This window comes from Perissodus microlepis, chromosome 4 (assembly GCF_051167445.1).
Source record: "Perissodus microlepis isolate ML-2025 ecotype Zambia chromosome 4, ASM5116744v1, whole genome shotgun sequence".
NCBI lineage: Eukaryota > Metazoa > Chordata > Actinopteri > Cichliformes > Cichlidae > Perissodus > Perissodus microlepis.
The window spans coordinates 13,003,302-13,145,195 of record NC_140464.1 but is presented as its reverse complement, the minus strand read 5'-3'; the positions used below and the strand labels follow the sequence as shown (position 1 = coordinate 13,145,195).

The following is a 141,894-nucleotide window of genomic DNA, read 5'->3' as shown; positions in this document are numbered from 1 at the left end:
CTTTTCTTATTTTTACTCTTTGTATACAGATACTGTACCAGTGGAGTTTGCCTGTGCTTTGCAGATCGATTAGATTAACATATAAAATGCCATGGCTTACCCAGGTGATGGGTCGCAGGATGGGTGGGCGGCTCGGAGGGCAAGACCACCAGTTGGGCAGAGGGGTCTTGAGGCAGAGGCAGGACTGGCTGCAGAGGGCCTGGCATGGCTGCAGAGAAAGCTGGTGGCAGATTCTGGTGTAGGGTTGTATGACCTATACCTGCTTTATAAAGAAATTAAATTACAGAATTCCATATAAACAAAAGAACTTTAAATATATGTATCAGCTGATCAAATCAATTCTAAACGTCTTTGTTTTGGACTTTTTTCAATAAACAAAAAAAAAGCTGGACTATATGTCTTTATAACACATGAATAAACATAAACATAACCACAACAATAAAATCCTGCCATCAGAAAGCGTCTTACCATAAGAATGTCCCGTCATCCAGAGAGATGGGCTTCCAGTTCTTGGCATCCAATGATGGTGAGCAGAATGTGCAGCAGGATCTCCCAACTGGCCAGACTGGAGGGACGTCCCGCCCGGGACCATGAGATGAGAGGCAAGGTCTCCGTGACAGCTGCTGGAAGGGTGGATCCTTGCAAATTCCACCCTCTCTTTGTTATCCCTGACATCAGAATGAGATAAAGATAAAGAAATACAAATTAGAACGTTTCTGTAAAGATTTTAATTTATTAAGTATTGAACAACACCTTTGAAAATACATACCTGATATATGCATCCCTCTCCCTGTCCAAGCAAGTGAGACCTATTTGTTCCTCACTCAGCCTCTTCCTGTCTTCCTCAGTGGTGGGATCTGACAGATACATGGAGCGGGGCTGCCCTGTGAGGCAAACATCAACTTTCACCATTGTGGTTCACAGTGAGAACAAAATCCCAAGTCTCTCGCCACTTGTCAGAACCGTGCCGCAAGTTGCAAATGAATACATTTTGAGTATTAAATGATTTTGTATTGGCAGAATTCATGCTAAAACCATATACTGCACAGTATTGACACATTACTGTCTTATTTGGAAAGAAAAATAACTTGCTTCATAATATAATAACACATTCAGATATTTATGAAATAAAATTGAAACTTGATGTAGGTCAATTTTGTCCAAAGTTATTTTTTAAAAAAAATATTGTATTTTTTTGTATATCTATTTATTTCCATTTATATACGGTTGTTCTCAGAGCGAGGCTTAGAAATCTTATATTAATTACTTTTTTATCTTGGCAACTCTAAATGGACTCAGACTTGACATCTGTAAACATCATGGTTGATGCCTGTTTGACTCACTAATGTTTGGTTAAGGGCAACTAGAAAGTTAAATAGGAGAAAACCAAGTTAAAATCAGCAAGGCATTGTTTGGGACTGCTGCAGAGGAAATTTATATTTAAACCCATAAGTATTAAACTCCATTCATAGAATTAGCTATGCCTCTATTATCCTGTAATGGATCATGGGGACTGGAGCGTATCCCTGATGGCAATGAGTGTGAGAATTATACCATTCTGGATTTTTACTGCATTCAGCAAAGGGTATCACCACAAAATCAATATTTTTCTGGCTTTTTATACGCTTAAAAATGAGCTTTTTCCTGTTTGTTTATTTTCTATATGGCTGTTTCTCTGTTTGCAGCAATATTGTTGGCAAGTTACAGATAAAGAAATATAAGGCCTTCTCACAAGCCAGTGACCTGGATTGCTTACCTTTCACAGACGGATGGACCCTGCCCTGTCGGCTGTTCGGATGATTTTCAGCTGAACGACAAGGTGGTTCCCTCTGTCTGGCCACCGCCACCGCTATTCCCACTGGCGGCTGCCGCACCTCACTTTCGCCATGACCTGGCTCCCCCATGTCCCTGCTCCGCCCGTTATAATCAGGACGCTCACTGTCATTAGCCGTACCCTTCCTGGAAGGCAGAGTCTGTTTGTTGCCCTGCAGGGCACAGCTCCCCCCAGATGGACCTGATTTGAGATTTCCTAACCCCCCAAATGGATTCTTTTGGGAGACGAGCAGTGGTTGTTGCTGGTTGCTGTACTTTAGTAAGCTTTTCATTGCACTGCTCTCTCCCTGAGTTGGACCCTGGGGATCAGGTTGCTGCTGTGGTTGCTGCTGTTGCTGGCTGAGGGGAGGTGCAGTGGGGGGCTGTGGAGGAGGAAGGCTTATTCCCGGCTGCTGCTGCTGCTGTTGTTGTTGCTGCTGCTGCTGTTGTTGCTGCTGCTGCTGAGAGTGTTGCCCACCAGTGCTCCCCAACTCCATATATGACTTCCTCTGCTCCTCCTCAGGTTGCGACATGTGGTGAGGAGGCCTCATATTCCAGGGTGGCACTGGGGGCTGCTGGTGGTGGTGCTGCTGCCCACTGCTGTTGCTGTAACCATAAGGAGACATGTCCATCTTTCTTTTAAGCTCCTGACTATTCCCCTGGTTCAACTCAGTGGGTGTCTCTGGGCCAGGTCGGCCATGCTGCTGGTGGCGAATCCTGGCTACCTTTTGGCCGTCTCTCTGTAAAGAGCAGCTACCTCCGGGACCACTGTGTTGTGTTCCACTGTGCTGCCCCATGTTTTTACTTCCAAGTGGGGAAGAGTTTGGCGGGGGTCCTGGATGGGAACAGTCTCGATAAGGAGAAGTGTTTACAGAATGAGGGACCGAGTGCCCTGCCTTGGGTCCCTGGGGCAGCGAGGGTCTGAACACATCCATTTCCACACCACTGTTGATACACTCAGCACTCCGCGATCGCACTACTTGATGCTGCTGTTGAGAATGTGGTGGTTGTTGCTGGGGAGGTGGAGGAAGCTGTGAGGACTGAAGGTGTTGATGGTGGGATTGCATCCAGTCTGGAGCCTTCTCTGTCTTTCTGTATGGGTGCTGCTGCTGCTGCTGTTGCTGTTGTTGTTGTTGTTGTTTTCTGTGCCAATTACTGTGGTGCCCACCGCCACCATTCTTTTCTATTGTCTTGTCCTTGGCATTGCTGCCTCCTCCTCCACTACCCACACCCTGGCAGTCAGGGTTATTAAGCTGGAATGGCCCATTAGATTTATCGCCTACGTCTGCCACAGATGGCACAAATGTAGGCCCTGTGACTTTAGGTTCTCGCCCCACATTGACTGGCCCCCTCTCGTGCGAGGCAGGGTTGGCTAGAGGAGCAGGTGGCGGTGGGCAGAAAAACTCTGGATGGTGGTGTGTGTGGTGGGAATGATGTGGGTGGCTGGGGTGGAGCTGAAGACAGTGGAAGCCCCCTGGATGTGGATGTGTATGGGGGTGAGCATGAGGATGTGGATGGGCCCCTCCAGTAGCAGAACTCATATGTAGGGGTGGGGGTACAGAGTAGGGCAGAGAGTGGTGAAGTGGTGCCTGACCCCTTTCCAAACAGTCTGAAGGTTGTTCGCTGATCCTCATTTCCCCACTTACCCCCTCTTTGGTGCAGCGGCCACTGCCACTAGTCCCCAAATGTCTGTTCTGGCTGCTCCCCCCACCACCCATAGCGCGAAGGGCTGTGTCCTCACCACCACAGCTGGACATGGACACCTTAGCCCCTGCTCCAGTTCCTGGATCTCCATTTTGCATCTTGCTATTGTGCAAACAGGCACTGAGGGGCTTGCTCATACTTTGAGGGTGCTCTTTGCTGTACATCGTGAGCGACGCCTTATGCCTCTCCAGGGCCCGGCTGTTTACTTCCTCCAGGGGCAACGGGTGCTGAGGATAGTGCGGGTGCTGCTGATGAGTGTGAGAATGGTGGTGGTGTGTTGGCTGGGGTGGCTGGTGAGCGTGGTGTTGCTGTTGTTGCTGCTGCTGCTGCTGTCTTTCCTTAGCCTCTTGTTTCCCACTGGATCTCTCCTTGTCCTTGACATTTACCACTCCTCTTTCCACAGACCCCTCTTTAAGACCCTTATGTATGCCTGTGCCTACCCCTTGATCTCTGTCTCTGCTGCAGGACCCCTGAGTGTGTCCTGAACCTGCCCGAGACATTGGTGGCAGACTATGATTGGCTGAAATGAGAGGTGGCTGGGATGGGAGACCTCGAAGGTAGAAGTTCTCTATAAAATAGGAAAAAGAAGACAAATTAGTCACGAAAAGAAAAAAAAAAAAGCATGCTCTCAGTATTGCACAGACAACACCACCAGACTATACCGCTTCCATTTGAATTCATATTATTTCCGTGTGATTAAATTTTAATAGTCTCACATCCCACCTTTTTGTGTGTCATAGAAACGGTGTTGCCCATAGAGAACTCCACTGTTGGCATGGTGATCCAAGTGGCTCATAGGAAGGAACGTGTGGGCCAGACTCCCTGAGAATCGAGGATACCCTGGACCTGCTAAGATAGCAGAGAGGGAGAGAGTTGATAAGAAAGGATAACAACCACAGAGATGCAGTTATCCAGTGTAATCCTTCAGGTCCAATGCAGCTGGTGGTGTTCATACGCAAATAAGTGCTGGCTGTGCCTCACATGTTTGCCTTTCCTGCTGGAGTTTAGAATGAAAACAATAACAGACAAGCCTGGGGATTTCTGTAATATATGAAATTTGTCTTTGAAACATATGGTGCTTTCTTTAACTCACTCTTAGAAGTGGCAGCCGCACCTTGAACCATCTGAATGGGGTGATAAGGATGGATTTGAAGCTTGTGTTTGCAATGAACAGAGAGCTGGGCGGCTAACCTTTACTGACCTACATCAGAGGTAAGAGGTCATCGGGATGTTGGGCCTGTAAGCTAGTACACCTGGGCTTATTACACCAAGCCCATCTGGAGGACGTTTACGCCACAACCAAACAAAAAGCTCATTTTGCAACGGGACATTGGAAAACACAAAGGACTTTGAGTGTAGAGGAGAGAAAAGATGGACTAAGATGAAAGCCCATCGCAATATCAATACTAAAAAAAAAAAGCATCTCTATGACAACCCACTTTCACTGCATTTGAGTAACTATAGCATCTAAACACATCAATGTGAATTAAATTAGCCTATCTATGCTACCGTGTAATTAATCATTTCACCCAACCAACGGAATAAAATCGAGGTACTGTAAAGGACACACAAAAAATGTCCAATAATGCGATGATGTTGCTTAGTGACAGCAGCGCTATAGCGTAATTTTAGTTTAATACTTTAAAAAAAGCATGATTAAATCCAAGTCATCAGTCTACATACAAGTTAAAGAAATAACTAAGGAAAATAAAAGGACTATATTATAGATGTATATATATATATATATATATATATATATATATATATATATATATATATATATATATATATATATATATATATATATATATACATACATATACACACACACACACACACACACACACACACAGTCACATGAGTGAACCACTTTTGTTGAAATGGAAAACCAAAAAAGACGGAGACACACTTTTTTGTTTCTTTTTTAATTCATAGGACAGACAGGTCTATCAGCCCACTGTCATACAGTAAAATTTAAGTGATTAATTTCTCTTCAGCTCAACTATCAGACCCATCTGTCGCTGTAGCTTTACTTTCCAGTGCAGCTCATGGATGGCGTAAAAAGGATACGGGCCGAAAGAGAGGAAAAAATTTTTGGAAAACGTGCGACCTGATCCCAGAAAGCGCAGATGCACTTTATTCGGCCATGTGTTTTTGTACACACATGGTTTTTACAGCAGCTATGAGTGTTGAATGTCTCACTTTCTGCCGGTGGAACAATGGGGCCCGGTCCTATGAGCCAGCTCTGGGGAGGGAGGAGTGTTGTGGTGGGCTTAATGACCTCTTCTCAGTGCGGCCTCTGCATCCTCCCATCTTAATTAATGAAATACACAGAGGAGGCAAACAGCCCTGCAATAACACAGGAGGTGCTGCTTTCTGAGGAGGGCAAAGGGGTGATAATTACATACCCTCACTTTTCCCTTTTCCCGTTTTTCACCTATGTTTCTACCTTGTTTTTTTTCCTTCCCATCCCCCCTCTTTTGTCTCTGTCTCCTCCTTTGCTGTCATGATTAATAAGCACGCAAAATTATGCCAATTCATTTACAGCTTGGGGGGGGGGGAGCTTTGTTTAAGCAAGTCATTTTTTCCTTTGATTTCAGGAGAGGGAAAAGCAGAGAGCTGTTTGCCAGTCTTTATCCAAGCTGGGAGAGGGTCTTTTTTTTTCTTTCTGCGGCAGCATGTTGTTTGTGAGCGTGACGATTGATGGCGTAATCCCTTTTCACAGTGTGGTCTGGCTGTGCCCGATAATGCCAGCCTGCTCAGTTTCAGCATGCTCTCCACTGGGGCGGCAAGAGGGGGACTGCTGGGCACGGCGGAGCTCATTCAGCCATTAATCTGGCCAGGACAAGGGAAGCTGCTACTTCTGCTACCGCTGCCGATGCTGCTGCAGGCGACGTGAGCAGGGTCTTAGTGCAGTCTGCTGACTGCACAGCAACCTCGCTCTCCTTCGCTCCCTCCGCACACTCACACATAAACACGCCAGCATCAGCAAGTGAATGGCAGAGGGGAGTTCACAGCGCATGCCCTCCTTTCCACCGGCAGAGCAGGGGTGAGAGGCAGAACAAACAGAGCTGCATCCCAAGGAGGGATTTCTAGAAGTTCTGAAGGTATTTCTCGCAACATGGTGGGTTGAGAGAAGCAGGCCAACAGGGAGGACAAAGAAGGGGGTTAGATATAGAACAGCACCTAGAGGCAGAGGAGAATTATTCCTGCCGCTTTAGAGGCGGTTTCTCACTAGCACAATACCAGTCCTCTTACACCTTCTCTGAAGACATTCAGTTACTGATAAGGCTTTCACCACTTTTGATAGAAGAAAAAAATAACATAAATGAAAATTCTATTTTCTCCAGGGAGGTGGCTGTAACGCATCAGAGACGAAGCGATAGAAGGACGGAGAGAGAGAGCACGCCACAGGAAGACCGAGAGGAGAGGAGGAGCAGCCTGAGCTGCCTGTCAGGTCCGCTAATTGAGAAAAAAGTGACAGAACCATCAAGACACAGAAAGGGAGGAGAAGAGGAGAGGAGACGAGAGATGTTTGGCGGAGGAGGGGCAGTGCTGTGGTGGATCTCTTCAGGTTTGACTAATTGAAAGGAAGGGATGCAGACTGGCACAGGAGAGAGAGAGGGAGAGGGAGAGAGAGAATGAAAGAAGCAGGAGTAAGGAAGAGGAGAGGCGGGGGGGTGCAGCTTAAATCCTACAAAAGGAAAAGCAAGCAACTGCTCACAGAAGGAAAGATGGACAACTGAAGATAGGCTTGGAAAGGCGTATCAAACAGAAGTGGATTAGACAGGTGTGTGCAGGCAACTCTGTGTGTGCGTGCATGCGTGTGTTTATATGTGTGGACAAAGATATGAGACTGCGATTATTTTTGGCATAACTTAAGAAGTCATTTGGACCCTGGCCAGCTGGCCTCGGGACTGCGAGGAGTCGGCAGGTTTTCTTTTTATTCTTTACCCACTTCCCACCCTTTTTTCTCCTCTTTTGGTCATTTTTCTTTGTTTTTGTTTTTTTTCATTTTTCCACTCAGTCGATTCAGTGGGGTTTGTTCAAACAGTCCCAGACATGAAAATAAATCTTTCAAAAGCTCGGTGGGCCTAATTTATTTTAACAGGTGTTGTGAAAACATTTTACATTTACTGAAACATTCACTACACTGCATCTGCCCCTGTTTTTGTGTCCCCCCACCACCGACCCACCCTTCTTCTTGCATCCGTAGCCGTATACTAAGACTCCGTCTCTGTGACAGTGAGCTCACAGCACTGCTCAGCTCAGCAAAGGAAAAAAACAGACAATTCCTTGTGGTAACATACAATGGCTGCTGCTGTAGCTGGCAAGAAGAGATTCTGAAACAAAAACTTCCTTTAATCTCTGTTAACTCCTCTGACGTCATGAAAGCCACTAATGGTTTGGGTCTTGTTGCTGTGACCTTACAGAAATATCCTAGAATTTGTTAGACTAGCTGTACACTTTCCTTTTCCCAAAACAATAAATCTTTAACCAAAAGTCAACAAAAGACTGTTGTGTTAAAAAAGAAAAAAAATGCCTTTGCCAAAGTTATCCTTACCGCCAGTGTCATTTAAAGGAGCCTAAACTGACAGGAGAGCACGTCCAGACTACTGCCCATGCCAGGGCAGCTGAAGTTGAAAGACCTTTTTTCCCCTCTTAGTTTAGCCAACCTGAGAAACTGAGGTTGAAAGTTTGCGATGGGATATTTTGTTACTTTAGTAGCCAAAGTAGGGGCGTTTCTATGGATATGTTTAGGGTCAATGCATAAGGTTAAAATATTCTAATTTTTGTAACAGCCCGCATAATCAGTAAAAGAAGTGTAATGCTGGTACATCAGGGTGCTGAAACCTTGGAAGAATGCTGCATTTCTGAACATTTTTGCTGTTTTCTCCGGGCTTAATGGAGCAAAAATAATATCCATCTTACATTTTATGTGGCTTTTCTTTATCACCAACTCATTTCAAATGCCCGCAAAACTTATTATATTGAAAAGAGGAATTAATTCTTAATTGACTCACCAAATAGGAGTAATAAAAAAATAAATGTGATTAGCCTGCTCCATATAGCCACAGTCCATTGTTTATCCCCACTAAGTGACTAGTTAGCAAGCAAAGGAGATAATTGTTCTCATCTGCTTGTTACGTGATAGATTTCGGGCTTTTAATCTGTAGAAAAATGTGTCAGAGAAATAGCGGAAACAAAGGCGTTCCGCGCAATGACAGGTATATGCCAGAAACGTGCGAATCGTAAAATCGTTTTCGAATACAAATTTGAACTGCTTTGCTTAGATATGCACGCAAGCAGCCACTTTAAAAAACAGAGAAAAAGAAGAAGAAGAAAAAAAAATAAAAACACAGCACTTCTTTGAGGTTACAAGCGAAACACTAATGCACCGACACAAGCACAAGTCAATGCCTGCTCTGATGCTGGTGGGGTTCTGCTGACACCCGGAGAGAGAAGGCGAGAGTCTGGGTAATTGTGCCGCTCATTTTGATGACTTGCTTTTTATGCAAAACAGGAAAAAGACAATATGCAATTATCTTGAGGAGGGAACAGCTGAATGTGGTTGATGAACAGTCTGGATTCAATCATGCTCTTAGTGCGTTATATGCAATTAAACTGCAATAGAGATAATGGTCTCCATTGCCAACTGAGTAATAATCCCAGTCATAATCACCTCCATTACTTTTATTAGGCTTGGCATTATCTTCATCACTCTTAATATTATTTTACTTTTCCACAAGAAGAAAGTGTTTGACAATGAAACCTAGAAAGTATAAGATAAAGGAAACACTGATGCTTACAAAATGAGTTTGGAGGGAAATGTCTGAGATTGGGCTGACGCCGGAGCTAATATCTTGGAGGAGTCTAGAGTTTAATCTGGTGTAGCATCTGTCCACTGAGTCAGCGGCCTGGTGCCCGGGGCATCAGAGCAAGGAAGTTGCTGGGAGATATCATATGACTTAACAATCTTCATGACTATACAGCATCTCAGCTGTAATCCACTTAATCATCCCTGGACACATAACATGCAGGTGGGGTGCCGCTGATGAGTGACCACGAATTTCAAAAAAAAAAAAAAAAAAAAAAAAAGAGAAAAGAAACACTTCCCACTGGTCTCCCCACCGATAACATCTGGGATATTCTTAGATAATAAATATATTATAACCAGGGGGCTGAAATAACAAGAGTCCATCCAGGATTGTGATTCACCAGGTAATTTTAGGTGGCCATCACAGTGCGTAATTACCAAGATGTAAATCTGAAGGTGAAGACACAGAAAAGCTGACCTTACGTTAATATATTAATAAGATGATTTGTCTTGTGTTTATCTGTCACCCCAATTAATTCCTGAAACACCCAACTACATTAATCCCTCAGCTTTATCGTTATCTGACTTCCTGGCTGTATCGCGACAGAATATGAGGTGTTGAAGTTGGTTTGTGAGTGTATGTGCGTGTGTGTCGAGTAAGGGTTTAGTAATTCTGATTGGTGGGAACCACCTTTTTAAGACTGTGATGGAGACACCGGCTGAAAGCTCTGCAATCACTGCAACTTTTTTCTTTTTTTTTTCTGGCACACAGTCGCATGTGCTGCTTCAGAGGGCCCTGAGTGACATTCCTGCTGACATGAATCGAATACCGCAAGATTCTGTGGCTGAACTTTTAACCCTGTGTCTGTATCCAGAAAACCGTGGCACAGTGCTCTATCCCAAACATGCTGGGTGTGGGCCTATTTTAGTGCATAAATAAAAGGGTTGGAGCCCGGACGATTACAAGCCGTACTTTGGTGCAAACCTAGCGCGACACAAAAATATACAATATCAGAGTAACAATACACCGTGCAAAGCTGCCTCCAATAATGCCAGGACATAAATATCACCTCATCCAGATGGTGAGGTCAGATGAGGGGCTGTGGCTGTGTGTTTGTGTACATGTGTGATTTGAGGTACCTTCATGCGAATGGGGAAACCAGATTTGCGAGGCGCTCGAGTGGGGTCCGCCACGGAAGGAGGGCGAAGAGGGCGAGGAGGGCGGCCGGGAGGGATGAGACGGGTGGGAAGGAGGGGAACCCAGACTACTGGCCAGAAAGGTCCCCATGAAGGAGGCAGAAGAATTGCCCATCAATCCACTGCCTGCATTCCCACAGGAACAAAAGGTAAGGAGAGAGAAAAATGGTTAGAATTGAGAGTGTGTGTACACTGGGACAGTGAGTGTGACTAAAAATGAAAAGGAAAAACAAAAAGAAAAGCTTTGCATCTCAGTGTGAGGCCCACTCATATATACATATTTTTCTTCTCTTTTTTTGGTAGAATCATTAAGCCAGGCAAATGTGATCGCTGCTCTCGGGAGAGGCTGAATGAGTGAGAGAGCGTATGTGTGTGACAGAGAGAAAGTGTGAGACTCTCCTCCCCCTCACTGTCAGCAGAGTCCTCTTCCCTCGTCTTCTCTCCCCTCACACCACCTCTCCCCATGGGCAGACAGAGGTCTCATCTCACAGCTGAGTACACACTTTCTCAGGCTCTCTCCCTCTCGCTCTCACACACTTTTGCTCCTGCTCCCCAGTGTCCCTTTCTCAATTTCTCTCCCTCCCTCCATTATCTTGTGCTCTCCATCTCTCACTTCCATGCCCTCAATCTCTTTTATTGCTTTGCTCCATTTCACCTCCTCTCTGTCTGGTTTTCTTCCAGTCTTGCTTTTTCTCTGCGTGACGCTGACAATCCCGTGCTCTTCTTTCTTCTCTGGTTCCATTTCGGTGTTTCACTCCTTTTTCCTTCCTCCTGCTTTGTTACAAAAGCCGTCTTCACTCTTCTCGTCCCCTCCTCTGTCCCATTTTGATGTGCAGAAATACACCATGCCTCTTCCAAATCCTCATTGTCTCTTCCTTCCCTCCCTCTTTCCCTGTTTCTAGCATTGCTTTGCTTTGTTCTTTACCATAATAATGGCACCAGCAGAGCAATCTGTCCCTGGCTGGCTGAACTGTGTGTTTAACAAGACTATGATGAGTAATTGACCATTTGTAGCAACGCCCGTATGACTGGGGGCTGATTGTCTATTATGCATTGCTGGGCAAGCTGGAGAAAACACACTGATTAACCACTGCTTAAATTGCATTCCCATTACGCGCCCGCCAGTGCACTTGAGTGAGGGGCCCGGGTGCCCGGCTCTTTGCGCATTCATTTCCCCCAAGTCACACCACCGTGAAGTCTCATGCATATGTATGAAGTTGCCTGTATGAGAGCACACATGCAGATACATGCTCAGACACACATTAGTGTATCGTATATCGCGCACACCAAAACACGGGGAGAGCGACACAGTAGAAATTCATTATGAGCCTCTTATGACAAGCTGATCTCCCAAGGAATGCTGAGTGATTTGATTTTCTTGGAGCATGAATCAGTCCAAACATGCATCGATCCTTTTTTTTTCTTTTTCTGGGAGTGTGAGAACAATTGTGTGGGAGCCTTAATCAGCCAGCCAGTGAGTGAGCACATCCTCTGGGCAGACAGCAGGGATAAACCCATCAGTCTGCTTCTCGCTTTTGCACCGAATAGCCTATGGCTCATAGGCCAGAGCACAGAAGCATGCAGGGGCGTGTGCACACAAACACACAACACGTACAAAAGCACCTCTGTCACACTTGGTACCACCGCGCCAGACAGGTAGAAATCCCCCACGATCCCCAACCTTACAGCGCCCTGCCTCGAAAAACTACCTTACAACCAATCCTGCGTGTGTGTGTGTGTGTGTTTGTGCGCATGTGGATGCAGCGACACTCTTGGAGGTCTCTGAAATTTGATCACAGAAAGAAATGAAGCCAAAGTGTGTTGTGATTCATTTCTCTTTTGCCGTAGATTATCTGGATAATCAGGTTATCTTAGTCTAAGCCTGTAAAATTGGGCTGGAGATTTTTATTTAGATCCACTTCTAATAACAAAACATTGGAACAAAATAATGAGACTACATCTCCTAAATCACATGGTAGCAAAAATCTTCTATTTAATCAGATTTCGAGTGTCTATAGCAACATTTCACATGTTGATGGGAGACACTGTCAAGTAGCCTGGTCACATGCTACACTATCCATGCTGTTCTCCTTTTGCCCTGTATCAGTCCCCATTCCCCTCTGCTGCCACCTCCTATCACTTGGTCCCTGTGGAGGGCTCCTGGCACGGTTCTGCGGAGTTCAGAGTGGGTGTCGGGGGCCAGTGGAGGTGGGGGGTGGGTGGATTATGGCCAGCATGCTCACCAGGCACACATCCAACCTTCATCATCCAGACACGTCGGGCTCCTGTATGTCACCGCCCTCCATGCTGCACACTCATTGCCCCCCCCCTCCTCTCTTCTGCCTGTCGCCCCCAGGAACCCCAGCTTTCCTCAGTGCCTCCGGCTCACATAAATCAGCTAATCCTCCTGCATTATTAACAGCCTTGCCTCAGAGTGAGAGAGGGAGAAAGGGTGAGAGAGACATAGAGTGACAGAGAGAGGCTGCAAAGCCCCTCTTAACACAGTGAGGAGAGAGCCTCTGCCAGAAAGACAAGGGAAGGAGAAGGACAATACATTAAAAAGGGGACGTGTAGATGTCGGGCAAGGAGATCTTTGAAGTTTAAGCCTGTGTTCAGGGAGAAAGGGATTGAATGAAAACCTCAGAAGGGTCTTGGATCAAATCAAACCACAAGCCCTTCCCACAGCACAACCGAATCAGACCTTCCAGTGGTCCAGTTTGGCCGTGGCATCTTCACTTGGTGAAGGACTGAGCACCGCTCTGATGTAAACTGTAGCAGGTGAGAGTTAGTGGTTGGCAGACTCCTCAACCTGTCAATCACACTAAATGACCTCTCCCTTAGTGTTATATTTGCCTCCTACTGAAAGTATGCTGTGCATGACGCCACACAAATTCCTGCTTCTTTTTTTTTCCTTCAAATTTTCATACTCTTGTTTAGAAAACACAAACTCCACTCACGCTGCGTTAATACAATGCCCTCCCTGAACCCATTTAAATCCTAATGAATCAGAGGTGTAGGTGAGAAAGCACATAGGTTATAAAAGTGGGCTGGTTTTTCACCTTTCTTTCACTTTGGATGCCGACTAAAGCAGTGCAGAACAAGTGGAATAAAAGTCTGAGCCATGACGGCACCACTGCTCGACTTACTATTACAGTTTTAGTGGTGTAATAAATAGTGACTTAGCCGTTGCTCCACCGCTTCCTTGTAAAAGTTATGTTTTCTGCGCCTGTGTGTTTTCTCTAAACTGTGTTTATTTATTTCTCCAGTTCCTAAGTGGTGCCAGCAGTGCAGTTGTATGTGCTCTTAAGAAAATCGGGTCATGTGCATCCTAATCGGCACCGATCCCTGACAGAGATGAAGATTAATCCTATTAGGGAATTAAAGGAGAAGGGGACACCGGGATAAGGGGAAACCCACCTCCCTTCCTGACATCTCAACACCACATCCCAACACTCGAACTCACACAGTTGTGTTCACATAGATCCAGAGAAACAAACACAAATGCCGCAGAACCTCCGGAGGTGGAGGTGTTAACTAGTGCTACTGTTTTGCTCCGGCGTTGGTGTGCAAGGGTGAAGGAGACCAGTTTGCGTGCAACAACAAAAATATACATGCATGCACACACAATAATGTGGGCCCAGGCATGGGCCCCTGAGGGTGGCACGGAGTGAGCAGCAGGCAGGGAGGCGTAGCTAGGAGAACGAAGGCCCAGTTGTCATGGGAACGAAAGAGAAACAGCGCTCGAGGCAAGGAGGCTGAATACGAGCCATTACAACAGCAGTGGGCAGATGCAGTTGGTCAGCATGCTGCTCAGCAAGAACAGCCAGTCTACCTTGAATCCCCACCTAGGTCACAGTTGCAATCAAACACACACTCGTCCAGTGAATTTAAACAGGTTTCAATTGTCAAGTTGAGGGGAGGGATGTGATGTCATCATACGACTCGGGGTAATTTGGGGCCTTAACGAGGCATAATACAATCTCATCTGCATGTGGACCACAAAGTGATGGGGTAAAAGGAATAAAAAAAGCTAGGAAGACAACAAGCACCCACCCACAACATCTTGTTCTTTTCAACGCTGGGAATCAGATCAAAAATTTCTCCTGAAGAGGCAGCCGCCCATCCACATGCGCTTGTGTTTATGAGCATGTGAGGGAGCACATGGGGATCTACAACTACGCCTCTAAGAAGAAGAAGAAGAAATACATTTATTTCACCTTGGATCATATTTCTCTGTCTGCTCTTGAAAAACAAGCCAAGGCAGTCTAAAGCCCTCCGTCTTATTCACAGACCGCAGCCCGAAGGGACGGATGGACGTGTCGTCTAGACAAAGAAGCCAGACGCACAATGAGAAGTGAGAGTGACGGTGACGTGAGGAGAAGAGAGACGGAAAGAAAATTGCAGATGTGACTGCATCAACCTGCTCTCCACAGCTCAGTGATCACCAAGTGCCACAGAGTGGAGGGAAGAAGCAGAAGAAGAAATGCCAGAGAATAAAAACACACAACCAGTTTATAAGAGCTCATATCAGAGAGTCTGTGAGCAGTTTAGGTCGCTCAGTGAACGGTCAGTGCCATGTGGCAGCCAGGTTCCTCAACACACCCTGAATAATCATAGCCCACATACTCTCTCTCACTCTCTCAGTCATGTCCTCTGACAGAAAGTACACACTCCCCTTCTTGTCTTAAATGAATGAAATTAACATCAGATTGGTGATTCAAGGGAAAATAAATATAAATGTACTTCTTCCAGGAGCTGCTAGTTACTGGCACTGCTTTAACACAGAAAGAAACGCGACAGAACATATACTGGTAAGCTAGGTTTTATATTATATCAGACATTTAAGAATTTCTGTGTTTAGCTGTAAATTGTAGCAGCTTGTTTCTTTAGCACTTGTTTACGAAAGAACCCACTATGAAAGTAGGAAACAGCAAGGAAGAAACAGACATTTGAAGAGTTACTTACCAAGTAAAAACATACTGAGCAGGATGCTCGTTGGTAAGCGAACTTCACTCCCACTTCAGTGTCTTTTCATCAGAGTTTCCTACTAATGTAGTTCCATGTTCTGCCCAGGAATTCAGACGCCCAAGAAGAAGCCAGCCAGACTTTCCACACACACACATTCACTCAAACACAGGACTTAGTTTTTGACCCTCCAGTAACACAGACTGGATTGGGCAACTGTACACATCAGCAGCCCCAGACAGACTGCACTGCTACCCTGGAGGGCCGCTGACTAACCCAGCACCTACTTCCTCACAATAAAACACAGATGGAATTTCAAATGGCTACTAAAGTGGGGGGATTTCCTTCAAACAGTCAAAGTCATCTTGAAAACATTAGTGCAACTGGTAGCCAAATTCCTCCTCACTTCAGAAACAACTGTAGCAAGTTTTTTTCCCCTTCCTCTTCTTAACTTGCCCCCTGCTTTACAAACTCCCACCTCCCTGACTTTTTTCTTTCTGTGTCGATGTGAGGCTTGATGGTGGGACTGGGGGAGTGGGCTACTGCAGGAGGATCAGAAGTATACTGAAGTGAGGGAGAGAAAGAGTGAGAGAGCGAGCAGGCAGTCCAGTCCTGGACCTGGGCCCAGTGCAGGGGTGGGGGAAAGTGCCAGCAGCGGACGCCTCCAACACTCTCCACACTGCGTGCCTGTGGAGTGAGTTTAGTGGATGTGGTCAGTGTGGGGGTGGGAGAAAGAGAACCAGTTATAAGAATGGATGGCGAAAGAGAGTGAGAAAGCCTCGTTACTACATGCAACATCCAGAGGAGGGGAAAGGGGTGAGAGTTTAGAGTAGATAAGAGACCGAGGAACTGTGAGAAACTTTCAAAGTGAAATCAGCAGAGAGCGTGTGGGAGTATGTGTGTGTGCGTTTATGAACATATGTGATCCTCTGTGTGTGCGATTGTGCATCCGTATGGTGGTCGTCTCGCTCAAGTTGACAGCCTGTGTTTGCTGAGTGGCTTCGTGGTCAGCCACTCTCTCACTACTGAAGTGATGACGGTGTAAAAGGGATTCTGGGAATTCTTTGCATGAGTACAATGCAAATAAAATTGGCCTGGGGAGGTCAGCTGAAGAACCCCTGCCACTTCCCCCAGCTGTTTATACAATATAGAAGTCGACATGATATGGATAAGAGATTCTAATCCTAAACAAATTAGACCAACTGGCTCACTCAAGTTTGGCAGGGAGCCCGAACATAACAATGGAGCCACGCATGCCACGCTAAAGAGAAAACGGGAGAAAATGTGCACACATGCCACCAGTGTCTCTCTTTATCTATTCTACTCCTCGAACCTTTTCACTGTTTATACAGCAGTTTGCAAAACTGCAAAAGCCAGCATCACATGTGTCTAGGTACCTGGCCAGGCTGCCATTTCAAGGAGTACAGCACGTCATGTTTATCACAATTAATCATTCATGAAGCTCTTTTTCAGAAAGGTTTATTTTTATCAAAAAGGAGCTTCCTCTTCAGTTCCATAGCTGCTGTGCCAACACTGGTGTGAGGGGCAGGAGGGGGCCAACAGAAAGAGATAGCAATGTCTGATAGAGTTCCTGCCGAAGAGGTGTGTTATGGGCAAAGTAAATAAAGAAGACAGACTGAAATTTCATGGCTATTTTCTGGGGAGCGGGCCAGGAAGTGTTGTTTAAGAGACAATCAGACATCTGACTGTCAAAGTGAGATTGTGCTAAGCGGTGAAGATTGCAGGTGAGAGCTAGAGCAGAGTAAAAAACTGGGGTAAGAGCGGGGCGATGAAGGGTAAAGTGCAGTGCTAAGGTTTAATGCTACTCACTGTTTAATGCTATTAAAATATTAATAGCCTCAGGCAAAGGTTTGGGCTCATCACTTAGACCCTTGTTTAAGCGCGCTTGCTGTGAGCCATGTGAAAGTGCGGTTGTTTGCTGAGTCACTGGCCTCATCTGTGGAGAACAAGCAGACATTCCAGGTCCGGGACACGGAAGGTGGGAGGACAGATTCGAAACAGCAACAGCACCAGGCCAGGCCAGGCCAAATGAGCTCAAGGCCTATTACCTTCCTTTTATTCTCACCCACACATGCACACTCTCTTTACCTAGTCCCACAACAGAGATTTAAGAGAACATACAAGAAAACCACAACACGAAATCACTGCATTCTGCTTTTGCTCATTTCTGTCCTTTCTGTGAGAACTTAAGTGTTCATGATGTAACAGGAAGTGCAAATTACTCAAGCAGTTTTCTCATTACGAAGTGTTTTCTCTCAAAGCACATAGTTATTTCCATCAGCATTTTAGTTTATTAAACTTCCCTCCATGCTTTACTAAACCTATTCCTTTTTTTCCCTCTTGGCTACGTGGATAAAATGCAAATGTTTCTTATGGAACGGGCATAAAAGGCATCAGATTTAGTTGGAAGTACTTTACTCCTTGTAACTTATACAGGACATTTGATGTGTCCAGACCAAACTGGTGGTTGTGCTTGTTAACTGACCCATTGTTCCACGAGGGTCATTTGTTGCATCCCAGCTCTTTATTCCCGAGGCATGAAATTGCGATTCCCATAGTGGGGCTCGTTCTCTCATCCACACATTCACGCTAACATCCACATTTTTATTTTGCCTTCTCTTCCCTTCTCTGGTTGATCCTGTCTTTATGATATACGCACACAGCAGCAGCACACCCAAACACAAAAAGAGCCGCCCACAGCTGCGTCAGGCCATCTCTCTAACAATCCAATCTGTTTTCTTTCCCATGATGTTTCCCATTGGCACAGGGAGGAGAAAATCAGATTTACTCCCCCACAGGGCCCATGCAGTTGCACTGATATGGAAAATGATTTCAGTGCTGCTTGAGCCCATAAACATTATTTTGGTCTCCCCTGTTAATGACACATTTCTTCCCAGCATTGTGGATCTCACAGAGGAAGAGATGAGATTCAGGGGGCGAACAAGGGAGGAGGAGGAAGAGAGGAAGAGGGGAGGAATCCTCCAGGGCCTCGCATACAACAAGGGAGTCCTTCACCCCTCAAACTGCTTTCTGACATCCAAGACTTATTCAGCCTCTTCCTCACTCACACACGCACACACTCAGAAATACAAACAGCTAATCATCCTACCAATCATTCAGGAGCTTGAATTGCATGGGTCATTAAATACCACCACTCCCCAAATCCCAAAAAACAAACAGACAGAAAAAATAATAATTCCCTGTTAGAAAGCAGAGCAGAGTCAAAGAAGGCTTTCTCACCTCTCTCTATATCGAGCTGTCAGCCTGATTCTAAACACACCATGTTTGGCTCCGGGGCTCAAAGCCGCCTTACTACAATTGTGTCATACAGCCCACATATCTTTTTATTGGTGGTAGCAGCCAATATAGCAGCCCCTCTTCTCCTCCTTTAATGCGGGGATAAAATTTATACTTTTAGCGGTGTGTTACAAACACTTTCTGCCCGAGGCATATTGTCAACGACAGGAGCACGCCGTTGCCTCGAGTCCTAAACGCAAGTCATTTAATATGATGGTGTTAAAAAGAGACTCCAACAGGCCAATAGTGAGGCACTAAACCTCCCATTTGGCATCCATTAAAGCCCATCTGCAGGAACAAATACAAGCCGGATGAGCAGGAAACAGCCACGTTAGCTATGACTAAAAACTATCCTTCATTTGTGAATATTCACTCACAGGTCTCTGAAAACTCTAGATCCAAAAATGGGATTTTCATGGTCCTCCTGTTCCACTGGAAAGATCAGATGGAATGCTCTGAATCTGGTTTGTTTTACAGCTGATGACTGATCCTTCTAAATCCATTGGTTTTATGTCCTGGCCATGGGGATGGATGGGTGACTAACGGCAGCTTGCGTGCCATGTTTCAGCCGACGCAGGCAAAGCTCAGCCAGCCAGGTCACGGACACAGACATGCCTCGTAGTGGGGAAAAAAGACAGATTAAAACAAGGATTCAGCACTATTCTCTAATTAGTACCCTGTTAACTTTTGAACTTAATTGGTTAATTGAGATGTGGTTAGACCGGGCAGGTTTCCCCTCCCTCGGGGTGACCATACGGCTCCAGCATTTCAGCCTGGCAGTGCCTGGCACAGGAGGTGGCTGCGTCTCTCTCGCTCTCCCTCTCCTTCTCTTTTTGAGCATCCCACCGCTCCACTGACGAGGAGTAATGATGCCGCACAGGAGGCAGTAAAACTGTGTTTTGCGAGTGTGTTTTAGCAGAGATTGTACCCATGCACTGCACATATGCTCGTGCCACATCAAAGCGGTGCTTTGACTACCCAGTCCTGGGTGGTCTAATCCTCTCTTCTCTCAACCAGCAGTGCTAGGTAGATAGACTTTGGAAAAGTGTAGTGTGGATGTTGGTGGATGTTACCTCACCACAGGCGAGGGTTCTGTCAAATTCAGAAGTTAGTTTGCTTTGGAGGAGACATGGGCAACGTGCTGAGGGAGAATAAAAGTGCGCTGCAATGCATACACAGATAAACGCACGTTCACGCTTGGGCGTCGCATTGCTCGAGTCTCCCCATCTCCTTTGGTTCATGCACAATGATAACCACAACACCACATAAATCTGCAAGCAGCTCAATTCATTGGGGCAAATTTTGTCTGCTGTCTTCCCTTTTTCACTTTCATCCCTTCTTCTCCATTTGCTCCTTCGAGCCCCATCACTCATTCCCCTTCTCAGTTTTCCTTTTCCATCCTCACACCCTCTCCATCATCCCACATCACTCTCCCTCCATCCCCCTGCTGCTCAGTTCCATATTTCTGTCCTCCCTCATCACCTCGGTCTCTTCCCTCAGTTGGCGTCAGCCACATGCTTCAAAATGGAAACACTTTCTCTTCATTTTCAGTTTTTTTCTCTTTAAAATCATTTTTCCTCCCACTCTCTTGTCCCATTTGCGCTCCGTTTCTCTGCTCTTGTTTGTCCATCAGTGTTCACAAGGTCCAAAAGTATAATGAACATCTTGTTTTATGGGGTTAGCCCCTCCCTATATCAGAGTCACCCATAAATCAACATCCTAGCATTCAAACGGCAACGAGGACTCGTCGGAATGTCCTGTTCTCCCTAGTCTTCCCATCTTCTCTCCCTCCCTCCGTCTGTAGCCTGGCACCTCATTTAGGTCATGCAGAGCAGTCCTGGACATCAGGGGTCTGGTTGGAGTCACTACGTTGCCGCTGTCCTCCAAGTTCTCTTGGATTGTCCTGTAATATGATAAAGTCTGATGTCTGTGAGAGAAACAGAAGGCAGCTCCCTGCTCTGGCTTCTCTCTTTTTGATGTAGCCTGTCAGAGGCACAGAGCAGAACAGTGCAGATAACAGAGCCAGGAACCGCTGCACCAGCCAGTCCAAGGTCTTTCTGCAGCCCTGAATGTAATTTGCTGTTGGTTCACAGGGGGAACAAAGGAAAAATGTTTAATTCTTGTAGCGTTCGGCTAAGACAAATGCAAGCAGTTTTGTTCTGATAACCTACAGACAAGGGGAAGCGAGGCACCTGGGTAGCCAAGGCCAAACATTATACAGTATCACCTTGTAAAGAACACAGTGTATAATCTCACATGCATCACCTTGACTTCTCTTGTTACCAAACGTCTTATCCATGATGACAAGACTCTTCTCGACTCATGGAGATAACCACTTCCTCTCCCACTTTATCCATCTGCACTTTCAAATGCACGAGTTTAGCCAAATCACGCTGCCAAACTGGCCTTTAAAGATGAGTTATATCTTGCGATAACTCTTGACACCGGTCATCTATGGAATGCTGCTGCTGGTGTCTGCTCAACATCTGCAGCCACAAAGGCAGAAATGAGTAAAATTAAGAGCATTTCCTGTCATCATTACAAAAGAACGGAGCTCATCATTGCACAAACATCAGCAGATGAAGTGTAACACAGAGCAAGGCAGCAGCAAAGACAAAAAACCCCACAAATTTAAATGCCTCTTGTCTCCCCTCCTGTTCCCTGACCTGCCATGACCTACCTTAGCCTCCTCTGCTCTCCAGCTGGTTATCTTGACGGCTTTAACGACTCATTGTGGAAGAGGCAAAAATACAAGGTCAAACCACGGAGGAGGAAGGCGGATTGTTTTTTCTAGATCAGCTGCTCATTCCTGTCTGTGTGGATGAACAGCTACCACTGCAGTCTTCCATTACTTTTACAGTGATCGCATTTAGTATGTTGGAGGGGCATTATGGGCCATCATGTGTTGTCCTCCCCTCTGTATTTGTCTGGGACACACACACACACACAGATATATAAAAGAAATAGCAGAGAAGAAGGGAACAGACCTTGTGGGCTTACAACAGGCTTGCAGCATCTGATCGAAGCCAACAGATGTGTTGCAGCTGCTTGTTTGGTTTGCCTTAGCAGATCCTTCCAATCACACACACTTACTGACAAGTCATACAAAAACACCACTAAATACTGAAAAGTTATAAACCTGCAAGTTAAAAAAATTTTTTCCAACTGGCCATGTCTAATAGTTCTATACTAGCAGTGTTTTAGGTTTCAAATAAAAACTCAGTATCCCTGAGTAACTATTAAAGTTACTTTGAACAGTACACCTATTCTTATTTTTCTTTAATTTATGCTTAACATTGGTGGCCATAAAATATATCAGCACCTATGCTGGGTCAGAAAGCCAAAATTTATATGAAAGGTCTGAACTCATGCAATGATTTGGTGAATGTATGAAACAAATGAAGCAAGTCATAGCTGTGGGGTTGACCGGAGAACACGAGGGAAAAGTGATGCAGGGAAACCTCGGCTGGGAGTCTGCATGCTCACAGGAGAGCAACAGCTATCAGCAGGTTATCATAACGCCAGTGTGAGCCAAGCGCCGTCTAGATCTGGCAGAGGCCATAATGGAGAGGAGGGGCGGCGTGTGGAGGGGAAGCGGCGAGGAAGCAGACTAAAGAAGAGTTATTAGGGTGCTGTGAGGCAATGAGGGGAAGAAGGTCTCCTGAAATGTTTTGACACAGAGATCGCAAATGTGACACAGGTGCTTAAACACAGATTTTCTTCTGCTTTTTTTTTTGAGACAACTATTAGTTGTCACTTCACCTTAAACCGCTCATTCACTGATGCTTAATGGCAAAGCGTGTTTTATGACTGTCAGACTGATTCGTTACCAAGCTGAGCAATAACAGCAGAGTCCAGGTTCTTTACGCAGACTGCCAGCACCCTAAACACCCCATTATTTTAATGGGTTAACATGAAAACCAGACAGTCTAGCAGAACGAATAACCTGTGCTGGGACCGCAGCTTTATCCATTGTTTTGTGCTGTATGTATTACCACATGCACCGCATTCCCTCACAGCCACTGTGTGAGTATGGATTTGTGTTTTGGAGAGTGTGGTTTCTAGCCTTTACTGTATTTGATCTGGCATAGCTGTCTATTGTGGCAATGGGCTTTGCTCTCCTCAGATAAGAGAGCAGTTATGTCAACACTGGGTGCTGTGAAGGAGCCGCCTGGTCGTGTTGACATTCTACAACATTGCTTATTTACTCTGACCACAGAGTTCAGTCATCATCTAGTTACTAATACGCTAATAACCAGAATCCTCCTGAGGGTGGAGCCCCCTACTGGCACTGCCAGGTACTGACTGTCTGCCTGGCAGGTGAGTAAAGAGGAGTAGAATGGGGGTAACAAATGGCTTTGAAAAACCCTGAGTTTAAAGCAGGCTGCTAGCAGACTGAAAAAAAAGCTTGACAAATGCTTCTCACAACACAGACTCAGTCAGCATGAGTCTGCATATTGAGCTGTGCTGAGCAGCCCTATCAGTAAAGAGCCAGTGGAGCAATCCATGCATAATTAGAGTAGGGGGAGGGGGTTAATTGACTTCTTTGAGAAAGATCCTGATTTCTATCAGCCAGTCCCATAATCATGTGAGTCAGGGCTCTCATTAAGCCCCCTCCCTCATTTATCTCTCTTCTCTTCTTCTCTTCCCGTCTAACCCTTTGGCCTCCTATACCCCCCCAATGTTTGTAAAAGAAAAGAAAAGAAAAGAAAAGAAAAGAAAAGAAAAGAAAAGAAAAAAGGTGAACCCCCATCGGCTCCTGCTGTGTCCTCACCAGGCCAGGAAAGGGTGAGCTAGATTTATAGCTAGCACCTGAGTGAGTAAGGTCCACATAAAGACATGATAAATGTACATTCACATGCACACCAACACTAAAAGCTCCAGACTGCAGTTGACCCGACTGCGACCTCAGTGTGGTAATGTGCTCACTGGCAGATATTAGCAGCAAAAACCAGTTACATTCAGCCGCGTGGACAGCAGTGTTCTCCATATAAAGTTGCACAAAAGATGCAAACACATTTTTTTCATTTATTAGTGTCAACAATGATGCTCAAACCACAATGCAGCGGGAACAGCACCATAACAAGTGTTTTGAATTATTTACAAGCAGAAAGTATACACTGCATACCGACATGCCTGCTTGCCACAAACACAATACGTTACGCTGGCATGTCAACACCTATGAATATTTACTTGAAGCATATCCGCTACGACAAGGCTTTTATTCGACACGGTTTTAAACCAATCGCAAAAAAGGACTACGGCTTCCTTCTGGCTGCCGTCCTTTTCGCTTCCCTTTCTCCCTTATTCTCTCTTATTCTATTGCCGCTTTGTGGAAACAGTGAAAGATCTGGAGAAAAACTGAATTCCACTGAGACGGAGTGAGAGAAAAAAATGACATGAAAAAAAAGAGACGAAAAGTGGCAAATGAGAGATTTCCTTCACAAGCCCATAAATCACAAGATGTGGGCAGGGGCAGTATAAGGTCCACCTTAATTTTTTTTTTTTAAAAAGACAAACTTTTTTTCCCAGCAATCCTTTCACAAGTAGCTCTAACCACCATTCTCCCTTTGCATGTTCACAAATACAAATCTACACAAACATATGTGCATAATCAAAAGAACACAAACTTTCTCCCTTCCTCTCCACACAATCTCCCAGATGGTGTATGTGGTGGAATGGCACTGCTTCCCACCAATCTGGTTGTGGCACAGCAGCCTGGCTGACTGGCTCAGAACCGTGCCTCATAAAAATCTCTTGCAGTTAGGTGCAGGGCGGCCTTCAAACAAAAGCAAGTCCAAGCAAGCGTGCTGTAATGAATCCTGCTCATTCTCAAATAAAAGCATACAGGCTGGTAGACTCTGAAGTGCAGCTGCTCCTTCAGGTAAGAGACATGGACCAGTGTGGGGAAATATGCCCTTTGGTGAACTTGGTTAATGCATGCAGTGCAGGGCTACACACTTGGTGAGAAGCTGGAAGAGCAGAGGGGCATAGATACCCTACTGGGATTAGGTATCTGTTGAACTGGCAGGGAGGAGGTGGAGTAAGCAATGGGAGCAACTGTCAGCAGCCTTTTTAGCTTCAGCGCTTGCGTGAGTTAATGTCGACTGCTGCTGGATGCGAGACTTAAAAGAACTGCCGTTACACTCGACATACGTGAGCTGGGTAAAGCAAGGTGACGAAACGGCTGGTTTGGAGCGCCGGGAAGGCTCAGCCGGTGCTTGAGAAACTTGAGCCCTGTGCAGGATGGTTCCAGAGACTGATGGAGATCCAAAAGGACTTAGGATCTGCTTTCATTCTGAGTGTTCGCCATCTGCCTAGCTCGAAAGAGAACCCATGGAGCTGGAGAAAACTGACAACTGACAGATGAGACACAGAGCGCAAAAAAAGTGTGTGTATGTGTGTCGTGCATGTGCACGAGTGCAGTCAGCATGTCAGTATTGATCCTCAAAGCAGCTCCACTTTCTGAAATAAGATCTGTCAAACAGGGATACACGCATTTAGTCACACACACACACACACACACACACACACAATAGAGTTAATACACTGTGGACCTCATAGCTTAAAGAAAATTTGCTCTCTAAAATAACAGACATCTGCACAACCCTCACATGTTCCACTCTTCCCAACAATCCTCTGCTTCCCACACAGCTGCCCACTTTACCGCTATACACGTGGTATTTATCCATCCAGTTTCCATGTGTACAGATTATTCTAGTCTCGCAATACCCTGTTACCAAGGATGACCAATTCGCTCCTCATACCTCACTGCTTAGCTGACACGTTACTGATCTTGTACATGAATTAATAAACTCAAACTCATCCCATTTTGTTTCCTAACAACCACACACGAATAAACATACGCATGACACATTTATGATTGGTAGTCATCAGTGGACTGTTGTTGGGGTTGCATTTGGGGTCCCTGCTGTATGAAAATGCCTCCTGAAGATCTCTCATGTGATCCCGTGAGTAATCCTTGAAACACACCAGTCTATGTAAGAGCCAAGACTAAACCAGTAAGTAATCAGCACAGATACACACTAGAAAATTCCTGTGACTCTGTTGAATGTTTTCTCTGACCTCCAGAGCTCTGAGAAACCACAATGATGTCTGTATTTTTTCTGCCTAGATAAAAAACAGACAACACAGGCCCAAGGGTCTGAAGAAGAAACAGCAGATATTTCCCATAACTGTCAGGCCATATGCAAGGAATATCATGTGATTTTAAGCACTTTACTGCTGAGCTTCTTGTAGAAGGGAAAGAAGCCTTCACACCTGAATAACACACACACACACACACACACACACACACACACACACACACACACACGTAAAATCCTAATTATAATTCAAATTATGAGGTGAAAAATAAGCACAGCTTCTTAAAAGTCCTACCTGATTACTTCAGCAACAGGCTTACAATGTATAAATCCATCTGTGTGCTATTATTCAGACATACCCGCTAATCAGCAATGTAATTGAAGCAGGTGTATCAACCAGCAGCCCCATAAAGAACTGGAGAAGAGAGAGATGGATGGAATATAAAATGCCCAGAGATGAGGTAGAATTAGGCACCTGCATCAGCCCCCTGTCCACCCCCACATGCTGCCCTCTCAGCTGCCTGCCACTCTGTTTCCTCTCTCACTCCTTTCATACAATCTCTACACCACACGGCTCCTTTGATTGCCGTTTCCCATGGGCATACACAGACACACACACAAATACAACAGAGGCATACACACAAAAACTCAAAACACACTAAAACACACTTCTTCTGTACTGTTCAGAGACAGTTGTGCCAGCTGAGTTTTGATTTGGAAAGAAAAGTTGCTTCTACTACAAATAATGACAGGCACTCAAGAAACAAGCGGAGCACAGCTATCAAACAGAAAACGCACAAGTATGCAAAAACTTGCGGAAAAACATGCAAAAAGCACAAAAAACCCCACTCCTTAAAAGCAAGTTTAATCAGAGATACACACAGGCAGCCACCCACACATACCAAACACACACACACACAAGTGTGTTCACACACCCTCCCATTATGCTGTATAACCAAAAGGCATCGAGCCATTTCAGCAGCTTTCTGAGAGCCAGCCAAGTAAGAGGTCTGTCAGTGCATTAGCCAGCATGTAATCATAGCCCAACCTCACTGCAATTAGAACTGGTTCTAATTCTTCACTGGAATCGCTGCCTTCTCCCACCACTAATAGTTTACTTTACTGCAACAGCTGACAGACCCAACCCTGCCTCCCTGCTACAACACACACACATCCACAGCTGTAGCTCGTCCGTCAGCATGCCAGATCAAAGTGGATCCTGGGAACAGTCCCCTGCCATGTCCCACTTGTGCCACATGAATCCCATGAGTCTTTAGGCTGTGACACAGTTCACCTTCGTGGTGAAACTCTGTGAGTAAAGGCCTCTTCTTTGCTTTCGTTCGATGCCTTAAAAAAAAAAAAAAAAAAAACTCCTTACACAAATGTGAATGAGAAATGACAGCGAAACCACGGAACAACTGCAAGAATAAAACACGTAAGTGTTCCTAAAGGCTGTCTATATAAGAGGCAAGCATGTAAGGCGTGGGTGGCGAGAGAGTACTGGGGAAACTTAGCTAATGAAGACTGAGGAAGAGGGAGCACTCCCTATACCGATGGCATTGCCATTAGCCTGTGAGCGGGTGCACTTGGGTGTCACTTCAAAGCATTCCCCACTATTAATCAGAGGCTATCCAGCCCTCCGGCAACGACCCTGCTAGCTGTGCCGCTAACTACCCCCCTAAACATAAGCACAATGGAGCTATCATTACGGTCGTTACGCTACACCTCGGCCAGACAGAGCACCTTTATCTCGGCATATATGTTACACACTGGCAGCCAATTAATTTACCTGCCACATCTGAGAATAAAGGAAAAGGAGTGGGTGGTGGCAGTTTGGTGTATGCAAGCAAGCAATTCCATTATGTAGGAGTTTATGTATTAGGGTGGGGGGATGGGAAGAACCTGTCTCAAGTTGCATCCCACAGGCTGTGCATTCAGCCTCTTTTCTTTTTCTTCTTCTTCCTCTTTTTTTTTTTGTAATGAAAAAACCTGCAAGAGGCTGCAGCCTGCCTGCCCCCCCCCCAAACCAAAAAGAGGCACATCCCTGGCCTGATCTGGCTCTCACCTGGCATCCCCAGGCAGGAAGCCCAGTGCCTCCCCCGCTCCAGCCCCACCGGCAAACTGCAGCCACTCAGCTGGGTGTCAGCCACCAAGCTTGAGGATTAACTACAGCACTGGCCCCGTCTCTTTAATACTAGATACATTTTATACAACGTTAATCCCCAACATCAACTCTTACTTCGTTTTGTTTGGACTGTTTTGGATGGACGGCGCTCTCCACTGGGTCAAACTAAAAGCCTACAGGGTACGGGTGCAGAATTTATTCTCTTTTATTGGGGTGACTGTCAAGGCTAATGGATAAGGGGGGAAAGGAAAGAAAGAAAAAAAACAGAAAACAGCGATTGCTTTGTTTTGCTGTTGCTTGTTTCTCATAAATTTGCACATTCATGTTACATGAGGATGAGAGGGCTTACAATACAAGACACTCTCCCCCTCCCTGTCCTGTTGTACTGTACTGAGACACTGCAGACTGTAGCAGTGCTGAGGGGATGAGATAACCGCTCACCATTGTGAGAAAAGGCTGTCAAGGCTTTGTTTTTTTCCCTCTTTCTTCTCTCTCTCTCTTCGTCTCTCTCTCTCACACCTTCCTTTTATTCCTACTCCCCAACTGTCTTCCTCCCTCCCTCCCTCCTTCTCTCTCTCACTCTAGAATATGAAAAAAGCTGGAGTAGTGGTTGCAGAAATAGCCCTGTTTCTATAATTAGATGTAAACAGATGAACCAGACTCTCAAGCTTGCTCTGTCCCACTGGCCCCATGGCCTCCTGGGAAGGAAGATGTGTGAGTCTGCATGACGTGCTTATGCTGTGTGTGTGTGCATACGCAAGTGTGTACGTGCTGTTTTTTATGCGTATGTATTTGTAATGCACCAGCAAGTGTATGACAGCATTTGACAAGTGTGCATCTAGACTTGCCGTCACATCCCTCTCTCTGTCCGTTTTTTCTTTCTTTCTCGAGGAAACAAAGTAACCTTAACTCGCTAACACCAGAGGGCAGGTCAGTGGGCACGCGTGGCAAGAGGAAAAACTTTACTGCAAAGCAGCGACAGCAGACGTACGCACATCTGTTGCTGCAAAGCCAGTCATTTATCCCGGATCCACGGGATGCATACTGTATCAGAGAGAGAGGAGGCAGTGTAGCCTAGTGGTCACATCAGGCAGAGGGGGCAGGGGGAAAATATGCAGAAAGAGGTAGAGGGCAAAAAAACAATCCATTTTGAGGAACTGGTGGTGGGGGGTGGATATGAAAAGGGCGGGGGAAATGGAGGATGTGGGGAAGCTTCAGGGAGGAGCAGAAAGGGTATGACATGGATCATCAAAGAACAAACATGTAGGCATGAGAGAATTTATGGTGCAAAATGAGTGATTTGAACAGAAAGCAGAAGGGGAGGAAGAAGTTTTTGGGGGGGTTCTGATCAGTGTCAGGCAGAGCTCAGGATATTCATGCATGAGAGAGAGACCAAGACAGAGGGTGGAAAAAACAGCGAGAGAGACAGAAAGTGCAACAAGTCCCTTTTGGATTGAGGACTTGGCATCTGGTTGGATATTCCCAAGAGACTTATTAAAATGGAATTCCTGATGCTAATCTTTGTTTTCTCACAAAAGGGCTGACACACTCTTCAGAGGCATACGGCTTGTATATTTAATGGCAATTTTCTTTTTTGCATATACTAAGTGGAACATCTTATTGAATGGTACTGTACATCACAAACACCTACTTCTCTTCACTGGCAGACTTCGAATCGTGGGTAAAGTTTATCTACCAGTTTGCCACACACTATCATTTATAGATTAGTCATTTGAGTAAGGGAAGCTCAGAATCCAGAAAATAGAAAGTGAAGGAAATAAAGACAAACTCTAGAGAAAAACCATAGCAGTTGCTGAATTGTATCGTTGTTTCAAAATAAAAATCCAGACATTACAACATGTTAGTGCTGAAGCAGAAAGTGAAGCCTGCACAGCTACCCCGAAAAACTGTCATTTTCAAAACTCCTAATTTGTGCGGAGAAAGAACACGCCATTAGAGCAGCATGCTGTTTCCTGTGAATGCAGCACAAACTGGGACTGCTACGCATGCCGCACCAAGTGGCATTAAATTCTGCCAGAGAACTAACATCAGATCCAGCAGAGACAGGCTCAGACGTTAGGGGGTTAACAATGCACCTGTCTAGGCCTCACAGCCAACCACGGGGTGCCTCAGCTCTAGTGGGGTGGGGTGGTTTGTCTGGAGAACACTACCCCAAGACACACAAACACACACGCAAACCCACCCACCAACCCAAACATAACCACACACACATTCATAACACTCGTGTGCTTGCAGTATTGTCACTGACCGCAAATCTGCTAACAACAAAAGGGCCCCCTATTTTGTTTTTTTTTTGTTCTTTTCACTGAACGATTACAATAATAAAATTGAAATTAAAAAAACAGTAATCTGGATTTTCTGCTTGAGCCGTTAATAATGTCTAACAGCTGTCACATGCAATACGGCCATGCGCTGAGGTGGGCCTGGGGCTGCCTGATGAGAAGCAGCCTGATACTAGATGAGAGAGGGAGGGAGCATGAGGGGGGCAGAGAGAGATCTGAATCACAAACAAAATAGCAGTGGTTGGCTTTGGGCAAACCTATCAGTCTATTTAAGCAGGCAACAACACTTTTATTTTCATTATTTTTTGCGTGCATGCATATGTGCGTGCCTGTTCATCGTGGCTTCGTTGGATTCGTCAATTAACTTTTCACTTCCTCACATTGAGTGTAAAAATACATGAGAGGGTTTTGAAATCCAATGCCCTGAAATCCAATACAGGAAGGTATTACCCTGGTAGTCACCGTCACCCATGGGACTCCTTTGTGTTTGTCCTGTGTACACGCCCCAAGCTCAAGGCAAGGGTTCTGTGGCATCATGCCACATGGTGTGGTTTGGGTAGCGAACTGAGTCAAGAGCCTGTATCTGAGGTAACATGGCCACCAGTTAACCAAAATCCTCTCGCAAAGCCAGATCCTTTTTTTTTTCTCTACCCAAAGCGTTCACTTTGTGCGAACAGTTTTGCTGATAAGCAACAAAATTTAAATAATAGAACTTTAAATTTATTACACTCAGTGGCTGATTTAGATGCTAAAATCTATTTTTTCATGATCACTTAAATCATTAGTAAAAAAAAAATTATTTTTAATCATACAGATACACCTAAAGTCTTGTTACTCTTGCAAGCAAAGGTATTTGCAAATATGTATGGGGCTTACCCTTTCACAGACAGTTGACTGCCCTTGCCAGTCAGTTGGATTTCCAGGGGGGGCCGCAGTGTCAGGGGAAGGTGACAGATGGCAGCTGCACAGGGCAAGGTGCTATTTCAGCCAGGTGTAGGATGCCAAGCAACACCTCCACTATTCAGGGGGACTCCACTGACAGCATGTCTGAACTGTGTTATATCACAACAATCCACAAACGAGCCCAACAACAGGCCATGGTTCTCACTCTGTTTTGCAGAGCTGTAGCGTAAAGCCAAATAGAACTTGGCCTAAGACCCATGCTCTGTCACTGCACATCAACTATAGTGGCCCCTGTGTACAAGTAGCCTTTTAATACAATGCTCACTATATTCAAAATTTATGTTCGCTCAGATGTCACTATAGCCCAAAAGGTTTAAGAGTTCCAGAGAAAAGACTAGTGGCAGGATGAGTGAGGCTGGAAGCTGTGCTGCTAAATAATTACACTGGCCATGAAACACACTCCAGCCGCTGCTCTTGTCTGGGGTCAACAAGGAAGGGGAGTGGGCAAAGGCAAACAGGAGCTGGGTACAAACCCGGTGAGTGTTCAAAACACTAGAACTACAAGGCCAAGAAGAAGAAACCTCTTTTCCCACAAACAACCTTCACTCACTCGCTGAAGTTTATTGTTTTAAAGACCCTGGTTGTAACCAGCCCCTTGCTAACTCCACCAAACACCTGTGTTTGTCTTTGAAGCCTCTTCCCAGCATCCACAGACCCATGGGACGGTCCAGCAATGAGACGTTCAATAAAAGTCCCAGTAAAGTTATTTATTCTCCTTTGGAAAAAAAAATGGGAGAAACCAGACAGCATGGCTAACCTTTGAAGGGGGGCGCTGCTCAGATATCCAACTAGGACATAAAAACCAAGGGAATGACAGGGACATCCTACCAGAAAACAATAAAGGGGGTGGAAGGGGCTGTTTTTTATCTTTAACAGCAGCTGTAAAACACACACAAAGCTGTGGTCTACAACAATGGCCCAGGGGCAAGGGAGGGTGGCTAAAACAGAAGTGGCAGGAAGACCACTACTTCCCAGACACAAGAGTCTTCCTGCTGGAAAGAAAGGAGACTGAAAAATGGAAGGGAAAAAGAGACAGAGGACAGCCTATGGAAAGGGAGGCCGGGCAGATGCAAAGGAAGAGGAGACTAAGTGAGATGGCATAAATATGACCTTTGATTACATGGGATGTTTAGAGCAGAGCTCAGCCATGGACAGGCTGTGAACCCCCCGCTGCTTTCACACAGCCACACCTCAGTCAGAGCACACTGATCAGAACAATATGGCTGAAAGATGAGCCCACAGCCATAAATGCCAGCAGTAAAGACAGCTCCACTGTGTCTCCTGCTCTGACACTATCCAACATCTGAATCTTGGCCTCACAGCCAAGCGAGGACCGTCTCCAACTCTGCATCAGAGCCAGAAGAAGATAAAATTACTATTTCAAAGTCCTTGTAAATGAACTGGCCAAATTAAATCGCATTAGAGGAGTTTACAGGTCTGTGTCGAACTGTATCAGCAAGTACAGGCAGAGAGAAGTTGCTCCAATGTCAGATTCCCAGAACACAGTGCAAGTGTAAACTATAAATCGACCACCTGACATGCATTACAAATGACTGGCTTGTAGTAGGTGAAGATGGACAGAGGCAAATGCAAACTGACAGAATCTCTACTGGCTCTAAGTAACATGGTTCAGTGGACAAGAGGGTAGAAGTGTGCATGTGGCATGCCGAAAAAACCCCCCAAAAAACAAAGGAATTTTTTCCCAGAAAAAAATTCAAAATTCCAAAAGCCTGTTAGGAACAATGCCAGAGGAGAATGCTGCAACTGCCATCGCTCTTTTTTAGCAGCAATGGGTGAAGGGAGCGCTCGCAATAAATACCTCCGCAACGTCAGAGGAACCCTTTCAAGGAGCCACATCAGAAACCCGCCTTTGAATGCATTTTTACATCAACCCTGAAATATTCATGCTCTTTGTAAAGTATTCATGTGAACCAGTGTGCAAGTTAGTCCCCAGGGGTAAAGTGAAGAGAAACTGAACACACTCCGCAAACAACACGCTCAGTTGTGCTAATGTTGCCAGCATACAGGACACTTGAAGGGACACTAATGACCTGCCCTGTCAAGATGAACAAACTGGAACCAGTTTGGTTCGACACCCTACAAGCATTTAACCAATCTTACATAGTAAGATTTCATTTCATGTTTTGGGGAAACTGGAAAAAAAAAAATCTATATGAAAGTAATTAAATTGCAAAATAATGTTGTTCTTTCTAAAAAAAAAAAAATTCAGAATAAGTACAAATCTTTTTTTCTTTTTCCTTTTACAACACAAGTTTACATCTAAATTGTGTTTTAATGAACTTTCTATCCAGGTACTGGTATTAAAAGCTAGTTCTGCCACCAAATATTTCTTTTTTTAAAATGTCTAAAAAAAATGCAACATGCGGTCTTGACAGAAATAATCCAATATTTTTACAAGCTGCTATTATATATATATATATATATATATATATATATTTAAATTATGCTTCATGTCTCATCCACATATCTGCATCATGGCATGCCTGACATTTACAAATATTACTGAAACAATAAATCAAATGCTGGACGTCAGCAGAGCACAATAACAAAGTCATCCTAGTGGAGCCTAGAGAAGATTTGGAAATTATGTCAAATTATTTTTATGTTAATTCAATCAAACACTTGAAATGTAAAGAATAAAATCATTTTGCAGATCACGAGGATATTAGATCGCGCCGCTGTCACGCCCATGCGCTACTGACAAGACTGAGGAGAACAATAAACCACCTGTGTTGCTCATTGAACAGTGATGACATTTGGAAGGTTAGGCCTTCGTGTGTGTAGCACAATACTACGAAAGGTACACCAAATATGGTTGGGGGGCAGGGGGTGGAGGGGTGCACCTGTGCTCTGTAGCCAGCACTGAGCCTTCGTGCTCTCAAGCAAAACATCTGTAAGAATGAATGGTAAGAAAATAAAAAAATAAAAATGAAAGACATATGGATGCAGGCACTGTGTGTGTGTGTGTGTGTGTGTGTGTGTGTGTGTGTGTGTGTGTGTGTGTGTGTGTTTGTGTGTCACTACTGCCAAAAGCACACATGAATGATGAGAGATGAATTGTGAACGGCACCCATGAATTCTCCTGAATGACTAATTATGCCTCATGTTTAGTAGGATTTTTGCAAATGAATGCAGAATTTGGTTAGGATCTGGTTAACTTACTACAACCCTGCCCTGCTGTAGCAGAACACTTTATTAAAAAACCCCAAACATAAATAAACAAACAAGTATATAAAATAACAATTCAGATTTTTTTTTTTTTAAATTAATAATAATTATCATCAGGGATGACATGCATGCTGAATTTTCACCACCGACACTGAGCGGGTTGTTACACTTTTAGCGGCTTGGGCATATAAAATAACTTTAAAGGGTTTAAATATTTAAATATGCCGTTTTGCTTGCCAGTAACCCAAGACTGCTCAGCTGCATCATAAACATGTGTTTTTAGGGGTTGCATTTACATATTTTCAAAGAAGATTCTTTCAAAAGTGGAGCTGTTTGATGCAATCAATACGCCTCTGTTTTGACTTATCTTATTTAAATCTCTTTTGTTTTACATGGGTGGACAAAATAAAAAGGGCCAACAAGCATTTTGTGATCCAGTCCATTAAAACAACTGTGCAATATAATTATATTATCCTTTTTTCCTGTCTGAACTGAATTCTTGCCATTATATATTTAATTAAATCCAGAATAATGTGTGAAGAGAATTAAAAAAAACTGAATGTGGGCACAAAAAGTGATCACAAATCAAGTAAATGTGTAAAGAGGAGCACTTCCAAGGTTTTGTGGGGTGGAGGGACTGTGCATCATTTTCTTTTATTGTCCTTAAAAAAACAAAAACAAAAAAACATATGAGCTGTTGGAGTTAATTCTGCAGGGTTGTAAATTTTGGACTCTTCTGTGCAGACACAAATGTGCATACTTCCGTTTGTAAAACATTCACATTTGGGTTCACATGAAACCCAAGTCACTTGCTAAACCTGATGCATTCACTGTGAACACATTTGCACCCCGACACTTCAAAGCCCAATATAGAAGGAGGATTAGCATTGCTTTCCTTCCTATAACCTTCATACGCCATAACCCATGCAGACCTGCTCATCCATCCATCCATTCCGTGCTTATGGCTCTGGGTATGGCCAAGGGTTTTGGTTAAGCGATGGCATCATTGTGACACTTTACAATTTAACGTGAAGTGACAAAATCTCATTTCAAATTCAGCTCGCGAGCCAGCAGGAAATCAGTGTCGTTGTGCTCTGTCCAGCTTCCTACGTGCAAACTAAAACAGCTCTTAAACACATGGCATTTACCCATCTTATCAAGTGACTATTTGTTTAACAAAGATGTTGTCATTACCTTTGAGATAAATGTTGATTCAGCTTAATCACAATTCCTGGTTTAAGGCCTTGTGTAAATCAAATCTCTCTTGATTTATTAGCTGATATTTGCATAGCGGATTCCTGTAAACAGTCACACCTGAGCAGCCCATAATTTATAACAGAAAAACCCCCTCTATTATTCTCTTTTGTGCAAAAATAATCAGCTTGGTACGACTCCATATACATGCCCGACACCGTCTTGTATTCGGGCTGATAAATGCACAGCTGGCTTTATGGCACAACAAAATGAGAAAGAAAAAAGAAAAAGAAAAACAGCATTGCTGTGTGGGAGACACACACACATTATACGTTTGACTAACCTGAGTGGGGAGCCATTGGTATGTGTGAGGGGTAGTATTTCCCCGGCGGGAAGTGGCCGGCATGCTGCACAGAGCTGTGGCCCGAGGGAGCGATCCGAGAGGCGGCTCGGTGCACCAAGGCGCCCCGCTCAGAAAGGAGGTGCGCCGGAGCAGCGAAATCCCGTCCTTCCATTCCGAAGAATGTTTAGTAATCCGAAATCCGGATAGGGCAGGTCAGGAAAATCAAATGCAACCCATATAATAATCCTTTCCCTCGTATCTATGTGTTGCATTCAGTCGATCGCAGGCTTCTCCAGCCAAAAACGTAGCCCCCGATCATCTTTTCTGTCAGTGGAGAAATTCAGAGACATGTTCAGTAAATGGAAAAAATGGAAAGCTCATTTAAGATTAGCCTAACACGATGCAAAACATTACTGCAGTCTAGTACTATAAAATAAATGGGAGAAAACACATCATTAGTACCGCTTCATTTATTTCTGCTCAAATATCCTTCCTGTCACACTAAGGATATATATTTAAAATATTGCTAATAAAAAAAAAACCTTACGACTTAAAACTGACTACAGAAAATAAGACATGGCAGATACAAACGACCACCGAGGCGCCCGAAAGCCCACTGAGCCGGGTTCAGCTCCGGCTCTATTGATCAGCCTGGGATACAGGCCTAAATATGGAGGGGAGTACTTCAGATTTCACAGACACGTCGAGCAGGGTGACACATTTTAGGTTTCTATATGTTCAGTTTTGTATGCAAAGCATTACAATGCTCAGATTACGTCGAGCCTAAACATTTTATTCAGCATCCACGTCAGCAGTCACCAGATGTCACCATCTCTAAAAGCACAATGACATGTAATATAATGATTTTGATCAACTGTGATTTCTGCGGCAATCTGACAATCCCCCCTACCCCCGCTTTGTAGTTTTGATAGGGAGAGGAAACGTGTCGTCCTGTTTCGGAGGGTTAAAAATGATGGAAGCCTACTCAGCCTATCTCAAGGTGAACAACGCTGCCTGCCTTCTCTAGCTCGTCCTATTGTCTCGGGTTGATGCATGGCGTTTTTTGTGCCTCTGTAATCTCCATCCACCTCTCATTACGCATGGCACCGTTTTGCTCTATAACGATATTAAGTGGCATAAATCGCGAATATATCATGCAGCATTTTCAAGCTACAAAAATCCCAGTTCTTAATAAATATGACAATAAAATAAACTATTTGAAGAGGAAGTCTGAGCTGTCAGTTCGCAGAGTTTCGACACAAATCGTAAGAATTGTATTGAAAATATTAATAGTAATAATAATAAATAATAATATACTTAGAATACAGCCTTATAACAGAGATGCATCAGCTCCTGAAAGGCATGGACTCACCCCCCCCCCCCCCTCTCTCTTTCTCCCTCTCTCCCTGAGTGTGTGTGTGAGCGAGTGTGTGCACGTGCGCGCGTCTGCGCGTGAGTATATGTGTGTGCGCATGTGAATAACTGCACTCTCACTGTCTTCGTCTGCCTTGACCTATTTCAGGTCAGGTAATCAAATGGAGTAGTAAATACATTACAGGCTACATCCTCTGCCATGCCACAAAAATAGAAATATTTAGTCTGGATGGGAAAGTGGCCCATTCTCAAAATTAAAATAAACTGTATTTTACTGTAAAAAAAATAAAAAAAAAAAAAGGAAAAAAAAAATAAATAAATAAATATATATATATATATATATATTACGAATTTTAACAGGTCTCCCAAAAGGGGAAAGCTTATATTGTGCTTCAGTACTGGCTGTTGGTGGGGGGGATTCAAAAAACAACTCTAGTAATTTCCAAAATATAAGTGAAAGATTCCTTTTATATTATAGATTCTCCATCTGAGGTCATCAATAGCTTTTACAAATGGATTTCCACGATAATAATCTATATCTGTTTCATAAATGTAATAACTAAAATAAAATGTAATTAAATTAAAACTATTTTTTTTACAACGTCCAATAGAGAGCAGGCATATTATCATTTAAGCTATTTCATTCTCAGCACCATTATCTCCCCATGTTGCCAGTTACAGCCTCCAATCTAATGCCACACCAACAACAATAAAATCGCTCCATACGCAGGTCCTTGGGAAGAAGAAAAAAATCGTATTGACCGAGCCTTCCTGAGGTAATGTGTGAGCTTGCATGTGAATCCTCAACGCGAAAACGTGAAATAAGCCCTGCTATAGCATTCATGATAGCAGAAGATTGCGTTCTTGGGCTGCAAAGCGATCCAAGGTGAATGGCCGCCCGTCAGGAGGACTGCCTTTGTTTCCACACTGAGAAAGTGCTTTGCAGTCGGCCATTACCTTCCCCTCGCCATGCTGTTACGTTCAGCCTTTCCTGTATGCCAACAGACCTGTAAGAATAACACTACTGAGCATTTACCAGCTTTCTAAATATTCCAAAATTATACGCACGGGTATGTAATTGCTGCCGTGTAATCGCATGTGGTTATTTGTTGTTGTTGTTTTTTTTATTTTAGCCTAAAATTTGCGAAATCGTGCATCAAACAATCGTTCGAATAACGGGAGAAAAAAAAATCAAAGGATCGACGACCATAATACAATTGATTAAGCAAATGTCAATTACATTTGTAAGATCGAGTCGACGGCAGGAAAGCAGATAGTCAAATCACGCGGTATAGGTCGGATAGTGCTGCGAGACAAGCGGCCCTCCGCGACTGAGCTGGCCGGCAAGGAGTGCACATCGGCCGGGGTGTGTGAAGACATTCCTCCCGTTCTCTTTGTATGCAAATTTTCCGCTAGGAATTTATACGTCTGGCAGCCATAATATATACACACCAATAGGTAAAGCACAGTATTCTAAACTATTAATCAAACGATATTATTTTTTATTTTCTTATTATTATTTAAATTGCTGAAATTAAAATTAATCAAAAAATAATTAAACTAAAATATAAAAACACATAAAATATAATACAGCTAAGCTTCTAAGCTTCTTGATAATAAAAAAGAGCTGTAAAGTCGTTAATTAGTAGTCATTTTATAATATTACAGTGCATAATAATAATAATAATAATAATAATAGGCCCTTGATTATGTCATGTAAATGTAAATGTAGGGTATAAAATTACAATTTATTCCTCGGAAGATACAGCTCATCCTGTTTTGTTATTTTAGAAATTATAACAAGGCACTCTATAATGCACAGCATGCCACATACAGCCTGGCATTTTTTTTTTTAAATCTGCATTTTTACTACACCATCTGTCATTTTACAACGAGTAAACAGGCCCTGGTATGTTTTATTAAAAGTAAAGAAAATCAGGTATATAAAATTACTACTTACTGGTATGTTAAATCCTTGCATAACCATAAATTATAAAATCACAAAATTCAAGGAGGAAAGGTGCAAGGCCAAGTGCGACGCCCATTTAAATCAAAATCTGAAATAAACCATGTGGCTAGAGTGTAATCCTACAGTAGACTATTTCCATCTGAGGCTGTGCAGTAGCCTGCTGGTTCACTCTATGGAAGCAGTGCGACCGGGGCTTCCGGCCTGGCTGGATTGCGGCTCGGATCTCCGAGCAGCGGTTTCTCTCCCGGTGCAACTGCGTACCTCGCGTCTCGAGGGCAGGGTAAACACATCCTCCCATTGGTCGGATACCTGCATGTTAATGAGCTCGTGCCGCCCGCCCGGGGACAGGGTGGTTTCCGATTGGCTGGCAGCAGAGACCAATGGTGTGGTGACCGACAGTGATAAAAGGAGTGAAAAGCGCCAGATTTAAAAGCACTGGATGCACAAATCGCTACAATAGAGCGCAGTGCACCACGAGCACAGCTTTTAATCTATCGCAGATAAAACTAAGATAGAGAACGGCTTGATGATAGTATAAAATCAAGAATTAAACGGCACATATTACATTCATGTGCATTTAATTATTTATAGCAGTGCACCAAAGTATTCTAAGGAAGAGACACTAATAAAAAAAAGAGTTGTTTTAACCATTTACCAAAATTCTAAAGCCACAAATGAGCAATAATCCACGTAAAAGCATAAACACTTAATATATGTGTGTGTGTGTGTGTGTGTGTGTGTGTGTGTGTGTGTGTGTGTGTGTGTGTGTGTGTGTGTGTGTATGAACAAGAGAGAGAGAGAGAGAAAGAAGAAAAAACAAAGAGTACACTGTAGAGCATGGATGTCAATCTCATTTTACTTTTTGGGCCATATACATCCCACTTTGATGTGAATTGGGCTGGGCCAGTGAAAATGAAGGATATACGTGTTCATTGCTCAGATTGTCTTGTAATTGTACATTTAGAACACAAAGCTTTCTTTCATTCATAGAAAACGTCCTTTTACTTTGGTCTAGTGTGGATGGCAGTGGGGGGTGGGGGTCTTAATCAATAATCAAACCTATAAAAATACAGTTAAACGTTCCAAATCTTTGCACGACTTTCTAAAGCTGTACAGGGAGCCGGATTGGAGTCTTTGCAGAGCTAAATCTGATCCCCAGGCCTTATGTTTGACACCCCCTATTGAAGATGTTAAATTAAATTGTTTTTGTTTTTTTAATTACTTATTTAAAGCTAAACAAGGGATCTTTGCCTACAAACCATCTGAGCAGTCTTTTCATCGCTAAAATATATAGTGTTTAAATAATCAATAAAATAATACCGTTTTTATTCACAAATGCAGTTTTGAAAACAAAACATTGCAACACCAAGTACAAGCAGACTATTTATAGATTATAGATTAATATCCCATATCTTTTAAAATGTTGTTAGCAATTCAAGGCGTTCATCCATGGGCATACATATAAACACGTGTACTTCTACTTTTCCCCTTCTTTACAGCCATTACAGCATTTCTGACCAATGCTTGCAAGACCAATTTATCTTATCTCCATGCGGAATCATGGAGATAAGATAGAGATTCCCCAATTTTATCCACGCAGTGCTATTACTATGGATTGGTTACTGCATTATTTTAAATGTTTACAAATGAATCCCCTATTGTATGCTTGCTTCTGATTGGCTGGCACGAGGACAGAGCATTGTCAGTCACAGAATGTAAACAAGACTCTGATTGGCTGTTGGCCAGTCCGCATTGGGCTGTCCGGGAGGGAAAAAAGGCAATAACTGGCCCTGCAGTTTCAAGGCGTCCCAGGTTAGATGATGAAAGGGGGGATAAGAAGGAACGGTTTTAAGGCGCCCCAAAGGCGGACCCCTATTGGCCCTGAAGCCATATGAGTCAAGCGTGAATCAAAGGGAATACTGCAGAGAGGGGGAAATTATGTGTTGGATATTTAAAATAATGGAGGTTAGTTTTCGTGTAAATGCCGACTAGCGATGCCGGGGCTTTATGAAAAGTAATGAAAACAAGTGAAACGAGCCACGAAACGATTCGGGTTATAGGCTGCACGTGAGGGCGCTGGAAAAGGGGGGCAAAAGAAAAAAAAGAACCCCCCCCCAAAAAAACAAACAAACAGAAAAAAAGCTCCGGTTGTGGATCACCCCGCCGAGGTCCGCTTTAATGGAGAAGAAAACCTGCATGGAGTCTTTCAGCGCTTTAAAGTGTGGCTGCATGAGGTTTGTCGTAGTCCGGTCAACGTGCTCCTGCTGCTGCTGATATAAAAATGGGGGGAAAATCCAGCGTGATTTGTTTGCAGGAAATTTACTTGGAGTTAATCGGATGATCGCGTCGCATGCTGTTTGTCTGGCTTTCGGTAAATTCAGATCGGGGTGTAAAATACGAGAGCGAGGCGAGATAGCGGATGGATATGTGGAGAGGCTGAAGAGACGATCGTGAATGTGGTGCAGCCAAAATATTTGACTTTTTTTTTTTTTTAAACGACGGTCCTGCATGTCCCTTGTTACTATTCCAGCAATAGTTTGTTGACTCAGGGATTTACTGAAAATACTCTTGATCCTGCCTGCCTCGCTGCAAATGTGGGTTGAAATATTACTGAAGACGTGTTTTATTTTATTTATTTATTTTTTAATGTGGTATTTATTTTGAATAATAAAGAAGCGAACTGCCCTAGTTTATTTTTTTCTTATTTGGCAATGTATGGATGATGACTAATAACTGTAATTATTCATTTATTTATTGGAATTTTTTAGTGTGTATGTGCGGTTTTAAAAAGGTAGACTTAAGGGAATTTAAGGACAGCTATTTAAGGCAAAAATAAAGGTTTATGGTAAATTATGTGTGTGTGCGCGCGTGTGTGTGTGTTAGACATCCATCTAAGAATCTTTTATTTTTAGACATCCATCTAAGAATCTTATTTTTAAATGGATAGCCAAAAAAAGAAAAAGAAAAGAAAAAGCGAGTAATTTATATATTTTTGAGCAAAAAGAAAATCTCAGGCAGGTTTGGTGTCACTTCACTTCAGAGAGCCTGTATACCTCAGCCCTCAATTGCTAAAAATCAAAATATGCCCTACGTTAAGATGGACTTGGCTAATGCATTTTCCCCCCTTTCTTTCTTCTTTCGAGTTTTGTGTGCACTGCCCTGTGTGAGATTTCACAAACGCTCGGCCACATTGCTTGAATACTAACTTGTATTTTAGCAGAAGGTGCTGGAATTTCATCTCATCATGAGCCCTTCTCAAGTGAGTGCGTGCAATGCGAAATATTCAAAAGGGTGCTTAGTTGCACACAGGAGCACACACGCTAATACGCGCGTGTGCACGCACGCCCACACACAACAGGCAGAGTGATAATTAATGCGGAGTGAGAGATTTCTGCAGAAAAAAAAGAGAGCGAGAGAGAGAGACCGTTTTTACGACGGGGATTGTCCTTGATCAATGAAGCATTAATGATTGACAGTTTGTAGCCTCCCACCCACATCTATACACGGATAAAGGGCCCTTGGATATTAGGGAAAGGGGGAAAAATGTCCACATGATTTTAGTTCCACAATAAAATACCCAGAAATATTACAAGCAGCCGTACATCCGGGGTATTTTGAGCGTTATATGGATTCCACGTTTAGAGAATATCTGTACCAGGTAAATTTGGCGAAGGGGAAAAAAAAGAAAGAAAGCAAACTTTATTTAAATCAGAGATTAAAAGTCATCTAGGCAATTTTAATCCAATTTTCTTACAATTTAGACACATATTCCAAAATCGTGGTGTATTGAGTTTAACCTAAAACAATGAGATTCATCCCTGAATGAATTTATTACTGGGGGTCGCTTTCATGTTTCTACTTTGGCCAAGTTAAGCCTTTAAACGGCATGTAGCCTGAAATAATACAGAGATGGTTGACAACAAATGACCTATGACCTATGAGTGTGTGTGTGGGGCTGTGTGTGTATCTGCATACTTGTGTGCTTGTAAGGTGCTAGTGCTAATAACTGTGAATTGTAGTGGCATATGGCAAAACCAGAAGCCTACTAGGACAGGACTCTATTTAAAACCGCCCTCTATGTGGCCCTGTCTTCACTTCAAGGAGAGAACTCTGGTTTTACCACACTAATAAAAAATATAGATGTTATTCTTGCAAAAAAAAACAAAAGGACACGCTCATTTCCATCATATTACCTATGATTGTAAACAAAAGCTTACTGAAGGTGTCTACAGCCAATGCGCAGAATGTACACCCACAAACATCCACGCAGACACACACTTATCCATCAGCTGTAGATCAAATGTCTGTGTTTGGCAAAGAAGTATATTTTGACTGCTTTAAAAATAATAAGTACAAATTTAAAAATGAAGCTTTTCAGTCAAATTATCGCAGAGCTAAAAGTCTCAAGGTTTTAAATGACGCAGGTCAATTGTTTGTTTAAATGCAAGATCTAATCTTTTTCTCTCCAAGTTAGCGCTCTGTTGCATTTGCCCTTCTTTACCTTTAGGTTCACTGAGCCTCACGTCATATTTTAAAACCCTCATTACCTCAGTGAGGATTATAGTGGAGCAGCGATTGTTTCCCCTGTAGCCCTGCAGACCCACAATAGAAATAATAATATGTGAAAAGTGCATAACCAGTTGTTAGTACAATTCCACGCTTCTGCGGTAACATGAAGGAAATGCACTCAAAGGCTAAGTGAGTGTTCGTGCTCATGTATGTGCTGAAAAAAAAAATAAACATACTGAATTGTTGCAAGTAATGAATTCAACTGACAGGATGCTCTTTTGGTCATGTGAGCAAAATGGCTGTTGTTACCAAAAAGCTCTTGTCTGGGAAAAGAAAAGAGGGTTTGTGTGTTGGGTGACTGATTTCCACCCCAGCTGCAGGTTGGACAACATTGCATAAGCGTCACATGACCAAACTGGGCAACGATCACGACAATCAGTTCGGGGGGTCCCAGACGAGCCTGGTGTCTCCCCAGACCCTGGTCTGTCTGTGGCAAATCAGCTCAGCTATTTGGGTTTCCGCTTTTCATTCAGGAGCACACACAGACACACTCAAACACACAACTCACTGTGTATTCCCTCCCCCTCACAACACCATGAATCCTTGTTAGGACTGGTTTGTTAGGATATTTTGATTTCAATTGCCAGTTTCAATACTGCGGGATTTCTGCTGACAGTGAAATAGTTCAAATGAAGAATTCTTTTACTGCTTGCTTTGTAATGTCAGAGAGAAATATGTGGCAAATCCTGCTTTAAGATGATTGCTAAAATCCTTTGCACGAGTTTTAAAATGACAAGAACCCAGATTGTCTTGAAAATTCAGTATAAAGAAAAGAGAGCAAAACACTTATGAGCGACATTTATGATGAGTCCAGCTTTGGAAAGGAAAAAAAAATGTATGTCATAATATGATCAAGGTACCAGATAATAATTAGCAAAAGCTGTAAATGTGTTTGAACGGCAGATGCAAGGTACAGACGAGCCTCGAATAAATAATTACAAAAAAAATACATTTTATTGCTCATGAAAATAGTAAAACAGCTCTGCTTCTGCAATGCTGTATTGTGACTTTACTGCAACACGTGTAGCAGAGACTGCAGAGCAAAGCAAAAAAATGAAACCAGAGCATAACACTACACCGCTGCCGAATCAAGAAGATGCTGAGACTGAGCCACCAGTTACTGATGAATGATCAATAGGGATTCAGTGACTCAAGCCTCGCGGCACAGCAGGCTGCGGGCCTGACTGAAACTATGTGGCTTTTAGTTAAAGGCACTGATGTCAGGACATGTTAAAATGCCATGACTTCCGATAACAAGCAGAACAATTGGAGTAAAACTAAGCATTCCTTCACAGCTATCTGATGCGGTGCATTGATTGTAAAGCAATAACAAGAATATAATAATAGTGGCCGGGTGTCTGCCTTTGATTTATTTTCCTTCTAAGCATCTCTCCTTCTTGTCCTGTGTCTCTGTGTCTCTTTGCAGGCTACTATAAATCCAGCTCAGCCATCATTCCAACAAATGAGTTTATATGACATGTATATATTTTTGTGTGACGCATCCAATTAAAAATGTCCTCTGCAAGGCCTAAACCAGTTTTCCTGAATGCTATTGTGGTCTCCTATAGCAGATGGCCCTTCTGTCATATTAATTTCAAATCCCAATGGCCAACCGGGGTTCCAACATAAAAGTGAGCAGCTGTATTTCAGGGTCCTGGCTAATACATGTCTTGAAAGATATGGGGGCCTTCTTTATGGATCTTCAAATATGCAGTTATGATTTCCTATTGCTCACCTGACAAGCCTGCAACGTCTGCCAAAGATAAAAGTTTAACAACGCCAGATCCACCACAGCAACGCTGGAGCAGAGAAAAGCAGAAACGGCATCAGACACTGTCAGTTCAATAAGCAACATCTCCTCTAATATCATCAATAACCCTTCATTTTTAAGAAAGAGAAAGTTTGAATGTGGATTTATGAGCTGCCAAACCAGCAGAGTGACACAAAGCAACACACAAAGAGAAAAATTATCTTATTTTTCTGATGATCTCACTACAAGCTTTGGCCTCTTTTTTTTAAAACTTTGTGCTTTCACATTTTTCTGACCTGAGCACGAGCTAGAAAATCATTATCTATCTAAATCATTTTTCAGTATATACTCAGGTGGGTTTAAATGTAAACCTTTTAGCACGATCATTTGTCTCTCTGTTTGTTTCTGTTTGTGCGATTGTGCATCAAGTGTACCCCTGATATGCATTTATTGCAAAAGATAGGGGTTAATATTGTTGTTCAGTTGAATATGACCAGGAAGCTATGTTCTTCATCCTCAAGAGGACATGACACATGGCCCAGGCCAGAGAATAAAATAATGTGTGGCAGAGTGAATGGCTGCACATGCTCATTAGTGTCATTAATCACTAGGGACAGAGATGCCTAATGATAGAGGGAGGAGGGACTTCACAGAGAGAGGGGAGAAAAGGATGTGACAGAGATGGAGGATTCCTCGAGAATATTAACATCTGGAAAATATAAGAAGATTTCACATTCATTTAAATGTATCTATTTTGAGCACTCCTGGGTCTGGCAACATCGCAGGGATTTCTTGAAACAAAAAGAACGATGTAATTAATACCAGGCTTAATTGTCACTCGAAATTGTCATATAATTCTCACTCAGAGTGTGAGAGCAAAGTGGGCTGTGCCTGTTCCCTTGTGAGGGGGGGGGAATCTCTTTTGGGATCAAATGGGTGTGTGACATTTTCTCACAAACGTTTGATTGTGAACTGATGGATTTCTCTTATGGGGGTTCTGCTCAGCGCTTAGGCCTCCGTTACCCTGCGTCATATACGGCTAATGGGAATAACTGAGCCTTGAACCAGATCTCAGGGTGGAGAGTGTCGAGTGGAGCTGCTGGCTCCTCTGTAGCCTGCGCGGTGAGAGCAAGAGGCCGTGAGCCTGTCCATCCCTCTGCTGCAGCAGAGGCTCCGGGGATAGTTGTACACGGTGAGGGCAGACTGTTTGATCAGCACATATTTTTAATTGGCTCGAGGCACCCTGGAGTGTCAGCATTGCTATGGAGTAGACTCCTACCGCACCTTTTCTAATTAAAATCATTATAAATTCCAGGCGCATCATAAAGGATTAAATGAGACTTGTGTGTGTGTGTGTGTGCGCGAGTGTATGTTTTATCTAGTAGTGTGTCTCTGCACAGGCGCGTTGTCTCCTTGATAGCTAACATGTATAGCTTAATTGTTTTCTTCTTAGTAATAGTAAATGAGAGAGGGCTGGCTGTAATTCTGGTCCACTAATCAAATTACAAGAAAGGGTATCTCTCAATGTATTCACAATGAAATGCTGTGATGGAATATGTGTCAAATAAAAAAAGCCTTACTGGAGTGCTTACCTGCAGTTTTGTATCTTTTATTGAATATTCACATATGTCCTGCTGTGCATAGCAGACTTAACAGGAGCATTTTGTCTTATAAGAAATAATTGATGTGAGACAAATTGCGCAATTCCACAGAGAATCATTTCCGAAAGGCTTGGAAAACAAATGAGTTCAAGAAAACTTCAGTGGATGTTTTATTCCCCTGCTCATTTTGATGGGAACAACATACCTTGCCTGTCTTAATCTACAGATGATGACGATATTGTATTAAAGCCCAGCTGCTATACTGCGCTTTAGGGGAAAAAAAGAAGGAGTGGCTTCAGTCCGCTTGACAAAGGAGGCTTAAATCTCTTAAATATCTAGCACTGCCACTTTGCCCTGAGGGAGCATAGGAACAAGGGAGTGTTTCTTTGGTCTGATATTGGAAGCTAGAGTTCATGGGAGCAAAATGCAAGCAAAGACTATAGAAGGATTTGAGGAGCTGGCTCTTTTCAACAAAATATGCGCCTAAAGCCTTAACATACGTCCTGAGATAAACTTCAAAATCACATGACAGAGAAAACTACTGTCATTCATATTGTAATAACCATGCCTGACCAACATTTACGATGAATATCTCAGTCATGAACAGTTATAAAAACCTCTGTGGCATTCAGCGACAATATGCAAGTGTTCGACAGAAGCTTTATGGAGAAGAGTTATGAAGATTTGGATTGATAATGGCTCTTTTGGAACACACAGTGGTTCTTTTCACATCAACAACCATAAAAATACAGAAACTTCTACAACTGTTAATGGATGGCATTTTCCAGCAATGAATGACTGTACTATAGGTATGTAGATGCAACAATGGATGACATGCAGACAGTCAAAGTTCACTGTAAGTCTTGTTTACGGGGAAGTAACTGCTAAAATGGTGGGGAACTGCATGGGTTTGGGTGACTGTATTGAAAAAGGATGAATGTATAACAAGTATTAGTGATTTTCTCAAGCTCCCTTTATGCAGTCACAGTTTGCAGAAAATACATTTTCTCAGTGTGGCTCATGACCAACAGACTAAATTTAGACAAACGTGTTTTTGAGGATTCAACTTTGTAGAGAGAATATAAAAAAGAAAAGAAACGCAAAACGTCTTTTTGAGGCCTATTTTTGTGGAACTGGGTTTCTATTGATGCAAGGAGGACGGACAACTGAGAGACATGGCAGATGCAAGAAAGTGAAAAATGGATCGGAAAGACGACGGAGGGGTGGGGTGTCTCTTCAAACATTGCCGCTTCCTGTCCGGAAAAGTCCATTCATCATTTTCACGTCTTCATGTCGTGGCTTACTTTAGCAATAGCCAGAAGTGTGGCAATGATGACACCCAGGATTGATGAGGTGCAGGTGGGGGTGGCTAGCAGGGGTTTGGGGTTGAGATGGTCAAACCAGATGCGGCAGGAGGTGGGGCTGGATGGACAGAGCAGGACCCGATGAAGGTCATGATGTTACCCATTGCTCCAAAAACCGTATCTGTTTGCAGAACTACATGGATGTAGGCCATGCACAGCAGTCGTGCTATGAATTCTGATGTGTGTGGAAAAAGACACACAAATGCCACTTTCCACTCATATGTTTCCCTTCAGCATGCAGGAATACTTTAGCCATGATGTGCGCAATACATCAGCATTACAAACAAAAAAGTTCTAGTCATTAAATTAAAAGAACAGCATTAGGAAATTCTCTTGATAGAAATAATGACACTACTCTTAACGTTTGCATGCTGCATGCAGTACACAAAGCTACTGCTGGCAACTGGTGATACACAAACAACCTCTTATTTTCCCACACAAGTAAAAAGAAATCTTAATTATGTTTTGAATGCCTGTGTTTGAATAGATTGCCTTCTTGATAGCTAATATACTTTCCCCCCCAGTAATAATAGCTGTAATCCTGCTCCTGGTATTAGAGATGTTTATACTTTGAGGAGGGTGGGGTGGTCAAATGCAGATCTTTCACTCAGGAGATGAGGCCAATGTTGGTTTCACAACATTGGCCACATTTTAGAGACTAAACTGTTTTTGTTATGGTTACCAGTATGATTTATTTCCTGAAAGAAAGTGAAAAAAAATTATATCGTAAATAATATAATTATATATAACTATATATGCTCTCTCTGAAAAAAGGAAGGTTTGGGAGAAAATATAGTCATCCATCCCAAAAAGGTTGATTCTATTCATCTGAATGTAGCGCTTTCAGTGGAAGAAACATTTCGTCACTCATCTAAGTGACTTCTTCAGTCTCAGCTGACTGCAGGTTTCCCCAACCTTATAAACAGTACATTTGCACAATAACTGAACTTCGCCCACTAAATGAACAATGAGCTGTGAGGTCAGCTGTTCGTCCGTTATATTCATCCATCTTCATCTGTCTATCCAGTTCAGGGTCATGGGGGAGGCTGGAGCCTATCCCAAATACCAAGATAGGCTGTGTCCTGATACAGTGAGAATCACAAATGAACCAGACTGGATTTCAACCCAAGACCTTTTTGCTGTGAGGCAACAGTGCTAACCACTGCACCACCGAGCTGCCTGGGAGAGAGAAAATATGTTTCACGCATGATTTCTTAAGACTGCAGTTCTATATGGGAACAAGGCACGACTGTTAAATCTCCTTGATGACTACAGCGGTACACAGGTTAACATGTGTAAAATGAAGCATGTTTTTTAATGTCTGGTCTTTAAGTTTCGCTTCTCTTCTAACTCTTCCTGAGATGAATTTAACGTTTTAACTTCTGACAGCTGGGATAAGCTCCAGCACACCCTCCCCACAACCATGAATTGGATTAGTGGAAAAAAGTAGATGGATGGAACTTTTGACTAACTACATTAAACATTTTTATGACCCATCCCTAAAACCAAGTGCACCCAGTGACAACACCAGCATGCCCCCAAATCTTTTTTTTATACTAGTTTAAACACTGTAAAATGAAGCGAAAATAGAAAGAGGAGCCTAACAAAGGCATTTCGTAGAATCCTACACCTTAGCTTCAAATGGTTTGACCTCTTTTGAGTTCTGTTTGTCTTTAGATGCCTTAAGTTGCTTTAAAAACCCAAACCTGTTGATTGTTAAGTGGCATTAAAGGCTACAGCAAAGGTTTTTAATTATCCTTCAAACTACTGTAACATTTCAACTACCCCCTGAGGGCTTGTACATCTAAGATTGAATCTATATTCTATCCAACATCAAACCAGAAAAGATCTGCCCGTACTTTAAGGATGAAAGATTCTTGGGTCTACAGAAGCAGTGATACATGAGTGGGTATTGCCAGACTCCCCCTTGTGGCAAAATAACACAACTGTAAAAGACTACAGTCTGGCAGACAGGCAGGGACACTCAAAATTGTAAAGAGGCAACAGGACTCAAACTGAATTTAATTAGAGCCAAGGGTGATATCAAAATGTGTCCTCTCTTCCTTCACTCTCCCTCTTTCACTCCACAGCGTACCCCTGCTGGCACTCGGCGGACTCCAAAGAGTGTGGTTCTCCCAACTCAGTAGCTGATCAAAACCAGGTGGGAAGGCCTCCATGTGCTTTCCATTTGTGCAGGATGTAAATGGATTCAATTAGATCCAAATGCACAACCTGTCAGCCAGGGGGAAGTGGCAGACTTTCAAAGGCCATTAGATTATGGACAGGATTTGGAATAAAAACTTCACTGGCCGGGATTGAGCTATTAAATTGGTTGATGTGAAACTACTGAAGTGATTTGAGCTCGCATGCTGACTGTGCACTGTTCATGTAGGTGCAAATTCTGTCACATACACCCATTCCTAAATTATCATTAGAAGAAGCCCCCACCCCTCAAGTTCTTTTTCCTTCTCTCGCTGTCGCTCCCCCTCTCTCATGCACAACCTCTCACACATGCGAGTGCAAACACACAAAGGGTATATGCATAAAGCAGTAATATGTTTTGAGACATATTGCCAGTGGCCTCACAATCTTGCCTGCATAACAAACAGGAGCTCTTACAGCTTTAAAGTCAAATGGCTCCATCAGTCATGGCTGTTAAGAAGCCCAGCCATAAAAATTAAAGACTTCCAGCAAACTGACCAACTGTAACACGTTTCCTTTTTTTTGATTGGCTGCAATGAAATGATGTCTACTGCACACATTTGCTAACACTCAACAGTCTGTTTAAAGGTGCAAAATATTGTAAAACATGGCGGATGGTATGTTCTAAAAAAAAAAAGCAATAACATAAGATTGGGAAGCCTTACAGAAAAGGAATATTACAAGCGATGCAGATGCGTTAACTACAAACCAGCTTCACTTATCATGCATTGGAGTGGGGGAGGGGCAGTCAAAAACAAAGGATCTGCCAACCCGATAGAGGCAAAACATACTGTTGGAGAGACCGTTCAGTTGATGACCTATGATTTTAATGAAGAGAGAGCCTTTACTTCACTAGTCTGATACAGGAGTGAATCAATGAGACATTTCTAAGCCATTATTATCAATCACCATTGCTTAAGACAACCTAGTGAGCTCATTAGATAAAATGAACACCAGATTGATTGCAGAATGTGGCAAGTAAAAAGTAAGATGTAGAGTAGTGGGAGGTGATGGAAGAGAAAGGAAATGGGTCTCATGGATCTCTCCAGAAAAAAGAACTGGGGAGTGAAATTAAACGAGTAAGAGACAGGTCATGTGTCTTGAACTGTATTTGAGTTTCCACATTTTTATTCAGATCAAATTATTTGCGTCTTTTCAGTCTAGTTTAAAAACCGCACAGAACTTAGGTGTTTTTATTTTGTTTGAGGATTTGATGCAGAGTTAGCCTCTGATGGCAAGATGTCATCAAACGGCGGTGACGAAATGACCACAAACCCTCGCTGCTTTAGAACTGATCTTGTGTCTCCCACACACATCTAGCAGTTAATTACGAGTCACCAGCCACTTTGATAATATGTGGACATATTATTAAAGTGGGGGAGGAAAATGAAAAGGAAGGGAAAGAAATGAGGGGGACAGAAATGAGAAAAATAAAAGAACAAAAGGAAGAAAAATCAGCGAAGTCACAAGAGGAAGAAAACAAAGAGAAGGAAACAATGCGTGTGAGAGTGTAAAGTATGTGATTTGAGCAGACATTTGTTCCCCTTGGGCGAGCGTAATAGACTGCTCCGTCTGAATAGGGGGAAGGTACGAGAGCCCCGCTGGTGTAGGATTTTGGCTGTTGTGTTGCTGCAGTGGATTGAAAAGTGAATATATGTAAAGGAGGGTCAGTATGAAAGCAGCAGAATCCCACTCTGTCTCCACCTAGGATGGAACAGATGTGCCCACAACTCCAGCTGTTGCCAGATGTGACTATAGAACCATCTGCATGAGCTATTACCATGTGTGTGTGTGTTAAAAAAAGAAGGGGGGGGGGAAGGCATGCACAGAAAGTTGCAGCTTATATGAGTCAAACTGAGTAATGTCACTATTTTTGATGATTTGATCCTGACAATTTCTCTCTGCAATTATTCCCTCTAAGAATTATGGATGATCCAGATAGCCTCGAGGTGCACGTGGGCTGTTTTATGGGAGAGAAAAACAGCTAAATGTTTAATTACTGGAACATAGTTTGAAGTGTGTATATAAAAAAACAGATCATAAACTGTAGCTGTACAAACACAGTTTGATCTCCCCCATGTGACTGCTTCTATTCATCGGTTCAGCCATACTGACGCACGTACAGCATTCATAAAAGGCATGTTTCTTTCTATTTTAGCGCAATGGTACATGCACATCTTTTTTTTTAACTATTGTACTGAAGTGTAAAAACAATACTTCAACTCCTCTTAGAGCCCCATAACATCATCCACTCATTTAGCTGGAAATATCAAAGAAAAAAAGAAATTGATGTGACTGAAAAGCCAAAAACGAGATCACAGACATAAAAAGCAGAAAGTCATCTTTTGTATGATCGTAGAATATAAAACCTGATGAGACATATAAAGCCATAAAGTGTTATGAGACCCCGGGAGATGGCAGATTAAAAAGTGCAAGGGCAATTTCCACCAATAAAGTTGGAGACAGCGGCTGCTCCACCGCTGTGCTCTGCTCCACCAGGCAAAGAGAATGGTCTGAATAGATTTCAGCAACCTTCATAAGGCCAGGACTAAATCCACTTCACAAATGGGAACAGAGAGCAAGCCAATCAATTAATGCCCCCCCAACAATAACGAACACAGACAGGTAGAAATGCTTTCAGAGCCGGTGCATGTTTGATGCTCGCTGGGTTCCAACGTCATGTGGCATTGAGCAGGAAAGTCAGGGTCTACTCTCTGCATGCGCATGGCTTCGTTCTTTGTGTGTGTACACGGGTCTGTGTTCTAATGTATTCCTGTGTGTATGTCTGTGTTGAAAAGCTCACTATTGAATGAGTACATTCAACAGAGCGCTGTGCTCTTTAAATGCCAATGAAAATAAAGAAAGGGAAATTGTAGGCACTCTGAAGCAACAGGGAAAAAACCAACAGAGCGAGACAGAGAAAGCAAAACCTTACCGCGCCAAGAGAGACTTCACAAGGTTTAGCAGCCCTCCACTCAAATATATAGGGGCCATAAATCCTCTACTTAATGTCTTTTGGGCTCGACTTTTTATGGGCAGTGACATCGACAGTGAGTGACTTCTTTTTTTTTTATGTTAATCAACACAGCAAATTTCAACAGCCCTGTCTGGACAAACTCCAGCTTGTACTCTCTGAAAAACTCCAATTCCAGTAATGAAAGTCGACATTACGTTCTGCTGCACTACACAAGACATTCAGAGGGATGTAAAATATTATGTTTCCACTGAAGTTTCGCGGGAGTAAATCATTAAATAGAAACCGGACAGCTCATTGCATGACACTGCGCTGTTTTAAAGACCACACTTGAAGAAATAAAGGTATTATGTCTCTTTCTGGCATTCTTGGTAGATCCTATTCGAGTCCTAGGAATTTAATTTACTGCGACAATACGCGTGCAACCTTACAGAAGAAGTTGCGCTTAAGTATCAGCTGTAAAATTTACTACTTAGGAATCAAAAGTAATAGTCATCTTTATGAAGAATGGCCCCTTCCGGAGCGCTAAATTATTAATGCACAAAGCTGTAGGGAGGATTTTAATGTAGTTGTGCAAACTATTTCAAACAGTCTTAGACAGTCTGAACACCTATTATCATTTCAGGAAATGTGGGATTGTCAGAAAGAAGGGGTGCTGTTCACACACAGAACCCAACATTTTGTGAAATGTGCTTCTTCTTCTTTCTTTCTTTCTTTCTTTTTTTTGGTGTAGTATTAAATGTGAAAAATCAATATTGTCACATTTGTGTGAAAAATATGAAGCTAGACCTAACAACTTTGCTCAGGATGAAGATTCAAAGCAGGGTCAAATGGATAACCTGGCTGTGTTTAAAAGGAACAGAGTACACTTACTAGCACTATGGATTAACTTATTTTTGTTTGATCTATAGCAAAGTGAATATGTCAATATGTTTTAATCTCCTGCTGTTAAAAAAAAAAACAGTAAAATTGATGATATTTTTAACTGAATGGAATATTGAGCATAGAATACAATAATATTGTGAATGGCTGAGAGGTCCAGCTAAGAAAATCAAACATGCTGAGGCAATACTTCATAGACAGCTGGGCCTAGTCAGTGCCACTTGTCACACAACTGTCCATCCCTCTAAAAGTACACAACTTTAAGCCTTAATACAATGTAAACAGCCGAGTTTGTTGTAAAGTTGGGCATTTTAACATGGGAGTCTGTGGAGATTAATCACAGACTTTGTACAGATGGACACAGCCACTGTGATGTCACCCACTGGTTTTAGACTTCCCTTTTAAAGCCTTAGCTTTAGCATTGTTTAGGGTTTTTTTTGAAGCACCAAGATATCGGCTAATGTTAGCTAGCTGTACTCATAATCTGCATGGGTGCAAGGCAAATACATTCAGATCAGTTAATGAGTGCTTACATGCTAACAAAACACTAGAATTTCACTCACCACAACTGAAGATTGAACAGGTTGTAGACAATTATGCACCATCATTCACAGTGACATTTAGGCGTTTCAGCAATCATGTGCAGTGCCAAAAAATACTTTGTCCAAGGATTACTCGCTGTTTTCTTTGATGAAAAAACACACAGCAAGCTATATTATGTATCAGATCATTCAATTAAAAAAAGACAGGTAGAGCATAAACACACAGTGGACAATTCAGTGGATTTTAGGCCTACAGCAGAGAGCAGTTAGCTAGAGCAGGTATGTTAGAACAGCTATCAATCAAGGGACCATCCCCTTTAGTCCACAAATCAAAACATTCTCCCACCAAACAGCTGTTATGATGGAGGAAACTACCCATGTAGGCTAAAAACATATATTATACTTCTTCATGCTGTTAAAGTAACTAGTGAAAGTCAAGTGGCCATTAGAGGAACTGCAGTTTGGCTTGGCTTGGCTTTTCAGTCCTGAAATCACAGCAAAATTTAGAAATCTGAAATCAAGTCAGCTAGGGGAAAAAGTGCATTTCAAACTAAATTCCTGAATTAATTTGTATGCTAGCACAGACTGTGTATAAAAGACTGACACAGCCACCATCCTGCAACCCATTTGTTTTGGATTCCACATTTTAAAACCACTTGCACATTGGTTTCCTGCAGCCAGAATTGACCATACTAGCTTGACCATACATGCTTTGTTACGTCCAAACACTTTATGGACATAACAAAGCATTTGAGTTATAAAATGAGTTACAACGTTCAGTTGCTGCTCAAGAGCAACTCGCCTTTGGTGTAGAGTTTCAGTGTGTTGTATAACTCCCAGCATCCACATCCACCCATACATCCGACCTTCATTTGCCTGAAGTGAGTATCCTTTACAACCACCATTCCCATCTCTGAATATCCACTTTCTTTAAACGTCTCACCTCCGCTTTGTAATGTAAGCTTTTTGTTTAAAATCTAGATTTGATTTTTGATTTTTTTAAAGTCACAAGTTTGTTTTTCCCACATTGGATTCACAGCCAAAGGAGGCAGTGGATGGTTTAGAGACTCCTTTAAAGGTACTATATTTTCCCTTAAATTTCACTGGAATAAAGTCAAACATTGCAGAAATCGCCAAGAATAGCGCAAGTGAAGTCAGAGAGTTGAGAAAAAATGCACTTTACTATATTCTAACTCTACCCATCCTTTTTTAGTATGATTCAGTTAACTCAAAGACTTATGACACAATTCTTATACTCTGAAATACTTTTCTTCATTCTTATGCATGTAATGTAAAAGCTTTAAACATTCTCATATATGTGTATATTTTTTTTGTGGGAACCCCTTCGTTGTTTAATGGTTACTCATGTTTTTACACCCCCTCACCTTGTAACCAGTCCAGCACAGACAATCATGCCCCATCATTCACAATAACATTGAGGTGTTTCAACAATCATGAGCGTGCCCAAACAATGCTCTGTCCAAGGATTACTCGCTCTGTTTTCTTTGGGGAGTCAGTTTGTTTTTCTGTTTTGTCCATATATCCATGACTCCATATATACCCTGTGATGTCAGCCTTTTTTATCCATGTTTGTGGTTGCTCAGCGTCAGTCTTGATGGCTCATCAAGTTGTCATGGCCTTGCAGCTTTTACAGCATTCCTTTCTTTATGTCCAAGAGGCTTTTTCTTTTTTTTTCTTCTTTTTTTTAGTGCACACTAACTCTTCTGTAAAATAAACCCATGAATAGACCAAAAGCTTTGAGGTGCACTCAAGGCCAGGTATGCTGTGTTGATATTGGAGGAGCACTGTTTTCCCTCAGAGAGTGATGCCACTTTGGACCTGGCCTTCCTTTTCGGGGACCAGTGGGAGGTCAAAGTCTTTGAAATTCTTTGCTGTGGGTTTTTTGTGTGTGTGAAAACAAAGGTCCTTGTGCTACATAGAAGAAAGCTGCATGGGATTGAAAAACGAGCAAGAAGAGGAAAGTTTGGTCACTGTGGCCTTGGTTGCACACTCGGTAGAAGAGTGATCATCAGTGGCGAAAGGAGGTGGAGGGAGAGATGGTGACTGAGTGATTAACGGCCCACGAGATGTGATAGATGTCTTTAATAACGTCGGGCTGTTGTCTTAGTGTCCTCGAGGATTTGTTGTTATTAAGAAGCAGGTCTTATTATGATGACCACCTCTCTCGTAGTCTCCCACATCACGCTGGGCTTCGGTCCAGACAGTCAAAATAAACACTAGTCAAAAGCCCCGCCGCCCCGTACTTGCGCTGATGTGGCACTTGTTGATGGTGCCAGCATGTCTCAGTCCTGACCGAGGCATATGTGGTCTCACATCAGCAGTGAGGAAAAAACACAGAACATCGTATCACCTGTTGAATCAGCTGGAACCTGCAACCAGTGATCTAGCAACACTGTATGACAGGGTAACTACCACAATGATGTTTAGGTAAGTGGTGTATAATGGTTTTCATAGGCATTTCCATTATTGGAAGGAGAAGAAGATAAAGGATCTCATTAGGAAATGCATGTTTGACCATGGGAGCCATAAGAAGTTGTGCTCATCACCGCTGGAAAACAAAATGAGAACATTTTATTGTACTTCCTTTTCTTCTCCAAATAAAAATCACAAACACTCTCTCCTTTAGTGTGTCTAAGTAGCTCCAAGCTCTATCACAGACATAGAGTTGGTGAAGGCCCATGTTTTATTAATTTGCAGATGAGCTCAGCTATTGATGGTGTTGGCCGCCCATGGGTTCAATTAGGATAATACAGGGAGAGGGGCAGATTATGGGCGGCTATTTAAGTGAGGGTATATCTCTTCCTGACAGTTATAGTCCAAATGCAACAAATTGCCCTTTGGTGGCTGCGAGCGGCGCCATATCGGTCCTCTGGTGATGAAACATGCCAGTGTGGCAGGTCAGCCGTGTTGAGACGACACCAGGCTGTGTGAGCCATGTAGCTTGTCCTCGCTGAACTAACAACGCAGGCCTGAGTGCAGCCCATTTCCATTCAGTTAATAGGGTCCATTTAGAAAACAGCAGTCTATATGGTGGTGTGCTGAGTGCATGTTCTACCCAGCCAACCCTAAACAGTCCCACTTAGCATGACACTCTCTAAACTATTGCACTTATTCTCTGCAGAAAGCCCGCACGTTTTGACAGCTCAACAGAGCAAAACGGAACCACGTAAACATCACATTTTACAAATACAAGACAGCGTGGGTGAATATTCTCCTAAGCATCCATAAAAGGAGGAACAGCTGCAGCATGCATGTGACACACAGAACTCTGGGATGAACGTTTATAGCGTCCGATTGGGCACCAGACTCGGCTGTGCGATGAAAAGCTTAAACTGTACATTGCCCGTGGAATGTATTGTGTGAAATTGAATAGGGAGGCCATAAAGTGGACTGGAGACAGCGGCCCAAGCATGCAGAGCTGGTTATCTTCCTTGTCTGGTCAGTCCGGTCAAAGCTTTAAAACAGCTCTATAGATAGAGGCCGCACTGTGCTTTCTTTCGCTCAGGAAAATGACGACTGTGTGTCAGCTGCATTGGAGCTGCATGTTTAGGCTACAGTCACTGAGGTAATCCAGCCCTCCCGTCCACACCCGGACATCAGCATTTAGGAAAGTGAGCACTCACAGGAGCAGTGCAGGTCAGCTCATAAAGGAGAAGGAAGAAGATCCTTAGTTTTTGTTTTTACTTAAGAGCAAGTCGTTTTAGCCCGAGTGCTGTGCTTTAGTAGTCATACATTCTGTATTTTAACGACCTCTATCCTCAGATGACTTTCCCTGCTCTGTGTTGTTTTTTTCAGATATTGCAATATTTTTACTCTGGCAGTAAAATTATTGATCAAGGCCAAGTGTATAAAGAGAAAATACTCAACATTTCACAATCACCTGAAAATATATTCATCTTGATTCCTGACCTGTACAGTACTTTATCATCCGGACCACTAATCCTTCCCTCTCCTTGTTTGCCTGCCCTGGCTTTCCTTGTTCCCATCCCCAGCCAGGCAGGGGCAATAGGGCACTGCTAATGTGCTCGGTGGGTCATTAATCCTTAGGATGGCCGTGGGCAGCAGAGCAGGCGAGCTTTGTTGTTTGATATCGGGCGAAATGGTGATGGGAGGCAAAGCAGATGTTTGTGTTGGCTGGAGAAGGAAAACACCATACTTGATGCCAACCCAATCACCATTTCATGCCAGGCAACAGCTGCCCAAATACATTTCAGCCAGAGTCTGGCAAACAGAGTCAAAGGTGACCAGAGTAGCTTAACACAGACTTTTTCTGTCTTTTCTCATGTTCTTTTAGTCCTTACACTTACGTATAACTATATATACACCTGAATGTCCATTGCTTGAGGGACTGCCCTGTGAACATTATTTAGAACAATGTTGGTTAGATTATTCCAGGAGCTTTGGTATCTGCAAATCTTGAAACTGAAGGTGAACCAGACACTGATGAATGTAAAACATGCACAGGTTTCTCTGTTTGCCTGCACTGTTGTGTGTAACTGGTGTTCACCGTGCATTCACCTTTAAAGCGAGATGGGAATCAGCCAAGAGGACACACAGAAAAGGAGCCATAGACTAACCCAGATTTTTTAGCTGGCCATGGTAAAAATATAACAATGTATGCGCATACATAGACTGCAGAACAAGGACAGCGCATTTAACTCTCTCCTGCTTCTCCACTCAACTGATGGGAGCCATTCATCATCGCCCACCTTCATATCTGTGTGCTGAAAGGAAAGGACTCTGTGTGTGTGTGTTTCTATGTAACAACTGATTAAAGATAAATATCTTCTATGTAGCTCACATGTCTTGATCCTGCTGTGGAGTTGTTTACTGTTTATGAGTTTCAGACTGCAATGAACACCGTTGTCTAGCTAACAGAGTGTGCTGCCCTCTGCTGCTCTGTTTGAGAACATCTGTGCTTAGAACATCTGCCGCTTCCACAGCACAGACTGGGATGCACACTCAACCCTACTGGGATTGTTTAAATGGCAGGTTGGTGCAGGAGCAGCCTTTGGGCTTTTGCAAAACTTCAATGACACTTAATGTTAAATAGGATCAGAAAAGTTAGATTAATTCATAAATAAATACATAATTACATACTTGGTTAAAATAAAGACAGCCCTTGGCCAACTTTAGCTGTTGTACCTTTTACAGTTTATTACTTCATCATCTTAAAGAATCATTTTTGGAAGCAATATTTCTTTAATAGGTTTCTTTCCTCCCTCATGCATATTGGAAAAAGAAATTAAATCTATTTATCTCTCTCTATATATGTATATATACCTGTCCACAACAAAACACAAGAGGATATTCTGATATACTTCAGATGATGATGCTTAGATGAAAGGCTGTATGTTGCTGTATGTTAGTTAAGTCATGCACCTGCAGAAGGAGGTATATTTGTACAATGCGGGAACATTTCTAACCCATTTGTCATCTCTAATTTAGCAGAGGTGGAGTGGGTGAATCAAAGGAGGCAAGTAATGAGCGCTCACAGCAGCCAGTACGGTAACCGTGGTTACGTGTGGTGCATTAATGTATGTAATCTATTACTGTGTCTGTGACAAGGACACATAGCATGCTAATTAAAGAAACCTTTCATTGTGCTTCCCTTAGACGCAGGTCATGTTTCATTAAAGATGATCTCAGTGCATGGGGAGCCATTCATTAGTGGAGGAAAAAAAAAAGTGGATAGATAGGATACCTGTATGCATAGACTTTCCACAATGAGCAAACCTGACAGCATGAATAGCCAATAGAAAACATTCCTTCTCGCACTGAAAATTAAGAGTTGATATATTAACAACAAACCAAAAGACATCATTACTTTGGAAAGCATAAAAAACTTGGTGCCCAGAAGCAAAAAAAGAAAGACAACTGTTGAAAAATCAATAAATTTTATTTTTGAAATGAGAGGATATTCACAAAAGAATCATTGCCACATTAATATCATGTACATTACTAAATATATAATATAGAAAAAATATAAAATTGAACAAAAATAAACCACATCTTCAAAAGGCTTTCATTTCTGCCATGCCAGTTTAAAAATTAAAATAAAAGAAAAACAACAACTGAGTTTAGTCCTGGGACAATGATTTAAATAAATCAATCCCAACAGGATGCTAGAAACCCACCTGGATGTTTGGTGCAGAGGGACACTCATGCAGCAATATCTGAATGGTAGTGCACAGGCAGAAAAACTATCTGCTCTTTAGTGGCTCCAGTAATAATTGCAGTCCAAGCCTATTTTTTTTTTAATTTTTAATTTTTAAACCTAAAAGGCTGCACCGCAACTGTCTGGACAGAAACAACTAGCTGTCCCCCAAATGCACCATCCCCCTGTACAATAAAGGAAAGAAAAAAAAACAACAACTGAGAAAATAAGACATCTGGAAGGCTGTAGAGCTAATGGGTGTTATTACTGTTTGGATTTCTCTTTGTGGTCACGAGATAAAAGGTAACATACTGGATCACTTTTCCATGGTCACAAAACACTAAAATTATCCTTACTTCGTCTGAGCTCAACTCAAAATAATCAAAGTACTCTTGTGTTTTTGTTAGTCAGCTTTGTCCACTCAATTTTATACCAACCAGTCTCTATTGTCATTATTATAAGAAAAAAAACATAATACAGACAAATAAGAGCATTCCCACTGTCCCCTTTGATCGTTATTATATTCATTTGGAAATGGCTTCATCCAGTCGTTATTTAAAACAGTAACATTATAATTACGTGCACCTTATTATAGATGATTCACAGTCTGCATTAAGGGCTGAGTGATTGACCAATCTTATCAGATAACTTTCATAAAACTTGCAATACAGAGGTATATTATTTTAGGTCTAATTGGAATTAACTACCTTACCCTAGCTCCCATGTTGGCCAGGAGGCTATTCTCGTGGTTTTCATGTCATTTCCCTGCCTCTCCAGTACTTATCACGTTCCACAAATAGACTTAAACGCCATTGAATTGGACTACAGTTAAAGATGTTGGTTCTTGTCCTGATCTGCACCTCTGCTGAGCTTTGCATTATGAAACATGTACAATTTCTGCGTCTGCTGCAGATTCTGGCTGAAGTGACCTTTCAGCTTACAGCTGATTTCTTACCGAGCCAGAAAAGAGCCTTCTTGGGATAACAGACTCACTGAAGGCAGCTGAAAGTTTCCCAGCTAGCAGAAAAAAGGTGGGGCTAGCTGGTTAGCAGTGCCTTGGCTTTCAAACTAAAATAACAAGGTACTGAATTTAAAAAAAAAAAAAAAGAAAAAAAAGAAAAGTAAAAGCAAAAGCACTGGTCCATCTTTTTTTTTTTTTTTTTATTCAGTATCTTGTTATTATTAACATGAACTAACCAAAAGTGTGATTCAAGTGATCCACACATGGTAAATTTCAAAATCAGAAGTAAATTAAACTACATGAAAATGAACACAAGAATGCAATGGCACTGAAAATATTTTACCAGTCAAACTGTTGGAAATTCTCTGTAGTGGAGTGTTATCAATCCTTCAAAAATGTGACCTTCTCCGTGACCCAACTCTAACACGTTTGATTGAGATGCATTTACAAAACAGTAAATCAGGTATTTAAATAAGTAAGGGTTGAAAAGATCTTGTCCTTTGCCAAGTTAACACCCATGGTTTCTACAGCCTCCCATAAAGTAGTCCCTGTCTGATTATGAAAGCAAATGAGCAGTCCAAGACAAGTGCAAATCCTCCCTGAGACTGGTCTATGTACTTACACAGACATCTGATTCAGCATTTTACAACCCCCATTCCCCTACTAGAAGCCTAAAGCAGTCACACTGACCAGCCTAAAATTGTGTATGGTGCCACCTTGACAGCTTGCTTTGTTTTCACACAACATTTAAGACAAAATACATGGATTCATCATCATCATCATCTAGTCACAATAAGGCTCCTAGAGAAGCACGTAAACCAGACTGGTCGGAAAATAAGTGGATCAAAAGAATGGTTGTTGATCACAGTTATTATTGCTAAAATGATTATCATTATGATTTATTTTAATGATGAACCATCCTCGGACACATGACCAGATGCTGGTCTCCATCCACACATCTATAGAGCTGTGACATACCACAGTGGAGATGGGTGGGGAAGAGCTGTGTGAAGTGACTCAGCATGTGATGCTCATACTCGTCTCAGGGCTTCAGTCCTCTGGCGACAGACAGAGGGACGTTATGTCGTCATGTGTCTCTCAGGTGACCTCGGTTTTGAAGGCTCTGGAAGTGGGCATCCTTCAGGATGCGGTTGATATGCAGGTAGGACACTGGGTTCGTGGGCTCAAAAGAGTTGCCCACACTAAGCGGACTGCAGGGGCCCTGAGCACACTGACTGACGCAGCTCCCAGCTGCGCGTTCAGGACTGCTGATGCTGCTGCTGCTCTCACTGTTGGATGACTGAAATGCAGATATTAACATTACCATTAGAATGTTAGAATCCAGGGTCTGCACATCAACGTGGAATTTAATATCATACAACATGAAACAGATTCTACTTTAAATCTGCATCTAGTAAAATTCAAAGCTCCATAACTGACTAAAAATAAAATTAAATACTACAAAGTTAAAATAACACATGTACACACACTAATACAGGAAAACAGAGGGATATTTCAAACTAAGGAACAAACAGTCATAATTTTACAACAGTTTCAACTGCACAGTGACATTATGGGTGCAAGTAAGTGTACTTGTTTTCTTTTATTGCAGATTTGGAAAACTGACATGTTTCAGGTCAAACCAATTTTAGCATTAGACAAAGATAACCTGGGTGAATACAAAATGCATGTTTTAAATGATCTTTAATCTTAATATCTTTAATTGAAAGTTTTGGAAAATAAGGTTTGAGTTTCATTAGTACCAGCATAAAATTAAATTTGTACATCAACATCATATCCATCTATTCTCTACTGCTTATCCTTTTTTCAGGGTTGCAGGGGTGCTGGAGCCTATGCTAGCTGTTATAGGGCAAGAGGCAGGGTGCACCCTGGACAGGTTGCCAGTCTGTCGCAGGGCTAACACACAGACAACTAGTTGCGCCCGCATTCATATCTATGGGCAATTTAGAGGTTCCAATTAACATATCCCTACTAACTGCATGTCTTTGGGCTGTGGGAGGAAGCCGGAGTACCCGGAGAGAACCCACATAAACACAGGGAGAACATGCAAACTCCACACAGAAAGACCCCGGCCTGATAGTGGGATTGAACCCAGGACGTTCTTGCTGTGACGGAACAGTGCCAACCACTGTGCTGCCAACATTACATTAAAAGTCAAATATAGTAGGTAACGTTTAAGGGAGAAAGTCTGTTGATGAGTTTGTGCCATGAAGCTCAAACACACTAGTCAATGTAGTAGGACTTTTATCTAAAAACACACAAGCAAGTCCACCTTTGAATGGCTCAAGAAAACAAAAAAATGGACAGCTTTGGACTGACCTAGTCAAATTCTAGACTCAAATCAGATTCGGATGCTTTGGGTTTGTCCTAAACTCGAAAAATGCTCAAAAAACTAGAGAGTGTAGCTGAATTAAAACAATTCTGTAAAAAAGAAAGGGCAAAAATTCCTCCACAGTAATGTGAAAGACTCATAGCCAGTTATCATAAACTAGACTGCAGTTCTTGGGTCAAAGGATGGCACAAGTAGTTATTAGGTTTACTTGTTCACATAGGGCCAGGTAGGTTTGGATAGCTTTTTCCCCCTTAATAAATGAAACCATCATTTAAAAACTGCACTTTCTATGCACACCAGTCATCTTTGTGTGATATTAAAATTTGCCTAATGACATGTAAAAAATGAGAAATGCTTATTCTGCATTTCTATTCAGGTTTCTGTGAGTATTATGTTACCTTCCCTCTATAGTTTCTAAATGAACTGAATAACATGGTTAATGCAAGTTTCAGTTAACGCTTGTACCTCAGAGTCCCAGGCATCACGGCCTGGCTCAGGAGAGATGGGATGTGCTCTGGTCTGCCTTTTGGCTTGGGGCACCAGGTGGCCATTCTCCTCATCACCACCACTGTGCTGCCGTTTCCTGTTCAGGTAGAAAGCCCAAATAGGTAAAGATCAATGTGGCCTTTCCAACTTATTAAAAACAAGTGTAAGCAACATATGAGACCTAATTCCTAAGTTAATTGTAGAGTAGACGAATTTAAAAGCAATGACTTATCCCTGCTACAGTGTATACATGACGATTATTATGCAAAGTCACTGCAAGCTGCCATTGTTATATTCAAGACCAGCTAGCTCGGTATATTCTCAACGGTACTTCGAAGACACCATAGACCTACAGCACTACAGTTGTTAAAGTAATACAGTTGCTGTGACCAATTACGGTTGCTGGAACCATGATTATTTTGTTAGCATATTCAACATTTTACGTGGGTCCTGCAACAAAGGCCACGGAAACGTCGAGCCAACTCTCGTTCAATCACTACTCAATCTACTCAAATGGAGTTATATTGTAAGCTCACCTGCTTTCAGTCAACATATGATAACACTTGAGCAACCTAAACGAGATTCTTCTTTTTATTTTCTTCTGAGCAGACAGGAGGAGCCGGTTGGCTGACGTTATTTGCTGGTTAACGGAGCTCGTTTCCTGTCTGTCGACGGCCTGTTAGTTTAGCTAACTTTGCCTGATTAGCTAATTACGCTCAATAACAATGCGATACAGTTTTCCATTTCAGTCACAGTGCCAAAGACATCAGTTAGAGTGATAAACCACACAAAAAAATCGACGTGGCGTTAATTGACAACAAAAAAAGATCAGGCGTTGACGAGCTAGGTAGTTAACAAGCCTGTCCTAAAGCGCTTTATCATTGGTTCCAAGCTAATGCTAACGTCATCGCAAGCTAACGGGAATCCTCTTATCATATGTTAGCTAACTACAGCACGCAGTACAATTTTTGCTCCCTTTCGGGACTATTCCGCTCTTAAATCGAAATAAAATTACTAGGGTTCAAACTCAACCTAGCCAACGATACTTGCTACTGATAACACGCACAACCAACCGCAACTGTTGTGTTTACATGGCACCGCGCCTGCGCAAAGACCAATTATGGTGCCTTTAAAGACCAATAGGAAAAAACGAACCCTAACTCACATGGCTTTGTTTTTTTGGGAGAACAAAGCATATATATACCAATATAGACGTGTAGGTTAATAACAAGGGCAACAGAAATAAGCAACAGAAAATAAAGCTAACTTGTGTAATGCATGCTTTTCCTTTTTCATAAGTAAAAATATGAGTGGCTTGGGACTGAAAGGAAGAACACCTAAAGGTAACAGTATTCTAGCAATTATAGTGTGAAATTTGTACATTCGCTTTAGAAGCAGGTTTTTGGTTCGATGTCAGTCAAATGCACAAATCTCTTGCGTCTTGTTCCCGGATTCTGTGGTAACCGAAAGTAACAAAGCATTCAGAGACTTACGTTCTACACAAGAACTGACGTTAAACAGCACATTAACCCTGAAAATATACTGATCAAGTCAACCCCATTTATACCACATTAATTTCCCCATAGGATGTCGCCATTTGCAAACACATTTATTGTCATAATGTTTGTCTTGAGGGCTGAGACTATTAAACAGAAACAAGTCAACAAAGCAGTAAGCTGAAGTCTATTTCCACATATACCTTCTTATGGATATTTTATACTGAAGAGTAGACGTGCAGATTAGGTTGCCATGTATTATATTGTATTTTCTGTTGTATGGCAGATAGAAGGCTTAAAACAAAATATCCACTCTGAAGTAAGTGGCTGGCACATTTTCAACCCGGAAGTTGCAGTCTGTAGTGCAGCCTGCTTGCCCAGTCAGCCAATAGAGTGAAAAATTGTCTCCGCCAATGACTCAAGCGAAGGACGGAGGTGAGATTATCAGGGATTGTCAGTAGCGGCGGTCCTTCTGTGTATAAAGGCAAATAACCGCAATGGGCAGCACCGACTCTAAATTGAACTTCAGGAAGGCAGTGATCCAGCTCACGACCAAAACACAGGTGGGTTATGAGCTGTTTATATGTATATTCTATCCAACTAAATAAATCGTTAAAAGACAGAGCCAGTGGGCGCACCGAAGAGCATCGTCGACGAGATGAAGGGATAACGCTTGCGACGCAGGAGCAAAAGAAAAAATATATAAATAAAAATAAACTAATCTCGTGTTGCATGCAGCCTTTTCGGGTCACGTCTGTTTATTATTTTGCAGATTATAAATATTTATCATCTGAATGTAACGCGGCAAACAGGCCTGTGTCGTATTTTTATTAAACTGGATTAAATTGTCACAGATTCTGGTTTGTGAGTCACCGTAATTTATTTTTGTTTGTTTGTTTTTTGCTTGTTTGGTTTTTCAATGCTGTACACGTTCAGTTCAGATGATTATACATTATGGCGTACAGCAAAATCAAAGGTGATGACGTAGGTCTGGACTACGTTTGCAGATGCGGCAGGTGGACTGTGCCGTCAGTGTCACAGATACTGTTTGCGCTGCTGCTAGAACAAGCAATTGTGTTGACATTGCCATAAACTCTGATTATGTATAAAATACATGAAAGGATAAGCGTGTAGATCTTTGTATGAAGGTAAAGGTCTCAGATGCGATTTTAATGCTGTGCAGCGCAAGATCAAGGCTGTTGTAAATAAAATAAAATAAAATAAGACGTCTGGCCGAGGTTAAATGCTCAGTTTTGCTTCAAAGGGAACTGAAATGTGCACATATTTTTCTCCAGCCAGTGGAAGCCACAGACGATGCCTTCTGGGATCAGTTCTGGGCAGACACCACCACCACGGTCCAGGATGTTTTTGCACTGGTGCCAGCTGCAGAGATAAGAGCTGTTCGAGAGGAGTCCCCCTCAAATTTAGCGACCCTTTGTTATAAAGTAAGCATTAAATAAACTCTCGGCGCATTTTGTGTTACATAATGGAATGCTGTTGTTTGGAAACTGTGCCTTATTTTGACTGCAGAGCCCTGCACAGGCTCTTAGATGTCTGAATAAATGAGTCAGCTCCCCTTCCTTTTCCCGTTGCTTCCCCTTCTCTAGCCACCAGCTTCCGTTTTGAAGCTGCCTGTCAGAAACAAACACAGTGGGGCCCACAGCATAATTAAATGAAGAGGTGGGAATGAGAGCTCTTGAAAGCTGAGCAGGTTCAAAGGGGTTCTTGCTTATTTTTAGCTTGCTTATCTGCAGCGTGTATTTGATTAAATTTAGATAATAAATCACCAAGTAAGTTTTTGTTTTTGGTCCAAAAATTGCAGATACAGAGATTAAGTATGCTTGTCTGTTTGTTGGTAAGACTGCTGGTGCTTAACATGGTGCCATGTTTCCTAACAAACAAATGAGCATGACTCTTGATAACTGCTATAATATCTTTATGTCCCCAAACTAAAAGTTGATTGGATATTAAGATCTATGATTATGGATGGATAGCTGTTTTCCTCATGGTGACATTCTGGTTTGGAAAGAATTCAGTGTTAAAATAATTATATTATTTCAAAAAATGTTATAAAATACTATAGATCCTTGATGTGTAGTGAGGTGTGCTGTGTGGGTAATGCCTCATTAATTAAACAAGATCTAGCACCAGTGTAGCTGAAGCATATTCACTGTTTTTAAATTGAATTAAAACACAATATCAAACTGAATTAAATGATCAGTGCCATATATCAGTACAGAAGATGTAGATACTATATATTATGTTCCATACTAAATATAATCACCTGCTTACAATGTTTCTGGATTATTCAGGCTGTGGAAAAGCTTGTCCAGGGAGCAGAGTCTGGATGTCCCTCTGAGAAAGAAAAGCAGGTAGTCCTGAATTGCTGTCGCATCCTGACCCGCATCCTTCCCTACATCTTTGAGGACCAGGACTGGAGAGGATTTTTCTGGTCCACAGTGCCTGGTGCTGGGCGGGCTGGGGTGAGTTGGCATGGGAAAAGGAAGATCAGTTTGTCACAGATTAACATTGTGTATCCATGGTTGTATGGAAGAAAACCAGGGCACACACTGGCGAGGTCACCAGTCTATCACAGTGCTCACAAGGCTGGATCAGGAGTTAAGAAAATAGATAGCTAGATAAAAATATGCATAAATATACTCATCACATTCAGCGGGTTTTTAAATCACTTGTAACACTAAATACTGCTTTTGTTTGTTTCTAAAAAAATATGACAGATAGAGTGTCAACAAGCTTCTCAGAAGCTTTCTTATTTTACTTATATAAAGATGGATTCACCTAATAAATTAGTTATAAGCAATGTTCCCTCTAAGCTGAGGGCGTGAGCAATCGCGCACTGCTGACATGGTCTCCCCACACAGAAAATCACAAAAAAAAAAAAAAATCCAGCCTGAATTGGAATTAAAGTAAATACATGTATTTATTTTATTTCGCTGATTTTCTGTGCGCGGAGACTGTGTCAGCAGTGCGCGATTGCTCACGCACTCAGCTTAGAGGGAACAGTGGTTATAAGCCCTGTGCTTTCCCAAGTGGGAATGCTTTATTCCAGTGAACCTAAATTCCCTCATTCCAGATATAAAAAGGTGTATTCTCTTCCTTTTCTTTAAAAAAATGTAAATATTTTTGAAAGATTCCACTTTTTCCACATTTTTTCAGACAGACGAGCTGGATGATGATGAAGGAGCTCGACCACTGGCCGAGTCGCTGCTCCTGGCTATCGCTGACCTCCTCTTCTGCCCTGACTTCACTGTGCATAGTCACAAGAGGGGCCCTGTGAGTAACAACTTTCCTTCTGACACGGTACAGTCCAGTGTCATTAATTTGTCATCCTACCTCCATCCAGCAAAAGAAGTTACTGCTGACAGAATAGTGCAGCACAAACATGTATTCCTTGACCTTAGTCTCTAACATTGTTCCAGACATTAGACATATTTATTCAGGCACTGTTTCCTTCTTCCTGATCAAAGATTTCCCAACTAACCTGCCACTCAAGTTTGACCGAAGCACCGAGCTAGGTTCTGGTGGCTGATACTTTCTCAGCGACAAAGGAAGAATTCTCCATGAGTATGAAAAGAATGTTGCTCAATCTGTAACTTTGAACTCCCCATTGCTGTTCATGTAATCATTTCAGTGCTAAGGTAGATGTCAGAAAAGTCTGTTATGGCAACTAAAGTGAAATTATATTTTATATAAAAAGTGACAGCAACAGCAAATTATACCTACCCACAATCTGGATGGCAATGGCAGAATATTAGAATTCATATACCAGAGATCAGGTTTCATAAGCCATTTCTTACCAGGAGTTAACAATGTTTGACAATGTCAATCTTCCCATTATCTACAATTGAGTCTAAGTCACTGAATAAATTACTTTGCAAATCTAAGACCAGGAAATGTAGCTATAAAGTTATTTGACTGGATTTTTTTTGTGTGTGTGTGTGTGTACGTCTGTGTGTGTGACTTTATCCAGGACTCATTAGAGAGCATGCAGTCTATAGACAGCTGTGAATACATTTGGGAGGCAGGGGTGGGATTTGCACAGTCGCCCCCTCTAAACTACATCCATGATCTGAATAGGTGAGTTGTCCTCAAGTGTACAGCTCTGCCTGGTAAAATCTAAAATGTAATCTTATTTTTGTGTGTGTGATTTACTTTTCTTTTCTTTTTTCTTTTTTGTCTTTTCTGTCTTTTCAATCTCCATCCTTCAGGACAGAACTGTTGAGATTATTACTGACCTGCTTCTCCGAGGCCATGTACCTCCCTCCTTCATCAGACAACACTATCCTCAATCCTTGGGTGACATTTTTCTGCTCAACAGAAAACAGGTAATGGAAAATAAAAGCACATCCACACATACAGCAATGATTTAAAAAAAAAAGAAAAGAAGGAGAAGTACACAAATTTTAAAATCCAATTCTAAAGTTTTACTCACAGGACACGATAAAAAAAAAAAAGTCCCGTAGCACATCTCAAAATGAGGTAAATACAACCTCAGATGAACTATGACATATGACAGCATGTCATTTATCACTTAACACAACTTAAACCAGACTACAGAAGCAGTGTGTGACAAAACCAAGTACATCCTTACTGGTTCCATGGGAATTAAGAGCAGCCAGGTGCTGCTAACCAAATATACGTCGTTAACTGATCATCAGCAAGTGCGACAACTTCTAAAAAAACAGATATTTTGGCAGTGGGAGGTTTATAAGGCAGTTTCAATTGTTTTTCAGCGAGAGACATTATTCACAAGTGGAAAATATTCAAGACAGCTACCAGTATCTTCAGGAGTGGGCATCCCAGCAAATTTACCCAAAGGTCAGACAGCACAGTGCTCACAGAAAGTGCAAAAAACCCAAGCTGCATGTCAGTCTCAAAAAGAAAAAAGTTAATGTTTTTTCAAAGCGATAAGAAAAAAATAAGCATCTTCTCCCTAAAAAGAATGGCTTAGATGTGAAAAGTTGCATCTGAAAACACCAGTGTCTTTTATGCAAACAAGACCAAAGCAGAAATGTTTGGTCGTCATGCAAAGCACCATATTTAGAGAGAACCAAACAAGGCATATCAGCACAAACACCTCATACCAATTATAAAGGGTGATGATTTATGCTTGTTTTCTTGGGCACTTTGCAGTCACTGAGCTGACCCTGAACTTTCCTGTATACCAAATTATTCTAGAGTCAAATGTGAAGCCTTCTGTCTGATAGCTAAAGTTTGGCTGAAACTGGGTTATGCGTGTAAAGAAGAGTCGGTTAAAAATCATTCATAATGATGGAAAAGACTGAGTCATAGAGTCATAGAGAAAAAAAGTAGTTCTAGTTATTGCTGATAAAGGCAGTTCTTCAAGCTACTGAATGGTGCATTTTCTTCAATTTCATTTCAGTTTTTGATAAATAAATAAAGATAAAGTGTAATATGTCATGCTGTTGTTCATCTCAGGGTGACACAGTAAGGACTAGAAAATGTTTTAATAATTTCCTGATATGTAAACCTTAGAACTGACAGAAGGTTTTGACTATTTACCATGTCACACACACACACACACACACACACACACACACACACACACACACACACACACACACACACACACACACACACACACACACACACACACACACAATGTAGTGATGTACGCAAAAGGAGCCAAATGCAGACTATAGAGGCAATTCTTGCTAAATAATAATGACTTTTCTTCTAGTGGAGTATAAGTCAATAGAAATAAAAAGCAGAAAATCGACCACTGAAACCAAGGAACCATAACAAACAGATCGGACTGAACAGGCTGAGAACACAGACGGCCTGGCAAAGGACAAAGGAAGATAGTGATTATAAATACACAGAGGGGTGATTGGTGCAGTGAGGAGGAACCTGGGACACACAGCTGAACTAAATCAGAATAACAAGTAAAATTAAAACATGACACTAGGAGACAAATGACAGAATAAAGCAGGAAATAACAAGACAGAAAAGCACCTACCACAGAGGCTAAGAGCTGACAACAGGATACAAAGAAACCGAAGACTTAAGGAACTAAATATTAACAAACTACCATGAGAAGAAATCAAATACTTGTTCAGGAACCAAAAAAGCCTGAGAGTATAAACATAAAGAAACCAACCAAGAATAAGTGCTGAAAGTAAAATAATACAACACTCAAACTCAGTCACAAAAACCCCCAGTGTTCGTGACATAAACCTTGCTATATCACCATGGTGATGTGTCATGGTTCAGTTATCTCTTAGATGTAAATAAAATTGCAAAAAATAAAAGGTGGATTGCGTGACATTTATTGACATTGTCACCATCATCGTTTGTTCCTAGACATGCTCTGCCTCTATTCACGTCTCTCCTGAATGTGGTGTGCGCTTATGACCCGGTGGGTTATGGCATCCCGTACAACCACCTGCTCTTCTCTGACTACCGGGAGCAGCTGGTTGAGCAGGCGGTACAGATCCTCATTGTGACACTGGAGCATGATGGAGGGATTCCCCACCCCCCTGCCTCTCCATCCAGCATAGAGGAACAAGAGGTAACTTCAAGACTGTGACGAAGACACTTGATGGCTTTATTGCATTTAATTAATGTTATTCAAATCTTTCTGAATTTGTTCGGCTCAGTCTACAGGACCAGAAAACCTGTTTGTGAATTATTTGTCAAGGATTCACAGAGAGGAGGTATGCATATCAGTGTTTCTTAAAAATCCTCCAATGTCATTACTTTAAAGACTGCATTGTGAAAATCTGTAACTTTGTGGTCTCCCAATGGTAGGACTTTGATTTTGTACTGAAAGGCCTGGCTCGTCTGCTGACCAACCCTTTGACCCAGACTTACCTGCCTAACTCCACTAAGAAGATCCAGTTCCACCAGGAGCTTCTGGTGCTTTTCTGGAAACTTTGCGACTTCAATAAGGTTAGAACAAAGATAAAGGCTTCTTTGGGGAGGCGATGCATTAAAGGTGCTTTCATTTGACGTCACAATCTACTTTGTGTTCCCACTGCAGAAGTTCCTGTTTTTTGTCCTGAAGAGCAGCGATGTGTTAGATATCCTGGTTCCTATACTCTATTACTTGAATGACGCGAGAGCAGACCAGTGTGAGTCTCCTCAGTTGCTTCACACGACAAACCTCTACTAGAAGCATGCATTTAACAATTTCTGGTGTGATTTGTCCTTTCTGCAGCACGTGTTGGACTTATGCACATTGGTGTGTTCATTTTGCTGTTGCTGAGTGGTGAGAGAAACTTTGGCGTGCGCTTGAATAAGCCCTATTCTCTCCATGTGCCTATGGACATCCCGGTGTTCACAGGGACTCATGCTGACCTCCTTATAGTGGTAAGACACACCTGCTGCTGTGCTGAAATGGGAGTTTTCTTGATAGCTAACTAATTCAAATACAGTGAAGTTTTACAGCTGTGGCTCTGTTTGGTTTCTAGGTGTTTCACAAGATAATCACAACAGGCCACCAGCGTCTCCAGCCTCTCTTTGACTGCCTACTAACCATCATTGTAAATGGTAAATACGCATTCTATTTCAGATTTTGTTTTCAACATAACCACGCCATGACAATTAGTTGTTACAGTTTTTATTTCACACCCTTTTAATACTCCTGCTTATCCTTCAGTTTCCCCTTACTTGAAGAGCCTGTCAATGGTAGCAGCTAATAAACTGCTCCACCTGCTGGAGGCCTTTTCCACCACCTGGTTCCTGTTCTCTGCAGCTCAGAACCATCACCTGGTTTTTTTCCTTCTCGAGGCTTTCAACAACATTATCCAGTACCAGTTTGATGGTAAGAGAAAGCTGGAGACATTCAAGGCATAGATAGATAGATAGATAGATAGATAGATAGATAGATAGATAGATAGATAGATAGATAGATAGATAGATAGATAGATAGAGTTCTTTTGTTGTGAGATACATTATTTTCATAAGTGTCCATGTTTCTCTCCCCAGGAAACTGCAACCTGGTTTATGCCATAATTCGCAAGCGTAATGTGTTCCATCAGCTGGCTAACCTGCCCTCTGACCCCAGTTCCATCCAGAAGGCTTTGCAAAGGAAGAAGAAGTCGCCCGACGTCATTTCCCGCACCAGCTCCCAAGAGACTGTATCCATGGAGGGCTCACACCCTGCAGTGCCAGCGGAGCCCGGTACACTGAAGGCCAGCCTGGTTGCTATGCCAGGTAATGACTCTACGTGTTGTTTGTACGGTAATGTTGTAATTTCAAAACAATCTATTCACTGTGTGGTAGGCACAGCACACGTAACATATATCTTCACCGGACACTTTATTACCCTAAACCCATTTTTCCTTCAGAAGTCTTTTAATTTTTCATGGCACAGATTCAAAAACGGTGAGGAAAACATTCCTCTGAGATTTTGATCCATATTGATATGACACCACACAGTTACTGCACATTTATGGGCTGTAAATTCATGATGAGAATCTCCTGTTCCACCACATTGCAAAGGTGCTCTATAGGTCTACGATCTGGTGACTGTGGAGGCCATTCAAATACAGTCAACTCATTATCTTCTTCAAAAAACAGACATAATTTGAGATTTGTCACATGGAGCGTTATCCTGCTGGAAGCAACAATTAGGAGATTGGTACACTGGTCAAAAAGGGACTGATATGGTCATTAACAATACTCAAGTCCTCTGTGGGGTTTAAATAATACTCAGTTGGTAATAAGGGGCCCAAAATGTGCCAAGCGTTCATGTTGTTCACACCAAATTTTGTCTCTACTATCCGACTGTAGCAGCAGAAATTGAGACTTAGGAGACCTGGAAGAGTTTTTCCACCAGCTCGCGTGAACTGTAGCTTCAGTTTCCTGTTCTTAGCTGACAGGGGTGGCACCTGGTGTGCTTTTTGTAGCTGTCCCCATTCTGATGCTCGGTTGGAATTTCAGCAGGTTGCTTTGACCATGTCTACATGCCTAGATACATTGAGTTGCTGCCATGTTATTAGCTCATTAGATGCAAGCTGCTGAACATCTATAACTAATAAAGTGTCATGTATTTCATGTACATATGCACATCATGCACATGAAAATGACTGCCTTAGAACTAGCAGATTGAATTCATATGTCTTTAATTTAGTCTCTATGCATTTTTTAGTTACAACACAAAATTAGTTGGTGTTGCATTTAATTTTTTGGTAAGACTATAAAAGTAAAATAATGTCGCCAGACACATCTGTAACGTATTCACTAATGTCCTGTGATTTATGATGCTGGTTTCCTGTAGGCATTGATAAACTGACAGAGAAGTCCCAAGTATCAGAAGATGGCACCATGGTGTCAGTTCCAAAGACAGACTCCCCAAACGCTGTCCACCCAGACCAAAGTGCAGTCACTGGGACCAGCGACACGGAGTCTAACTCAGGCAGGGACAATGAAGTAAGTGCCTTTTTATGGGGTGTATTGGTTTGCTCCAGTGGAAAGAGGATATTTCTAAATGCATTTATTCACACTATTAGGATGTTTTCTACACTGAAGCAGAAATGGAGAGAAGACGTTTGTCAAGTGCATCGTCAACGTCCTTTTGGGCTCCCACACCAGAATGGGTTTGTTCTCAGCCTCTCATTCAGTTTTTGTTAGATGTTGGATATTTAGAGGAATGAGAAGTCAATTTAGATTTGCTCGCTTTTATCCCAGGTCCTCTCTTGGAAATGTAAGCTACCCCTGCAGACCATCATGAGACTTCTACAGGTGCTGGTGCCTCAGGTGGAGAAAATCTGCATCGACAAGTATGCAAACACTTCGCTTAGCTTTGATCGGACTGCAAAAAGCATATTCTAACTGTTTTGATATATTACTAAAAATGCTGTAAATGTCTACTGTGTCTTTCATTGCAGGGGTCTAACAGATGAATCAGAGATCCTAAAGTTTCTACAGCATGGCACATTAGTGGGCCTGCTGCCGGTTCCTCACCCCATCCTCATTAGGAAATATCAGGCCAATGCAGGCACTGCCATGTGGTTTCGCACCTACATGTGGGGCGTCGTTTATTTGCGGTGAGTTAGGCATTTTAGATGAGAATTATGGACACTGATATCCTCAAAAGCAAATTAAAACGAATCCATTATTTTCTTTTTTTCTGTTTCAGCAATGTTGATCCTCCGATCTGGTATGACACTGACGTCCGACTATTTGAGATCCAGAGGATGTAGACTGTCAATGAAAATGAATCTAGGGTTCTTCATCCCTTCAGTATCTGCTGGTTTTGTGGGAAACCTCATTGTGTTGAAACTATCCTTGTGAACCTGTTGCTTGCTTCTGACACCACCAAACTAGACAGGGGAGTCATTCAGATGAGTGGAGTAGAAATTTCTCTCTATATTAAGATAGAAAGTGTTTGAATTATCACTAGTGTCCATAAACAACTGTGTTTGTACATTTATTCAAACCTTAAGACCGCAGAATGTTTGTCAAAGCACTGAGATGACTGGAGTGTTTGGTAAGGGCTGAGGCAAATTTTAGCAGTATAAAAGTGAAAGAGGGAACATTGTTTAACTTTCAAAGACGTGTAACATATCCTGTATAGCTCAAAGTTATCATTCCACATTATTTGTTGTACTTGAAATGCTTTAAAGTGAACTTGCACTTTTTTGAGTTGTCTTTTGTGGTTGAAGTTTATGTGATTATATTTTGAGACAGATTGTATGTTTTTATGTATATGACAAGGTTTCATTTTTGAGAAATGCTTATAATGTTCTATGCTGAAAATGTATTTTCCTTAAAGTGTCCTGAAAAAAAATATATCTAATATATAATATGTATCTGCAAATTCTGCATTGGTCACATTATGTATGACAGTGCTGTAAAGCAAAATCTGAAATTTCAGGTGTGTAAACGGTTCATAAAGTAGCAGTAGTTCTGCACAAAGTCCAATTCTGCCATCTGTAAAAGCGCCACCTTCACATGTTAACCACTAGGTGGCATCATGCTCCTGTTTGTCACTTAATCTGCAAAATGTTTGATATATGAACAAATTTGCATCGCCACATATCAAATCCCTGCACTGAATCCTTTTACAGGGAAAACTGAAAACACGAAGACATTTTTTAAATTTATTTATTAAAGGTAGTTAAATAACATGTTAAATGTTTTGATACATAAAATTGTTCACTTTTTATACACCTAAATCAAAATAATGAGTCCAGCTACGAGATTAGTCAATCTCTTAGATAAACTTCAAAGAGACTGGCCACAGCGTGCATGCGATAGAAGATTCCAAAAGGAAGTCCAATATTCACAATTGCGTTCCACATTGTGTAATTGTAAAAGTATATCTCAGCGGAGTGGTCGAACTGGGGACGAGCCCCAAATGCAGGCATGATCCATAGCTGTCAATATAGAAAAAGGGAATTAGACACATTTTGACAGGAAACACTGGTAATTGTTACAACTGTAGATAGTCCAATAAGCACAAATACAACTTACAATTATGTTTGCCAGGAGCAAAAAGGCACACACTTCCCTCAGAACCCTTCTTTTCCAACTTGGCTTTTTAGAAATTGAGTATCTTGATATTTGACCCTCCACGTCATTGGCCATTTCGGTGTGGTCTTGAAAAGCACGGGCATTTGCCTGCATTAAATTGATGGGCTCCCGATGGAGGCCTTCAATGATGAAATAGTTCTGCAGGCCAATCTCAACCACCAATACCACAGCCCAGGCCAGGTTGAGCACATTTAGGTAACCCTGGGCTCCCGTCGCCACTGTAGCCACAAGGCTGAAATAGCTAATGATGAATTGCCCCAAAGAGGATGCCACCAGTAGCCCCACGTCCAGGCTGCGAGTGGGGTTTTTGTCTGATACATATTCCCTGCGGTCCAGTCTGTAAATAATGCAGCCAATCATAGTGGAGAGGGACATCAAGCTAACAATCACTATGTTCATAATGAAATGAATCAGTAGGGCCTTATTTCTTTTCTCCTTGTCTTCTTTGAGTATGTTAATCTTGTACAGTACAAATGTAACAAGTCCTGCCACCACCAGGAGCAGTCCTGCTACAGGCCCTACAAAAACATCTTTCACATAGAAGTTAAATTTGTGGTGCTTGTGATGCTCAACAATTCTGCCCACGTTTTTCCACATTATGTAGGTCATGGCAGAAGCAAAGAGGCTGTATTCTATGTTGAAGGGGTACAGGTAGTAGAAGGCCTCTTTGAAGGTCTCACATGCCATATGACTGCATGTGCACTTCTTGGCACCGTAGTTGGCTGGAACAGAAAGAGCAACCATCAGTTATTTTCCTCGTAAACACTGACCTTCATCTAAAAACAGGAAGCTACGGCTCAATACCTCTGTACAACTTGTGCGAGACACTTATATTCAGATGAGTTATCTCAGTTTGGTGAATCGACTCCTCAGTCACTGCTGCCATCCACACCACCAGGTTAGTTGAAAGTGTAAGAGTAAGCCCACATCTGAAGAGGGAAAAAAGATAAGGAATGTTATATACTCTGAAATGAATGAACGGAGGAGATGAAATGTATAAAAGAATCTACCGTGTTAAGTTGGTGTGTAGCTGCACGCAGTCCCTTGAATGAAACCACAGGAAGTAGGTCTAAAAGAGACAACTTTTAAAAGTTTTACCAATGCAGCATGCAAGAGCACGTATATTCTTACAATTTTCATAACATGCAACAACCTGGAAAAATAAAAACACAGCTTGCACAATGGGGTAGGCTACTTTAACAGGAGAATCACAGTGAAGGTAGCCCACATAAGTGGCAATCTTGAAGATGTCCATGAGGAAACTAAGGAGGCCGAACAGCACAAGCCCAGCTGCAACATATAAAAAAATTAAAAATTAGGGGTTTAAGCTGAAATGAGCAATCAGAAACAGAGCCAGAAAGCACTGCTCGGACTTCTCACCCTTGAGCCACACAGGCCCAGCATGGCGATCTTTAAATAAGACTGCACAATCCTTTCGGGAGGTGACGACCATGTAAAACAGCATCCACAACATAGTAAGGACGAGGAGGGTGATGAGGAAGATTTGCCGGTGCACTGGTGTTATGGCCACAACATTGAAGGCGCTGCTGCTGACCAGAGCACAGCCAAGCATCAGGATGTTGATGCAAATTATCCCAGACAGGAGCCATTCACCACCTTGGGGGGTCCTTTCTTTAACTACTTCCACATCGTGTCCACTTTCACTAGCACCATCCACAGTGGGAGGATGGGGAGGACTGGGCAAATGCTGGATGCTGTCCACTTGTGTCACAGTTCCACCATTTGATGGATGAGCCGTCATAACAACGTTTGGCATTTTCCTACAAAAGATCATGTGCTTTAGCTTAAGTGAAGCTGTAATGATCCCATATCTTTACAGGTTAACCGCTGAGAAATACAAGATTTTTTTTATGAGCCTACTAAAGAAAATAAGTGGGGAAGGACTATAAAAGCGCACTCAAGAGTACTAAAACACCACATGAGTCTTTTAGTATGGAAAACAACGATATTTCACCTTTAGCTATAGGATTAATATTATTAACATCCACCACTATTTTAAATGTGATTGTCCAAAAGAGAGAGAGAGAGAGAGAGAGAGAGAGAAAAGAAAGACAGAAAGAAAAGTGAAAACTGATCTACAGCGTTCGTGTTGGACTTTCAAACTAGTGTCAAGATGCCAGAGGGTGTATGTTGCTTTCGGGTCAAAGTTTATCTAAACTGAACACTGAGTTGGAAAACACGGCATAGCCTAAGTGGATCAGCGCTCTAGTCTGCGCAGGTCAGATTGCACAGAAAGCCTCCACAGTGCTCACGTAAACGACTAAAAACAGGTGCAATTAGTTTTGGTTGATTGTTTAATCTCTCACCGCACCCAAAGGAGACTTACACCACATATTTTGGTGTTTTTCCCCAATCGTCACTTGTGCTGGTCAGGTCCTGTTTCGTATTTGGTCGTTATTCCATAAACAACGAACTCTACTAGCTCGTGACACTGGCGCACGTCAGGAACTGCCTGAAGGGAAATCCAAGTGCGACGGGTACTTGAGTCTGTTTACTATGCAGATTCTCGCAGCTTCCAAGAAGGAGCTATTTTGGTCGTGCGGACTGTAAGTGTAGTCCTGTTGACCTTAGACATTTGAAAATTCAAGAAGTAAACTTGATGGCTTTCCTTCGAATGCAAAATAAACAATGTAAACGATATGGACTTTGATGCATTCATATTAAGCATCTGAATGGATTTATGTGCATATAAATGCTCATTACTCACCGAAAATGAATTCGATGATGGTTAATCATTTAGGTGCGTATCTGATGCTGGTAGCAGTCAAATTAATTATGTTTGAAAATTTGACTGAGAACCTTACGGTGACACACACACATACACACACACACATATATATATGTATACATATATATAAATAATAATTTAGACCAGAAGCTAAATTATTGCATCGATCAGAGAATTAGCATTAATGACTAAGCAGAATTATCACCACATTTGATTGCATTGGACTTAATGTAATTCATTGAGTATACAAATAGCAGTGTCAGTGGCAATAGCAGCAATATAAACCTAATGAATTCATTTCTACTTTAGTTCTAAGCAGAAATGCATTGAAGGGAAAATGCAGTGGTAAGGATGTTTTGGTATTATCAATAAAACCGGTCCGTTGTAGCAGAAAATGTAAATGTTTTACCTGCTTGAGCAGGCTGATTTGGTTTAGTGCCCTTAGTAAGCTGTGTGCACTCGTGTTAGTCACAAGATTTGAAACAAAGGTCACGCAATATTCTTTTAGGCTGTCACAATTACCCAGGATGCTGAAAATACCAGACATGCTCTTGCTCTTCTGTCTTGTTGGGGTAGCAAATGCCCTATATAAACAGTGGATTCCTGATACAAACTATGAGAATAAGACCAACTGGGACAAAGGCGATATTCCTTGTGGCAATGACATAGTTCAGTTTTCGGCTCAAAGAAAAGTGTCTGTGTTTGTGGAGACCACTCATACTTTGCTGGAGATGAGGTTGCCAGTTGATGGGGAGTTCATCCTGAATTCAGGAGCTGGATTTTATGCCGTCACCGGGCAGGACCCAGGCTGTGGAACGGGTGTCACGACTGAGTTTAAAGATTCAGAGTCACTTCAGTGGTATGATCCAACTCTATGGCAGGCAGCTGCAACTCTTAATGACCTAGAGCAAGGAAACTTCCTATTCTCTGTCCACGAGGAGAGCGTCCCCTGCCATTACGATGATGTTGTTTTTAAAGCCCTCTCCTCCTTCAGAGTGGACACCAGCTCTAGTCATTCTAGCATCACTGTCAAATCTGTGTCTGTGCTGGGGGATACATTTACTACCCAGTCTGAGTTCTCCCAGTATCTCAGCTCAAGTTTGGGCAAACTGCAGTTTCATGGATCCTCTGCTGTTGCTGTCGGAAACCCAGCCTGTGAGGATCCCTCTGGTTGTGACTGTGGGAATTCTGTACACCATCAGCAGATCTGTAGCACAGTAACGTGTGACTCTCCAAACTGTAAGAACCCTCTTCGCCCAACAGGACACTGTTGTGATGTGTGTGGTGCCATTGTTACCCTCCTTTTTGATGACGGTTTTAACCTTCAGACTTACAGGGAGCGAATCCGTCACCTTTTTATTGCCCTGCCACAATACCAGTCCATTCAACTGGGGATGTCCAAAGTCTTAAAGCCACAGCGGCTGATGGGGATAATCAGTCTTGGTACGTTATCTGAAATCCAGATAGTAATACTGGATGGAGAGCAGGGAATACAGTCAGCAGCTTTGGCCCAGGACATAATGAAGGATGCTCGTTCTCATGGCTCTAATTTGGGAATCTCCGGAGTTGAAGTTCAGACCTCTTCTGAGGAAACTGGAGATAGTGCAGGGTTGGCAGTTGGAGTTGTTTTTGGAGTTTTACTGCTGATTACACTCATTATCTTGGGTGTCTTGGTTCATAAGGGGGTTGTTCAAATGCCAACACTGAACAGATTCAAAAATAGCAATAACATGCCAGATCTCGGTGGACCTCTCGACCATGGGTTTGATAATCCTATGTTTGACCAGCCCACTATGATGCCTGACATTCCTAGTCTATATGGGACTGGAGTTAGTAATTCAATCTCCATGACTCAGACAGCTGTGCACTTTGTAAACCCAGTTTATGATGAGAGTGAAACAGATTTCACTGCCTAAAGATGAACATATGTTAGCATTTAATGACGGTACTTTTGTTTCAAATTGAATGATTTTAAATCCCACAAATTAAAGTATATAGTTGTATACAGTTTTACCACCACTGAACAATGCAAATAACCTAGGCAACAGGCACTAAATCTTCGAATAGCCAAATAAATCTGTAACGCAAATAAAAGAATTGCTGGCAGACAATTGTGTGTTTTCCTCTTCATTCGCATCACATTTAAGAGCAATAAAGTTTCAGAAAGCTGCAATAAATCCTTAACACTTCATGTGCTGCATAGTTTTCTCCATGTTGCACATTTACCACCACTATTCAATTTAACCTTCTATGTTATCTATGTGGGGGTGAAAAAGCTCTTTATACAATATCTTTACAAAGCTTGTTATGTAACATCAATAAATAGTCATAATAGACTATTTCTTTTCTTTTACAAGCTCACAGTGGAGGCAGCTCATAATCTGTTAGCATATACATCATTCTGCATTGACCAGAGCAAAGGTTCAGTGAAGTCGGCCATGAATTTATGGAGCAGCTTGACAGGACCAGTAACATTATGAAATGAAACTGAGCCTTGGTGATAGGCAACATATAAACCAATCCTGCTGATATCAGTAGTTTCCAAGATGGGCTCCACACCAGTATGCCAGGCAGAAAAACTTCCCCTGTTCTTTCCCACGCACCAGGAAAAATTGTTCCCGGTGATGCAGCTGCTATTTTACTCTCCCTTTCGATCGATACTCTTGTGTGCGACAACCTTTCTCACTCAGCTCTGCTTCAATATAGTGTTTTCCCAAGTAAAGGCTCTGTAAATTCATGGCTTGGCATGAGTATTCAAAGTCGGGATGTTCCGGGTATCTGTGCTGCCATGGGCTGATGTTGGTCAGGTGTCTCGGTCAAAGGTCAAACTTCTGGAGTCTTAAAAAAAAGGGGGAAATAGACAATGTGGAAATAAAAATAAGATATGACAAGCGGTGGGTGGGTGATGTATTGAAGGGTTATTTGCATTTTAAGAAGTCCTCTCTGGTGTCAGGGTTAGGCAGGGTAGAAAGATGAGGGACTGGCACGGATGATTTAGTACCATTAATTTGATATAGAGGTTTTTCTCATGATTGTTTACGCTATATTGAATTTCAGCTCTGTGTAGCAGTACTACAGCAGTGCTCTGAGCTAAATGCTAATGTTAGCATGCAAAATTTGCACACAACACAAAGTAAACTGTGTTTGTTTTATGCTTAATCCAGAAACAATAAACCACTTCAGTTTACATTTTCCAAGCATGATGTCGAAAAATAAAGAAAATGGGTCATTAACGTCACCCTAAGAAAAACACGAACGCCTGCGATGTAAGACTTTTCATTCAAAGGGAAAAATATGAAACTTGCAGTGTTGCTGAATAAATTCATTATCAAAGTATTCATCATAGTCTGGATCAGACACTGTAGACACAGCAGACACTGATACACACCAAGTGTCATCCCTAGTGTCATGAATGTAAAAAAAAAAAAAAACACGCTGTAAGATACACTGAACAATTCGTATGAGGCCTTTTCCAGTATTAGGCGTGGAACCACCTTGGAAACGACTGATATTACCAGGATTGGTTTATATCTTGACTTTCACCGAGGCTCAAATAACCAAATATGAGGTGTGGAACAAAACCCATGTTGTGAGTGAAACTCACCACTTTTGCAAATCATGCTCAGCTTTCCACTGCAGGAGGAAAAAAATAGGAAAAAAAAAATCAGGTTGTACAGTTCCTGTGTAATATCAGGTACTATTTGGGTGTAAAAGATTAGATGATCCATGCAGTTCATGTTCACATTAGGTAGACATACAGCGGTCATTCCCTTTTTCCACTCTGAGTACCCTTGTAACAAGCCAATTTAATTTAATTTAATTATATTTGAATATGAAAGGACTTTATATTGCAAGGCAAGACCTTTATGGCAATTGCTATTTTCATAAAAAGAAAATAGCAATTTGATTGTGAGTGGCAGTGGGAACAAAAAACAAACCAAAAACCCTTATACAGAAGAATCCTCTGTACAAACCAGGGTCAGGAGGGTCACCTTCTGCTTTGACTGCTTTAGGTGATGGGATAGTAAAGAGAAAAGATCAAATAGAATCAACAAACCATGTAAGAATTATGACTTGACAGGTTGGTGTGGGCAGTTACTGCAGATCAGGAACATGCAGGTCTGGAATCAGAGAAACCCGCAGCTTACATAGAGAGAAGAGGGCAAGCAGAAGACACGTGTACACAAACAAAAGAAACATATATCAGGTAACTGATGCATTGTTTATTGTCATTGCTTTTTCTCTCTCTCTCTTTGCTTTTGCCTCACCATAGTTAGTTAAGGTAGATTGCTGACCTATGTGCGGTTCTGCAGGTTTTTTTCCCTCCACACTTCTGTCATTGTTGAAAAATGCCATGATGTGAAATTTCTTTGGTTTATCAAAAAAAACAACATCAAAAGAAACACTGTACTTCTTCTGTATAAATATCCCAAAAGTTGAAATTCCTGCTCTTTGTATACTGTCAACACATTCGTTTCCAAAATAAAGCCTTTGTCTTAAAATGCCACACTATTACAATAGGCTGTGATGCCAAAAAGGTTTCACACCCACTTGACTATATGTAATTCCTCTACTTATAATACAATAACCTGAATGTTTCATATGTTTTCTACCTGTAGGAAGTCAATATCAGACTTTCTCCTGGACACTTTGTTTATTTCAGTCAATGTTCTCATCACCTATGCTCTCTTTTGCCCCAGGTGTGCTTGAATGCCTTCAGTCTGTCTATGGGCCTGTTTTCTGTTCTCCTTAAGGCACTTCCATTGCCCCTTTTCTGGCCTTCTCCACAGCTCTCTGCAGCCTAGGGAACTACTGTTCAATGATAACACAAACCTGATGGAAACTGGACAAAATCATAATGCAACTAGATGAATGAATAAATCATGCAGTCCATGCTCTGCAGTGTTTCAACTGCCTTATCAACTCCTGAGGCACTCTCACTAATCTCCCTCAGTTCCTTTGGTGCTCAGTCTACAAAAAAAAAAAAAAAAAAACAGCACAAAAAATAACACATGCTACATCTACTGACTAAATGAGCCACAGATTGTAAGTAAAAGATTGCAAAACCATTGTATTCCAAATGATTTTTACTCCTTTTTTAGGAACATTTTAGGAACATTTTACCCTGTAAATAAATTATATTGTGTTGTATCTTTGAGACCTCAATTCGTGCTTCTCTCTCTTGCAGTCCAGACAATTGAATGAGTCCTCCATCAGGAAGAAATAGTTGAGAGGAAGCTTATGAACCTCAAAATGAGATGTCATGGAGTGGATCCACTAAGTGATGGTTTTGAAATTTGGCTTTTTCCTGCTCTGAGATGGCTCTCACAGTAGGGAATAGGGCAAGTCAGGCAGAATTTTAGGGCTTTACTCGGGCTGTCAATGCAGGAATCATATACCATGTCTTGTAGCAGAAGCATGTTGGACATCTCAACTGTGCAATCTTCCAGTTTGTTTTTGATGTTAACATTGTGTTTATTGCTCTTCAAACTCTCCACTGTATTACCGCTAACAGTTGCCATGTGTTGTTCTTCGAAACTTGACCCATCTGATCTTTGAGACTGCTTTTGAGCCTAGGGACTGAACATCCTCCCTAGTTCTCAATTACAGACTCCATAACTGACATAGTTTGTTGCTAAAACACAACAATTTAATTAAATTTCAGTAAAACTAATATTATCATACACCAATATCATTTACAGATGACATTTGAGCCATTTTTAAAATTAGTTTTACCCACTGAGACAACTTCCTCATTTCCTGTCATGTAGCACAGACGGAACAATGATATTCGGGATCAGCAATCGTGTACTATCACTATGGTGATACAACAATGGCGTTTTCACACCTATACTTCGTTAACTCTGGTCATAATCAGTTGATGTGTTTGTAAACTTGTAGCTTTTTCCTGTTGTTTGGTTTATTTTTTCACACAGAGAAAAATCTAAGTGAACTCCAAGCAAATCAAATTGTGTCCGTTTGTTCAGTTTACTCATTGTCCAGATGCAACAAAAGTAGATACAAGAACAATTTGCTATGTTCTGGACTAATGGAGAACATGGAGAATTTATGTTCTTCTCATGGCTAGTTGCTAGCCCATACAGATCTTAGCACTTCTATAGTACTTTGCCACACTGAGAATACAAAGTATATGTGGCTATTGGATGATTTTTAGCTCAAACTTGTAATGTACACTGGGTAACTGGTTCATATTGAGGTCGAATAACCAGAGGTGTGGACTCGAGTCACATGACTTGGACTCGAGTCAGACTCGAGTCATTAATTTTATGACTTTAGACTTGACTTGAAAAAATGTTCTAAGACTTGTGACTTGACTTGGACTTTTACATCAATGACCTGGGACTTGAATTGGACTTGAACCGGTTTACTTGAAAAGACTTGGTATTTCACCCCAAATATAAAATTTAACATGCATATTATGAAATGCATGCATATACATGAAAGTGTGCACCATTAATTCAATTAATTTATTCAAACCACACTCCGTACGTATGTGTGCGTGAGCTGTAGCACAGCCAATCAAATTAACCAGATTTTTAAAGAAAAGAAAAGAAAAGAAAACGCTCAAAAATGCTGCAAGGAGTTATTTTTTTCAGGTACATAAACTATGAAGCAGTCAACAAAAAACCGAAATGCAATATGCAAAACATGCAAGAAGAGAATCACAGACAGAGATGGAACAACTTCCAACTTTCTCCGACAGTTGAAGTTGCATAAAGAATGGTAGGTGGTGCTTCTCTTTTGCTACGATGAGATAGCTGACTTCATCTAACTAGCAAATGTTGTCCAGGCTACGTTGGTGATGCAGTTTTTTTTAATGTGTATGATATTTTTGTCATCCGATTTTAAAGCCAGTCCTACAACCGCATCCAAGAGTAACATGCAGCTTATCTCAGAACTGTTGGTGAAAATTATTCTAGGAGCTAAGTTTAATTGAGCTGCATTTTATAGAGGTGCAATTTCACAATTTGTGTATATTTTCTAAGTTCACTATTTTGTCATGTGTTGAGAAAAACACAGATTTAAAAATTACATGGTCTAATATTTACATTTATCATATAACTGCAACATTCTTTTTTCGTTTTTTTTTTTAAAGACTCGAAAGGACTTGAAATTCAAAATTTCAGACTTGTGACTTTACTCGGACTTTTACACCAGTGACTTGAGACTCGACTCTGACTTGCCTGACATTACTTGAGACTTGACTTGTGACTTGAGGATAAAGACTTGAGACTTACTTGAGACTTGCAAAACAATGACTTGGTCCCACCTCTGCGAATAACATTCATACTATAAATGAACAGCTCTGGAGTTTGCTTGGAACGATATAGAAACCACCTCCTTCAAAGCTGCCTTGATGCGGTCAGTGTCAGTGTCTGTTTTGGTCTGCAAATGAGTGCGATTACTGTGTTCACACCTGCACATATGAACAGCACCAAATGGAAGAATGAACCAGAATTCAATTTACATGGATTAAGCACTGCCGCTGTGAAAACACCTTAAATGTGTCTTTGAAATACAGACACACACAATTATCTTAGAAGAAGCTTCAAATGCAAACTGTAAACAGGAGATGACTAAAGCAGGATGTTTAGTGATCAGTCAAAGCTATCTCACTAATGAATGGGCATTCCCAGAAAAATGACATCACACATGAACTCAATCTCACTCATTAGAGCTAATGCTCTGCATTATGTAACTGAGGTTTTTTCTGCAATCAGTGTCACTCTGAGTTCAGATGAAATGTTATGTAGCAAGAAGAAGTAGTGCATGCACACACCCTTTAAACAAATTACATCATTAAAAACATTTTTAATAAGAGTAAATTCAACCTACATTTGTTTACAAAAGTTCAGATAGTAAACATTAAAGTGCTACTGAGCAAAGGTACATTAATATAAAGCACTCAGAGTAAACAAAAACAACAAAAACACAATTTTATGATCCCGCTTTAATCTAATTCTACAGTGATATGTTACAGTGTAGTATGCACTTATTAAAAAATACTGTGGTAATAACAACAAAGGATTGGCCTTCACTACCAGTGGGCTACTCTAGACCTGACGTGGCTGTCTGTATGTAAACATATACAGAGACAAAATATACGAATACAAGTAAATGTTACTTCAGTTACAAATAGTTATTAAAAATGCTGTTACAGCTGAAATCACACTAGTGTATTTCTAACAACATACGCTTTTCAGCAAATGCACAGGCACAAGCAATGCAGGCACATGAGGTCCAGGTTCACCCCGAGGGGGTTAAAAGGTTCAGGGGACACAGACCCCACAATCATCTCTCTGTTAACTGTGCCAAACGGCATACAATGTGCACAGTGCTACACTCAGATAAGGGTCTTTCAGTTTGTGAAACCATGCAGCACGGGGAACTCCAATAAACCAAACAGAGATATTTTCAGTGATCATCCTGAGCTAAAAAGACACAGTAAAGGAATCCTGTTAAGGATTTATCTCATGCTTGATATATTCATCATGACAGTGTCCTTTTGGGTTTAACATCCAGCCCATATGTGACATTTACTTTGCAATGCTCCACTAACCTTTAAGGCTGGATGAGCACACAGCAGGATGGGTGACCACATCTTTCATTATCTGTAGAAAAGAAAGAAAAATAATGAATGTTTGTAAAATGAAAGATTCTCTCAAGAGCTATAACAATAAGACAACAAAAAAGTCCAGAAACATAGTTTTGTCTTTGTGTTCTGGCATGTGACTGAATACCCTAAAAGATTGATTTTGATTATTTCAGCTATACTTTTGATGATAGCAAAATGCAGACCAGACAAGCATTTTTTCAGGATGGGATGTTTTTGACTTGCAGTCATCTGACCTTAGTCACAACTAGGTATGTGCTTTACTAATAAAGACCAAACATTAGGGAGGAAAAAAATATCTAAGATTCATCAAGACTAATGCAGTAGCTGATCTATTAAAGTAGTAGAACAACAGCAATAGCTACAAATAGAGTTAGAAATTAGCAATAGCTCTACACTATATGTGCAGCACATCAGTTTCATGCTCCATAGTGTTTCATATCTGAACTATGTTAAACTGCATTGTCCCTTTTAAAAAAAAGAAACTAAAATTGAAACAAAAAATCTCAACACTCACAATTCTGTGTCCTCAATGTAGTCAGGCTCAACTAAAGTCTCTCGCCGTCTCTTACAGGCATCTAAGATCTTTTTCCTTGGTCCTAAGGGTATATGGATGCTCTTAAGGTCATGATCGGAGCACAGTAACAGCGCTGCAAGGTCAATCTTCTCCCTTTTGAAGATGGAGAAAAAGTCGTTCATGCTCTGGGTGGCGAGGAAGACCTCCAAAGGGCTTGTATCAGGCTCATCATCATCATCCAGCCCTAGTTCAACTTCTTCCCAAGGCAGTTCTTCAACATTTCTCTCCTGTAGGCTGCGTGCACTGCCAATGCTGTCTTCATCTAGACTTGGGTATTGCTGCAAACGACTGCGTAAACGCACATTATTGCCTGAACGGGCCACGCTGGCTGCATCGTGACTTCTAAGGTCAAACATTCCTCCGCTCACATAGTTCCTCCTAAACACCATGGTGCCAAGACCGGGTCGGTTGAACAGGGAATCGTGTCCAGAATCAGTGCTGATCTCAGAATAGTCCACATCTGGTCCATGGAGGTCTGGCTCACTCATGGCACGTGAAATGGCATCGTCATTGTCTCTGGGAAACATGTCGCGAACATTGCGCCGGGCACGATCCTTTGGGTTGACATAAGTCCCTTGTTTGACAAACATGACATCATTACCCAATTGAAGTCCAGAGAGGGAGCGCACACTTTTCCTACCATCTTCGTAGATTTTAAAGGTGCCATCTCCTTGTTTTTTCTTCTCCAGCTTCTTCTGGATCTTTGTCTTCCCTCGGCTTGTGGCATGGAGAGTTGCCTGATAGGATAGTAAGAATGCAGCAATGAGGCGCACATCAGAAATGAAAGACTTCCATCTTAAAAGCTTTTTCAGATTTGAGACAAATATTCTTAAATTTTGTGTCTATTCTGCATTAGTAGTAACACATTTTAATTGATTTATTTATGGTAGATATTTTTCACACTGTTGCCATCCTTTCTTGGTATATGTGTTTTGAATTCTTGGATGTGCTTCCATGCAAATTGAAATAGACTGTCATTGTATTTACTACTGATAGCTTTCCCCAAAGCAATACGTAAATTTTACTTATATGTCTTGACATCTTTGAATGGATTATCATGAACTTTTGCACAGTTTCACCAATCCATCCATAAGTAATCCATCTAGATACTGCTAAGACTTAAAGTTAGGGATGTGGCAACTTTAACAGACAGGTGGGGTAGCTAGCTGTCTGGTTTTCTTCACCTGTGTTGTTGCAGCTTTTTGAAGGTTTTTCATGAAAAAATCTGAAGACAACATTTTGGAGGTACAGACGAGCCAAGAAGTTTGTCTTTTTTTTTCAAGATACTCTAGAATTTTATCAGTTTGTCACCAATTAGTAGGCATGCACATTGCACCTGTCCAGTTTAAAGTGGCAGCTAACCAAGCTTGCTACATATTTTTTTTAGCACACTATCCTGTTCATATACAATCATTTCTGGCTACAAAGCACCAACGTGGCAGGAGTCAAAATGCTCACGGTGAGGAATCAAAAAGCAGAAGACTTCATGGTGGTTACATCCATCTTTTACATACAGTTTACAGTCTTTCACCACTTGAAGTGGCTTATACCTTATAAAGTGTAACATATTTTGTCTGTGGCTAAACAGGTATAGCAGCAGTTCAAGCCAGTGGCAGGGAAAGGCCTGGAAAAGCATGAAAAAATATAGAGTTGAGAACTAAATTCTACAAAAAGAAAAAAATGTTGCGGTTAAATTCATAGAGTTAACCTAGTAATCGAATGTAATCTAAAACTAGTATTTAAAAGGTTGAGTGACGTAGGGAAAGATTCATTTTTTAAATGATTTAGCCGACATTTTGGGACTCTACATCTAAGGCAAGGCCTGAAACACAGAAGGACATAAGACAGGTTTGACCAAACCCGCTAGGCCTGCCTAAGTATTGACTACTGCTCACATGAGGAACATCAGCTTGTTGGCATTTTAACAGTGACCATGTAAGGTTTTCCTTACTCTTTTCAGGCTTTGCAATTAAGAGAAGAAGCTCTTTCTAGGTGGCAACAATCCAAAACAAAAAAAAAACAAATTACAAATAACAAACCTGGGAATATGGCACACTGACAGTGGCTGTGTTTAAGTTGAGCAGCTTGTGGCTAAGAGAGCTGCTTGTGTAGCTGGAAAAACTCATGACATCTGATGCAGATGTCTCAGAAACTTCCTTGTAAAACTTTCTCTCCATACGTTTGTGGTGCTTCTTCTGCATCTTCATGCATTCTTTGATTCGCTGTTCAGCATCACGAAACGCCCGATCCTTCAGCTTGCTGACCAGCTTAGGATTAAGGCTTGTCTGCTTGGCAGCGATGGAATCCAGGTAGCGGACACAATCCATGTGATTCTTCGTGGCAGCCATGTCCAAAGGTGTGTGGTAGTCATTGTCCAAGCACCATATGTTGGCACCAAAAGACACCAGGAAGAAAAGGCAGTTGAGGTGACCATTGGCAGCTGCCAGGTGGAGCGGCGTGTTCCCCCATATGTCACACTTGTCTGGGTTTCCCCTGAAGGTCACAAGAAAAGTGTAGACACATTTAGAAAGTAATTTATTGACTATTTGGACATTCTTATTCAAAAATATGTCAATGTCAATTCAGTGTCATTTGTATTTTTATACATTTAAAAGCAGCAAAGTTGACCAAAGTGCTTCACAAGTTAATGAAAAAGAGAAAAAAAGACATGAGATGAAGTAAAACACAATATATTTAACTAATTTAATAAAAAAAAAAAAAAAAAAAAAACGAGGTAGAGGATGTTTTCTTTCTGGTTAGTGTTCAGATATCTCACTTGTGAGTAATTATGTGATTTTTGACCGTGATTTCACCACTGAACTGCCAATTACGGGATGTTAAATGGACCTCTTTTAATCATTTAAACCTTAAGAACTACATTAAGTTTCAGCAAATAACTGCTGATCTTCTGTAGTTTTGATCAATTGAAAAATGGATCAATTCTTTTTTCCACAGTGGAAGCACCGTAATTAAATGAATCCTTTAAAAGAAACAATTGTCCTTCACTGACATTCCACGACCTTAGGGTTACCTCTATCTGTGTTGTAATGTTGCTGTCAGTCTGTAATATGACCACAAGCTTGCTGGTGCCACAGCTACACTACCTGTATCCTATTACAGGAAACTGTAAAAAGAATGAGCGCGTGAATGGCAATGTCACACTAAAGTCCACAGAACAAAACACATTGTTACAGCTGAGTTAGATTACTTTGAGGGCAAATTTTCATTTTTTTTGCCCCTGCACATTTCCTACCCCACCACAGGTCGATTACGCACATTAGAGCTCATTATCATCATTTTTTACAAACTAGCATCCCATGAAGAAACTTTCTGGTAACTGGTCAAAAACAGCATGTATTCATAATGCACAACTTATGTGTGCCCAGTACACCTAAACCGAGGTAAATTTATTTTAGGCTATTATTTCTGTGGATTTTTTAAAAAGTATACAGTCTTTTGCTGGCATCACTCTTCCTGTATTTACATTCTTATTGAACTGTCTTGTATCTTATCCATTTCCTCCAATACCAAGGATATGAAACTACTGTTGAAGTGAAGCTGTATTATTGATGGCTGCTGTTGCACAGTTTTCATTGGGAATGTATGTACAAAGTCTCCCAGAGCTACTTAATTTAGCAAATCACACCACCTTTATGGACTGTAATAGATTTAAATATGCAGCTTTAAAAACAAGCATTATTTGAGTTCATGTGAAGAGTGACTTTTGTCAGTTTGCATGAGTGAGTGTAAACACCAACCACTCAGAAAGTAACAATAAAACAGAGATTAAACAAAGGCATCATTAATAGTGCTGTAAAACACTGAAACAACATTATCTTTTCAACTCAGGTGAAAAGATAAATTGAAATTAGATATTCAGGTTGCACGTTGAGATAAAATACTTAGAACCTTCTACAATCTCTATACTCTATATACCATACAGTAGCTGCAGTAAGGGGCCATCTAACTTGATAGCTTTATGTATGTAATTTATACCTGTCCTTGTAAAGTCGATGATTACAGTAGAGCTCACATTTTCCTCATCTGCTCTTTATGACATTATGGGCTGTTTGCATCTTTACTCCCTGTGACAGTTTGATGTTACTGCATCTGTAATATACTTGCCAAATATGGCAGAGGAGGCATCTTTCCCATGAAGCATGTCAGGCAGCATTAGACTTATCTTATATAATGGGGTCTCTTGGGTTTGAATTATTGCAGGATTTGATGTTTAATTTTAGCATCACATGTCAATCAGTAGTTTATATATGCTCTTATTAGCAGAGGTGCTTAGCCGCTATCACCAGATGATAGTGTCTGGTCTGCTGTTGAGAACGTTTCAGAAACACTTTAAATTCATAATGGCCCCATTTGGGAGGATGGGGCGGGGGGGGGGGGGGGGGGGGGGGGGGCAGGATGCAAAACAGGTCAAGTAGATGTAATGAGAAATGGGCTGTTCCATGTGAACACCAATCACATTTGTGGATTTTGCTCAATACGGACACCGCCAAAGACGCAACAGCTCCCTAATATGATCTAATTTGCTATTAATTCGATAATTATTTTTCTATCACTGGAATTACATTTTGAAAATATTACAGAGAGAATACAGCAAACTGTCCAAGACAAACTCTGTTTTAAGGAACTTGCATCATCTTATCATCATGGAATCATGCACGTCTGTTATAGGACAAAATAGATTTTCTTTCTACATGTAATTCTCTGATTCTGTACTACATTGCATGAAATAACATCTCCACATCATGAGATGACTTTGAGCAGTGTCATGAGCTGAGCTTTTAAAATTTATGGTAGAGTGCTTCATTTGAACATGACACATAACACACGCTGTTATTTGAAACTCAAAGCTGTGTGTGACCTGAAAATAGATGGATAATAAGGGTTAAAGTGGCATCACAATGTTGGATGTTGAACCTCAGCCAAAATTCCACAGAAACAAGGCCACTGTCTAAATTATCTGTTTAAAGAGGTTTTGTTCTTATCAAACAAAGATTTAAAGTCTAAATTAGAATATTAAGATCCCCCCCATCTGAAGACATAAGGTTTATTCAGATTTTGTGGATTTCTCTGCTACTACGCTATAAATATATTCATATTAAAAGGCAGCCTCTATATTTTTAAGACCTCGCCTAACAGCATATCTACATGGCTATTTTCTGTTGGTGAGACTGAAATTAGGTTACAGTAAAGAAAAACATTGTTTTAATGTTATTTTAGTGCCTGTTAAAGTCTTGTAATAAGTGTAAACATTTTATGGTTGTGCTACAAAAACGCCCGTAGTTTAAGCAGCCATGTCAAATTCTGCAGAAACATACGGGCTTATGCGTCATGTTTATGGCCCTTTATCATTTTGCGCACACAGTCTCATAAATCATACTCACCCCCTCGACACAATCAGTCGCAGAGCTTCCAGGTTGCCGTGATAAGCTGCCCATAACGTCGGTGTCATGCCATCCTCATCCGGCGCGTTGAGATCCTTCCGAGTTGCCTCTTTAAGTAGGTCCAGGTAGCCATCCCGGGCCGCCTTATGGTATCTGTCATTCATGGTGCACAATTAAGTCACCCAGCTCGACCCCATTCCGACGCGTCAATACTGCTACCATCGTCTTCTTCGTGTGGGTACACAATGGTAGCTGAGCGGCTAAGGGGGCAGTTTACCCCCCTTTTCACTCAGAACCATTTGGTCAGATCAGACACAGACCGCAGTGAAGAACGCGTCGGTGGTATCCAAGGACGCGCTGCAGTACAGTGCTTCCGGTGGCCGAAAGGTCCCAATTCTCCCAAACAGAGATACAGCTGATATATTATTTATTTTTAAAGTGACATTCAACAAGTCAGGGAACAAGACATGAAACACGCTTTACTCTGCTAAAAAAAATAGCTGCCCTGGTTCTTTATTGTATTGTGATATTTGAAAATGCTATTAATATTTCTTTAAGTTTTCTTTATTATTATTTTTTTACTCATTTTTCAAATTGAGTAATAAATCTTATTACATCTACTAGCTTTAAAAAAATAAATAAAATAAGTACACTAAACTACACTAAAGTTGGAAACAAATAAATTATTGACCTCATAGCAGTTGGAACACAGGGGACAAAGATTTAGTTGATTTGTTAATACTGTTTAACCTTTTGAATAAAGTATTATTCATGCTTTAAACCTTATGCTTCGAAGAAAAAAAAGCAAGACACACAAAGAATTATTTCATTAGGACAAAGGAGTGTTTCAAGAAAGAAGCACCTCAAATCTCAGCCCCACCCGAATGAAAATGGCAATGCTGCCTCATACGTTTCTCAGTCATGCTACTCAGTTGAAACTTCGGTGAGGACACGGATCTCGATCATGTGCAACATCTGCCACAATTTATACGATAAAATAGATGGTAGATCACTTTATATCATGGGTAAAATTTGTGGCTGTTCATCACTTTGCACACGCATTCTCATAAATCCTTACCAACCCATTGCCACAATCGCCTGATAACACAACTGATAACGCAGACCATAAAATTAGTGTCATGCCATCCGTATCCAGAAGAGATCCTTAAAAGTTGCTTCCTTTAGCAGGTCCAGGAAATCATCCCAGCAGCTTCGTGGTACCCGTCATTCATGGTGCGGAGATGAAGTGGCAGTCTGAACATGTCGAAGCACACAGTGACACAGAGTAGATATCAGTGCTTCTGATGGTCGAGGTGGTCTGAAACTGAGATGACATCTTTGGGGCTCTAAAAAGAAAAGGAAAAAAAGAATCCAACCCGAAACGGAAACATTTCCTGATGTTTTTATTAATTTTTTACACCACATTCCATCTGGTTAGGAAACAAAGACAAAACGTGCTTCACTCTGCTAAATGTGCCATTTTGGATCTTTAAAATAAATATCAATATAAAAAATATTTTAACATCTCTTCGACTTCTCGTTATTCTTTTCAACTCATTTTTCATGGTGTGTGATAAATCTCAATCCAATGTAATCAACTTCATTCAAATTGGAAAAAATCAGAGACATGAGAGGCATCATTATGACGTGGACACAGAAGACAAGAAGTGTCACTGTCCTTTTGAATCAACTATTGTTCTCACTTTAAATCTCCAGTTAGAAAAATGCATGGCACACAAAGAATGATTTCATAAATACAAAGGATTGCTGCAAAAAAGTACCTCAAATCTCAGCCCCACCCCACTGCAAAGCGTAAAACTGCAGCATAAGTATGCACGCTCTCAGTAAGACTACTCAGACTACTTGAAACTTCCATGACAAAATAGAGATGATAAAATAGACAGGTAGATCGCTTATTTAAAAGGATTAAAAAATGGAAACAACTTGAAGCACTGAATTAAAAAAAGATATTCACTTAATACAACCTGCACCCATTTAGACATCAATGGATTATTGCTGCCTTACAGTGGGTTCAAATAAATGTATAACAATAGGATCACAGAAAAAAAGAGGTAACATAAAACCTCGAAAGCATTAAAGCAAAAAATTGTTTCATACCATTTGTTTTTTTTTCTACTCTGTTTGTTGTGGCCATGCTAGTAAAACTCCATGACACCCATAGCATACCTTGCATAACAATAAAATGTACTGTATAATATCAAAACACAGCTGTTTATGAGAAAATAAACCAGTTCCTTTTTTTAGTTTCTTTGGAATTTGTGAGAAAACAAGTCTTATTCTTGGAAACATCCTTTGAACTTTACAGAAACATTAAGTCCAAAACACAGTCTGTTTGGAGTACTTTTTGCTCGTAGCAGATTTATTGATATTTATGACTCTTTGTAGATCATACTACTGTGTTTTCTTGGGCATATAAATGCAGTGACTGTCTAGACTGCTCATAGGATCTTGTTGAGACAGGTAGGCTTACAGGTATCCAGTAACTTTTCACCATTTTTAGCTCATGTCCTGATTTTCGTAAAATCAGGGCAAGAGCTTGATTTTTCTCTCTGATAAGCGCTATTTTTTTAAATAATATTATACAATTCTTTCACCTGCTCTGTTGTAATTCTTTATTTAGATGGCATGGGATGCTGTTGGTGAATTAAAGAAAAAAGCACAGCTGATCTAGTTATATTTTAACTGCAGGAGATAATTTTTCTGATTTTGAACACATTATTGTACACACTATGTGTAAAGCCAGAAGTGTGGAAATAGAATTTTGTTTGTTGATTTAAAAATTTGTTTTGTTTTAGATAAAAAAAAAAAAAAGGCCAAATTGTGCTGATTTGGCATTCGTGGAAAAGTTTCTTTTGCGCAGGATCACTCTACTAATAGCAACCAAGACTGGGTGTGGCTGTTAAACCTGTCTTGTCTTATATAGAAACAAATCCAGCAGAGAACTCACCTGTGAGCAGAGAGAGTAGCCATGTCTATCAGCTCTTGCTACGAGTTTAACTGTTTGACCACGGGAAATCAATGTGAACCTTGCAGAATGATGGCCCAGGACAAGGAAACAGAGGAGGTCCACCAGTCAAACAACATAAATTCACCTGGTCAGGAGGGAAGCAAGGATGAACCCGAACTGAAGATCTCTTCTGCAGAAGTTGGGAAGGAAAAAAGCCAAAGTTGGGGATGGATGGGATCTGGGATCATATGTGTAAACATTTTGATCCTGGGCAGTGTCTTGGTCACCGGGAGTACTTATGAAGATATAAATATCAAAGCCCCTCACCTGCAGATTTTCCTCATCATCATCCTCCTGCTTACCTCCATGTGGATGATTTATTACAGCATCTACACAGCCAGGATTAAAAATGCTGTCAATTACAAGGATGCCCACGCTGGGCCAACATGGCTCAGGGGTGAGTAAATGTTCAGTTCAGTTTAAGTATTATTGGGTAGTTTTACGATTTTTCATCCGTTCTACATCTTCTTTCTTTTTTGCTCCTCCAGGAGGACTTGTGCTGTTTGCAGTCCTCAGCATTATCATGGATATTTTCAAGATTGCCAGCTATGTGGGATACCTCCACTGTGGTTCTGCAGTTAAAGTTGCATTTCCCGTGGTGCAAATTGTTTTCATATTTGTGCAGGTAGAAATGAATAATAAAATGCTCCTTACTACATCTAATCTGGTCTTGATGGTTGCAAAATAATTATTGTAATAACTGTAAAATCAATTTGTAGACATACTTCTTGTGGGTCCATTCCAAAGACTGCGTGCAGCTACAAAAGAACATTTCTTGGTAGGTAATTAAGATATTTCCTACCCCTTTCTTCATCATTGTACTTCCGGGTGGTATCTATTTCGATACAGGGAACGTAACCTAGTTACTGTAAATCTGTTGTCCAAGAAGCTGTGAAAAATATCAGAGTAACTTTATACTGGAAATGCTGCAGCCACCAATTATGCTTTTCACTGTCTATGATTCCCAGACCTTCTAAAGGTCTCTTTTTAAAAGGAGGCTATAACCAGTAGTTACCATCTGTATTAAAAGGTGTAGAAAAAGTTAATGTGAATTGTTTTAGTTAAAAAACGATTAAAAAAAAACCTCAAAGGAAGTTCATTTCCTATAACAGTGAAGTAAGAGAACCAGTTTATATTTAAGATTTAGATTTGAAACTCTTTGCTTTAAAAAGAATTTCCATGCTGATTAATCAGGATTTAGCTTGAAACTATAACAATAACCTGAAACATTACACTCATAGGTATTATCTGATATGTTTTATGTTGGACTATCTAATCCTTGTTTTATTTTACCTTTCATTTTATCCCTCAATATTAGCTGTGGGCTGATGCTCACCCTCTCCACAAATCTGGTTTTGTGGATGACTGCAGTTGCTGAGGAGTCTGTTCACCAAACGTTAGTTCCCACCAATCTGGACAACATCACTAAACTCACTGGGCGAAGTTTGTACATCAGTAGAGGTAATTAAAGCGGTTTAAAAAAAATTGTACTAGATAAAAGAGTCGGTATGAAACCACAACATAATTCTTTTGTTTCATGTTTTACAGCAAGTTATGGAGACCACGAGTGTAAGTGCAGCCATTCTTCATGTAGCATCTTCAAGGTTGCCTACTACTACTTGTACCCTTTCAATATCGAGTACAGCCTCTTTGCATCTGCTATGGCCTACATCATGTGGAAAAACGTGGGTCGATTAGTAGGTGAACATGGCCACGCCAAAATCAAATTCCGTCTTAAAGGCATATATATTGGTCCTACTTTTGGAATCCTGTTAGTGATCGCAGGGCTGGCGACCTTCATTGCATATGAAATGGAAATGAAAAATGAAGATGCAAAAACCAAAGAAGAAGCATTGATGATGCACTTTGTCATGAATATAGTCATAGTGAGCCTCATGTCTATTGTGACTGTGATCGGCATGATGATTTACAGGGTTGATGACCGCGAACACGTGTCAGAAAAAAGTCCCACACGCAACTTGGATGTGGGGTTGCTGGTCGGAGCCTCACTGGGACAGTTCGTCATAAGCTATTTCAGTATCATAGCCATGATTTCAACAGGAGTCAAAGACCCCCTGAATGGGCTCGATCTGTCCTTTGCCATAATTATGGTGATCCAGCTTGGCCTGCAGAACTTTTTCATCATTGAAGGTCTGCATCGGGTGCCTTTTCACGAAGTGAAGGAACCATCTGTGATTGTAAATCCTTATGTGGTGGAACCCAGCAATGACATGAACAACCACGAAGGCTCAAACACGAACACAGAGACAAGCCCTGATATGCCAGAAGATAACCTGCAAGGCGACAAGATACAGTACAAATACAAACTGTTGTGGAAGCGACAAGTGTTGAAGGAGGTCTGCATGTTTTTGCTCATGGGAAACATCATTGTGAGTACCTCGTCTCTCGCTGCCTTAAATATGGTTTTTAAAAATTCACTAAATATTAAGGCTCTCTTATTTTTTTTAATTTTTTACAGTTGTGGATCATGCCTGCATTCGGTGCTCGTCCTCAGTTTGACCACACCACTGAAACTGAATTCTACAAATTCAACGTATGGGCTCCTGTTGTAAACGTGGGACTTCCTTTTGGCATCTTTTACCGAATGCATTCGGTTGCCAACCTTTTTGAGGTGTTTCTGATATCATAACATGGAAGCGTGCAACTCGTACAGCTGACTGGGTGGACACTTAAACCATTTATAACCTGTGGTTTGTTCCAATGATTTTTCTTTACAAATTTCAGTCAAAACTAACTAATGAATACAGCCACTAAGATGTATCTGATTATTTTTTGTATGAAAATGCACATGTATTTATAATGTTTTCAGAACTGTTTTTGTTTCTGATCTTGTATTAACTGATTTACACTTCAGGCATGTAAGCACAAAATAAACGCATGCACAAAAAGAAACAAGCAAAAAAAAAAAAAAAAGAGTTGTTGTTGTTATTATTATTAATTCAAGTTTACAATATAAATGTCAAAGTAATTATTATTATTTCAGTTTCTCATTTATTCCCCCCCCCCCCCTTTATTTATTGTAAACTAAATAGTATTGGCTTTTTAATTTAACATTAAATGTATTTTTTTCTGACTGTACTCACCAAACCATCATCCATTCGCTTCCGCTTATCCTTTCAGGGTTGGGGGCACGCTGGAGCCTATCCCAGCTGTCATAACCATAACCATAAGCAGCCAACACTGTAGTGGTGTATTATTTTGAAATCACCATTGAAAGCTAGGGCTGTTCGATATAACGATATATATCGGATGACGATATAAAAACGTCTATCGTTTCATTTTACGCTATCGTTTGTTTCGTGGTGTCGCAAAATAAACTGTTTACGGCAATATTTTTTCATGGTTTTGATGGTCACTGTAGTGGCTATATTAATTTCTTAAAGTTCTCTCTTTCTCTTATATTTAATATAACCATACTATGGACGGACAAGCCCCTGTTTTTATGCCTTGTGGTTAGCAACAATGACGGTAACAGCATCGTGTCCGCTTGTTTATGTTCCACATAAACCTTTCACAATAAAGCTCAAGAGCCTGTTGAGATTTTTCAAAATAAACTGAATCACACGAAAGAGAAGATTATTTACGGATGAGAAGTAAAAAAGCCGCCAGGTGCTAAAAAATAAACCTTAGACTCAAACGTTAGAACAGGCTTTTCCCCGCAGCACGCCGTGTAATAAATACTCACAAAGAAAACCTTTACAACTTATGTCTTAAAATGTATAGTTTCATGGATCTGTTAAAACATTCGACTCCAGGTACATGACGCGCAGCTGGAAACACTTCCCGCAAGTCGAGCTGCCCGAGATTCACAGAATTTACAGAAAATGTTACATTTTTGTGATTTATATCGTTATCGGGACTATAGATGTCTTATATCGGGATATGAGATTTTGGTCATATCGCACAGCCCTATTGAAAGCAGTGAAGACCTTACAATAAACACGACTAGTCAGATCTGCTTTGCCCACGTCTTTTCCTGTATAGCTTAAGAAAAAAAAAACGAATGAAAAAAACCATCTCCCAACCACCACACACACAAACGAAAAGAATCGGTCAGAAATGTTCACATTTCTAGCTTCACTAGCGATTTAAATGGTGCTATAAATACAGAACTTTTTATGTCAAATCACTGGCTGCATTAGTTTTGGGGGGTTTACGCCCTTCTGTTTGAAGACTATAGATAGATTATAGATGCCATGATAATTGAATAAATACATCCCAGCGTTACCTTTGTACTGGCCCAGTGACTGTAAAGGGAGTTGTGACGACTCACCTGCTCTGACACGCGCCGGTGTTGTAGTGTAATGACCAATTAGCTTTCGCCTCTCGAGTTCCTTGCCCTTACTGCCCTTTTTAAAAATTACAAAACAAATAAGTTAAAACGCAACAAAGAAAACGCTTTCCCAGAGCCCGTACAGCAGGTAGGCTACTTATTAATACAGCAAGCTTAAAACATAAACGGATAATCTACGTATTTGGGAGTGTTGTGCTTACCTTTGTGTCTGGCAAATTCAAAGCCACACCTTCGCGGGGTCCTTAGCACACGGGTTTGTTTACTACACGTCACCAGGAAGTAGAGATTTCTGGTGCCAAAATGCAGAGACAGGTGATCGAGCTTAAATTTGAGTTGTATCAGTATTTAGAAGAGATTATTTTTTGAAATAGGCGTTTTAGACTGTTTAATATTTATCAAATAAGAGTAAAGCGCCGTAGCAGGTACTTTTCTCGGTGTGTTTAACTTTGTTCTGGTTTCAGGACACTCAGGATGCCCCTCTTTTTGGAGAAGAGGATGAGAATAACCAGACAAAAAGGTCCAAAATGAGGTAAGATGTTGCACTTAATGTGTTTTTTTTTTTTTAGCCCAAACCCCCTTAACCACGAAGACTAAATTCTCCATTTGGGGGTTTCAGACATCCTCTGGTGTCTTTTTTCCATCTCTTCTTCCGAACAAGTGCCATCTTGGTTTATCTCTTCTGTGACATTCTCAGCGGCCGCTTTGTTGTCTGCATGGTCACCATCATACTTCTGCTATCATGTGACTTCTGGACTGTCAAGGTGGGTAACGTTTCACCACAGGGCTAAATGCAGTTATATAAGTAGCTGCCACGCATAATTTTTTTTTATAAGGGAATAGATCGTGCCTCAAGAGTTGGCAGTTCATCTTGTAATTGGAAGGTTGCCGGTTCGAGCCCTGGTTCCGACAGTCTCAGTCGTTGTGTCCTTGGGCAAGACACTTCACCCGTTGCCTACTGGTGGTGGTCAGAGGGGTGCCAGTGTCCGGCACCCTCGCCTCTGTCAGTGCGCCCCAGGGTGGCTGTGGCTACAATGTAGCTTGCCATCACCAGTGTGTGAATGGGTGGATGACTGGATGTGTAAAGCGCTTTGGGGTCCTTAAGGACTAGTAAAGCGCTATATAAATACAGGCCATTTACCATTTACCATTGCATTGAGATTTTTTATCTTTTTACTTTATCATTTATTAGAAAAAAATTACTAAATGCATCTGGAAAAGATTATGACAACTTACCTTGTGGGTTTTAGAATGTATCCGGCAGATTGTTGGTGGGTCTTCGATGGTGGAATCAAGTGGATGAAAATGGGAAGAGCCACTGGGTGTTTGAGTCAAAGAAGGCAAGTAGGAACTAATCAGCTTTGAATGGGTCTAAGGAGCTTGGAAAGAAAAGAATCTGGACTTCTCTAAGTTTCTTTAAGATGTTTCACCTCTCATCCGAGAAGCTTCTTCTGTTCTAAGAGAGTCACAAGTTTTTAAGCCCCCTTAAAAATCTGTGACTCTCCACCGAAGCCGAAGAAGCTTCTTGGATGGTTTTCAGGGTTTTTATCGGTTTTTAGCATTATTTTTGAATCATTTTTATCATTAACCCGGTTTCCCTGGGTCTTTTCCCATGTGTTATGAATAAATCTTTTTTTTCTTTGGTACCAGTACTGGTTTTATTTTGTTGTATTCATCTATGACACCTTAAAGGCCGGTCCATGAAAATATTGTTGGACATAAACCGGTCCGTCGCGGAAAAAAGATTGGGGACCGCTTCCTTAGACTACAATGACCTGGATGACTTAGAACCTTCACAGACATCAGGTATGAAAGGTTTAAACCACCAGCTTATAGATGGAAAAACAGAAAAACAAGGGAAAATGTACATACACAGCCACAATATACAGTCACCTAAAAAAAGACAGTTTCCACACTCTTACTGCTTCCATTGGAATTAAAAGAGTAAGAAACATCCAAGTGCTTTAAATCAAATGTACTTGATTAATTGATCAGCAAGTGTAAGAACCTCTAAAAAAGCTGTTGGTAGTTTGCTGATCTGTTGATTTTAGTATGTGGCCATGCCAGCAAATTCACTCCAAGGTCAGATCATATAATGCGATCTAAACTATGCAACCTCGTTGCAACATCTTAGACTCTACAGCCTCAGTTAACATGTTTAGAGAATTACTGTGTGGCTTATTTGGAAGGTTTTGTGAGAGAAAAACCTCTTCTCTGGTATCTTGGTATCTTAGGCCATCTGAACAAACCACAAGTCTTTAGGAATAATGTTCATTGGACATATTTAAAGAAAACCAAACTCAACATGTCACCACATATACTTCTTACTGACAAGACCTGTGCACCTTGCAGTCAGTGAGTCAACTGTGAACACCTCTGGATGCCAAAGTATTGAAATTGGTCCATATGTCAGGATAATGATCCTAAGCACAACAGCAGATCTACACCACACAAAGAAAAGACTCAGAGCTCGAAAACCTCAATGAATTGAAGCAAATGGTGCAAAGAAGAGTCCAACACAACACTGTGAGAAACTCATCCAGAAAACAATCACTTCAAGTTCTTTAACTCACTGCTGCTAAAAGTGGTTCTACAAGCCACTGAATCATGGGGTGGACAGGACAGAGTGCACAGATTGATGTGACATCTTCCTTTTTCATTTGACTGATGGTGATATAACGTGTATATATATCTTTAAATATGTCTACTTTTCTTAACAGACGCACAGCAAAAACACAAAGTCCAGCGCAGAATCCCGGGTATTCTGGCTCGGCCTTCTTGTGTGCCCCATTTTCTGGATCCTGTTTGTGTTCAGCACTGTCTTCTCCTTTAATATTAAATGGCTGGTCAGTTTAGAGTTTCAGCGCGTAAGACACATTCCTGACAACTTAAATAGCTGCTGATTATTGGCTGACATCTACTTCTTGTTTCCTCCAGGTTGTGGTAATATTGGGCTTGGTTTTACAATGGGCAAACCTGTATGGTTATGTCAGGTGCAAGGTGGGTGGAAAGTCTAACCTGAGAAACATGGCAAAGAACTATCTCGGTGTCCAGATTCTTAAACGGGTATGTGAATCATCAGACATTAGCCCTTCTTTTCTGTAGTTTGTCTAATGAATTTTTACATTAATATTTTCCTCTTTTTTTTTTTTTTTCTTTTTTTAAATCAAAGGCAACGAAGCAACCAGAAAGTTTTTGAAGTCAGCTGCTGGATGGGCATGTTTCTTATTAAAAAAAAAAGGTGTTTGGTCTTCTTTCACAGCACATGGGTGGTTTAAATTCCAGGATTTTAGAAGAGGATTTGGATAAGGAAATCATTCCTTTTATCTTGAGGGTGTGCCACTTTGTAGCCTTTGACAACTCATGCATTTTTGTAGCCTCATGGAAAAATACATTTTACTGTGCATTATTGGGAAAATGTATGTAATTACCTGTTACCTACCCTTTTTATGGTGTTTGATATTGGGTATTGTAAAGACAAAGTGTTTTGCAGTTTAGATGTAAATTTATACAAAAGTTGGTCATTTTTGTTAAGGTATGTTTATGGGAAATTATATGTTATGGTAAATAAGAAAATAAAGGTTTACTGTCATTTTTGGGTTGAAATTTGAATCTTACGATTGTGGTAGTCCAAATATATTATTTTCGTCATAAAGTATTTAAAAGGCTTAGGAAAGATTCAGCATGTCTATATTCTCTTAAAACACTCTTGTATGTGTCATGAGATTTCATCATGTGACCCATCAGATTTCATAGAGCCAGGGACTCTTATCTTGTGGTGCTTTCCACCAATAAGAATGTCAAAACTATGAAATAGGTATTGACTTTCTTAGCTGCTCATTAGCGCAAGGAAAAGTAACAGTAAGTCAAACAAATAACCACTTGTTATCACCAAGGCATACAGAAGTCCAAACCAGGTGCCACTGTTGCCAGCTAAGAGGAGGAAACTGTGGCTACAATTTTCATGCAAATTGAACAATAGACGATTGACTAGACTGATAAGTCTCAATTTCTGCTGTAGCACTCCGATACTAGGTTAGAATATGGCATAAACAGCATGAAAGTATGGATTCATCTTGCCTCCTGTCAAGGAGGTGGCGGCGTAATGGTATACAGGATCATTTCTTGGCACACTTTGGGTCCCTTAGTACCCACTGCCATGAAGCTGAAATGATCTCAAACTGGTTTCGTGAACATGACAAAGAGTTCACTGTACTCAAATGGCCTGCACAGTCACCTGATCGCAATCTCAATAGGGCATCTTTGGAACGTGCTGGAAGGAGAGATTTTCACCATTGAAGTGAAACCGACAAATCTCCAGCCAGCATGTAATGCTATCATGTCAATGTGGACCAGAAACTCTAAAGATTGTTTCCAGCACTGTGTTGAATATTCCATGAATAAGGCAGTTCTGGCAAAAGAAACCCCAACCCAGTACTTGAAAGCTGTATCCTAATAATGTGCCTGATGACTGTATATCGTCCCAAATTCTAAATATGAACATCCTCACAATTTAGTAGTGTTGTGCAGATAAACAGAAGTCCAGCTACTAGTTAATCTCATAAAAAAATATGTCAAAGAGGAAAATCGATTAATAACGTAGTCGCCAGACTGCAGGTGAATCATTCAGCCACTTGGTGGCAACAAAGGAACACTTGGGTTTAGCAGATCTGGTAAATATGTGGATATAATCACAATAAAGAAACCCTAAAAATGATTTTTAGTTCATGGTGAAAGTTAAATGTCTTTATTTCTCTTATTTTTAGAAGTATGCAATAACATCTTTTTTGCTAAACACCCAAAGACACAGTACAACTACACATTTGCACACATCTGTAGACATCTGTAATTAGCATATCATAGTGACAGTGTGGTTTAACTAATCTAATACATACATGCAGAGGTTTTTATCAGTCATTGCAGCTGACATGTACCCTAAGATTTAGCTTTAAATAAATGTAGTTTGGTTTTAAGAGCAGCTCTTAATGCACATCAGTTATACCAGAAATCAAAATGGTTAACTTCACATTTATAATTTAACATTATTACAGTCATAATAACAAGGTATCCAAGGCCACCAATGAAATAGATCCAGAAAAAAGTCTTGTCCAACATGTCGGCAAACTTGTGTTGTCTCTCCTTTTCCGCTTCGTTGGTCTCATGAGTTTCCAAGTATTTGGCCACTTTTCTGAGTATTCGACTGTTCTCTGAGCCATTCGGCTGGATGGTGATAATGTCCGCTTTAGTTTCTGGAGGGATTGAAATCATAGTTAGAATAGGTTATGCCATTATTACTAAAAAAAAAATCAAGCCTCAATAAACATCAAGACACCTCATACATAGTAACAATTTACAGTTTCAATATTTGCAGGATTTGCTCTACAGTCAAGTCTTCCTCACCCTCATCCTCATTTTGTTCCTTGTTTTCTGTAATTTTGGGGGCTGATCCTTTGGACCAACAGCAGAAAACCAGTTGGCCTTCTAGGGATAGCCTAGTAGTTAGCATGGACACCAGCATGCTCACAACCAAGAAGATCAGGCAAATACAGAAGTGGGGTCCTGCAGCACAAACAAATTAGTCAGGTTTTTTATTTAACACCCAGTGTGAGGCCATGTATACGGTTTGTTTGTGCACATGTTTCTCCTTGTAACATGACTCACGGATTATTGGGCTGCATTCACTGTCTCCAGGAAGCTGGCTATTTAGGATATTGATAAACAGGGTGAAGCTGAGCACCAGGGTGACCTTGAAAGCATTGCGTCCTCCACCTCGCAGTGGCAGAGCAAAGCTGACTATATCAACAAAGAGGATCAAATAACTGGGCAGCATCAATGTTAAGAACGGGTTGGTAGGTTTGAGTTTTAGTTCCACCTTAGGAGTATAACAGAAAACATAGCAGAAGGAAATAAAGTAAGTGGCTTTTCATTTTTGAAAGAATCTTTGTAACACTTGACACTTTTTCCACCTATGTATATAAATGTTAGCCAGTGTTCAATTTAAAGATGAAAAGGACGTTATCTAAGGATGCAGCAGTTAATAAGATAAGTCCTTTCTTTGCTCGTCCTAGCTGTTGAAAAAATGTTGGGTCACCATCATATGTGACAAGAGAACCAGCAAATCCCCCCCATGAAAGAAAGTGGGTCTATGTACAGCCAGATTCATTCATTTTTGGACAGTGACACATTTTTTCACTGCAGTAAAGGCCCCGAAACAAAGCTTTTTGACACTGGCTATGTCTTCTAAACTTCAGGAATTTAAAAAACACAATGATAATCATTTAATTTATTTTTAGTCTAATTAGTTTTTAACTGCTGGAAGGGGGGGTGTATAAAAATGAATTTAACTCTTAGACAGTCACTGCAGTACCCTTAGTTACAAATGGCAGGCCTGGGTGAACTTACCTGGATGTAATTGCGGTCATCTCGTTTTTTCTGAAGTATTGCAGCCACCGTTTGCCAGTCTCCGTGACTATTATCAGTTAGTCTCACTTCACCAAACGTCAGTGTTGTACCACATTCTGAATAAAATTAAGTCTGCTTTGAGATTGCTTATTTTAAAATAGAGTCATAAAGATCATTTCTTTTCAGTAATCGAGCGACTTTTTGGCAATATTGTAAGACACAAATTAAAAGCAGTAAAACTGGTAGCAAAGACCTGCAATGAATTAAGTTATATTGTATTACCTTGAAGAACTGCAGTTACCCTGCTTTTTTCCATGTTATACTTTTATGATCGTTGATCATAAACGGTGATCAACGGTGTTGTTATGAGATTATCTTACTGATAAAATTATTACAATTCCATTCAAATGGTAATGCATAAATTTTACATTTCAACTTATACAAATGGCCAAAAAAAGTACGTGAAAACGAGACATTATAAAACACATCTCAGAAATGATCACATATGTAGTATATTAGCGAATTGCTGAGCTTACTGTCAGTGCCCCAGGCTTGTACTGCAACAGGACACACATCATAAGCGAAGGGATAGTTGAACAGGTTAACTTCACAGTCCACCTCTGCATTTATGATCAGATCGTCCTTCACTGTGCCGTTACTGTACACCAGCACATTAGCAGAGCCGTGCTTCAGAGTTGATGTCATTCTACACAGAAGAGATAAGTGATGTCTCAGAAGAATTTTAGCCATTGTTTGAACTGACTTAGTGATTGCTAAAAACTTACGCGTTTGTTACAAGGAGCTCTGGAGTCCAGATTTTGTCTACTGGCAGAATTACTTCATCAAACTTGTACACCGATGTGTCCCACGCCAACTCAGGATCTTCCCATTCCTGTGTTTTCAAATCAAAATGTATTTTTTTCAAAATAATGTTTTGGGGTTTGTTTGTTTTTTTTACTTTTTTAAAAAGTATTTTGAAGCTTACGATCGAGGCTTGTAGAAGAATTAGTAGACGGAGTTGCTTTGTGTTCTGTTGAAAACAAATTAGGTAACAAAGAACTGTCATACAGAAGAGTCACCAAAGAGGTCTAAATGGAGAAATGAAAATATATTCTAAATTAGCTCCACTACAAAAAGTTCATACTTACAACTTCCAGAGTCTGGTACTCTAATATTGGCACTCGGACTTCGTGAGTGCAGCTATCGTTCTGTGGCTGCGACAACAGATTTTTATCTATCAACACGTTACTCAGACATCGGCGACTTGTGCAGTTGGATGAATGCACATGTTCTAAAATTGGAGAAAAGTTTGAACATAAGTTTGAATACTTTTTGCAACACTTTTTCACTGTTCTGCTCCCTCTTACAATATATTTTGTAGGATAAGCTTTGACAAAAGTAAGGTGCACTTACCTACAGTTATTACACTCAGTAAGAACATAGTCCTCACTAAATTGTGGGAAAGAAATTTCTGCATTTCTGTAGTCTCTAAACCGGACTTTATATCCAACTAAAAACTACAAATTGACTGACCAGAGGTGTGCAACTTTTTACCATAACTGTCCTATCGTCCTTGTTTAGGTTCAGCCCGACATGTCACTTTTATAACCCAACTGTGTCGTGTAACCTCTTAGAGTGTGCACGCTTCAAGACACTGACACACAATAGCCTTTAGGAACACAATAACATGGTTATTTACAGAGGGTTCAGTGTGTTCGTGAGTGATCCTGTGTAAACAGAGAGCGCATTTATTTCCAGTGTATTTTTACCTACCGACAGATACAGGTAGCTCCAGCTGCTTTTTGTTATTAGAGCTATGCTAATCTGCCTAACAATGGGCTGTGTATGTCATACATAAGAGTGAACTGAAGCAACCAGTAATACAGACAGTAATGCTGAATGAGACTGGTCTGCCAGCCATAGATTCAGAACAAAGATCTGAGACATCTGTGGTTTAAGTTAAGTTGAAAAAAGGCGTGACCATTGATCAAACATCCAGTTTCGACAGCTGCATGATGAAGTCACTCAGAAGCTTATTAAGTTACATAATGCTCAGTCGAAATTCTGCATTGAGCTGGTACAATACATATTTTTTCATATGTAAAGACATATTGTTGCTGTACTCAATAGGCAGTATAATTATGGATTATTAACAATGCGAAAATAAACAGATCTCTCTGTCTTTCAAACTGCTGTGCCTCTGCGTGTTGATTTTAATTAAGGCCATCCTTAAATTTCAAATTGTACAGCATATTATGTCATATTATGTTAATGAAAATTTGAATTAATATGCATTTGGATTACATAGTTGTAATATAAAGAAAATAGTTATAATAGTTCCAGTAAACTAAAATTTCTAAAAAAAATAAATAAATAAATAACAAATTTGGCCTCAGTAATATTTTATGTGCTGGAAAGCATGCGCTACTGTACATTTAACTCCTTGCATGCTTGACACATGATTTAACAACATCTCTTAAATTAAACCCTTCTTGCCTCTTTTTCCAGCTCAAAACACCATCTTCTTTTTTAATCAAAGTTTTCTCTTATAAACTCTGTAGATCGTCTTTAATCTGATTGTTTCCTTACCACTTTTTCGTGGTGGATCACTACAGCATCACTCCTAATCCATAGCAGTCACATACCTTTCAGTCACAGACACATAGTCTACATCAGTGGTCCCCAATCCCAGTCCACGAGTCCCGGTGTCCCTGCAGGTTTTAGATGTGTCCTTGATCCATCACAGCTGATTTAAATGGATAAATTAGCTCCTCAACATGTCTTGAAGTTCTCCAAAGGCCTGGTAATGACCTAATCATTTGATTCAGGTGTGTTGACCCAGGATGAGATCTAAAACCTGCAGGGACACCGGCCCTCGTGGACTGGGATTGGGGACCCCTGGTCTACATGTTTTCTAATAGTCTTGAAAATAAAGTGAATTAATCTTGGCCCATCACTTGCATGGCCCTTTAATTCTAATCTTAATTCAGGTATGTCATAATGTGTAGCCTTGCAGACAAATACATTGAATTATGTATTCAATATTGAATATATTGAATCCTACTTGTTATTAATCTCTGGCTCTCTTCCACAGTATGTCTTTTGTCCAGTCTTCCTTCTCTCACCCCACCTGGTCGTGGCAGATGGCCCCGCCCCTCCCTGAGCCTGGTTCTGCTGGAGGTTTCTTCCTGTTAAAAGTGAGTTTTTCCTTCCCACTGTCACCAAAGTGCTTAAAGGGTCATATGATTGTTGTGTTTTTCTCAGTATGTATTATTGTAGGGTCTACCTTACAATATAGAGCACCTTGAGGCGACTGTTGTTGTGATTTTGGCGCTGTATTAAAAAACATGAATTGAATTGACAGTCAGCATGAGCTTATTGTATTGGTTATCTGATCAAAATCTTCTTTTAACTAGTTTACATTTTTACTTTTACCTTTTAAGGGCCATACATGTCTTTATAGGCCTGTATGGCCCTGCACAGTGTGGAGGGAGAAACTGTAAATAAATCAATAAACCAATCAATACACTCTTGTGTAACCTTCATATTTTTGTGTTATCAGTCATGTAGTTAAATAGATATACTATTTCCTGTCTGTTTTCACTTATTCAATATAAAGCTGCTGCTTGCAAGTGACACACTGATGAACTTCCCTTCCAGGTTATCTCTCAGAGGAATGTCTCTTATCTCTGTCTTCACACATTACTTTAGAAAATCAGCTTCGTGAATCAGGCAGGTTTTGAAATAGAGGGACGATCGTGTTCTATTTTTGAAAGCACAAGAAGTTTGTTTTGCTGTTGCTGACCTTGTTGCAGCTAAATTTGCTCTTATGACTGCAGTAAAAGTGGTTTGAAACGTAGTGTGTACTTTCGGTTCACCTGTGATCTTCCTTGTCTTATCAGAGCTAAATTGGGGACAATCGAGACAAAGAAAATCTGTGTGCCAATGACAACGCCGTTACATGACTGAGCAAAGGTTAACTTCTTTTCTAATAAATCACAGAAATTTAACATGAAAAGGCTTTAACAGACATACCAGTTTTGTCGTAGGGAACTTCTAAAATATTCCATAGGTCATAAATTATTGTATCCAATAAGGTTTCAAGGAGACATGCTAGCAGTGATATCACAAAAAATGGGACTTTGCCTCAGGACCAGGCCGGCCCCCTACAATGTCACACTTTGCAGCCAACTAAATGTGAAGGTTACCACAACTTGAGCAACACATCGTCTTATGCTTGGTGGAATTGATGGACTTGTGACACCTGACGTACTCTGATCTACTCTGCAAGTAAGTTGAACATGTTTGTGCTTTGCAATGGGTTTATTAAAGGGGTACCTAATGTGTAAGACAGCGTTTTTAATCGAATGATCATATTTTCTAATAAAAGAATTAACTTAGTGAGCTACAAAAAAAAAAAAATGCTAATAGAAAAAAATGCATAGTTTCTTTTACTTAATAATTGATCATATTTAAAAGACAAGAGACTACGTTTATAAAAGTAAAGCTCACAAAAATCACAGAAAAATAAAGAGACATTCAGTTATAATAAGTGGATCCTAAATAATCTTTTATTATTATCATTACTCTAAAAACAAGGAACTAATTTGGAAAGACATTTAAAATTTCACCGGCTGGAAAGCCGAAACAAAACAGCTAATATAATTAAATGATGCAAAAGTGCCAGTTAATTAACAGGTAAGACTCTTACAGCTTAATGTGCTCTCATTCAGCGCAGTAATGTAGTCCCATGGAAAGTGGGAAATCACGTACTTGTGTTACAAGGAGAAAAATAAGACTGACAAAAAGCATCCTTCGTGCACAACAAGCGATAGTGATATATACATTGTAAACTGCAATGACTTAACAGCATACTGGATCTGTGTCATTTCAACTGTCTTGTAGAATTCCTCGAGGGTGGGAGTGGTCTCAGTTTTCCTAGACCTGACTGTCCTTGTCATTTGACATTCAGGGAACAGACTGATTGTTGCAGCAAATATGAGTCTAGCATTCCCCTACTTGTAATCCAAATACCTTTGCACTTGTTTTCCTGTTTTTTTCTGTGCATTAATTTAACATATACCAAAATGCAGACATTACCTTGACATAGTTTTCTATGGAAGACTTAGTAAAAAGTAGAAATAAGACAGTTCATCTTTTGGGCTGACATTTATTAAGCTGTCATGAACACTGATTTGAAGATGATGTTGATTGACACGACTGTACAAACATTAACATTATTTGGTTTCATAATTAAACCACAGGAGATGTAAGATTAGACCTATTGAGTAGCCATTTATCTCAAGAGCAGATAAACAACAGCACGCAGCTCATTCAAATAAGTGATAAAAACACTCACTGGAAGGACATAGCTTATTGATCTGTGACTAAGATCCTGAAGAACAAAACTGGTGACAAGCTTAAAGCGGTGCCTTTGATTGTCAGGTGTCATTTATGATATCAATAACACCCGAAGTAGGCGTGTGTGCTGCAGACAAAAAGTGATAAAACCATCTTGGCTTTGCCTTATTTTATGTGTTACTAAAAGAAGTAGGTGTGGTTAAAGTTTGACATCTGAGGTAACATTTGGAGGTGAAAACTGTTAGAGGTTGTTGGTGAGTAATTATTTACCCTTTCGATAACAAACACAGATTAATAACTACACCGCACTAAGGTCAAGATTTTTGCTTAATTAACCGAGACAAACCGAGACTTAAGTTCTTAGGATTCGAGTGAAAACTTACAGTAGCTGGCCTTAACTTTTTATGACTTTAATTTCTCAGAAGCCATTTGCACTCTGTTATCAAAACACTGGTCACTGCTCCCTGCTGGCCATTGTCACATCTGGAAGACAGCAAACTTGGCTAAAATTCGAAACTAAAGAGATTAGCCGAAGTGATTAAAAAGAGGTTTTTCACTGAGGAAAATAGGTTTTCCCATAGCTTGAGTTGATCTTGTTATGGTCGAGGCCTAATCTATATAAAGCAACAAAGTCTGTAACAGTGAGTAATTTAGCAAGCAAAATGTGTTAAAGTAAAGAAAAATGCACAGACAATACAGACAGAATTATGTCAGGCACTCAAACAGAATATTAAGCTTGACAGGATAAAAAAATACACACTGCGTAACATCTAACAATTCTAATCATTAACAGTTGAAAATTGAAATTGAAAAAAAAAAATGGATCCAACTAAGTTAATGCAATATTTTCCTTACTTAAATAACGGTTAAGTACAATAGGATCAGAAAACTAGTGTTTATGGAAGCTTGTTGAAATGCAGTGAAATTGACATTTTGACTTAGATCTGCCTGGTAATTGTTTTTTGGGCTTTTTTTTCCACTGGTAGAAACATACATGTTTGTTCTTTTTCCCGTAAAAAAAAAGCTGGTGTTTTGTCCAAGACAAAAACAACATGAGAGGAAGAAAATGGCATACTTACAATATAACAGAGGAACATGCCGTGCTTACATAAGTCTGTGTAATTGCCCTAATAACAATTTGGTATCAATATGATAAAAATGGTTTTGGACCTGGATTATATCTGACCTCTCTTAATGTCTTATATAACTCTTTCTATGAAATTGATGGCTAAACTTGTGGCTTGTGGTTTGATCATTCACTGAACGATGACTGATTTATTTTTTTCCCATATCTGTACTAATGAGTCTGACCAGGGGCAACCACAGCACAATTTTTTTATGCCTAACTGTAGATTTATTAACTGGCTTATTTTCAGTGCTTGTAATTTAACAGAAGTGAAAAGAAAAATTCCTATTCACAATTGCACTTTTTTATAATGTGGCCATATAAGTGTTTATTGAAAGCTTTGTAATGGAACTTTTTAGTTAATCATCAGCCAACAAGAAGCAGGTGATCATGAGGTCTATTTTTTCACACCTGCTCATTTACTGCTAATAGCCAAAGGCACAGAGTGACCGTGGCTGCTAAAACATGAAGGTTTGCATCTACATTTTAGTCACATGTAATGAGTGAATGAATACATGAATTCACTGACACGTTATTCAAGGTAGAAGATACCTGATGTTTTAGTCTGCATTTTCATGTCATCTCTGTCTTTCTGCAGGAGACTGAACTTTAGATTTAATCAAGATGAGCACAGAAAGAAGTGAGCAGGTCATTGATACCTGCTGCACCACAGTCCACACGCTGGGCAGGCAAAATGCAAAGAAGGAAAAGAGTCTCCGCTACATGCAAAAAGATGGCAAGTTCCCTGTGATGTTTCTTCAGGCCCCTGGAGACTGGACCACATATTGGATCGACATCTTCACCAGTCTTGTAGAGATCCGCTGGAGAATGATGTTCCTTATTTTCTCCCTTAATAATATTGTGTCTTGGCTTCTTTTTGGTCTGTGTTATTGGTTAATTGCCCATGTAAATGGAGACAGTGATAATGCAGATGACGATCTCTGTGTTTCAAATGTGCGCGACTTCACTGGGGCATTTTTGTTCTCAATGGAGACCGGGGCGACTATTGGTTACGGCTACAGGCATGTAACCGAAAACTCTATTGTAGCTATCATTGTGGTGATGATTCAAACTGTGTTTAGCTGTCTTCTTGACACAGTTGTCATTGGCGTTGTTGTAGCTAAGATGGCGTCTGCTCGTAAGAGAGCCCAGACGGTGGGTTTCAGCAGATGCGCGGTGGTCAACTTACGAGACAGGGTTCTGTGTCTGTCATGGCGCCTCGGGGACTTCAGAGGTAATCACATCCTGGAAGGGGTTGTTAGGGTCCAGTTAATCCGCTATGTAAAACGGCCAGTGGGGTCACTTGTAATCACTTACCAGGACTTAGATATAGAAGAACGGGAGATTGTCCTTGCCACACCTACCACTATTATTCACAAGCTAGAGCCTGGCAGTCCCCTGTACAACATGGGTCCTGATAACCTGCGGGACAATCGCTTTGAGCTGGTAGTTTCTTTCACCTACACAGGGGACTCCACAGGAATACTCCACCAAACACGTGCTTCCTACACATCAGCAGACATCCGCTGGGGCCAGCGTTTCCAGGACATGCTGAAAATGGGCAAGAAACACTACAAGGTGGACTTCAGTCTGTTTAATGTGACCACATGGGTGCCGGTGCCTTTCCTCAGTGCAGAGGAATACAACAGGAGGGGACGTCCTGCAGATGGCACCACACTTATACCAATAGGGAAGAGAAACAGACACATTGCTCAGGTGAATCTTAACATCAATGAGGAGATGATCCTGCAAACATTTTTGTAGATGAAATGACAAAAGAAATCAAAATGAAATGAAAATGCAACTTTCACTGTTCCCATAAAGATTATGTGATAAGGTGAGCTTTTGTAAATATGTTTATAGCCAATGTAAAATCATATAATACAGCATTCAGAAATTCATGTTTGTTTCTGCCATGTAAAATGTAAGTGTAAGTGAAATAAACTGGAAAAATCTTCTCTTTGGTCATTTTAAAATGGGTTTTATTTCTATTTGCATGATAAAAATAGTACCAGTCATAAAAACCTGTTTGAGTCCTGTGTATGTAATTACCTTTGTAGCTCTTTACCTCCCCCTTGTGTTCACCCACTCAATATTCCTGCAGTCCTAGAGATTTTTGTGCAGGTCAGAGATACAGTCATATCATTCTCGCACAGTCACTTTATTTACTTTAGACTTAAACACCGATTAACAAACACCTTACCTTACCACCTTACCTACATTGTATTCCTGTGACCAGCGTCATGCATGTTTGTTGCTTGGTTCAAGCTTCACCGTGAAGTTTTACAAGTGATGTACACTGAGTGTCCCAGTCTGCCAAAAAGTACATTAATAAATAAACTAATAAATAAGAACGATATAACCTCTTTTTGGACTAGAAACCTTAAACAGGCGCTGCAGCTTTCCATTGGTGGTCACTGCCACAGGGGCGGGGATATGCGCACGTGTTTTTTTAAAGTCTGTCTTTTCAACCACAAATATCTTCTTCAGTATTGCTGGAGAGGGTTATGGCAGAATTTACAGCTCCACACGAGAAGCCAGAAAAAATTACTAACAGAACGTCGAGATTTAAAAAAGGGCAAAGTGCGCATATCTGGCGCGCATATGGAATTTACTGCGACAAGAAACGATCCTATTTGCAGCCAAGAACTAACAGGTAGGTAAAAACATGTGTTGTGGGAATGTTCTGTGTAGTTATGGATGTGGGGACATTGGGAGTAGTTGAATGTGCGTGTTGATGTTAAAAACGTGAAAAATGACTTTTCACGGTTTTTAAGGAATAAAAAGTTTTGATCAGAAAGTAATACCACTTTCTGCAACAATATTATTGTTGTTGCAGTGTGGTTTCAGAGACTGCAGGATGTGAACTGGATGTTCTGCAAGGATTGTCTTTGATTTGAACTAAACTCTTAACTCTGTAGTTGGCGCGTGATAAACATGTTGTTAACTGTCTAATAAAAAAGGAAATAACATACAGCATACATTCATATATGTATGTATGTATGTATGCTGTATATATGTGTATATATATATATATATATATATATACAGCATATATATGTATATATATATATATACATATATATATACACACATATGTATGTATGTATGTATGTATATATGCTGTTTATATATATATACATGTATGTATGTATATATATATATCGATTTGTGTGATGAAAAATAGACCACCTTTATGTAACCAGTTTCCATCTGCCTCAGCTGTTAGCTCTAAATGAGAACACATGCAAAACAAACAATCCCAGGTTGTGCAGCCTTTGGAAGCCTTTTCTGTCACCATGAAACAACCTGCTGTAATAAGTGATGTGATACTGAGCAGATAAAAGCTAACTGAGTGGGAAAGTACTGAATAGTGCAATAAGGAAGGAAGCTTGCAATGCACTCAGTGCAGGTTTATCAGGACTTGCAAAGCTTTAGACTCCATCCAAGTGTTTGAGTTTGTGTCCCACAATACACCAGTATAATTGCTTGTATAAGACTCCTTGCAAGTGTATGGGAGAAAACAAAACAAGATAAAACATTTTAAACTTGGAACAAACATGGTTTAAATTTCCTGAAAATACCAAGTAAAATACATTTAAACCCTGAAACCTATTAAACAAAATGTTTTGGCATGCTTTGCTCTGTGTAAATGGTGCCTCATATTATGAGTGGCCTGTTGCTGTTTCAAGTTGACCTCACAATGACATCATAATAAGTTGAGAAAACAGAGATGATGCAGGGAAACCACGTCCAGCAAATCTTATCCCACGTGACCCTTGACAATATCCAAAACAATTTAAATGACTTGAATGACTATCAAAGAGCTTTGTTGTTGTTGTTGTTGTTTTTAATGGGCTACAATTTCAGAGTTAAGAACAATCAGAATATTCACTGAAAAGGGCTCTGGACTTCATTTATGCACTTCAGATGTGAAACTCTGATGAGATAATGAGTTTTAAAAGCGGAGCGGGGATTTATTTTGGCACCACCAGAGCGTGTCTGGCTGTCCATAACCTTTTGTAGCCTGTGGTGTTGTATTTTAATGGACCTCTCATGCCACACACATCAAGTCAATAGCTTTTCTAATTTAGCTGTCCTTGTTGTTCTATTACATATAAAGCAAGGCTACTGCTTCATTAATTGTGGTTCAGGGCAACTCTGTATTCGCTCAGTAATGACATGTAATAGCTTGTGAATGTGCTATAGGTTTTTACATGCATGCAACATATGATTCTGTTATGTCTATCCAGAGCTGCAGCTTGTACTGTATTTTTCTTTAAGAGCTTTACTAGATTAACATGAACTTGATCTATAATTTGACTCCGTTCCCCAAGGAAGGGCCCGCCCTAATTAATACTTATATTAAGCAGTGTAAACATCCTTTCCTACTTTGCCAGGTGTCTAATACTTTCCTTCTATTACTGCTAATTTACCTAATCTGTTGACTGTGCTTTCTGACTGCTCAGGACACACTGTTTATGCATTTTCTGAGAGTATACTAGAATTGTGCTATTAACTTTGGATGTGCACTGCATTATTTATTTAACAGCTACCACACACCTAGCTGTGCTGATCTATGTTGTCTCTCTGTCTATAATTTCCACAGCCCACTTTACTAATGAGGTCCAAGCCAGGCATCAAAGAAGAGTGACCAGCCCTCACCAACAGTGCTCATCACTGCCAGAGAAGCACAGACCTAGTCTCCCCCGTCCCTCACAGGACTGAGTCCTGTTTCCCACATTTTCTGCACAAGTTTGTCCTCAAGATCATTTAAAACTGTTTCTCCAACGCTTCTACCAAAAACTTAGACTGTTTTCCAAAGCAGAATCAGCCCAGCCCTCCCAAGAGGAAACTATGGGGAGTGTGAGAGGCCACCGTTACAGCATTGTGTCCTCTGAGGAAGATGGCATGAAGCTAGCGAATATTGCCATGCCAAATGGCTACGGCAATGGCAACGTCAACAAGGGGCATACTCCGCACCAACATCAGAGCCGCTTCGTCAGGAAGGATGGCCACTGCAATGTGCAGTTTATCAATATGAGCGAGAAAGGCCAGCGCTACCTGGCAGATATCTTCACCACCTGCGTGGACATTCGCTGGCGCTGGATGCTGGTCATATTCTGCCTTTCTTTCCTGCTGTCATGGCTGTTTTTTGGCTTTGTCTTTTGGTTGGTGGCTCTCTCTTATGGGGACTTGGAGAATGAGACTCAGATGTGTGTTTCCAACGTGGACAGTTTTACTGCTGCTTTTTTGTTCTCAGTGGAGACACAAACCACAATTGGCTACGGTTATCGCTATGTGACGGAGGAATGCCCCGTTGCTGTTTTTATGGTCGTCTTCCAAAGCATCGTAGGCTGCATCATTGATGCTTTTATCATCGGTGCCGTCATGGCCAAGATGGCAAAGCCCAAAAAGAGGAATGAGACGTTGGTGTTCAGTCACTATGCTACAGTGGCCATGAGGGACGGCAAGCTTTGCCTGATGTGGCGGGTGGGAAACCTGAGGAAGAGTCACCTGGTGGAGGCCCACGTAAGGGCCCAACTCCTCAAGTCCCGTACCACTGCCGAGGGAGAGTTCATCCCTCTGGATCAGGTAGACATTGACGTAGGCTTTGACAGTGGCATTGACAGAATTTTCTTGGTTTCTCCAATTACCATTGTTCATGAAATTGATGAGGACAGCCCATTTTATGAGCTGAGCAAGCAAGAGTTGGAAACGTCAGAGTTTGAGATAGTGGTGATCCTCGAGGGCATGGTCGAGGCCACAGCCATGACTACTCAGTGTCGGAGCTCTTATATTGCCAGCGAGATCCTCTGGGGCCACCGCTTTGAGCCAGTGCTCTTTGAAGAAAAGAACTACTATAAAGTAGACTATTCTCGCTTTGACAACACCTATGAGGTGCCCAGCACGCCCAGCTGTAGTGCCAGGGAACTGGCTGAGAAGAAGTCCACTGCCTCTAGCTCGAGGAACTCCTTTTGTTATGAGAATGAAGTGGCGCTTGAAAAAGTTGAAATGGAGGAGGAGTTTGAGGAGGAAGAAAACATGGTAATGAGGGGTGTTGAGGTTTGCGCACTTGAGGACAGAAACACAGATGAGGTGTTAGACTCTGAATGCAACCTTGACTCTTTGCCTTTAGAGTCAAGGCCTTTGACAGCAGAATCAGAAATATGAACCCAGGTTAAAAACTGTCACAGGGTACGTGAAGCTTCATATGACTTGGGTCTCGATTGCTGTGTTTGAAAATGCAGGGCAAATAAACCCTGCAATTTGAGTATGAACTTCTCAGTATGCAGAAGCTCTCACATGAAACAACACGTACAGACAAATGTGTTGTGTATGGTGAAAGTGGTGAGAGATTAACTGGTTGCATGGTGCCAGAGGAATAAAATGGGATAGATGCCTTCGCTAATACACACTGTGCAGTTTGTTTCCGTGCACAATGCAGAATATTATCCACGGTAAAACATTTGACTAGAATAGTCAGTTCATTTAATGACTAAATTTGCCTATTTAATCAATTGCATATTCGTAGTTTGCACTTTTTGCATGTGGTTCATCTATGGTGTAATACCTCATCCTTGTGGAATAAATGTCACAAGGTGTGATTAGCTAGACTAATTTTATATATATGTAATTTTTATACATATATAAAAAACAAGGAATTATTTGAATCACATGTTTTCATCATTCTTTGCAGCAACAACCCAAACCTATAAATTTCTAATCATTCATTTAATGACAACATTTTTGTTTAACAGGCTATAACATTTTTACAAGTTCAATCACCATTAAATAAATAAGGTATCATTTGTTAATGAGCTGGTCTCTTAGCGAAGTTTATTTGCAGTATTCTTCAATGTGTTGGTCTGAAAGCTCGATTGAGGAAAATTATGTCTTGCACAGATTACGGGCATAAGTACACTGCTGTCCTCAACCTATCATCTTGTCTATAGAGCATCTCTTGCAATGTGTGCCTTAACAGAAGTCTTAGTCCCAGTAGAGGCACTCAGGTGGTTTGGCTTCGACTACGCACACAATGCATTAGATGTAAAGCAGAAGAAGTAGCATTAAGATGTGATTCATTGTGCAATATACTGCCACTTCTTACAGGTCTCTGTGTTGTAATGTGCAATACTGTTCAGTGGTGGAAAGTGACAGGAAGCTCAACCTTTAGCCAAGGCTATGAATGTTGATGACAGCTGCTGCTAAGTTACATATTGTATGTCAGACAGAAATCTAGAAGCCAAAATGTATTATTTGTGTTTTAAAGCGTTTTGAAGTTTGCCGATGCAGCCTATAGTTTTATTTCTAGCTATAGACAAGCATGACTCTTGTCGGTGTGTTTTCCAAAGCTTTAGTGCACTTTCTTCCTCACTTGAGATTTTTCCTCCCAGTAAGAGCAGAAACTAGGTTATTTCCCTAAAAGCCAGATGCGCACATATTGATAAGAGGCAACTGTAACACATCTGTTAGTTAATTGGAAACTTGAACTGATCCTCATCTAACAGAGCTTGGCTTTTGAAACACTGAATTATTTGAATAGCTTTTTAACATGTTATTTTAACATCAGTGTTCTTGGCAACTTGGGAGATTTGCAGAATTTGGACCTTTTTAACCTTCTAGCTTCCTTACTGTGGGTCTTGTGAAGTTATTTGTCATTTCTGAATGGACCCCTGCTTTGTCTTATGAAAGATCAGGACTAATAATTCACTTACAATCAGAAATCCTGGCCGGATGGAGAGGGCTTGACTTCAGTCTTACGTAACATTAAGCTTTACCTATTACTCTAGGAGTTATTATGACACATTCAAGCGTGGATAATGTCAGTGGATGCCAGAACACTGTAATGCTTTTTTGGTAAGGAAATCTCACATGGGCACTTCTCCTGTCTTAGATTTTTATTTTTCTACCAGGGTCTTCCCACCTTCCTGCACAAACCACAGACTGAACTGATTTTTTTTTTTATCTTTTGTAAATTATAATGCAAATACTGTATTCTGATATTGCAGTTGTTGAAAACAGTTTGTCCTTTTTTCAATAAAAATAATAATAAAATGAAATCATTGTGAAGTTGATGCATTAATTGTAAACTCCGCGTCATGGAGATATTGTGTCTGCATGATCTTGTGATCTGACTAACTATCCATCCTGCTCTGTCGCTTTCCCCAGCAAAACTTTATAAAGAGCTGCGTGGTGCTGTGACCCAAATTTCCAGCTGTCAAAGCTAACGCCATCAATTTCTGTATTTCAACAAACTGATCCACTCCACTTCTGTGAAAGCCCACAGTGGCAGGTGGCTTAACTGGATATAATTTTTAATGACACAATGGAAAGAATTTCGACTTCACTTTTCTCTGCCTTTTTCCGTAAACTGTGGGAAATAAATTCTGCGGTGTACAATGTCTCAAGGGAAAGTGTTGATATGTAACAGTATAATATCAGAATGCGTAGCTCTGTTACTCAAATCCTTTGCTAAGAATTTATTTTGAATGGAAATGCTCTCATATTCGCTTAGATACTTCAGTTGAAATGATATATGTGCTGCTCAGTAAAACAAATTGCGTAACAAACCAATATTCTAGATGCAATATGCAGAGAGGATATGCACCATGCAATGCCTCTAATTCCGCATTTACATGCACAAAATACTATTAAGCCACAGATCTGATCAATGTAGCTGAATAATAGCTGAACTTCTGTTTTGCAGGTTGACACGGCTATCTGCAAATTTAGCTATTTTCCATCCACAGCACAGACTGATCCTAGTCTCATCCATGCTGAATGCAACGGATTGATCTCGCACATCCGCTGGGAGGCAGTGGGCCGATTTGATTTGTTTCTCCATAGGAAGTGTCCCAAGCCTCTGGGCTTTTTCCACATTAGCCAATCAAAATGCCACAAAGCTGGAGTTTGGAATAAAATTGAGGGCTATCCCTTTTTCCTTCATAGCAAATTAATTTTAGTTCAACAATTACAATTTTCTGTAAAAATCAATCTTGCTGTCAAAGAAAGGCAAAAAATTCATTTTAATTCTTATTAGCTGTAAAATGTAAAATCCTATAAAGCCGAGTCCATATTTGTAGTGTCCTTCTAAAAATATCTTCTTAATTTCACCAGTATCACCTCTAAACTTTTGCTATGATCACAAAGAAATTTCACTGGATGCGGATGGTGGATGGTGACTGTTTAGTCCATGCTGCGTGCCCTATTTGCAAGAAATCGACAGCCAGCGCCGGCCTGAGAGCTCCTGTCAATGCTTCTGATGACGTCTCTCTGGCGAATTCCCTTGAACTGGCTTATTAGCAATAGACTGATCAATTTGACCTTCAGATTAGAAGGGTGAATGTAAACATAATTAACCAGCAGAGTCAACCAACACGTGAAAGAACATACAGTATAGCTTACAGGTTCATGTTAAATATGGTAGCAGTTGCAGCAATTTGAACAAAAAACCCCTCTGACATACTCCATGTTTCAGACCTGAACATAAATAACACATTAAGATATGACCTCCTGTCAAGTCTGTAAAGGCAGAAATGTCCCTGGATTATCTCAATGGCCATCGCTTGCTTAAAGTTTATGGTCATAATTTTAAAATGTATTAAAACACAGTCATATTTATTGCTCAAGAGGAAGACTGTCTCTAGTCTGGAAAGTTGGTCACATCTAGGAGGGAATTATATCAGAAAAACTATCCGAGCCTCAACTTATGTGGGCCACATCCGCAGCTTGTCGCTTTATAAATAGCTGTAACAGTGTATTTGCCCTGAATTAACGTCCTAAGTGTCCTGGTGAGGTCATTAGGCGGCAACAAGATTAATGCCGTAAATCAGATTTTAAAAAACAGGGGGGATTACAGAGGAGTTTCCTCTTTATTGTGAAAACAAATTGTGAAAATCCAAGACAGTGACATGTGTGCGTTTGCCTGATTAAATGACTCTGGTCTCTTTGTTTTCACTGGGTTAACCTTGAATCATGAGTTGTAGCAGTTTGATTTGAGCCGATCTGTGTCACTTGTTTTGGCTTATTGTTTCTGGTCATCTAACAGCTAAGACATCTCTGTTACAGTCACATCAAACGCTAGTTTAGCTCAAGCAAGCCACTTATTTTTCCTGACAGACCAGCTGATCTAAATGCCACCTCACATCAGCTCATGGTTCAGCTTACATCCTTCTATGCATCATTTTGGCAAATCTAATATAGGGCATGCACCCCACCTCAATCCTAGGAGTTTCCAAAGATGTGTCTGACTTGCCTGCTCCATTTTGTACAGTTGGTCTTGAATCTGATCTCCCTACTTTACGCTTTTTTTAAAAGTATGAGCATAGTTGAGCCAGGCCATAGAATGGAGCCATACTGCCAGTTATGAATAACTGCAGATGCTGCAAATGTAAATCTTCTGTTAAACTACACCTTTTACTAAACAAACCCCTGAAATTGACAGCATTGGCATTTCGGATATACTAAACAGTGGTTTGGGCCTTGGATTTTGCAATAATATAACTAATGGCAAGTATATGTAAACCTCATAGAAAGTCTGTGATATATTGCTGTCACATAAGAAGACGGGGAATGCCACAAAATTCAGTAATTCAATTATAAATTAGCCTTTTATAAATCCTTGAACTTTAGTGTAAATAGGGGGGAAAGACACCATGACACCATAATGGTGTTCTGTGAGTGCATCAGGATTAAATAAGGTAATTATATAATTCTGATGACATGGCAATTACATAAGTTTTCTCGGTAGATCTGGCAGTGCAATGGAGGCCTGCTGACTGTCAGTCGATGATGGCGGTAGGGTGACTGACAAAGGGGCAAAAAATACTGATACTCACCTGCTGCATTTAAATTGCCACACCAAAAATGATCATGTTGCCATATTTCTTATGTAAGGACACTGCTGCAGGAGAAATGCTAACCCATTTAAACAAAAGAAATGCAATCTGAACAGTGCGGAAGCACGTGACTGGTAATGGGATTAACTCTTACACAAGCACTCAGAATCTAGCATTATGTAGAAGAGAATCAATTTTTTGTCTCTATGTGTGATTTATATTCACACATAGATTTTTATTCTATAGATTTACAGGCCATTACACACAGAACACTGCGGAAAAAAACAAAGCAAAATTTAGAATTTTTCCAATCTGAACTTGTCGTATAACATGTACAACACAGTGCGTTGCATTTCTGCAGTAAATTTGTCCTTTCAAAATGCACTGTAAAAAATAGTCAACATCAAGCAATGATGAGCTGGTCCTGAAACAAGAAGAGGAAAAAACTGAGATTCTGAGTTCATCTGATTCTAAAGAGAATTTCATGGTTTGATCCAGGAGTGTAAGTTGTATGATGACTGCTTTCGCACTTATTACAGGATGTCATTGCGGCAGTTTGAGCTCTTGTTGTCAGAGCTGTGGCCACAAATGACAAATTATTCCAGACGTGGAGCAGCATCATCCATGTGTACTCGGTAAAATAGTATTATTTTACTATTTGTATTTTTACCAGTGCCAGTTTTGCCACTGTGCCAACACACTTGTTGCCAAATGCATTGGCTTGATTAGGCTTATCTGTTTATCTGAAAAATATGAAATATGAATAGCTGCAATAAGAAGAGTCCAAAAATTCTTTTTAAAGCAGGAAATATTTGCACAGATTTTACGTATATACAGTATATAAAGACCTTCATAGCCAAAAAACTGATGTAAGCGGTATTTAGCATTAAAACATGCTAGCATGAGAGTTGTTAGCACATTGATATGAGCATTTAGCACAGAGCCAGTAATTTTAGCATCTGAGATTACACGATACAATCAGTTTGGCATTTTCTGTTGGAGTCACACAGTTTTACAGTTCATTTTAAAAAGCAGTAGAGTGCCAGATCACAGATAAATGTGTTTCACTAACATGGCCAACACTCAACACTCTTGTCAAAATCTTCTGCTGTTGAGTGTTTAAAGGAGTTTCTGGCTAATTTATTTATTGGTTTCATTTTATCAGCCCGGGCGATTTCAACTTGATTTTGCCCCCTTTGTGTTTTTTCAGTTGTTACTCAAGTTTCATTGTTTTGCCTACCAAGAAAAATTAAAAAACGATTTCACGTTACATTGGCATGCGTAACAGGATTATGCTGTATCAAATTTCAAGTAATCCTTGCTAATTTTTAATGTAGTTTCAGCTACAATAACCTTACACATTTGCACAAACACATACATACACACAGCACACTGACACTCATTTTGGCCTCATCTTTGACAGCTGAGTGTCTCATGACACTCAGGGGAGGAATAGGAGAATCCAGCAGGTACAATATGTTGGATGGGATTCAGGCTTTTTCCATTCCCCGAGCCCGGTGAAAGACAATATGTATATTTATTCACAGTGGGTGTGTCCGGTCACACAAGCAGCAACAAAAACTACATTCAGCAGATTGCAGTAGTCACATTTACATGCTGTCAGTTTATTGTTGTTCCCACTTTGCGTTCTCATTTCATGCAAATTTCGTTTTGCAAACATTGTCATTTAGGCACGGTGCATGCACGGGCTTGCAATCCTATATGTCATATCTCAGTAAATGCTTGTCTATTAATGCCTCTGATCTTCTGGCTCTGGCTCCTCTGACCTTGACAGTGACAGCCAGAGCCAGGAAACAAAAGTGATCCCAACTTTATGCTCATTGTTGGCTCATAACCAGTAGCACTTTGTACTTAGAGGACTTGGCTGTGTGCGGTATCACACTTTTTACTTATTTATTTTTTTAACCTATAATACAGTTGCATCAGAAAATAAGAAGCAATAGCTAACATGCAGCCTTCCTGTCCTCCGTATATACTGCACGCTTCCATTTCAGCATCCCCTGCTGTCAGTGTGGATCTACTTGCAGCTCAAATGAGCTACTCGTCCTGAGGTGGAAGTGATACATTATAGGATTAACAGGTGCAGGTAGTCATCACTGTTTTGTGTATCTCTGTCTCCTTAAATGTCTTCTTTCTGATTTGCCCATTTTATGTCATTCTCCTGTTTTGTCATGCCTGCAAAAGTATCCGGTTTCCCCTTAAACTTGGTTAGTGAAGTCTGGAAAACAATAAAGGAAAATAAAACTTGTGATTTCATTGAAGGATAATTTAAATGGAACTGGATACTTGAGAAGGGTTTGTTTATGGTGACAGCTGAGGAGTGATGGATTCCTCTCAACTGTGTCCAGCCCTTGAGTGATAAAGGTCAACATTAAACCGGTCTTGTCAGCCAGCGACTCTTGTACATTCATATACAGAGCACAGCCAACTGCAGGCCTAAGTGCCAAACAGGGCATTGTTTATTTATGTCAACCAATATCCGACCAAATTGTGCTGGCCGTAAGACTAAATATTTTCTTATTTACTTATTCAAATCTTCTTGATGATGTTTTCACAAAATAAATACAATTCCAGAGTTTGAAAATTATGATAGAGATGATCCTTCGCTGTATTCGCTGGCATCCAGTTCGACCACAATCCTGTTTCTTTAAGAAGCGCACCAGCTGGCTCCATGTTCAAAGATCAAAACTGCTCATTCAGTGTTGTAAATCTTTTTTTGTGAATGGTGCGCTGTTATCTTTCCACTGAATGTGTGGCACAGCAGCTCCCTCAGGACAAAACAGCTTCCACACCTAAAAGAGCCAACAGCCAGGGTTACCATAACGATATCTGGGCAACAAGCGACGTCAGCTCCAGTATGGAACCCTCTGCGGGGCAAACAGAGACACATAACAAACTTGGAATCAAACTCTTGTTGTTTGTTCGGCGTCCCGAATAGATGATGATAGTATGACATGTTTAATTATTTTTAGAGCTCATGTGACAGGCTTCGTGGCTGAACCTTTGCTCCCCCGGTAGATCTCTGCTGCTCCTGCTGTCGCTGCGCTTCGTGTAACTGCTTTTATCTGATTTGCAATGAGGCACGCAACACTTTACTATATTTGCCTTTTCGTATTATTTTTATAGAATTAGCTTGGGAGCTGTTCTTCACCAAACCCAAAGTGTGGCAAGGTAACAAATACTGTATAAACAGCCAATAAATTTAGAGTAAATATTCGGTCTTCTCTGTTTCGCAGAGGATGAATTCTGTAGAGCCAAAATGAAAATTATGATTAACAAAAATAGATATTCAAGTTCTAAGATTATACATGTTAGAATATTTCTGCAAATGTAATCAGTGATTCTTTTCAACATCTGCTTGGCAATTAGACGTCGCTATTAATGCAGTATTGTTTAAAACTTAGAGTACAAAATATGCTTATTGAAAACTATTCTGTGCAGCGGTGACCTTTTATTATCATCACTCAAACATCATCAAACAAAAATCCGCGGATGGATAAAAAAATGGTCCTTGAGTATATTCACTTTATTTATAGTGTTTATAGTAAATGTGCTAATGAGCCCACCTCATTTTTGGAGCACATAATATTGCTGAACCTAAACCTGACCAACTGACACAACCCTGAATAGTAGCACTGCCCCCACAGGCTTGTTGAGTACTCACCAAGGAGTGATGGGCACACCACTTCATCTGCCTCTCCTCTTACCCTGATACATCATCACTCTCTAAAAGAGTAAATCTGGACTCATCAGACCACATGACCATTTTCCATCACTCCAGTTCAATCTTTATGTTTCCCAGCAACGTGAAGCCTTTTTTTTCTTGATTAGCCTAGCTGATAACTTCTCTTCTATATTGTGCATGTAGAAATGTTCTTAAACAGTTGTGACTTCTACTCTTGGTTTTTCTTCTGATTTGATTTCAAGATTTTTCTTTCTACCACATTTCTTCCTTGAGGGTCCAGCCAGATTTTAATAACATGTTCTTACCCCATTTTTAATAGTTTCAGCAACCTCTTTAGGATATGTCTTCTTATAGGGTTATTTTTTTTTTTTAAAAAAAGGAGAGGCAACTCACTGCATCAATTAGGGTTAATTAGCCTGTTGTCAGTCAAAACTCATATTTAACTTATATATTCATTGTGCTGCTGTGGTTACTCGATGCATTGTTTGAACTCAGATAACCTTGGATATCTGTTAATGTCAGATAAAAACGGTTTGTCTGATACTATAACTGTTAATCATGGAAGAGGCGAAGCAGGAGTTGCAGCGACACACCATCACAGAGATGTGGAGCAGACCCAAAGTGAATGCGGTCATCTTCTTCCTTGCTTTAAATTTAATTCACGTAGAACAAGATTAGAGGATCCAATCAGTGGTGACACTGAACCTGGCACCCAGTGGAATGAGACACCAGGGAGGCCTAATCATCCCCATGACTCCACTCAGCTGCAGCAGGCCAGTGAAATCCCCTCCAGACTAAGCAGATGGTCGATATCATCTTCTTTCTTTTCTAGGTGAGATTATCTTTTAGGCTTCAGACTTTACAAGTGGATGTTTACTGCAGTAGTGGCCTTTCTGCTATCCGGTTGTGGGACGCTAATGTTTCCCACTGCTGTGTGAGACCCAAAGTATACAAACAGCGAAAGGGTCGCCAATGTTCCCAGCGTGTTACAGTGATCATCACATCATGGATTTTATACATGCATACACTGAATTTCTAGTATCATAATAAAATATAACTGAAATAAATTGAAGGGAAGCAAACTTTTTCTTGAGTCACAAAGACTCTAAAAATAGTTAACATATTAAATACATATTTAAGTAAGCAAAAAGCTTCCCCATTAAAAAATAAGTAAATAATACAGACCAAAATACACACACAAACACACACACACACACAAAGCAATTTCCTCATTATGCTCGGGCTGCAATTTCTCCAAACAAAAAGATTATTTCTTACGTCACAGCACAATTTTCTCTTCGGCCCTGCCTGTCCTGAGATTACAGAGGTAGTTTATGTTTGATTTAAGCAGGTCGCCCCAAAGGAAAACAATGCAGAAAAAAGCTCGGCATGAGGTGACACGTGATCCCCTGATTAGGAACTCTAGAGGGGAAAGAGTGAAAGGGGAAGAGCAGGCCAAGGTCGACATGATAACACTTGTGTCCTTTACAGTAAATTATCAAAAATAATTATGTAACATTTAATATTATCAGCTTTATCGCTTTAAAAGCAAATACACAATATATCACGAAACCAGTACCTGTAGTAAGACAAGTGATACATATGATAATGATACATCATTGCTCCTCTGGCAAACTAAGTAATGTGTTGCATAGCAGGGTAACAAAGTAGGCACTGACTATCCAGTGCAGTCTAATTAATGTGATGTAAAAGAGCCACAAGAGTAACAGAAGCTACTGTATCTCTGCTCAAGTAGAGCACTGAAAACAGGGCAAGTTTTCTGTCCAAAGAGAGTAACGGGTAACAGAAGAGGAGCAGCACACCACTTAAGGACATCCCCGTGCCAGAGAGAGGGATCAGCTTTACACCTGTGGGCTAGGTAATCAACGTCGTGCCCTGATCTCTTTACTTTCCTTGTCACTTACAGCACCTTGGAATCAGCACAAAGACCAAGGAAAAGTCAGCCTTCTGATCTCAAGACAGCAAGAGTTATACGAGCAAAAGGGAACGGGAAAAAAGGACGTGCCTTGCCAGAATTTAAGTGAAAATGATGTACTTGCAATGCTGTGACCCCATGTGAATGTGCATGTGACACACTCTTTTGTCAACTGAAAGATTACTTTGAAAAGGAGACGCAGCACATACGGCATCATCCTTTTTCCCAGAAGCCAGGATTATTTGTGTCATTTAAATTTTGGCAGACTTTGAAATAATCTGGACAAAAGTCAACTGCTTTGCCAAGTCTATTTTAAAAACAATACATCATCCCTTTCGTGAGAGATGATTACTTTCCATCGCTAATTAAAAGAAGAGGGGGGGGGGTGAATGGGGCGTGTTAAGGGATATTGATGCAATCACTGGATCTAGCAGGGCCACTGGAGCTGGATCAGCTGACTGGCCCTGCTCCTGAAAGCAAAACATAGCACTGGAAAGAAAGCGTTTCCACTTTTCACAGTGGCTTCTTGAAGATGAAACGAGGTTTACGTATGCACTATGATTGAAAGTCTGGTGTTTTTTCCATCCTGGTTATACTGCATGAACAGGCACAGAGAGGCAGAGAGGTACCTCACGATGAAAAGCATCTCACTTTGGGATTCTGTGCAAAAAGGTTAAAAAAAACAAAAGCAAAACATTAATTTACGAATTACCGAAACTCCATATTTAAGTAAAAATATGACATTGCATGTTTTGCTCGTTTTACATCAAATAGAGGCAGCAGGAGATAAGCAGGAGAAATACGTGATGGACTATCTAAAGGTAGGTATGTAAATATGTAATATGCGTATGTTTCTGTTCTGTGTCTTGTGCACTGTTTGTTTGTATATGTGTATTTCTTGCTGCTGTTACACCCAAATTTCCCCTTGTGGGACAATTAAAGGATTCTTCTAATATGATTTGGCATAAACAGACCATAGGGAGTCTTTCAGAAATAAAGATGGGCAGGGATTACCCTTGTTCAGTGAAGGCTACAGTGGCCTCCCTACAACCAAGGCCTTTCACGCAATTTTAAAACTAAAACAGAGGCAAACTGCAAGCATGGAAAAATGTTTGGCTTTCAAAACTTTAGCAGCTGGTTCCCTCACTTCCCAGTGCTTAAAGGTTGCCAGTCAAAGAAGAGATGATGACTCAGAATATGTTTTCATTCAAACTTGACTGGCAACACTGAATAAGTAGAAACGAATCTGCAGATAATCTCAGTTAATCACTGTACTATTTATGAATCAGTTACTGACTAATCTTGGTGTATTGGTGCAATGGCACTGATGCACTGGAAATGTATTCTGTTTTAGATAATATACATTTTTCTAGGCACTTTTGCTCTTTAGCTACCACTTTGGACCTGTCTCCCAGGAGCTTGAGCAGCTATTTAGTGTATGGTTGACAGATCCTTTGAGATAAGGATTAGCAACAGGAATGCAATGGGTCACCATGTGGTCATTTAGTGTGTGTAAATGTATCTGTGCACTAATTTTAGTGCAAAGTCAATTCCTGGGTGTAGCACACATACACACTCGCCTGTTTTCTACTTTGTCCTCCCCTGGGCCTGAACACTATTTAAAGGTTCCAGGAAGAGATCGAGGATGTGGGGGAGATGCTTGAGGAGTTTTTAGGTGCTTAAGTGGTGTTTTAGAATCATATTGTGTCAATATTAGACACTGCACATGAGTTCCAGTTTTATTGTTTCCTATTGGAAAAACAATGACACAACATCCTCCAGGCTAAAGAAAAGAGGGACCGTCTTTTTCAGGAAAGGCCAAGCTAGACCAGATGAGAATGGGAGAGCATTTCCTCCCCAAAGTCCAGCAACTGGTCTCCTCAGTTCCTAAATCTTTACTGACTGTTATTAAAAGAACAGTGGATGCTACACAGTGCTAAACATGGGCTTCGTCCCAGATCTTTTGAAATATGTTGCTGCTATCAAATTCAAAATGAGCTAACAATTTTCATGAAATACTGAAAATGTCTCACTTTAAATACTTTATGATATTTGCGATCCAGTTTTTACTGCTTTTGTTTTCCAGAATGGGAGTTTATCTTTACAGACCTGTTAAAAGTACATTTTATATTATGCAAACACTGTAAATCTGTATGGATGGACCACGTACGAGACACTGCACAGGACCACAATACTAGGACCACACAAGTCGGCACACGTAACTGTTGAGTTACGTGTGCCGGCTTGTGTGCGTGTGTGTTTGCAGGTCACAGGCTTGGCACAGAAAACTCGTAAGCATTCTTCATTTCGTTCAGGAATATTCTAGCAGTTTGATGGGTGTTACCAGTCTGCTCATTTGCGCAGATGCCTACCAAAACACAACTGGTAGATCAATAGTTGCTTGTCAGTAATGCTGGAGGTCATCAATGGAAACACTGAAACACATTTACGTAATCAGGCAAATGGGTGATGAGGGGTCAAAAAAGCCCTTGTCTCCTCCTTTAGGTCTGACGCTGTGTTAAGTTGCAGCGTGCAAGCAACAAATTAATTGACCTGGGCTGGAATAAATATTCATCAGTGAGGTTATTATTCCAGATTTGGATGGTGAGGGCTCTGCCTTCAGCTGTGGTTTGACAGGAGAGGCTGCCTTGTCTCGCTGCAGCTGTTCAACTTGCTGACATCAGTTCACAGCACTTCTGCTCCAGCAGTGATTGTGAAGATATTAAATTTCACCTTCTTCTGCTGTCCCGAGTTTTAAAATAGTCCAAATGTTCCCAATCATGCAGTAAACAACACACCCTCCTGGTTCCCTCAGCAGTGCAATCCATCATAGCAGCAATCTTAGCAAAGGGCTATTACTGATATAATTATGGTCTCTATTAATGTTTCATACTTTATATGGTGGAGGAATCATTGCATGATGACTTGACTAAACATAACTGAGCGAGGGTTAGAATTCTAAGCAATCGAAACTCGTACGTCACACTCACCTGCTTTGGGTCCTTGCAGTGGATCCATTTTACTGAAACCATAAACTAGCACAAACATTGGAGCTGAAATTTGTTTGTAGAAACCTTTACCACTCATTAGATGGGCATCTGAAAGTACACAGAACCCATTTGCCAGTTTGATTAAATACACTGTCATCTCTTTTTCATGAGGAGTACTGATGACAAATATTTGCTTTAATATGCGCTCTGCTTATTTACACGCGCACTTCATTCTGCACACAGGAAGCAGCACCGAGACACACACATCTCCTCTCAGACTTTGCTTTGGCCATGTTGTTTAGGATGGATGCTTGCCATCGGTGCATCAGCGTTTAATTACAACATGCTTTAATCCAGGCCCCACTATCAAATCGCTAATCTGTTGAGGTATCACCTTCAGCACAAGACAGAAGTACTAACATGCACCTGAAGTATGTTTTGGGACAAAGTAAGGTTAAGCTGCTTGTTAATGTAGTGTAATACTAGATTGTTGATTTCCAGTGGGTTTAGCTTGGAACAACTCTGAAGTTTTTTTTCGGGATATCCATTTGATGCAAATCATTCTGTCAAGAGGTCGAGAAAATCTCTCTAACACAGTTGCTGTTCATAGTGTAATGCTTCTATTCAATGTTTAATTCAATTAGCCCTTACATTTGATATGCAGCACCATGACCTTGCACCTGATAGCATGCTAAAGCTGTATCTGAGGATGGATTACCAACCACGCAAAGGCCCACGAGGTTTGCTAAATATCGTATCTGTCACTGTGTCAGAATCTTTTTTTTTTTTAGTTTAAACTTGCCTCCAACATTATTAGTTGCATCTTAGATGATTGTGGTGTACATATTTTGGGCAATGCCTTCAAGAAGCATACGTCTAGTTCCAACACCAGCCGAAGGTACCCTAACAACATCACATCTTTGGTTGTGGAGGCCAAGTGAGTAAAGTGATATCGCTCTGTCGTCAAGAAAACAGGCCGAGATAAAATGAGCTGTGTGACATGGCATGTTATCCTACTCGGAGTAGCCAATAAAAGATGACACTTTGGTCAAGGTTAGACATGGTTAACATCAATACTGTGGCATTTAAATGATGCTCAGCTGGTGACGAAGTGTGCCAAAAAAAACCACACCACTGCACCAGCAGCATCAGCTTGAATTTCTGATACAGTAGTTGTTGGCATTGTTGATGGTTGCAGGACGGATTCATTTTCCAATCCGGTTGTTAAGTCTGACGTCACTAGCCGTGTCTGGGCCTAAACTCCGCTGCAGGTCCATATATCAAACGATCACTATGGCATTACTGAGAGTTGAAAAACTGTCTAAAGTCTTTCATCTTTAATAAAATGATCAGCGTTCTGCTCTACCAGGTGTAACAATTGAGTTTAACATCCAGGCATCCATGAAAACGGAATTTATGACATTTAACGGAGTTAGAAGTTAGCAGGAAGTTAGCTCGCTAGCTTCTATCTAAATACAATATAGCATGTCCTGACTGCGGGGTTTTGGAAACAAATTAAAACGTACAGCTCTGTTATCACTTCCAACATAAATGAAGACAGAAAACAGCAGTGACGTTTGTAGGGTTACTGAAGTTTGGCTAGCTGGTATATAATGATGTGCTACGTGACCGCTAGCGACACAGCTATGTTAGCATAATATAAACAAGCTAACTTTTTTTCCACTCGATAAAAGTTAACGTGAGTGTTCTCGGTGGTCAGGAACAAACGTAATCGCATGGCAGGATGCTGTAAAAGGACCAAACTTCAGCCAGGAGAACAACTGAGATAATCCATCCACAAAACGAGGTTAGTCATTCATATACTGCTGCATGGGCTGGGCTGTAGTTACATCCTAAGGTTTTACAAACTGAGCTTAAATAAATGATTAGCGGTAATAAAAGCCGAGGGAGGTCAACAGTGATCACTGACTTTTTTAGGAGCTTTTTGAGATTAAATAGAAGAAAATACAAAACATTAAACATGTTAACAACACAAAAGCCATATTAAACGCAGACTACTTTAGGCCCGGAAGTAGGATTCATCACGTCATCACTTAACGACCGGATTGTTTATGCTCATCAGATCACAGAACCACCGCTAACCGCATTTTTGTTGTTCTATTTGGGCAGTTCTCTGAAAATCCCACAGATGATTGCACACTGAAATCCCAGTAGATCAGTAGTTTCTGAAAGGGCTCACCCTTCGTCATCATTGTAGCTTAAAATAACCTTTTTTCCCCATTCAGGTACCCTTGACCTCGTCTACATGCCTTAATGGATTAAGCTTCTCCCAAGTAAATGGCTGGCTTGAACAACTAAACAGATGTTGCTGACAAATATTGTACATCCACTACAAAGCTGTGATTTATTGAAAAGTGCGAGTAATTAACACAAAAATGGGAAATAACAGCTATTATTAACTCAAAAGACAATAGCAAAAGTGGTGAGTATCATTACATTCACAGCTGCTAGCAGTTATTTTTTGGCACTTTTAATGCAAAATAACAACATTGATTGGGGAAATAATGAAACCAACTCGTATCATGAGTGTCAAAAAGGCCAGTCGGGAGGGTAATCGGGCCATGCTGCTTCTGTAATCATGCAAGCCTGAAAAGCTGGAAAAAAAAAAGGTACAGCAGCAGACATTCCCAAGCCACTGGCTGTTTTTGGTCCCAAAAGATCTCACCAAAGTGTAATTATGTAATTGCCTCGTCCTGTGCAATGCCCTCTGAGACATTTTTCTGCAGAAGATTTATTTATGGCCTAGCGTCTGCTTTGTCACCCAATCCTTTGAATCCAGAGAGCACAGAACTCTCCTCCAGGCTTTTAACAGAAAGGAGACAGTTTACATCCAGCAATGTGGCACTGCACACCAACATGTTTGCATGTAAACATGGTGATTATTTTGCAGGAGTTGTTTCAGCCCTCTCGTCATGCTTAAATGATCTATAACTTTCATATACTTTTCAGTGGTGAAAATAAGCTTCTTGAATGTTTTACTAAGGTAAAATACTGTAATCCTTTTTTTTAACTTTTATATTTTATGCTGTTTTATACTTTCACTGTGTTACATTTATAAGGGAAAACTTTTGCAACATTTGTTGCATGGCTTCTTATTATTGCATAAACTGTATTATATTCAATACAAAATGTAACACTGACAGACCCATGTTTGTTTTCTCAATGAGTGCCTACTCTTTTAGGTATGTTTTCCAGTAATGCTTAAGGATTAAAGGACTGAGAAAAAAATTTCCATCTGAACTTTGGAGATTTAAAAAAGCTAATGTGCAACAAAAGGTATTTCAGCGAGCGGACTCTTTCTTACAATGCAAAAAGTTTCTTTCTACATGAAAAAAGGTTGTCAACTGCTTTGTGATGTAATGTTTGGCTCATTTCAAAGATGGCATCTGGTATGTCTCTCATGGAGATTATGCCTACAAATGTAGATATATATATATATATATATATATATTTGTATTTCCTGAGGCAAGTTAACTGGCCATGTTCCTCTTTGATGTCAACAATCACCACTTTGTAACCCATTCTCTACACCTCCCAGACTCTCAGTGTGAGTTGTGTACATCTACAGTACAAAATATTGCATAAGATTGTGATGTCAGCCCAGGGCTTAGGAAGATCTAGTTCCATAAAAGTTCTTTCACCAGTCTCAGCAAAATGACCCTATTCTAACTTCCCACCACAGGCCACGCTGTGTTATGCCCGTCAAAGGGAAACATACACAATGTCATCTGCTTCTTGTGCATCTGCCCTCAAAGGGCACGATAATGGCCACATTTTCCCTGGCAAGGAGTAGAGAAAGAGAAGGCTACCGATTCAGAGTGGCTCGACGCCGAGTTTTCTCACAGTTTTCATTACACCCACTAATTATGATAATTAGCAAACAGAGTTATCAGTGGGTGCCGTGATTGTATGTGTAAGAGTATGCGTATGTGAGACACACTAATGAGTTGTTTAATGGCTTGGAAAAAAAACATTCCACTCGAACTTCGATCTGAAGGACGCAGGCAGGTCAGGAGATCGTGAGATCTGGCATAAGATTAAGAAAACAGTTCCAAAATGGAGTGCACATACTTTGTCTTGTCTGGCACTCTTCTGTCCATCTGCGGGACCCTTGGGGCAACAGCAAGAGTTCCCAAACTTTACTACACCAGGCAAAAAATAGGCATCAGTTTAATCCACTAGTGCTTATTTGTTGAATGAGACCTATCTGAGAATTTGAAATGAGATAGTAAAGGTTGAACAGAAAAAAGAATATCAGTACAGACCCCAACATCTGCCTGCTGATTGATGACGTGCTAAGATAGTCAGAAATATGCGATAGTCACTTGAAACCACAGCAGAAATATCCAGAATGAGGTGGACTATTAAAAATAAAAACCATAGCTTTTTCCTAATTAGTGCCTATAAGTTAGGATTATGTCATAACCTGTTTTGGCATCTTAACTTCTCCATCACAGTGCACTTTAGGCTGAGCTGGGACACTAATTCAAGCAGATGTTAGCTGTTTTCCCCCTTCACACGACAATCTTTTGTGTAGCATTATGTAAGCCATCATCAAAAGAGTACTTTCTTAAAAAGCGCGTCTTTAGCTTGGCTGACAATCCCCCTCTACTGCACAACACTGGACCACTGCCTGCAGTCTACTGGCATTGAGTTTTCTCGTCCTGGCGTGAAATCATAGGCCTCTGCCTGACACACTAGAGGCAGAATAGGCTGCTCAAAGTAAGCTTTTGTTGAACTGCACTGTTGACACTCGTGTTTTGTTTTGTTTTCTTTTAAAGCAATCAGAAAGAGTCTACAAAATGATGGAATCCTGTTCATCACGCACCCATTAAGGGTCACTGCCTTCCCAAAAATGTGCATTCACGTCAGTGTAATTACATAAGGACGTTTACACAAGCAGTAACTGCGGTGTTACTGCCACAGGCATACTTCAAGAGCAAAATGCAATGTCCTCAACTGAAAACTGCCCACACTAGGACGCAAGAGACGTTTAAGCAGAGTCAGAGGTGATTGAATTTTTTCCTCTGAGCAAAAACACTTAACAATAGATGTATGCAGTTGTCTCTCTTGCCTCAATTAAATTATATCCTGCACTTTACAGCATAAAGTGCAGGACGGACGTCTTGGTGACAATTGCATCAGTTGGCTTCTTTATCTCATGCAAGAGTGCATGGCTGCACAAACAAGTGTCTAAAGTGGAATTCTTACTAACATGCAAGTAAAAATTTAGATGCTTGTGGATCATACAGGCCAATTAAAGTGTACAGTGTACTGGAAGACAGATCTACAAAGAGACAATACTGGAAAACAAACAAATAAACAAACAAAAACCCAACAAAACTCTTGACTGGACTCTTTCTGAAGCCTTGACTTTAGCCAAGACCAAATTTACAAATGGACGACTTTTGCTTTTCCATTACTTTAAACTACTGAGTGAAACCTTAAACTCATTAAATGCTTGATATCGCCAATCAATAAGTTGTAGGCTGCGTCCATCTTTGACACACTGTTTGATTAAATGTCACTCCAAACAACTTTCTAACTTGTAACGTCTGACTCAGATTTAAACTTCAGAGCTGTACCGTAATGCCTGCATTACCCTTGGAAAGTTTTATTGGTACACGTGCAGGAATAATGACATGAAAGTTAGTTACTGAACAATAAAGCATTTATTTATTTATTTTTTTGTCTGTCCGTAGTTCAAGTTTGTCATTCCCACCCAGTGAAGAGGTGGCAAATAGAGTGAAGGAATAAGAGGTAGAGCAAGTGTTCCATTCTCATTGTGATCCGCGTAAAAGCTCACTTTTACACACCAAGGGAATGGCCATGCAAAGAAGGCCGAAAAAAACGAAAGAAAAAAAAAAAAAAAACCCACAGCAGCTTCTTTGTGGTGTTGCTAGCTTTTCCCTTATTCACAATCATAAATACTCCTAATTCACGGACTTAAAAGGTAGCACTACAGTGTAAACCAGAGGGGCAGCGAGTACTAGCCATGAACTGAGGCCCGGCAGTTATCGCCACCATCAATACCATCACCATCTCAGTCTCTTAACACTTGGGGGTGGGGAAACTGCCACATAACAAGGGCCTCTTGCTGTGTGCACATGGAGCTCTGCATAGGATGGTCTGAGAAAAACAATGATGGCTGCCCGCCATGGACTTAAAAAAAAAAAAAAAATTAGGATCTTGGTCCAGTACTCATCAAGATGACCAGGGGGAGGGGGGAACAAGGGGGGGGGGGGGTGTCGTCATCTTTGAGTACTGATAGGAGAGCGCAGAAACCTGAGTGGTGGAGCACATCAGTCCTGGCCCAGTCAGCTTGCCCTGTGAGTTTTGTGTGCATGCGTGTCACACTGCATTAAAACGAACTAATCCAACCACTCTACCATTCATCTACACCGGGACAGGTTGGGACAGTGTCATCTTACATTTATAAAGAAAAAAACAAAAACAAAACAAAGATATTTACATCTTCAAAACATAAATTATTTCCCTAACATACTGCCTGTGTAAGGCATAAAAAGATCTCTAAAACAAAAACAAC

At 40.9% G+C, this 141,894-nt stretch overlaps 12 protein-coding genes and 1 long non-coding RNA gene across 27 annotated transcripts in view; 6 read left to right on the top strand and 7 right to left on the bottom strand.

Annotated features, from left to right (window-relative positions):
• Positions 1–39,633, bottom strand: part of bahcc1a (BAH domain and coiled-coil containing 1a) — a 62,064-nt gene extending 22,431 nt beyond the window's left edge. For 4 of the 11 annotated variants that reach the window (XM_084925864.1, XM_084925869.1, XM_084925870.1 and 1 more), the window contains exons 1-8: positions 39,372–39,633; positions 36,038–36,361; positions 10,475–10,657; positions 4,240–4,365; positions 1,757–4,084; positions 770–884; positions 469–668; positions 101–262 (exon numbers count right to left, since the gene is read on the bottom strand). In XM_084925864.1, coding sequence (XP_084781990.1) covers positions 101–262; positions 469–668; positions 770–884; positions 1,757–4,084; positions 4,240–4,365; positions 10,475–10,657; positions 36,038–36,209 — 3,286 coding nt within the window. In that variant the 5' untranslated portion in view covers positions 36,210–36,361; positions 39,372–39,633. Of the gene's footprint in view, positions 1–100; positions 263–468; positions 669–769; positions 885–1,756; positions 4,085–4,239; positions 4,366–10,474; positions 10,658–15,496; positions 16,766–36,037; positions 36,362–39,371 lie in introns of those variants that run through there. The other 7 variants (XM_084925868.1, XM_084925871.1, XM_084925867.1 and 4 more) reach the window with 6 other exon arrangements.
• Positions 39,634–61,165: 21,532 nt separating this feature from the next.
• Positions 61,166–66,356, bottom strand: LOC146388510 (protein VCF1). The gene is made up of 3 exons (XM_084925863.1): positions 65,779–66,356; positions 65,222–65,339; positions 61,166–63,703 (listed from the first exon to the last, which is right to left on the bottom strand). The coding sequence occupies exons 1-3, from the start codon at positions 65,793–65,795 to the stop codon at positions 63,491–63,493; spliced, it is 348 nt and encodes a 115-aa protein (XP_084781989.1). The 5' UTR covers positions 65,796–66,356; the 3' UTR covers positions 61,166–63,490.
• Positions 66,357–67,132: 776 nt separating this feature from the next.
• Positions 67,133–77,366, top strand: hid1a (HID1 domain containing a). Its single transcript, XM_084925857.1, has 19 exons — positions 67,133–67,301; positions 68,034–68,183; positions 69,051–69,221; positions 69,916–70,032; positions 70,730–70,836; positions 70,968–71,084; positions 73,084–73,291; positions 73,380–73,436; positions 73,531–73,671; positions 73,763–73,853; positions 73,940–74,091; positions 74,193–74,271; positions 74,381–74,545; positions 74,710–74,937; positions 76,004–76,155; positions 76,236–76,322; positions 76,414–76,505; positions 76,614–76,772; positions 76,865–77,366. Exons 1-19 carry the CDS (start codon positions 67,236–67,238, stop codon positions 76,926–76,928), a joined length of 2,403 nt encoding a protein of 800 aa, XP_084781983.1. The 5' UTR covers positions 67,133–67,235; the 3' UTR covers positions 76,929–77,366.
• A 299-nt stretch (positions 77,367–77,665) lies between these two features.
• Positions 77,666–81,579, bottom strand: LOC146388508 (proton channel OTOP2-like). Its single transcript, XM_084925858.1, has 6 exons — positions 79,642–81,579; positions 79,415–79,551; positions 79,272–79,330; positions 79,066–79,190; positions 78,202–78,983; positions 77,666–78,104 (listed from the first exon to the last, which is right to left on the bottom strand). The coding sequence occupies exons 1-6, from the start codon at positions 80,054–80,056 to the stop codon at positions 77,934–77,936; spliced, it is 1,689 nt and encodes a 562-aa protein (XP_084781984.1). The 5' UTR covers positions 80,057–81,579; the 3' UTR covers positions 77,666–77,933.
• Positions 81,523–82,926, top strand: amn (amnion associated transmembrane protein). Its single transcript, XM_084925862.1, has one exon. It carries the CDS (start codon positions 81,538–81,540, stop codon positions 82,924–82,926), a length of 1,389 nt encoding a protein of 462 aa, XP_084781988.1. The 5' UTR covers positions 81,523–81,537.
• A 5,897-nt stretch (positions 82,927–88,823) lies between these two features.
• On the bottom strand, positions 88,824–96,081 carry ush1ga (Usher syndrome 1Ga (autosomal recessive)). 2 transcript variants are annotated; one of them, XM_084925859.1, is made up of 4 exons: positions 95,625–96,079; positions 92,262–92,715; positions 90,163–90,959; positions 88,824–89,643 (listed from the first exon to the last, which is right to left on the bottom strand). In XM_084925859.1, the coding sequence occupies exons 1-4, from the start codon at positions 95,786–95,788 to the stop codon at positions 89,640–89,642; spliced, it is 1,419 nt and encodes a 472-aa protein (XP_084781985.1). In that variant the 5' UTR covers positions 95,789–96,079; the 3' UTR covers positions 88,824–89,639. The 2 variants fall into 2 exon arrangements, with proteins under 2 accessions (XP_084781985.1, XP_084781986.1); XM_084925860.1 differs by lacking the exon at positions 88,824–89,643 and having other exon boundaries at positions 90,159–90,959; positions 95,625–96,081.
• Positions 96,082–96,638: 557 nt separating this feature from the next.
• Positions 96,639–103,172, bottom strand: LOC146388504 (uncharacterized). Its single transcript, XR_014800047.1, has 3 exons — positions 102,947–103,172; positions 98,593–100,946; positions 96,639–96,970 (listed from the first exon to the last, which is right to left on the bottom strand). It is a non-coding gene; the product is annotated as an uncharacterized LOC146388504 (long non-coding RNA).
• On the top strand, positions 98,464–101,565 carry LOC146388505 (proton channel OTOP2-like). 2 transcript variants are annotated; one of them, XM_084925856.1, is made up of 6 exons: positions 98,464–99,049; positions 99,141–99,277; positions 99,372–99,430; positions 99,971–100,113; positions 100,201–101,042; positions 101,132–101,565. In XM_084925856.1, the coding sequence occupies exons 1-6, from the start codon at positions 98,614–98,616 to the stop codon at positions 101,300–101,302; spliced, it is 1,788 nt and encodes a 595-aa protein (XP_084781982.1). In that variant the 5' UTR covers positions 98,464–98,613; the 3' UTR covers positions 101,303–101,565. The 2 variants fall into 2 exon arrangements, with proteins under 2 accessions (XP_084781982.1, XP_084781981.1); XM_084925855.1 differs by having other exon boundaries at positions 100,201–101,565.
• A 24-nt stretch (positions 103,173–103,196) lies between the features above and the next one.
• On the top strand, positions 103,197–106,556 carry LOC146388503 (Golgi apparatus membrane protein TVP23 homolog B). 2 transcript variants are annotated; one of them, XM_084925853.1, is made up of 7 exons: positions 103,197–103,279; positions 103,429–103,496; positions 103,662–103,728; positions 104,215–104,304; positions 105,685–105,810; positions 105,902–106,030; positions 106,137–106,556. In XM_084925853.1, the coding sequence occupies exons 1-7, from the start codon at positions 103,268–103,270 to the stop codon at positions 106,161–106,163; spliced, it is 519 nt and encodes a 172-aa protein (XP_084781979.1). In that variant the 5' UTR covers positions 103,197–103,267; the 3' UTR covers positions 106,164–106,556. The 2 variants fall into 2 exon arrangements, with proteins under 2 accessions (XP_084781979.1, XP_084781978.1); XM_084925852.1 differs by having other exon boundaries at positions 103,584–103,728.
• Positions 106,557–107,700: 1,144 nt separating this feature from the next.
• LOC146388502 (ligand-gated cation channel ZACN-like) lies at positions 107,701–110,947 on the bottom strand. 2 transcript variants are annotated; one of them, XM_084925851.1, is made up of 9 exons: positions 110,780–110,947; positions 110,515–110,657; positions 110,352–110,396; positions 110,152–110,258; positions 109,903–110,072; positions 109,367–109,482; positions 108,626–108,836; positions 108,365–108,523; positions 107,701–108,213 (listed from the first exon to the last, which is right to left on the bottom strand). In XM_084925851.1, the coding sequence occupies exons 1-9, from the start codon at positions 110,841–110,843 to the stop codon at positions 107,957–107,959; spliced, it is 1,272 nt and encodes a 423-aa protein (XP_084781977.1). In that variant the 5' UTR covers positions 110,844–110,947; the 3' UTR covers positions 107,701–107,956. The 2 variants fall into 2 exon arrangements, with proteins under 2 accessions (XP_084781977.1, XP_084781976.1); XM_084925850.1 differs by having other exon boundaries at positions 110,152–110,396.
• A 2,008-nt stretch (positions 110,948–112,955) lies between these two features.
• Positions 112,956–117,850, top strand: LOC146388501 (inward rectifier potassium channel 16-like). The gene is made up of 2 exons (XM_084925849.1): positions 112,956–113,656; positions 116,452–117,850. The coding sequence occupies exon 2, from the start codon at positions 116,478–116,480 to the stop codon at positions 117,615–117,617; it is 1,140 nt and encodes a 379-aa protein (XP_084781975.1). The 5' UTR covers positions 112,956–113,656; positions 116,452–116,477; the 3' UTR covers positions 117,618–117,850.
• A 473-nt stretch (positions 117,851–118,323) lies between these two features.
• Positions 118,324–123,832, top strand: LOC146388500 (inward rectifier potassium channel 2-like). Its single transcript, XM_084925848.1, has 2 exons — positions 118,324–118,509; positions 120,463–123,832. The coding sequence occupies exon 2, from the start codon at positions 120,711–120,713 to the stop codon at positions 122,025–122,027; it is 1,317 nt and encodes a 438-aa protein (XP_084781974.1). The 5' UTR covers positions 118,324–118,509; positions 120,463–120,710; the 3' UTR covers positions 122,028–123,832.
• Positions 123,833–141,000: 17,168 nt separating this feature from the next.
• The window catches only part of LOC146388499 (dual specificity mitogen-activated protein kinase kinase 6-like), a 12,220-nt gene continuing 11,326 nt past the window's right edge, over positions 141,001–141,894 (bottom strand). Inside the window, exon 12 of the mRNA XM_084925847.1 lies at positions 141,001–141,894. This exon is cut by the window's right edge and continues 1,067 nt beyond it. The gene's annotated coding sequence lies outside the window, so the exon portion shown is untranslated.

Coding starts and splice junctions, on each gene's coding strand:
- LOC146388510 (XM_084925863.1), bottom strand. Junction 63,704..65,221: donor GTGATGCCTGGGACTCTGAG/GTACAAGCGTTA, acceptor TCTGCATTTCAG/TCATCCAACAGTGAGAGCAG.
- LOC146388505 (XM_084925855.1), top strand. CDS start 98,614: ATGTCTATCAGCTCTTGCTACGAGTTTAACTGTTTGACCACGGGAAAT. Junction 99,278..99,371: donor TTGTTTTCATATTTGTGCAG/GTAGAAATGAAT, acceptor ATCAATTTGTAG/ACATACTTCTTGTGGGTCCA. Junction 100,114..100,200: donor AAGTTTGTACATCAGTAGAG/GTAATTAAAGCG, acceptor CATGTTTTACAG/CAAGTTATGGAGACCACGAG.
- LOC146388508 (XM_084925858.1), bottom strand. CDS start 80,056: ATGATCTTTTGTAGGAAAATGCCAAACGTTGTTATGACGGCTCATCCA. Junction 79,552..79,641: donor TGGGCCTGTGTGGCTCAAGG/GTGAGAAGTCCG, acceptor TATATGTTGCAG/CTGGGCTTGTGCTGTTCGGC. Junction 79,191..79,271: donor CTACACACCAACTTAACACG/GTAGATTCTTTT, acceptor TTCCCTCTTCAG/ATGTGGGCTTACTCTTACAC.
- LOC146388503 (XM_084925852.1), top strand. Junction 104,305..105,684: donor GGGTGTTTGAGTCAAAGAAG/GCAAGTAGGAAC, acceptor TTTTCTTAACAG/ACGCACAGCAAAAACACAAA. Junction 105,811..105,901: donor CCTTTAATATTAAATGGCTG/GTCAGTTTAGAG, acceptor TGTTTCCTCCAG/GTTGTGGTAATATTGGGCTT.
- LOC146388502 (XM_084925850.1), bottom strand. CDS start 110,843: ATGCAGAAATTTCTTTCCCACAATTTAGTGAGGACTATGTTCTTACTG. Junction 110,397..110,514: donor AGTACCAGACTCTGGAAGTT/GTAAGTATGAAC, acceptor TGTTTTCAACAG/AACACAAAGCAACTCCGTCT. Junction 109,483..109,902: donor ACAAGCCTGGGGCACTGACA/GTAAGCTCAGCA, acceptor AATTTTATTCAG/AATGTGGTACAACACTGACG.
- amn (XM_084925862.1), top strand. CDS start 81,538: ATGCTGAAAATACCAGACATGCTCTTGCTCTTCTGTCTTGTTGGGGTA.
- LOC146388500 (XM_084925848.1), top strand. CDS start 120,711: ATGGGGAGTGTGAGAGGCCACCGTTACAGCATTGTGTCCTCTGAGGAA.
- hid1a (XM_084925857.1), top strand. CDS start 67,236: ATGGGCAGCACCGACTCTAAATTGAACTTCAGGAAGGCAGTGATCCAG. Junction 70,033..70,729: donor ATAGTCACAAGAGGGGCCCT/GTGAGTAACAAC, acceptor GACTTTATCCAG/GACTCATTAGAGAGCATGCA. Junction 71,085..73,083: donor TTCTGCTCAACAGAAAACAG/GTAATGGAAAAT, acceptor GTTTGTTCCTAG/ACATGCTCTGCCTCTATTCA.
- LOC146388501 (XM_084925849.1), top strand. CDS start 116,478: ATGAGCACAGAAAGAAGTGAGCAGGTCATTGATACCTGCTGCACCACA.
- ush1ga (XM_084925860.1), bottom strand. CDS start 95,788: ATGAATGACAGATACCATAAGGCGGCCCGGGATGGCTACCTGGACCTA. Junction 92,716..95,624: donor CGACTGATTGTGTCGAGGGG/GTGAGTATGATT, acceptor TGTGACCTTCAG/GGGAAACCCAGACAAGTGTG. Junction 90,960..92,261: donor TCAGTGTGCCATATTCCCAG/GTTTGTTATTTG, acceptor CTATCCTATCAG/GCAACTCTCCATGCCACAAG.